At 42.5% G+C, this 123716-nt stretch overlaps 2 protein-coding genes and 1 long non-coding RNA gene across 6 annotated transcripts; 1 reads left to right on the forward strand and 2 right to left on the reverse strand.

Annotated features, from left to right (window-relative positions):
- Nucleotides 1-4819: 4819 nt before the first annotated feature.
- CCR8 (C-C motif chemokine receptor 8) lies at nt 4820-10557 on the reverse strand. Its single transcript, XM_072793668.1, has 2 exons — nt 10446-10557; nt 4820-6289 (listed from the first exon to the last, which is right to left on the reverse strand). Exon 2 carries the CDS (start codon nt 6257-6259, stop codon nt 5192-5194), a length of 1068 nt encoding a protein of 355 aa, XP_072649769.1. The 5' UTR covers nt 6260-6289; nt 10446-10557; the 3' UTR covers nt 4820-5191.
- A 25323-nt stretch (nt 10558-35880) lies between these two features.
- On the reverse strand, nt 35881-73963 carry LOC140614225 (uncharacterized). The gene is made up of 3 exons (XR_012015138.1): nt 73828-73963; nt 68460-68567; nt 35881-36179 (listed from the first exon to the last, which is right to left on the reverse strand). It is a non-coding gene; the product is annotated as an uncharacterized lncRNA (long non-coding RNA).
- On the forward strand, nt 69594-87233 carry CX3CR1 (C-X3-C motif chemokine receptor 1). Of its 4 annotated transcripts, none has more exons than XM_072793271.1 (2): nt 69594-69698; nt 84296-87233. In XM_072793271.1, exon 2 carries the CDS (start codon nt 84305-84307, stop codon nt 85373-85375), a length of 1071 nt encoding a protein of 356 aa, XP_072649372.1. In that variant the 5' UTR covers nt 69594-69698; nt 84296-84304; the 3' UTR covers nt 85376-87233. The 4 variants fall into 4 exon arrangements, with proteins under 4 accessions (XP_072649372.1, XP_072649374.1, XP_072649371.1 ...); XM_072793273.1 differs by lacking the exon at nt 69594-69698 and adding an exon at nt 70501-70659; XM_072793270.1 differs by lacking the exon at nt 69594-69698 and adding an exon at nt 71478-71553.
- The last annotated feature ends 36483 nt before the right edge of the window (nt 87234-123716 follow it).

A 123716-nucleotide genomic window follows, 5' to 3' on the forward strand; every position in this document is an offset into this window, starting at 1 on the left:
TGATCCTAGACTCACATGATGTTAGGCCAGAAAAGGAACTTCGTGACCACCTACTTCAACTTGCCCATTTTCGAAGTGAGAAAGCAGGCCTTGAGGGGAGACACAGTGAGGTTTGGGCAGAGCCCGCACTAGAATCAGAAATTCCTGTCTCTGGGTCCCATGCTGTCTCTACTCCGTGCACAATCACTCCTAGAATCTCCTTATTCCCACCCAGTGACTCCTGTAGACTAGACAGGTACAGTACAGGTGAGGAATTGGGAAGGACAGTGCCTTTACCTGGCACACCCAGCTGGGGTTACCAGGGTGATTAACAATGACCAGGAAGAGAGCAGATAACCTCAGTGTCTGGGAATGAGGACACATGGTCCTACCTACCTACCTCACCTAAGTTCTTAACCCTGTCTTGTTTCAGGGGCCCATTCCTTTATTCATTCAACAACAATTATATAAGCACATATCGCACTTACTGGCATCAATGTAAGAAATTACTCCAAGAAAAGAGGATCTACTAAGCACTGAGGTGACAGTATAATGAAAGTTCCACAAAAACACAGATTATCAGGAAATTGCTATAAGGTTATGTTTCAGAATTTCAGTGTCTGGACATTCAGAATGAGGAGTTTGTCTTTTGTCATTAGTGACCTGACCTAATAATGGAGCTGGGGGAATATTCAGAATAAAGTAAATTTGTGTCTGAAGCAGGGGTAAGAAGCAACCTTCTCATGTTTTTCAGAAGTTACATTTTTTGCAGGAGTAGTATGTGAATATCCTAAGCATATTTTGAACATTTCAAGGAAGCTGTTTGGATGCTATCCTAAAATGAGTAGGCTGCCCTCCAGGCATTTATTTACAATACGGTCAATATAATGTGTGTCACTTTTGGAGAATGTATCATCTATTATTGAAATTATGTTGTTAACTTGGAAAAGAAAAGAAATAATTGTTCTGGAATCAGAAATCAACCTTTTGTGTACTATGTAATGGGATCCAAGAGAATATTCCATCTAAAGGTGATTTTTAGATTTTATATGTATTATGTATCTTCGTAGTAATAAAACCTTGTCTGTGCAAAAAGAAAAAAAAAATCCCACCTAAATTTACAGGAGAGAAAGGAAGTATAAGAACATAGTTTGGCTTGAAGTAGAAGAGTATAGAGAAACACAACACACACTCTCTAATCAAAAGAAAACTGGTGTGGCTATATAAATGCTGAACATTGCAAACTTTCAGACAAGGAGTATTGTTGGAGGAAAAGAAATATTTAATAATGATAAAAGAAAAAAAATGATAAAAGAGTCGGGGTACCTGGCTGGCTCAATCAGAAAAATATGAGAATCTTGAGATCAGGAGTTTGAGCTCCATATTGGGTGTAGAGATTACAAACAAACAAATAAATAAACTTTAGTAATGATAAAAGAGTTCATTCTTTTTTTTTTCATTCTTTTTTTTTAAAAAAGATTTTATATATTTCATGTGAGAAATGTATGTATGTATTTTATATGTATGTTTTATATGTTTCATGTGAGAAACACAGAGAGAGGCAGAGACACAGATAGAGGGAGAAGCAGGCTCCCTGAGAGGAGCCTGATGTGGGACTTGATCTCAGGACACTGGGATCACGACCTGAGCCACAGGCTGATGCTCAACCACTGAGTCACACAGATGCCCCCAAAGAGTCAATTCAATAAAAAGGTATACAAATCTTATATTTGTATGCACCTAATAACAGAGTGTCAAGATATATACAGCAAAATTTAAAGAGATTAAAATGAAAATAGACAAACTCCCAATCACAGATTTTATTTTATTTTTAATTTTTTTATTTTTAAAAAGATTTTATTTATTTATTTGACAGAGAGAGTGCACAAGCAGGGGGCGCAGAGACAGAGGGAGAGAGAAGCAGACTCCCCACTGAGCAGAGAGCCCAATGTGGGACCTGATCCCAGGACCCAGGGATCATATCCAAGCCAAAGGCAGACACTTAATCCACTGAGCCACCGAGGCGCCTGAACACAGATTTTAATACACTTTTTGCAGTGATTCATAGAATAAGCAAACAGCAAAAATCAGCAAGAATAAAGACTTCAGCGGGGCACCTGAGTGGCTCAGTGATTGAGCATCTGCTTTCGGCTCAGGTTGTGATCCCAGGGTCCTGGAATCAAGTCCCACATTAGGATCCCAGTGGGGAGCCTGCTTCTCCCTCTGCCGGTGTCTCTGATTCTCTCTTTGTGGGTCTCCTGAATAAATGAATACATAAATTAAAAAAAAAAAAAAGAAGAAGAAGAAGGAAAGAATAGAGACTTGAGCAATCTGATTAACCAGCTCCAGCCAGCAACCACTCAATACACCCATTCTTTTCACATGTACGGGGAACATTTACCATAATAAACCCTGTTCTGGGTCATAAAACAATTCTCGATAGATTTCAAAAAGCCAAATGCACACATATATATTCTCTGAGGGCGGTGGAGTTGAACTAGAAACTAAGGCATAAAGAAATCCCCAAATATTTGGAAATTTTAAATTCATTTCTGAACAACTCATGATAAAAAGAAGACTTCACAATGAAAAACAGAAAATAATTTAAATTGCAAATCAATGAAAATCTATCACATGTAAATGTGTGGGATGCCATGTAAGCCTGGCTGAGAGGAAATTTTGTAGCTCTAAAGCACATCTTTCAAAAACAAATGTTGATAATCAGTGATTTAACATTCCTTCTTAAGAAGCTAGAATAAAATAGAAATTAAACCTAAGGAAAGCAGGTGAAATAAAAATAAGAGCAGAGACGCCTGGATGGCTCAGTCGGTTAAGCCTCCCACCCTTGGTTTCCGCTCAGGTCCTGATCTCAGGGTCAGAAGATGGACCCCCTCATGGAGCCCTGGGTAGAGCCCCATGTGGTGATGGGCTCCCACTTAGCTGGGAATCTGCTTGAGTTCTTTCTCTTCCTATCTCTGCACTCCCCCACTCACACTAACTCTTTCTCTCTTTGAAATAAATTTTTTAAAAAATTTAAGATTGTATTTATTTATTCATGAGAAACACACAGAGAAAGGCAGAGACACAGACAGAGGGAGAAGCAGGCTCCCTGAGAGGAGCCTGATGTGGGACTTGATCTCAGGACCCCAGGATCACGACCGGAGCCACAGGCTGATGCTCAACCACTGAGCCACACAGGTGCCCCCTAAGTTTAAAAATCTTAAACAAAAAGCTAAAGAGCAGAAATCAGTGTAAAGACAAAAACAGAAAATCAACAAAGCCAAAAGCTGGTTCTTTGAAAAGATTAATAAAATTGATAAACCTCCTAAGACTGATCAGGAACAAAAAAGAGACAAAATACAAATCACCAATTTTAGGAATGAAATAGGGCATCACTTCATAGTCTCATAAAAATACTATAAGAAGATATTAGGAACAACTTTATGCTAATTTGACATCTTAAACTGGGAAATTTCCTTAAAAATCACAGCGTTCCCAAACTGAGACAAGCAGTTGTCTGAATAATCTTTATGTGCCAAAGAAACTGAAAGCATAATTTTAAATCGTCCTGAAGAGAAATCCCAGATGGCTTCACTAATTGATTTCACCAAACCTTTAAGGGGAGACATAACACCCAATATTGTGCACAAACTATTTCAGAGACTAGCAGCAAAAGGAATACTTTGCAACACATTTTTGGAGGCCACATCCGACCAGGACTTTTTAAAAATAAAAATATATTAATTTATTATATTTATATATGGTATTTATATAATATATAACATTATATATTTTGTATATTTGTATACAATATAATATATAATAATATACATTGAGGCACCTGGGTGGCTCAGTGGTTGAGCGTCTGCCTGTGGTTCAGGTCATGATCCCCGGGTCCCTGAATCGAGTCTCTTATCAGGCTCCCTGCAGGGAGCCTGCTTCTGCCTCTGCCTATGTTTCTACCTGTCTCTCTGTGTCTGTCATGAATAAATAAAAAAAAACTTTAAATATATATATAATATTATGATATTTGTTAAAATTATTAATTTAATATACATTAACATATAGTGTTATGTTAGTTTCAGGTATACAATATTCAACAATTCTGTACATGTCTCAGTGCTCATATACAGTAAGTGTAGGCACCACCACCTGTCACCAAACAACGTTACTGACTGTATTTCCTATGCTGTACTTTTCATCTTGGGGACTGGTTTATCTTAACACTGGAGGTTTGTACCTCTTAATCCTCTTTATCTATTTCACCCATCCCAGCCCCTTCCACCTGCCCTCTGGGCAACCACCAGTTCAGTCTCTGTATTTAAGAATCTGTTTTTTTGTGTATCTCCTTTTTCTCTTTTCATTTGTTCTGTTTCTTAAATTTCACATATGAGTGGAATCGCATTGTGTTTGGTTTTCTATCTCTGACTCATTTCTTAGCATAATACATCTAGGTCCATTCATGCTGTTGCACATCTGACCAGGACATTTATTTTTTTTTTTAATATTTATTTATTTATTTATTTATTTATTTATTTATTTATTTATTTATGATAGTCACAGAGAGAGAAAGAGAGAGAGAGGCAGAGACACAGGCAGAGGGAGAAGCAGGCCCCATGCACCAGGAGCCTGATGTGGGATTTGATCCCGGGTCTCCAGGATCGCGCCCTGGGCCAAAGGCAGGCGCCAAACCGCTGCGCCACCCAGGGATCCCTGACCAGGACATTTAAAAAGGAAAATTATAGGGCAATGTTTCTCATGAACACAGACACGAAAACCCTGAGAATCCAATTATTTATTAAAATGATTGTGACCAAGAGGTCATCTTTTCCAGGGAAAATACAGGTTGACTTAAAATAAGAAAATCACACAATGTAGTTCACTGAATTAACAGAATAACAGAGAATAACTATATGATCACCTTAATATATATGAAAAAGCATTTGATAAATTTTAAGTTGATATATGATAAAGACACTACAAAAACTAAGAAAAAAATTACAAAGCTCCTATTATAATAGTGAGATATTCCAGAGAATGGTAACAAAATTTTCAAAACCTGAGAAAATTAATTTGCAATAGGAGTTCATTAACTATCATGAAATATGCCATCTGTCTGTAACCACATTTCTAAAAGTATCCCTTCACGTAGCCTCAGACTCCAATGTAAATCATTTGTCCCCTAAATGAAGAGCTGCTTCCAGGCACCCACTCACAAAATGTAGTCTGTGGTGGAGAAACGGGAGGGGTGTTGACAGGAGGAGTGGGACCTCTCCAAGCCTTCCTTTGGGATTTGTCCTCCTATGTAGAAGAGGATGTGATTGCAACTCTTCCGAAAAATTTCTGAGAGGTGTTTCTTGAACTTCTCACCCATGAAAGCATAGATCACAGGGTTCACACAGCAGTGAGTGAAGGAAATGGTTTCTGTGACATGGGTGGCATAAATCAGCCGCTGGCTCAGGACACATCCATCCAAGATGTTCATGTTGAACAGGGAAGTGAGGAAGAGGACTACATTGAATGGGACCCAGAAGAGTAAAGATGCAATCACCACAATGAGTACCAACTTGATGGCCTTGGTTTTGTTGTGGTTTTGGCAACTCTTCAGCTGGTGCAGGATGCTAATGTAGCAGAACATAAGGATGGTGAATGGGATCAACAGACCTAAGATATTCATTTCAAAGTGAATGAAGATCTTCCACTTCAGAGTTTGTTGATTGTAAGATGAATAGCACTGTAGAAAGCCATCTTCAGAGGCCACCTGGTACAATACTAGTAATGGGCTGGTAGCCATGATGGCAATCAGCCACACAGCCAGACTCAGGGCTGTCCCCATTCTGGCTGTCCTCACTTTCATGGCATAGACAGCATGGACGATTGCCAGGTACCTGTCCACACTCATGAGGGTGATAAAGAACATGCTGCTGAAGAAGCCAATGTAATAAAAACCAGAGACCACCTTGCACATTACAGTCCCAAACACCCACTGGTCTAGCTGATAGTGGGTCTGGAAGGGGAAGGAGAAGACAAAAAGCAGGTCAGACAAGGCCAGGTTCAAGAGGTATATGTCAGTGATGCTCTGCAGCTTCTTGCAGGCAACAAGGACCAGGATGACCAGGCTGTTTCCCAGAAGACCGAATACAAATAAGACACAGTAAAAGACGGCAAGAAGCAACTTGCTGTCTCTTTGGATAAGTTCCCCATCACAGGGGCTTGAGATGATATCAGGATAGTAGTAGTCTGTTATCTTTGTCACATTGGGCTCCAGTGTATAATCCATCAAGGAAGGAGAATGAGGTCAGAAAAGCACCTAAAAGAGATTCATTCCTTAAAAATATTTTTTATTTAAAAATATAGACTGAAGTTTAGCCATCCCACCCCATTCATGTTGAAGTCCTAAAGCCCTATTATGAACTGAAATTTGTGTTCTCCCAAAATTCATATGTTAAAGCCCTACCCTACTTTGTGATGGCATTAAGCAGTGGGTTCTTTGGGAAGTTATTTGGTTAAATGAGGTCATGAGGGGTGTACCCTGATAAAAATCACATTAGAGCTTGCTTCTTCTCTCCACTCTCAGCCACATGAGGATACAAGGAGAAGTTGGCTGTCAGTAACCTAGAAGAAGGTTCTCACCAGAGCCTGCCAGCACTCTGATTTTGGACTTCCCAGCCTCTAGAATGGTGAGAATTCTATTTCTGTTGTTTATAAACCATCCAGTCTGTACTATTCTGTTACAGCAGCCCAAACTGACCAAGACACCACGTATGTCACTGTATTTGGAGATGAGCCAGTAAGGAGGTAATTATAGTTAAATGATATCATAAGGATGGGGCCCTAATCCACAGTCCTGGTGTCCTTATAAGAAGAAGGGGAAACCGACCATGCAATCTCTCTCTCTCTCTCTCTCTCTCTGCATGCACAGGAAAGAGACCATGCAAGGACACAGCAAGAAGATGGATGGTTCCAAGCCAGAAAGAGAGGTCTCACCAGAAACCAGTCCTGTTGGCACACTGGTTTTGGACCTGTAGCCTCCAGGACCATGTTAAAATTAATTTCTGTTGTTTAAGCCGCACAGTCTGGGGCATTTCGTTATGGCAGCCTGAGCTGGTACAGATTATGACACTGAGAGGTGGGTGCCGCTATAACAAAATACCTAAGTGGCTTGGAAGTGGCTAGTGAGTGGAGTGGAAGCATCCTGAGGCGCATGCTAGAGAAAGCCAAGGTTGCCTCGAGGAGACTGTTGGCGGAAATATGGATGATAAAAGTGATTATGCTAAGGGTGCAAGAAGAAATGAGGAGGCTGGAGAGTTTCCATCACCTCAGAGAATACAGGTATCATTGTGAACAGAAAAGGGGTGGAAATATGAATGTTAAAGATGAGGTCTCAGACAGAAATGAGGAACACCTTATTGGAAGTGGAAGAATTGGATTCTGGCTGTACGTGGCTGAGAACTTGGCTGAGTTGCGTTCTAGGGTTTTGCGGAAGATTGGATATCTGGCTGGGGTATTTCTAAGCCAAATGTTAAGGGGCAGCCTGGCTTCTCTGTGCAGCTTATTGTCAAACGCAAGACAGAGGTAAGTTGAGGGAGTCGTCATACAAAGATGAATCAGAACTTGAAGACCTGGAAGCCTGTCCATACCACAAAAATTAGGCTATTTCTGGAAAGGACACCAAAGGTGTGGTGGAACAGCCACTCCACAAGGAGGCCACCCCTGGAGTTAATCAGCCATTTCAACAGCAGCTAGGGCCTCTAGGGAGCTTCCTACAGCCTTTGACACAGATCTTTGTTTATAGTGATTACCCAGTAACTGTTGGTCAAGTGGGTGAAAAAAATCCATTTGCTTATGTTAGTACGTTTTGTTTTAGTTCTGTTACCTTGCCTCAACAAGGTTGTAGATTTTAGAATAAGTACTTTGTTTCCCACAGCCCCAGACCTTTCCACTCCAGCAGAGACAGGACAAAATTTCCAAATTTCCTGGAAACCTAAAGTTTCTCTAGACAATAGTCTATTAACATGTTTTGAAAATTTACAATTGCCCCAGCTGACCAATACAGGGGGGACTGGGTGGCATAAGAAAAGCCAAAATTTATGAAGAAAATCTAAATACCCGTAGTTCCATCACCCAGAATTAGCAATTGCTAACATATTGTCAGATTTGCTTTTGTTTTTTTTTTTTTTTAGTTTCCTTCCCTCTCCTTCCTTCCTTCCTGCTTTCCTAATGCAATACAGATGAAGCTAAAGTTCTCTTTCACTACACAACTTCTCCCTATGCCCCAGGAGCAACTACTAAAACCAGTCTGGCATGATCCATTCCCTGTATTTTACATACATTTTTTTTTAAGGATTTTATTTATTTATTCATGAGAGACACAGAGACAGAGAGAGGCAGAAACACAGGCAGGGGGAGAAGCAGGCTCCATGCAGGGAGCCTGACGTGGGACTCGATCCTGGGCCTCCAGGATCACACCCTAGGCCGAAGGCGGCGCTAAACTGCTGAGCCACCCAGGCTGCCCTACATACATTTTTTTTTTTTTAAAGATTTTTTGTTGTTGTTGGTATGATTTGGATCATTTTATTTTATTTTATTTTATTTTTTTTGAGAGAGAGAGCAAGAGAGCATGAGCAGGGGGAAGGGGCAAAAGGAGAGGGAGAAGCAGGCTCCTCTTTGAGCAGGGAGCCTGATCCAGGGCTCGATCCCAGGACCCCGAGATCATGAGTCCAAGGCAGATGGTTAACTGACTGAGCCACCCAAGCAACCCTACTTTTATATACTTAAATGTATCCATCAATAGTATATAATATATAATATTGTTTTGTGCTCACTTTTGACTTACACAAATGGTGTCATGTCTCTGGTTTTGTATCTTACTTCTCCTTGCACTGTTGTTTTAGAAATATAGCCACACTATTCTAAAGAGTTCAGTCAATTTTTTTCACTGCTCTTCTAAGCACCATAAATAACTATTTTAAAAGTACAATAGAAAAAAATGATCCAAATCCAAATAACTATTTTAAAAGTACAATAGAAAAAAATGATCCAAATCAACAAAAATTACTAAGATTTCTAAGAATAAACATGATAAAAACTGCAGTTCAATCATAGAAAATATTATAAAACTTTGTTGAAGGCCATCAAAGAGGACATAATTAAAAAGGAAACATATGCTATATATGTGTGAGGGAAAATGCAACAATTATAACATGATAATTCTCAGATTGATATATACACTCAAGATGCCTTCAATTTGGACATTGTTTTTCCAAGGTGTTTGGCCGCCAAACATTCAGACATCTGTCCACCAGGCCACCTTTCTTTCTATAACTGGAAACGCCAAGCAAGTTAGCCATTTTTAAAGATACTAATTTCATTGAAGTATGTACCCAAAGTGAATTTAAAAACATAATTTCTGAAGTATGAAGGTAGGTCTTTTTTTTTTTTTTTTTGTGGCTAGTTATCTCTCAAACGAATAGTCTCTCCACCTACATCTTCCTTCCTACTAGTCTTACAGTTATTTAAAGAAAAATAATTTTTGCTTTGCCTTCCTTCTGTTCTGCTCTACTAATATCCTAGAATAAAGGGAGGTCCATAACTCATTCTTTCCTCAAATCCTTCCTGCTAACCCTCTAACCATACTTGCCCCTGTTTTCTCATCTGTAAAATCCACGTGAAGTGTTAAGAAGTCTATCATTTATTACAGTGGACCAAGCATTTTAAAGATTTTATTTATTTATTTGACAGAGAGAGAAAACACAAGCGGGGGGAGGTGCAGGCAGAGGCTGAGCAGGAAGCCCAATGCGGGGCTTGATACCAGAACCCTGGGATCATGACCTGTGCCAAAGGCAGATGCTTAACCAACTGAGCCACCCTGGTGCCTGGACCAAGCATTTTAGATGCATTCCTTCATTCATTTCTCTTGAATCCCTGGGAAGCAGGCACTCATATCTCTTTTCTGTTTCTGGAGTTAGAGCTGTATCTGAATCTCAGAGCCAGGACTCAAAACTCATGCATTCCGAACCCTTTTTCTCTTCTATATTTTGCTATTTTGTCGGTCGAGTGAAAACACTCCAACCCACCAGACTTCCAAGTTCTAGACTATTTTGTAGTTGAGTGGTTTGTCTGACAGAAGCCTTTGTAACTAACACAAGGACAGACTCTTCTCAGATGCCTGGTGATAAGAAGTATTTTCTTATCACCCTTCCCACTCTTGTGGGAGCTTTGACCCTTCCCAGCATCCTGCAGAGAAAATGGCATGGCTTGTTTCCCTCACACAGAGCCATGGGCAGCCACTAAGACATCTGCAGGTTTGTGGACTCAACACATGCAAAGATTAAAGAAAAATGTATACCTCTTCTGCCGGACTTCTGAAATATTTGCCTTCCCTTTGCTTTTTTTCCCCAAGGACATAAAAAACTGTCCCTGCCTACTTCTATCTTTCTCCCCCAAGGATGCTTATTAATACATACCTTAATCAGAGCCTTTGCTCTGGAGATTTCAGTGTTGCTGATTCCTTCTTTTCAGAACCTGCCCTCTGTGGGTGCAGCTCAGTGAGCAAGAGCTTGTCTCGAGGGAGGTGTCTTATCTACTTGTGGTGAGTGGTAGGATAGGGGTGGACCTGCTATCCTACAGTATTTAAAAAGTTAAAAACAATTGATCTCACCTAAGAACACATACAGATGACAAATGAGCATGTGAAAATATTCCCAACACATTATGTTTAGGGAATTGTAAATTAAAACAACACTACGTAATTATTTGAATGGCTAAAATCCAAAACACTGACAACCCCAAATGCTGGAGAGCATGTAGGGCAAGAGGAACTCTCATTTACTGATGGTGGGAATGCAAAATTATACCAGTACTTTTGGAGAGAGGTTGGAAAATTTTTTTGAAAGAAGATTGGCAATTTTTTATAAAGCTAGAATAGGCTTACCATATAATCCAGTAATCATGCTCCTGAGTATTTACCCAAATGAGTTGAAAACACATCCACACAAAAACCTGAGCATGAATATTTACAACAGCTTTATTCATAATTGGCCCAAATTGGAAGGAACTAGGATGTCCTTCAGTTGAGGAATGGATAATCAAGCTGTGGTAATGTACACAATGGAATATTATTCAGTGATTTAAAAAAAGAGCTATCGAGCTACACACGCGCGCGCGCACACACACACACACACACACACAAAGACACTTCATGCGCGTATTGTTATGTGAAAGAAGCCCATCTGAAGAGGCTACATTCCAACTATATGACGTTCTGAAAAAGGCAAAACTATAGAGACAGTTAAAAAGATGAGTGGTTTCTAGAGATTCAGGGGGAGGCGGTTGAAAAGGTGGAGCCCAGGACATTTTTACAGTGGTGAAACTATTTTGTCTGAAACTGTAGTGGTGGATACACATCATTATGCATTTGTCAAAAGCCAGAGAATGTATAATGCAGAATGAACCCTAATATAAACTATGAGCTTCAGTTAATAGTAATCTATTGATTTTGACTCCTCAGTTGTAACAAATGTACCACTCTAATACAAGATGTTAATAACAGGAGAAACTGCAGGAAGGGGAGGTGTGTTAATGGACTGAATTGTGTTCCCCACCCCAAATTCAGAGGCTGAAGCCCTAACCCCCAGTGTGATGGTATTTGCCTTTAGAGATGTAATTAAAGTCAAATCAGGTCAAGACCAAGTGAGGGCACAGCAAGAAGATGGTCATCTACAAGCTAGGAAAATGCTGTCACCAGGAACCCAATTTGTCAGCATCTTGATCTTCTATTTCTAGCTTCCAGAACTATGAGAAAATACATTTAAGCCACCCAACTTGTGGTATTTTGCTATGATGACCTAAACAGACTAATACAGAGCATATACAGAGACTTTCTGTATTTTCTACCTAAACTGTATGCATACCTAAAACCTCCCTAAGAAATAGTCTATTAAATTTTTCTAACTGAAAACCATATTTAAAATAAGATGATAATTTTATCATTATCTTGAAGTTGTATTATTTCTGCCTGTATAATTTCTTCATGACATGTAGCATGCCCAAGTGTGGTGACTATGTGTGTATATGCATATATATTTGAATTATAGGGGTAGCAGTGATCATTTCTGTGAGTCATTTCGTTACTTACATGCTGTACATTGAAAATATCATCATCATTAAATGTTCCCCTTTTTCATTCTATGCTAAGCAGAGTAATAAAGTAATGGCCATTTTGTTGCTTATGTCTATCAACATCCTTTCTTTTAAATGAATCTTTAGATAAAGGGAAATCCATCTAGCTCCCATTCCATTCATTACTGTGGGACTGCCAATCACATTGACACAGGCACACATACTATTAAAAGGAAGGAAGTTCCTTGATTCAGTTCTGGTCAAGGAGAATGTTTCATTTTCCCATCCACGGTCATAATTGATTTAAAGAATCTCACATCTTGAGCCCCCATGTAGCAGAAAATTATTTGAAGGATGAAACGAAGCAGGGAAAATTATAGCCAAGAAATGGAGAAAATATATAATTCTTTGTTTGTGTTCCTGGAATGACAGTTTTGTGATTCATTTGTGCCCACCCTCTACCCCCAGCACTACCCTTTTAGGCTTCAGCCAGTTTCAGTTGGGTTTCTGGCACAATTAAAGAGTAGAGCCTGATTTGATAGCTCCCAGTTATCAAGTGCCTTTTATGTACCAATTCGTTTGTATACGCCATCCTCATTTGGTCTCATGAAGATCATAAATGAGAGTTATTATCACTTTTGTTTGAGAAACTGAAGCTCAGAGAAGTGAAGTGATGTGGCAGTGGTTACCCAAATAGTTAACTGAAGACTCGACTTCAAATTCAGGTCCAAGCGATTACAAAGTTCAAACTTTTCATTTCATTATCTTAAAATTGGCAAATGTCAGAGCCCCTGGGTTCCAGTGTGTGTTGGGTCAAAACTGAATGCTAAGTTCCAAAGGTTAACTCTTTCAAAAAGAAGGTGTTTGGAGGCTCACCTTAAATGAATTTCCCCTAGCCCAAGGGAGTGAACAGGTCCCCAGATGTTGGGAGGGAGCTATAGAAGTTCCTGAAACTCCCCAACTCTAACTCAGTCATTTCTGGAAGGTTGCAATAGATTCCTTGCATTCATGGTCCCAGTGTTTCATGGAGCAAGTAGAGATCTGAGGCACATGCTCATTCTTGTAGCTCCCTAATACCATGAAACTATGCCCCAGCTAGCCAGCTGGAGGAGAGTCAAGTTACTTCACTCATCCTAACCAAGGCCAACCTAGACCTGCCAGCCAACTTCATGAGTTCAATGTAGAAGCGAGCCCATCCAAGATCAACAGGGCTGCCTAGCTGACCACCACAGATGTATGAGCAATAAATGCTTGTCATTAAATGCAACTGAGGGTTTTTTCATGGTTTGTTATGCAGCATTGTTGTGACAGAAACCAACTGATAGAAGCAGTCTTGCTAGATTATGGGGCAAGGAAGCCTGTTGTGAATGGACACATCCTTTGGGATATCAGAAGAGAGCTCCCTAGAAGTAGGGGAGTTTGGGGGAAGCCTGGATGGCTCAGCAGTTGAGTGTCTGCCTTCGGCTCAGGGCTTGATCCTGAGGTCCAGGGATCCAGTCCCACATTCGGCTCCCTGTGGGGAGACTGCTTCTCCCTCTGCCTGTGTTTCTGCCTCTCTCTCTGTGTCTCTCATGAATAAATAAATAAAGCCTTTTAAAAAAGAGAGAAGTAGGGGAATTTGGAAGAAATAAAGTAGGAGAGTGATGAAAATTGTCAGTATCACCACTGTTTAATTTTAATTCTAAAATGCAATCAGACTTACAGCCCATTGGTCTCCCACTCTTAGCTTCTTTGTATGTAGAATGAGGATTGTAGTTTCCTTCTGGAAGCTTCTGAGGAAGAAAGGAGGTATCAACATGAAAGTAGAGTACATCACAGGTGGTCCTCTAATCATCACTCTTGAGTTTACCCCTCTCCTCATGTTTTTTTTTTTAATACTTTATTTAAATTCAATTTGCCCACGTATATTATAACAACCAGTGCTCATCTCCTCCTTAATATCTGTCACCCAATTACTCCATCCCCCATCCACTTTTCCTTCTGCAACCCTTTGTTTCCTAGAATTGGAGTCTCTCATGGTTTGTTCTCCTCGTGTTTTCACCCCAAATCTGGAGTGGGGGCAAATAGGGCTGTACCACTATTCCGTGGGACATTGTAACTTGGGAGGAAATTTGCACAAGTATGTATTAAGAGAATATGCTGAGAACAGGAGGTAACAGGAAAACCACCAAGGCAACCAGGAAAGTCTTTGTTTGCTGCTCCCACTCTGCAACACAGTATCTGTGCAAAGGAGCACAAGAGCTCAGGTAAAAATAACTTGGGAGTGTCTGTATATAATATAAATATAAAGTGTCTGGGAGAGCCTTGGGGCCACCTTTTGTAAACCTGACTTAAAGTAATAATCCAAAATGCAGGAGGGAAAGAAAGCTACAATATGATGTAATTTATAGTAGAAACAACTTGGAAAGCACTTAAAAGCTTAAAAAGAAAGAAAGTAGACTGCTTAATTCTACTAAGGTAGCTGCACAAACATTTAGTCATTGGAAGAGTACAATGCTAGGTGAAAAAATATCCTCATTTTATCTGTATATTGTCTAGAATGGTTGCTCCACATCACTTGATCCTTTGTGCTTTCTTTCACACAGTGATGACAACAGACATTTCAAGGACAAAATTGTGAAGTGATGAAGATGGTTTATTTCTGCTGGCTGAGACCCAAGTAGGCCCACTTGCATGGAGGATCATATCTTGCCTCAATAGAAGAGGTAAAGATCTAAGTGGGTCTGACAAAAACAGACCCAGTTGGTCAAATTACTGCAGGGGTCCACAGCCCCAAGCACCTGTAGAGTGAAGACCATCCCAAGAAGATAGCAGGGAGGCAGGGCACGACTTCAAGGAGCCCCGTGGGCAAGTGGGCAGGAGTTATCCTGGCAGGGGCTGATAGGACTTTATTCTTTTAGGATTTAACCCCCCCCCCCCCAAATAAACACAAGTTTCAGTGCTGCTATGACCATGTTATCACCCCAACTGAATTCCTTTAAACAAACAAACAAACAAAAGCAAAAACACCAGAGCTGGTCTTCCCACTACTGTTCCTCCTCCTGGAGGTATGTGGAAGTTCCTCTCGGAAACCTGGGGGAAGAGAGTAGGAGTTCCCAGGACGGGTGATATCCATGTCCCTGTTACACTTCAGTTTAGATACAATATAAAGTGACTACGTAAAAAAATAAAAAAAAAAAATATGTAAAAAAATAAAAGTAAAGTGGCTACGTATTCCTCTACATTTTGCATCGTGACCCGCGAATCCAATCTTTTTGCCTCACAAATCTCATCTCTTAGAAATATCTGCCGGTGCCTGGGTTCATACCTGGGTAACTCCCCTTGCCAACATCATTCATGCTCTGACGCAGCTTGGGGAAAACCCTCGGATACTTTGTGCGGGTTTTGTACCTGATAAGCAAAGATCAATGGTTCACAGATGGTGAATCTCAGGACCCACAGGTACTGCTGACTCACATCACAATGGCAAAAACTACGATACCTGTTTCACCCGCAGTGTGGGGGAAAGAGCCATATGCACTTTTCCAGCCAGGCCAAGCAGTCCTGAGGAACTAAAGTGGAATTTCCCCAAACCCGGGCTCCAGGTTGGGCCAGAATGAGAGCACAGCACCTGGCACAGGAGTGCTTTGTGCAAGGTAACTGGGTGGAGGCCGAGGGGAGTCCAGGGGAGTGGTCTACTTTATGTTCACCCTCTATCCTGAACTCCACAAAGCTGGACCGCTTGGTAGAGGACGAGTTTTACCAAGCAACTTGACTTGGGCAGAGGCAAGCTCAGTCAGCAGAGGTGCTTCTGGGCTGCATTATACCCAAGGAGTCCTTATTGTGAGTTCCTTGAGATCCTTTTATCCACTGCTCCTCCATACTTAGCAAATTGCCTTGTCCATGGCAACTTCTCCGTAAATCATTGAATGGAGTGCAAAGCAAGATGAATATGTGGGTCAGCTGAAGAATTGGGGAAATTGTTGAAGGGTCCCTGTATGGCCAGACTCCTTGCTGTGGTCCCTAGGCATCTGTAGGACTGGGCACCTGTCTGCCCTCACCCCGTATAGCAGTTTTCTGAGGCTGCTGTAGAATAAATTACCACTAACATGGCAGAAATATATTCTCTCACAGTTGGGAGTCCAGACCACTGACATCCAGCAGAACCGAGCTCTCCAGGCTCTAAAGGAGAGGGTCCTTGCTTGCCCTTGTGCAGCTATTGGTTGGCCACGCAGCAATCCTAAATTTGTGGTTACATCACTCTAATCTCTACCTCTGCTTTCACATCACCTCCCCCGTGTGCTACCTGGATCTCCCTCTGCTTCTATGTTATACAGACTCTGGTGATTGCATTGTGGGTCACCTGGGTAATTTGCAATACTCTTCCTATCTCAAGATCCTTGACTTTTTTTTTTTTTTTTTTTAAGATCCTTGACTTAATCACATATGCAAAGTTCCTTTTTCCAAAGAAGGTTGCATTTGCAAATCCCAGGGATTAGGACTTGATATTTTTGGGTGGCCTTTATTCAAGCTCCTCTACCCTAGCTCTAAAGACAGGCGACTGTGATATGGCTAAAGAGAAGCCTTGGTTTCTCACCTTTGGCCATATGGGGGGCCCAGCATTCTAGAAAGCAACAGAAACCATACACAGCCAAAGTCACACACAGCCTTCAGAATCGATGGCCTCTTGGGTCCACTTCCTGCTGTTCAAACACATTCAATGATTTCTGGAAGGAAGACCCTCTGAGCAAACATATTTCAAAATGTATTTTTGATAGATTTTGCCACTTCTATCATTGGCACATGTCCCAAAGCTTTGAGGAGGATCTTAATTGAAATCCATTGCCTTCTTCTTCATCTAGGCTCCAAAACTTAGAAAACCCTATTAGCAGTTGAATAATCACCACATACAATAGTTCATTTTGTGTTAACTAAGCGAGGTGACAGCTCCTAGGTAGTTGGTCAAACATTTTAGATGCTTCTGTGAGGGTATTTTTTAGATGGAATTAACATTTAAATCAGTAGGTTTTTTAGTAGATTACTGTCCATAATGTGAGTGGGCCTCATCCAATCAGTTGAAGGTTTTTCACAGAAAAGGACTGACCTCCTCAGAAGGAGAGGGAATTCTGCCAGCAAACCCTCAAAGAACTTGAATTGCAGCTTCCCTAGGTCTCCAGCCTGATGGCTGAGCCTACATGTTCCGGAGTTGCCAAGCCTCCACAATCATGATAGCTGATTTCGTAATATAAATCTCTCTGTACACATACATCTAATTAGTTCGGTTTCTCTGGAACCTTAATATACGACACAAACCACAAAACAAACAACACCATAGTTAATGCTTAAACCAGCAAGATAAGGAAGGGATAGTGCTGAGTCTCCAAGTACCGGGTTACATATCTTAACAGAAACATGTAACTCCTGGGACGCCTGGGTGGCTCAGCAATTGAGCACCTGCCTTCAGCTCAGGGTGTGATCCCGGGGTCCTGGAATTGAGGCCCACCTCAGGCTCCCTGCAGACAGCCTGCTTCTCCCTCTGCCTATGTCTCTGCCTCTCTTTCTGTGTGTCTCATGAATAAATAAATAAAATATTTAAAACAACAACAACCATGTAACTCCTGAGATATACCATTATATCAAATAACCACCAATCCTTCCAAAGAAATCACTCCAGCTTAGTCCCATAACTATTTCAACACAACTTCTTTGACTACTAATGAACATCACAGAGTTCATAGAGTTCTCTTTTGGTAACATACCCATGTTTCTGGTTTGGGTGTATAGGCATTTCATAGTTTTAAGCTATAAGACTTTCCATTTCCACATGCCTCAATATTTTGTGGTTTGAGGTGGAGGTCGCACCAACAACGTCTATGATACGAGCATACATGGTTTATATAGTGAGTTTTTGGCTGACTTTTTACAACTTAGGGGGCCCAGATTATCTAACCACATCATATGGTTTAGTAGGATATGCTGTGATAGAGTATTGCTGGGACTTTGGAGGTGGGCTTTGTTGGGAATGAAAATTTTTTCTCTACCTTTCAAGATTCTTCTAGCTGGTCTAAAAATTAAATTGACACGAGAGAGATTAACAGGAGAAAAAAACTCAAGGTTTAATTATGTGCACACACAGGCCCAGTAATGAAATTGGGATCCCCCCGCCCCCACCAAATGACCATGTCATGCATGTTTTTCTACATTTAAGACAAAGACATAGGTCTGTGAGGAATTGACAAGACAAAGAAAATTTATGTTTGAGAGCTTCAATTAGCAAAGAACTCTAAACAGGATTTGGCCTGGGGTAGTAAATTATTAAAAGTAACAAGATTTGTTTATATAGCCTTCTTAGCTATGAATGCTCTATCTCTGGTGATAAGGATGTCTCTACCTCCTGGTACAGGGAAAGTATCTTTCATATGGGAGATTTATTTCTGCTTTCTGAAGACAAAGGGAGGTCACATTTTTCTTCTTGCACTTGCATATTTATAAGTAACATGCATTCAAAATAATCCGTATGCCTTTTGGAGTGGCCTGCCCTTTACCCCTACAGTAGGTATCCCCAAGCATTTCCCATTAATGAATGAATATGTTAAATATTTAAATTATACTGGCATAATGGGGTGCCCTAAGACTGTCTCCTTAGATTTTTGAAATGATGAGAAAAATTTAAAGAACTGGCATTTAAAAATTTCAAGCTGTTTTAGTTCAGAAGTACTGACTCCATTCATGCATTCATTTTTTTCTTTAATCCTATAAATATTTATCAAATGCTTACCATGTGAGAATCTCTGTGCCGGTCCTGAGGGAACACTGGGAGAGGACATAGGGCAGGGCTTCTGTCCTGTGATTAGATGTGGTGGGTGACAGGTAAAAAGCTAATTATGCGAATGTTTGATGCTAATTGTGATAATGTGAATGGGCACTACCCATCCTGAGGATGTTTAGAACAGGTGAGTCCAGTCTTCTGTGTTTCTGTGTCTGCAAGGAGTGACCAAGGACGGTGTCCTTGACAGTTTGTGTTGGAGCAAAGCCAACTGCTGAGCAGCTGTTTACAAGGTGAATGGTGGAAGACAAGAGTAGTATTTTTAAAGTCCCTAAAGCTAAAAGAAACATGAAAACTTCAGGTGAAAATGGCAGACAGAACATAAAGGCCTTGCTTTGCTTGCCCTGAAAACACTCAGAAACTTCAGCAGTTTTTTTTTTTTTAATTTCCATTAAGACATAACATCACAATAATGGAAAGAGTAAGAAGTCAACAACAAAGGTTTAGAGCCAGGAAAGTAGATGGATAAGTGATAACTGGCTGGCAGACCCCAGGACACAAATGCTAAACCAAGAATCAGCCCAGTTCACTCTGCAGACTTTTTCTATTTATTTATTTGAGATTGTATTTATTTATTTGAGAGAGAGAAGGATAGAGTACAAGCAGAAGTGGGAGGCAGAGGGAGAAGCAGACTCCCCACTGAGCAGAGAGCCTGACGTGGGGCTCGATCCCAGGACCCTGGTATCATGACCTGAGCCAAACCCAGATGCTTAACCAACTGAGCCACCTAGGTGCCCCTACTCTGTAAACTTTTCAAAAGGCTCTGGAATGTACTGGGCCAGGTGTCTCTAGAATGATGTCTTTAAATGGATGAGGGAATAGTTTAAATGATGGGGGGAATTGGTACAAAGTGATTTGATAAGCAGTCTCATCCCCCGCTCCTCTTCTCTATTCCATGAAGCAGGTGGGTGCCCTTCTTTCACCCCTGCAAAAGACTGGCATTCTCTGGAGAGATCAAGTGACCATATGCACACCTAGCTAACTAAGGCCCTCTGGCCTGCATCCCTTACAGGTGGAGGTGGAAAGAATCTCCTCTGTAGGCTCTGAAGCCTCAGTGAGGAAACACTCAAGACCATGGGCATTGTGGCTCCCCCACCCAACAGTCCAAACGGCAATACTTGGTGAAGTTCATAGCTGACAAAATGTTCTATGTACTCAAACCTACCGCAGACAGACTACTAAGAACCACTACACATGAGAGGCAAGGCTAGAGTATGAAAGCTAGAGACCAAACACACAGGAAACAAAGATTTTGAGGAAACAGAGGCTATGCAGAGATAAGACAACTTCAAAGATATAAATGCCTCAAAGAAAATAAGAAGACATGACATTCATGAAATAAGAATTGAATGCTTCCAAAGGGAATATTTATAGTACAAAAGAAAAAGTGGTTCTGGACATTTGGAGCATGCTATCATATTTTAAAGATCAACAGAAGGTTTAGAAAGTGAAGTTAAGGGGATCCCTGGATGCCTCAGGGGTTTAGCACCATGCCTTTGGCCCAGGGCATGATCCTGGAGTCCCGGGATCGAGTCCCATATCGGGCTCCCTGCATGGAGCCTGCTTCTCCCTCTGCCTGTGTCTCTGCCTCTCTTTCTCTCTCTGTGTTTCTCATGAATAAATAAATAAAATCTTTTAAAAAAATGTATCTCTTTAAAAAAGAAAAAAGAAAGAAAGAAGGTGAAGTTAAGGATGTGTCCTGTGAAGGACAGCAGAAAGACAACATATGGAAAAATGGAGAGAAAATAATTCGAGGACCACGGCTATTTCTATAATCCAAGTTATAGAAATCCCACAAACAGCACAGAGAAAACAAAGAAGGAATTAGCAAAGGCATAATTCAAGAAGGTCTCCCGGAAGTAAGTGTCACCAGCTTCGAGATGGAAAGGGACCATTATGTGCCCAGAGCAATGGGTGGAAATAGACTAAGGTGGTGGTGGATCTCACAGTTTCAGGCTAATACATTTAACTGGCTTCTGCTGAGTTTCTGTTTCTTATACCTGAAAGAATTGTGATCCATACTCTGACCTAGAGGTGCTCTGATCAAGATTGGCCAGCTGATAGTAACCATGATGGGCATCTGTTTTTGCTGACTTTGCCGTTTCTGTTCCCATCCACCCAGTGTCCATTTTCCTTCTTTTAGTATGAAAACCCTCCTTTTCCTTCAGGGAAGAGACTGTTAATTGTGGTGCCTTGGCTCTAATCTTCACCCAAGGCTGAGCCCAGGAAAAACAATCAGACTTTGTCACCCGAGATTTTGCATCTTGAGAATGACCATCGCTAGAAGGGGGGTTCTACAATTCTCATGGTGGTGTCCAAAATAGAGATTGCCTGTGGGTTTCTGAGAAATGCCCACTAGTGCCCTAATTCATCCCTGAGTCCTGATTTCACAGGATGTTTAACATATTGTGCCTTGGGGCACTAAATAGCAATTGCAACCTGTGGAGCCCACTTTAAGGCAAACAGGCTCAAGCAATGGGATGTAGAAAAGACCCATCAGGCAGCCCACCTCAAAATACCCATAGTCCCTAACTGATCAATGGGCAACTTACAGCTAGGCACAGTTACCAAAAAAGGGAAAACTTCATATGTTGCCATACCTTCTCATCTTTCCCCTTTCAAAAATAGCCCCCACCTTGTTGCAGATGGCCTCTCCTCTGCTGTCCTGTCCTCCACTCCCTTGCAGTATATTCAATAGACTTCTATCCCCTTTGTTCTGCCTCAGGGGAATTCTTTTACCACCCCTGCCACTGGGAGGGGAATTCTTTTACCACCCCACACCCAATTGGGAGGCCCCCATCCAATTGAGAGACACCCCAGTTAGGCACCACATAACCCTCAGCTATTCTGATAACAGGCCTGCCATCAGTATTTCCAAATGCTGAAACGAACAAGGGGTGGTAGAAAGGGAGGTGGGCGGGGGGTGGGGGTGACTGGGTGACGGGCACTGATGGGGGGCACTTTATGGGATGAGCACTGGGTGTTATTCTATATGTTGGCAAATTGAACACCAAAAAAAATAATAAATAAATTAAAAAAAAAAAACATTTCCAAATGCCCCTTCAAGGAGTAACACCATCTGGTTGCAAACCATGGTAAAGGTAATAGAGAACTTCACTCAAAAACAAGTTCTGTGGGTTTCTGAATAATAATAATTGCACCTGTCATTTCTCTGAGTCTCTTTGTGAGGTATAGAGCACTGTGTTTTTTATTTTTATTTTTTCCTACCAAATTTTTATTTTTTTAAAATTTAAATAAAATATATAATGTATTATTGGCTTCAGGGATAGAATTTAGTGATTCATTACTTACATATAACACCCAGTGCTCATCAAAAGTGCCCTCCTTAATGCCCATCACCCACTTAGCCCATCCTCCACCCACCTCCCTATAACAACCCTCAGTTTGTTCTCTATTGTCTCTTATGGTTTGCCTCCCCCTCTCTTCTTCTCTTTTTACCCCCCTTCCCATATGCTGATCTGTTTTGTTTCCTAAACCCCATAGATGCGTGAAATCATATGGTATTTCTTTCTCTGGCTGACTTATTTCACTTAGCGTGGTACACTCTAGCTCCATTCACATTGTTATAAAAGACAAGATTTCATTTTTTTGATGGCTGAATAATATTCCAGTGTGTGTGTGTGTGTGTGTGTGTGTGTGTGTGTACATCATATCTTTTTTATCCATTCATCAATTAATGGACATTTGGGCTCTCATCATAGTTTGGCTGTTGTTGATAATACTGCTATAAACATCGGGATGCATGTACCCTTTGGAGTCTGTATTTTTGTATCCTTTGGGTAAATACTAGTATCACTGTGCTTTTTACTTTTTATTTTTCAAAAGACTTTATTTATTTATTGAGAGACAGAAAGAATGAGCAGAGGGAGAGAGAGAGAAAAGCAGACTCCCCACTGAGTAGAGAGCCCAACATGGGGCCTGATCCCAGGACCCTGGGATCATGACCTAAGCCAAAGGCAGATGCTCAACCAACTAAGCACCCAGGCACCCCATGTACTGTGCTTTTTAAAAAGCAGGGTCCTGACAACAGAAATGATGATACCTGTAGATTCTGGGGACTTGAAGGACCTCAATGGATGCCCACACTCCGTGCATCTTAGTGAAAACCTCCCCTCAGGCCCCACTTCTCCAGAGTCTGAATTCATCCTAACCATGGGGGTAAAATAAGAACTCAGAATATAGAAAATATTGTGGCATCCTGAAGGACATACAGGAATTTGTTTTTAATTGTAAAAAGTCTGGGGAATGTGTGAGGATGGCTGCTAACTCAAGGAGGGTGGAATGAAATGGGATTTCGATGGATTCACTGATATATCTACTTTTATCAGAGATCAGCTTTGTGGCCAAACAAATCCTTACACTTTGCTGATTTGCCTAATCCAAAGCTGGACTCATTGGAGCCTCCTAAATGAAATGCTGGATTAGATCTATCAGGGATATCCCATATAAATCCGACTCCATGTGTCCCTCCAAGGGTCCAGAAGGTCTTCCTTCACTTCAGAATGAAAAATAAATTGATGAAGGAAGCTCCAAAATCTTTAAAAAGTGCTGTGTGAGGGGTCGTCTGTAGTTGAAATGGGCTTAGTGCACTGTGCTCAGTGGGGACAGAAAGAGAGGCTGGGGTGTCTGACAGGGCAGCTCATGACCATAATCCTTATGACAGACTGTGGAGCAGGCATGTCAATTAGAAATGGGGAGATAACACCTTGGGCCAATATCTCTGGCCCAGTGATTTTTTCATAGATTCATAAGAACAAGCTGATAGGCAGCCACATCACAGACACCTGACTTGAGCCACTGTACAGAGAGGCTGCATGAACATGCAGTTCCTGGATATACACCAGTGTAGAGTCAGAGTTCCTTTAAAAACAGGACATGGGGTCTGGGTGGCTCAGTCAGTTAAGTGGCTACCTTCGGGTAAGGTCATGATCCCAAGGGATTGAGTCCTGCATGGGGCTCCTGCCCTGCAGAAATCCGCTTCTTCCTCTGCCCCTCCCCCTCCTTATTCTCTTTCTCACGTTCTCTCTCAAATAAAAATAAATAAATAAAATCTTAACACAAAACAAAACAAAACAAACAAACAAACAAAAAAACCAAGACAGATGGGAGGAAAGTCCCTATGAGAATACCACAGTGTGAGTTATCTTCCCAAACTTCTGAGAAACTTGGGTGGCTAGTTGTCTTTGCACCTTCTTTGCTGTCAGAAGTAGCTGCACCTGGTCTGTCTGAGTAGCCCTCTATTGCTTAAGATCTGATAAGTACCTCTGAGGCAGCTATGTTGCAACAGGAAGTCAATTCTCCACCTGGCAAGCAATAAACAACACACTCTACTTTTCTCCCAAAATAATGAGAAAGAAAAGACTATGTTTAAATCAACTCTAAGTATAAATGTATAAATTATTGCTATCACGGATCCTTGTTATAGAGCATTAGGCAGAAAATGACCTCAGGCCATCTAAGTAAACTCTATCTTTATAAATGGAAATATTTAAGCCCAGAGAGGTGAAGTACTCATGTGAAAACACACAGTGGGTCAATAGTAAAGCCAGAGCCCGTACTCAGGTCTTCTGAAGCATAGTCTAAGGTTCTTTTTGCATTGTACTGTATTTTTTAAATTCTCATATGATAACATTATAAAGAGTTGTGGATAAAACTAGATAAAATCTTTTAGGGTTTTCTGTATTTTTTAACTGTAAGCCCACCAATATTTTTCAGGGTACAAAACATTTGCTTAACAAAAAAGTGGTAGACAGAAGTATGAGTTTAATAAAAGCATGTGTTATTAATAATAAAGCCAGTTTATCAGAAAAAATGTTGCCCATCTATATAATTAAATCATATGTAGTTTAATCATATACAATTTAGTATATATTTATGGTTTATATATAATTTAACATATATTTATAGTTTATATATAATTATATATCAATTATAGTAGTTATGTTTACATATGCATATACTGTATGTTTTTATATACATATAATTTAATTCTTCACATAGGTTACAAAAATAAGCTGCAAATAAAATATATTTTTCTTACTATAAATATTTATTTCCTGTATAAGAGTAGTCAGGAACACTGCCCACATATGATCAAAGGTAAAACCACAATATTGCTTTGAAGAGTTGAACATGGAGAAATGTGCAGTTTAATAGTACAACATTTGTATTTTTAGTTGCATGCTCAGGAAATGTGTGCTATATTGCATGCAAGAAGAACTGATTAAATCTCTCAGCCTTTTAATGGTCCTTTATTCATAGAATTTATCTTTTACCAACATTCTTTTTTTTTCTCTCAGATCTACACTTACTGAGGACCTAGCATATGCCCAGCATTGCTCTGGTCATTCGATTAGTAAAACGGTGAAATTATAGGAGTTTCCCTTTAAAGAGGTTAGCAATAACTCTCTGATGAGTGATGAATAATGAAAGGGGAAAATCATTATGAAAACTATGTGGAAACCCAGAAAAGTCTTTATTTTATACCACTTGATCATAAGGATCATTTTGAAGTAAAGGCAATTGAGAATCAGCCCATACAGGAAGAATTCTCTGCCTTTCCCCTTCTGCCTAAAAGCAGGAAGATAAAGTTCCCCTTGATGAAAGGTGCCCACCCTGTCCTAGAGAGTGACTTTTATCAAAGATGGAGAGCTGAACACCAAGATGAGTTGGCATAAACAGATCTTACTAAAATAGTCCTTGTCTTCCATTAGTCCTCTCATACTTTCTTTGTCACTTCCCTACGATTTATCATCCCTTCAGGTCTTTCTCACCTGGGCCACCAGAATCAATGTTATCACTATGGATCTTATTTATGTTCACCTGCATGTTCTTTGGGCTGTCTTTCCCACCAGACTCTACTTACATCTTGCTCTTTTCGAGTCTCCACCCAGTACATGCAAGGCAGTGCCTGGCATGAGGTAGGTCTCAGAAAGCACAGGATGAATTAAGATCCAACAGTTAACAATAAAGAAGACAGAAATACCAAATTCTCTTCTGGCCAGTCTTTATCAGGGTGAAGCCCCAGGGAATTTGTGGTGCCTGGAAGCTTTGGAGTCACCCAGACCTGGGTGAAGTCTCAGCCCAGCTGTTTACTTTCTGAGTGACCCTGGGTGTTTTATTTCACCTCCACACCTCATCATTCTCATCTGTACAAGAGGAGTGGTGATCCTTGCCTCAAGAGGCTGTTAAAAAGAGAAGCACTTTCTTCTCTAGAGATCTAGTGCTAAATGTGTCTTCATAACTACATGTTCTGTTGCTAACCATCAAGGCAGCCCTTATCATTTTACCTTTGTGGTTTCCTCTTTGCTAGACATGGAAGTCTTTTTTTTTTTTTTTTTTTAAGTTGTTACTTTGAGATCAGAAAAGAAAAATTGTGAGAAGTTACAAAGAACTCTGGTATATTTTTCTCCCAGATTCACCAAGTGTTAACATTTTCACACACCCGCTTTAGCATTTTCTCTCTATATACGTGATAATACATATTTTTTTCTGAATCATTGGAGAAAAGTTATAGGTATCATGTTCTTTCATCCCTAAACCCTTCAGTGTGAATTACCTAAAAAGAAGGACATTCTCTTAAATCACCATGTTACCATTATCAAGATAAAAAAAATTAGCATTTCATGGTAATGCTCTCTAAGAAGTCTATTTTATGATTTCACCAATTGTCTCAGTAATGTCCTTTATAGTATCTTTTTCCTGGTTCAGGATTTAATCCAGGACCATGGCTTGCATTTAACTGTCTAGTCTTTCAACTTGCATTTGACTTGAAACTATGCCTCTGCTTCTCTTTGTTTTTCAAGACACTGCCTTTTTTTTTTTTTTTTTAAGATTTTATTTATTTATTCATGAGAGATGCAGAGAGAGGCAGAGTCGAGAAGCAGGCTCCCTGCAGGGAGCCAGATACAGAATTCGATCCCGGGACTCCAAGATCACACCCTGAGCCAAAGACAGATGCCTAACCTCTGAGCCACCCAGGTGTCTCTAAGACACTGACATTTTTAGAAGAACACAGGCGAGTTATTTTTCAGAAGGTCCTTCAATTTGGATTTGTCTAAAGTTTCCTTATGATTAGGTCCAGGTTAAACATTTTTGGCAGAAACACCACAGAAGTAATGTCAGGTAGTCCCAATGTTAGTGATATTAACCTTGTTCACTTGACCAAGATGTCTGCTAGTAGTAAAGCTGTTCTTTTTTTCTCTTCATTATTAATAGTCATTTGTGAGGAGATTCTTCGAGACCTTGAAAATATCCAATTTCCTGTCAAACTCTCAGGGGTGCTGTTCTGAAAGCTTCTGCAGAAGAAATTCTCTGAAAGACGAAACATTGAAAAATACCTGTACTGCCTTGGTTTAGGAGGCATAAATTCTTGTTTTCACTAATTTCCTGTGTGGGAACACTGTGGTTAGTAATTAGGAAGGGTGGGGAAGCTTGGGCCTTGTGGTCCAGGACCTCTCCATCATGCACCAGCCCCAGAGAGGACAGGGGCAAGACAAGAGGAGAGAAGCTCCTCACACCAAACGAGGCATTTGTTGGTTTGTGCCAGCACAGTAGGGTGGGCCTCAAGATCATAAATGCAGAGGCTTTCTTCCTCTTCCGTTACAATCTTGCTTTCCACTCATTCTTTGTGATTGTGTGGGATCTCAATGAATTTGGGATGTTAGCAAACAAGCATACATCACCAAGGATTCCTGGAAGAATTAATGGTGGAGCAGAACTTCATTCTTCTGGCTGGGGAATGCATGGGTTAAGCACCTGCCATGTTAACAGGCGGGAAGTTGATTCTGCAGTTTTCTGAACAATATGGAAGAATCTGGGAATCAAAGATTGTTAGTGATGGAGGCTTCCAAGGATTTATTTTAGCATTAGCAACCCTTTGGGAGGCTAGGATTATTCCCAAAAGAAAATAGAACCCAACCCCCACCAGTGAAGACACAGATAAAAACTAAATAAATAGCAGCACACTCAGTCAAGCAATGTACAAAGCAATTTGTACATCTTGACCGAGCTGGATTTATCCCAGGGAAGAAAGATTGCTTTTTTATTGGAAAAAAAAATCTATGAGTGTAATTCACCGTATTAACAGATTAATGGGAAAAAATCAGACAATCACATAATAATCTCAAAGATGCAGGCAAACAGATAAAATTTTTATGTGAGACTCTCCACTCTGCTGGTGAGAGTGTAAACTATTGCAAACTCTTTGGAAATAGTTTGGCATCTTCTGCTGGAATGGAACATGTACATATTCTATGGTTTACCAACTCTACTCTGAGATATGTACCCAACACAAATGTATACTTCACAAAAAACATGTATTGGAATATTCATAGCGCTATTCATAGAATACTACTGGAAACCACCCAAGTACCAATCGATAGTAGAATAGATACATTCTGGTATATCCACACAATGAAATACACTGCAGCAGGGTGTTTGGGTGGCTCAGTGGTTGAGCATCTGCCTTCGACTCCGGTCATGATCCAGGGGTCCTGGGATCGAGTTCCACATCAAGCTCCTTGCAAGGAACCTACCTCTCTCTCTGCCTATGTTTCTGTCTCTCTCTCTCTCTTTATCTCTCATGAATAAATAAATAAATAAAATCTTCTTTTAAAAAAGGGAATACACGGAAGCAATGAGAATGAATGAGCTATGATTATACAAAATAGTGTGAATAAATTCCACAGTGTTGCACAAAAGAAGCCAGAAACAAAGAGCACATACTACATGATTTCACTTAAATAGGAACCAAAAACCAGGTAAAACCAGTCTATCTCATCAGGTGTCAGAAGACTGGTTACCTCTGTGGGGTGACTTAATAAGATGGAAAGGGGCCTCTCAGGGACTAGTCATATTCTGTCTCTTTATCTGGCTGCTGGTCATAAAGAGGGATTCAATGTAAAGAAATTCCTGCATTTATGATATAGGCCTGTCCCACATGTGTATTGCACTGCATTAAAATATTTTGAGACAAAAATTTATTAAAAAGGTTATTAAATCACTCATACATGAAATATAAGAAACAGGGAAAGGATTATAAGGGGAAGGAGGGGAACCGAGTGGGAAAAATTAGAGAGGGAGACAAAAATTAGAGAGGGAGACAAAATTAGAGAGGGTTAATTTTTTAACCAAAATTAGAGGAGAGACTCCTAACTCTGGGAAACAAACAAAGGTTGCAGAAGGGGAGGTGGATGGGGGGATAGGTTGACTACATGACGGGCACTGAGGAAGGCACTTGATGGGATGAACACTGGGTGTTGTACTATATGTTGGCACATTGAATTCCAATAAAAAATACACAAAAATTTTTTAAAAATTGGGAATAAGAAAAATATGCTTACTCTATCACTACTTCTACCTAGTATGAGAGACACTAATCTGCATAATAAGAACAAGAAATAAATGGTGTAGGGACTAAAAAGAAGAAATAAAGATATCATTGTTTACAGAGGATGTAAGGAAAAAACACAAATGAATCTACAAATGTAGGAAACCCAAGACAGTCCATAGATGGAATATTAAAGTTAGCAAGATGATTTTGTAAGATTGCTGAATGAAAAGTTGGTAATACCCAATTCCATTGCATTGCTGTATCTCAGCAACAGACATAAAATATAACTTAAAAAGAATTCCATAGGCAGCCTGGGTGGCTCAGTGGTTTAGCGCTGCCTTCAGCCCGGGGCCTTAGCCTGGAGACCCGGGATCGAGTCCTGCGTCAGGCTCCCTGCATGGAGCCTGCTTCTCCCTCTGCCTGTGTCTCTGCCTCTCTCTGTGTGTGACTATCATAAATAAAAAAATTTTTAAAAAAGGACAGGAACTTTTATAGAAAAAACTGTAAAACTTTATTAAAAGGCATTTAAGAACTCCTAAATAGGTATAGAAATATGTTGTGTTCACGTTTTAAAAGACTAATAGCAAAAGATGTCAGTTCTCCCCAAACTGATTTAAGGATTTAATATAATTATTAAAAACCCTCACAATATTTTTCTGTGATTGAAAAACTAGCCTTATATTTATTTAGAAATATGAATGCCTATAAAGAGCCAAGATATTGCTAAAGAATGATGTGGGGTCTCACCATACCAGATTATCAGTAATTATTTTACAACTTTGGTTGATTAAGACCAAATAATTGAACAGGGAGGATCATAGATCAAAGGACCAAAGATAGAGCCCGGAAACAAACACACTTGTGGTTGGAATTTGTTTTATGACACAGTTGGCATTATAGCTCAGCGAGAAAAGAAAAAAATTTTCAACAAATGCTAAATCTCTTGATTAGCCATATGAAAAATCTTTAACCGCATACTCCACACATCTTTCAAAAACATTATTTCCAGGTGGGTTAAAGAAGTAACCATGAAAAGAAAAGCTATAAAACCTTAAAAAGTTAATATAGGAAAATGTTTTTGTAACCTTCTGGTAAGGAAGGATATTGTATTATTCTGCTTGGGCCACCAGAACGAAGTACCACATACTGGGTAGCTTAAACAACGGAAATCAATTTCCCACAATTCTGGAGGTTGCAAGTCCAAGATCAAGGTGCCAGCTGATTCCTTTTCTGGTGAGAGGTCTCTTTCTGCCTTTTTACTATGTCTTCACAGAGCCTTCCATGGAGATGAGAGAGAGAGCTCTCTGGTGTCTCTTCTTATAAGGACTCTAATCCTATTGGATAAGCCCCATCCTCATTTCCTCACTTAGCCTTTGTTACCTCCTTATAGTCTCTATCTCCAAATGCAATCATATTGGGATTTAGAGCTTTAACATGAATTTGGTGGAGGGGGGACACAATCAGTCCATAGTTGATGTCTTTGTTTTCAAATTTTTACTTAAAGTCGAGGTAGTTGGGCAGCCCGGGCGGCTCAACGGTTAAGCGCCGCCTTGGGCCCAGGATCTGATCTTGGAGACCCGGGATCGAGTCCCATGTCGGGCTCCCTGCATGGAGCCTGCTTCTCCCTCTGCCTATGTCTCTGCCTCTCTCTCTCTCTCTTCATGAATAAATGGATAAAATCTTTAAAAATAAAAACATAAAATCTAGGTCCTTAACACACAGTGCAATATGGGTTTCTCGGGTAAAATTTAGTGATTCATCACTTGTATACAACACCAGTGCTTATCATAACAAGTATCCTCCTTAATACCCATGACCCATCTAGCCTATCCCCCATCCACCTTCCTCCATCAACACTCAGTTTGTTCTCTATCATTAAGTCTCATGTGGTTTCTCTCTCTCTCTCTCTCTCTCTCTCTCTCTCAATATACTTTATTTTTTGAGAGAGAGACAGAAAGAGAGAGCACAAGCAGAGGGAGAGGCAGGGGGAGAAGGAAAAACAGGCTACCCACTGAGCAGGAGCCTAGGACCATCCAAGGACCCCAAGATCACAACCTGTGCCAAAGGCAGACATTTAACCAACTGAGCCACCTAGGCGTCTCCCCTCTCTTTTTTATTTCCCTTCCCATATGTTCATCTGTTTTGTTTCTTAAATTCCACATATAAGTGAAATCATATGGTATTTGTCTTTCTTTGACTGACTTATTTCACTCAGCATAATATACTCTAGCTCCATCCATATCATTGTAAATGGCAAGATTTTATTCTTTCTGATGGTTGAGTAATACTCCATTATATAATATGCCACATCTTCTTTATCCATTCATCAGTTGATGGACATATGGGCTCTTTCCATAGTTTGGCTATTGTTGATAATGCACAGCTGATGTCTTAAATAAGACACAAAGTTAAAAAAAAAAAGACACAAAGATCATTAATCTTTTAGGAAAATCATTAGTAAAGCCGAATACATTAAAATGAAAAACTTATCACTGAAAGACACATAAAAAGAAAAAGAAAAAAATCCAAAAATCGAGAGAAGACATTTTCAACACACATAACTTTAGACTTTTATCCAAAATTATATATAAAGACATTCTAAAATCTATAAGAAATAGATAACATTATCTAAAAACAAGTGAAAAACTTGAATAGTCTCTTCACAAAACAGAAAACCCAAACGACCAATAAACATAAGAAAAGATGTTTGATTTCATTTGTAGTCAGGGAAATTAAAATAAAAAATGTAATGAAGTGCTATTTTATACTCACCAGATGATCAGAAATTTAGGTCTGACAATGCCAAGTGTTGGCAAGGATTTTGTAGCTCTGAGAACTCTTCTATAGGGCTGGTGGGAGTCTAAGGTAACTTAATCCATCGGGAAAAGAGTTCAGCTTATCTAGTAAAGTTGAGTGTGGGCATCCTTTGTGGCTGAGCAATTCAACGGATGGAAAGTAGCCTAGTACATCAGGATACGGGCAGGATTGGTCACTGCAGCATTGAACATATTAGTACTAAATTCTCAGAGCAACCCAAATATCCAGTGACAGTGTTCCCCAAATGCTTCTTGCATGAATAAATAAGAGCTGAAGAAATCTATCAATATTATCTAGTCCAACTCCCTTTCTTGATGTCTGCAACATCAGCATAAAATCTCCATGAGGATGTTGTGACTTAACAAGATAGAAACATTTGTGCTCCTTAAAAATGTGATGGATTATAGAAATGGGATGTTCCAGTTGTTGATAGGCAATGTTCCAAGGTTTGTCCAGTAAACTGGGAGTGGGACCCCCCATCTCCATGGCTTGACACCTGGATAGCCACACCTAGCAGATTTGGCAGCTCTGCCCATCAGAAGTGTCCACTGTGTCAGGAGGACACACCAGCAACTCAATGAAGATGTCTCTAGAGAAGAAAGAGAAGAGAACAAAGCAAGAATGTGATGCAGTAGCTGACAGATTTGCATGGATGCCTAGTGACTTCTAGAGCTAAATGGGGTAGGGGAAGAATTTCTGCAGAAATAGGAAGTCCTGCAAGAAAGCAAGAAAATACACACACACATCCCATCCCAGAGAGGGGATTTTCTGCTGGTTTCACATTTTCTTTAAACATTAGAAGCCAGTTACCTGGAGGCTCCATAAGGTGTTTTGAACACAACTCAGTGTAGGTAACGGGCAGACTCACGTAGGGGCAGATGGTGAGGTGGAGCAGGTGAGCTCAGGGCCACTTTGATGTTGAACTCAGGACAGGGACACCCCACAGCATCTGAGAGCCTTGTACCTCCCAGGCCCTGGAAGTCCACTTTCCACACTGGCATGTTGTATAAGATATTGCTCATTCTTGAGAAGGCAGCAAGGTAGAGCCAGATGAAAAGACAATGAGTTACTGGCAGAGCTGATCCCCAAGTCTTCTGTTCCATGCTGCCCATGAAAAACAGGGGTGCCTGGCTGGCTCAGTCAGTAGAGCATGTGACTCTTGACCTCAGGGTTGTGAGTTTGAGCCGTATGTTGGGGGTAAAGGTTACTTAAAAAACAAATTAATTAAATTACGCTAATTAATTTTTAAAAAGATTTTATTTGAGAGAGACAGAGAGTGAGTGAGAGAGAGAGCACGAGGAATGGGAGGAGCAGGGGGAGAGAAGCAGACTCTCCACTGAGTAAGAGCCTGATGCAGAGCTCTATCCCAGGACCCTGGGATCATGACCTGAGCTGAAGGCAGACGTTTAACTGACTGAGCCACCCAGGTGCCCCTAATTTAATTTATTTTTTTTAAGATTTTATTTATTTATTTACCTATGAGACACACACACACAGAGAGAGAAAGAGAGAGAGAGAGAGAGAGAGAGAGAGAGGCAGAGACACAGGCAGAGGGAGAAGCAGGCTCCATCCAGGGAGCCCGATGTGGGACTCGATCCCAGGACTCCAAGATTGCACCCTGGGCCAAAAGCAGGCGCTAAACCACGAAGCCACCCAGGGATCCCCTAATTTAATTTTTAAAAAGGAAATGCACAGGCAGATAATCCAGGTAGCTGTGCTTAAAGAGTAGGCAGGAGTATCAAATTGCCAGCACTTTGGGTGAGGAGTGAAGTAAAAAGAACTAATATTTGTTCCTCACCAACATGGTATTAGGCTATAAGTTAACTAACTTATCCTCACATGAGAATGATATTTTACTAATCAAATAATGACTCTGAAGGTTCTTTGATGGTGTATCACACAAAAGAAAGTGTCCAAGAGATGTTTGGTTATCCCCTCTATTGACCCATTTTATAGATCATGAGAGTAGAAGCAACTTAAGGAAAGTCACACAGCTAAGTGGAGATTCAACCTCAGGTCCACCAGGCTCCATGTTCTGCATTCTTTCCAATGCATTCAGCAGCTTGCGAAGTTGCTGGAAAGGGAAAGGGCTGGGCTCAAGTGTTAGACAGAGGACTCCTATTTATGGGTCATTTTGGAAGGCATTTGGGCAAAGTATTTCTAATATGTACCTCTGATGTCCTTAGGAATCTTTATAAGTAAGAAAAGTGTACTGGATTAGATCATATCCCCCCAACCCCCGCAAATTCATGTTCTTCCTCAAACATGACCTTATTTAGATTTAGGACCATTGTGGATGTTAGTAGTTAAGATGAATACTTGAGTAGGGTGGGCCTTTAATCTGATATGATTGCCTTGGCTCTCTCAGCATCCTGATTTTGGACTTTGGCTTCCAGTTGATGATAGACTTGTCACTGCAGCCCTAGGAAATGGATACAAAAAGCACTTGAGAACTTCACAGAGTGGTCTCAAAGCATTGCTGGCATTGCCTTGCATCAAATAAAGAAACTACTTTCCAGCTGTGAGACTCAGAGAGGAAGGCTCCATTGGCGCCAGGGGCACTCCGGCTGATGTAGTCATGCAGAATTTCCATTACAGCTGTATAGATGTCTCCTACACACATACTTGCACACACCCTGCCTCCCCTCCTTCTGCACAGACAGCTCAGAGCAACCACAATCCATTCAGTAGGGGCTGTCCCCAAGTCTGGTGCAGCACTGTCTGCCCCTGGATGGCAGTGAGAGCCGGAGGGTACTTCGGTTAGTGGCCATCTCAAGCAATAGTGTAAGATAACAGCTGCAGATAGGATGGCACTTCCTGGGCGTTTTCAATCATATCTGGAGAGAATTAGATTGATTTCATCCTTTGGCCATGCAGGCATTAACTCTTCAACCATGTTTATCTTCATAAGTAAAGAGCAGCTATGAAATAAATAACAGTCAAACTTCTTACATGTTCAAAATCAGCATTTCTCAGTCTTAGCAGTTTATAAAATTATGGGGGAGTTTAAAAAATATCAGTGTCAGGGCCTCACACCAGACTGATGAAATCTGAATCTCAGTTTTTTTGCAGATTCCTTCATGTGATTATAATGTGGGGCTTAGACTGAACTTAGACTGGCTCTTTGCTACTGAAATTTAGTAATCCATACACTGAAGCATTGACATCACTAGGAACAAGTTAGAAATGCATAATCCTGGCCCCACTCTGGATCTGGTGAAGCTAACTCTGCATCTTAACAGAAGCCCACATGATCTGTGTACACATTGAATTTGCAAACTCTAAGCTAGACTGTCCCTTCCATTGTCTCAGGGTGGAAGGAGAATCCTTGTGCCACGCATCACTGAGCTATCAACAAGCATGCAGGGTGTAGCTTTTCCCAGGAATGATGTTCAAGCTATTTAATAACTATGCTGATTATAGACATCTGGGACCACAGTACCACCAGGTCCTGGCTGAATGCCAATTCAGAACTTACTGTAAATATTCTAGTTCTTAGATATTCCTGTCTTGACTGCTTGATTATATCTCACTGTCTGGGGCCCTTCTGATGGGGAGTGGCTGCAGCAGGCACAATTGAGGTAGCTGCTTAGCAACCAACAATTCCCTTTGCTTAAGAAATGGTGCAGGGACAGCCCTCACTGGCTGATGAGGATCTGAGGGTGCCAGTTCACCACACTTCTCCTCTCTTCCAGGTTCTGAGCAGATTTTAGACATATATATAGAATTTTAAATGAGTGCCATATTGGCAAGTTTGGGCAAAGCTAGATGAATGAACCCATGAGGGCTGTAGCAGAAAATGACATTTTCTTTCTCCTCACTGCCCGTGCAGACCTGTTGACTCATTCTTCCCCATGGGTATGAGTGCTCAGCAGACCCCTTACCTTCCTGTGTCATACTTGTTGTTAAAACTCTGTTTCTTTTAGGTATTAAAAATAGTTCAATCACTTACCACAGTGTTGACCTTTGCCCACTCAGCATGGCCCCTCCTCCAGCCTGGGCCTTGCTTGGGCTGAGAGAGCGGTGCTGGGAGGGGGAGGGGAGAACTTGTCTTCCTCCTGCTTCTCCTCCCCACCCTCTCTGCTGCCTCTCCGTCCTCCAGGGCTGCATTGGGAGAGGGAGGAAAAGAGGGGGCAGAGAAAGTCTATTGGAATTGCTCTGGTGATAGCCTGGCACCAATGCCCTGTGGCATGCATGCCCAAGGATACCTCTTTGCCATAGAGAACTTTTGTGAGGTTTTCAGGAGCTCCCATCATGGATGGGTGAGACCTTCTATGTATGGCTGCCTACCACTCCCCCAGGCCTAGGCTTCTGACAGGGTATCTCCCAGAGTCCTATGCAATGGTCTTCTTGAGGGGGATGCTTTCAGGAGGAGTGAACTCCAGATCTTTGTCAGGATTCACCTGGAGGGTTTCCCAGGTCAGGACTGGCCACTTATCCCGGCATCTCTCAGATGCCAGGAGGCCCAGCCACATACTCCAAGTTTTCCACGATGCTTAAAATGTCAAAGAAGCGGAAGGGACTGGAAGGTGGGGGGAGGAAGGAAATGCTAAAGCCCTCCCTAAATACCATTTCTCAATAAATGCTGTCTACTGATACCCAGGCCCATATGCCCTCATAGTTTACCTCATCTGTAGTGGGTGCTTCGTGGAAGGCCAGCAGCTTCCTCTTCAATTCCCAGACTGATGGCCGGAAGTGACAAGATTTAGTGACACTCAATCTGTGTGTGGGGGGGCTGTGGGGACATGGTCGGTGACAAGATACCCCAGCTTCCTGTTGCGGGAGTTCTGGTGGGCAATTGTTCAGTGAGTCCTACTTAGTCTTTCAAAGCAAGGCAAGGACTAGGATAACGCAACATTTAAGGCAGCCCTTACAGTCAGGTTGTGTGAAAGAAGGACCAGCCCCTGAGAACAAGTTCTCCCTTGAGCACTTGCATCCTGAGTGCCTCTGCCAAGTCCTGGCTCAGAGGGTCCCCATCAGGATTTGGCCCAGGTGCTCACAGCAGAAGCTACTCAGTATCATCCTAGGCTGGCTTCTGCCTTTCCCTGTATCACCTCCTCACTTCCTCATTCCTGATGCCTAGGACCACCTCCTAAATGAACTACCTGCACCCACATCCTGTCTTGGGCTCTGCTTCTTGGAGCCCAAACTAAGACCCTTATCAGTCTTTCCTTATCATCTGTCAGCCTCATCTTATCTACCATCAAGGTAGGTAGGGAGAAAATTCATAGGACTGGGAGTTTCACTAAGTCCTGCATTTAAGGACCACTCAGATCATAAACTGGCTATTCCCTGGTGGTAGTGCTAGCTGCTGGGGCCCCCGACTCTGCCATCCTGCAGCAGCAAGAGCAAACTCAACAGATGGAAGAGTCCTGGCAACATCAGAGCCCCTGCTTCCAGATGCCCCTAGTTTCATCTCCATTCTTCCTCCAGTTACTTTAAACTGCTTTATCAAAATAAAATCCATGTATAACTCACCTGTTTAAAGTGTACAATCTAATGTCTGTTTCACATATTCACAGATATGCACAACTATCACTATCATAAGCTTCAGAACATTTTATCACCTCAGAAGTTAACCCTCTTTTACCTGTAACCTCTATCTCCCTCCCATCTCCACACCCCCATCCCAACACTAAGCACCCATTCATATACTGGGCACTCTATAAATTTCCCTATTCTGGACTCTCATATGAATATAATCACTTAATCTATGGTGTTCCTTCAGTTCTCAGAGATAACCCCGCAGCTGAGGGTAGTTTTTGCAATGAATTCTAGTGCCTTTTTGCCGAATTATGCCCCACAATTCCCAGTTGTTCTGGCAGCCCCGAATTCTGATCACTGTCTTTCAGCCCAGACTATGAGATCCCAGCGTGACAGAAGTAAGCACAATCCCAAGTGTCCTCATACACAATCAAGAAACAGTATGTTGGTCTGGAGATTGGGGCAGTAGGGGAGAAAGTGTGGGCACAACTTACATTTGAGGAAGGGTCTGGGCTTGAGACCCACAAGATGGCACACAATTATGATTTAGCCGAAAATGAGGCCACAGTAAAGGTATTATTTCAGAGTACTGGTGTGGTTTTAGTTAATGTCAAAAAAGCATATTTCTAAAAATGGTTAATATCCCTTCTTAACATCTGCTTTCTTGAATCACCCCTGTAACCTACTATTGTAAACTGAGTTCCTAGGAAGCTGACTCTGAGATGGAGATTAGAGTGCAGGGAGTTTATTAAGGGATATTCTTGGGGCCAACATCTGTGGAAGAGAGGGAAAGAGGCAAGCACTGAGGAGGAGGAGAAGCTGAGCCATGATGGAATCTCAGTGAAAGCCTCAGCTCACCCCTTGGGAATTCTGAAGCTGGGATGACCCTTCTACGATGTCTCAATTTGGGTTGAGGAAGCTGGGCCTTTATAACCTGGCACTGACCAGCTTGACCTTTGGCTAGGTGGCTATCTTCAGCCAAAACGGTTCCCAAGAGGGCTGATGGTGGGGGCATCTGCCAGCAGCACTCCCAGAAGCTGTGGGGTGGGGGGCACGGGATAATTCCTTCAGTCTGAAGGGAGACTACACGCCACTGCCCACTACATTCTTTTCACTTGAATCAGCCTCTTCTGCCAGACAACAAGCTCCTTATGGCAGAAGACAGTGGAAGGCCACTTCACATTTCACAAGGGATCTAACAAATAGTAGGGCTTTGTGGATGGGTGGACCAATTGCTGAACAGAACTCTGTCTGATTTCAATGAGGCTACATTCTAAGAAAATCAGCTTGGGCACTGGCATGCAGGTGGAAGTCTTTGTTGAATAGAGAAAGTCACTATTACTATACCTTTTGAAGTCTGGTTCCAGTTTTTCTGGGTGAGCTGGCTTGTGGGCAGGATGAGAAATGAAACCAGGAAGCAGGAGGGAAAGAGGAGGAGGGAGGCCGAGGCCCAGAGAGGTGAATGTGGTGAGCTGGGCAGGGAGATTAACAAGGAGCACAGAGACAGAAGGCAGGCACCAGTGAGAACTCAACCAGCCTTGAGAACAGGACCAAGGTCTGGGGCAGCAGAAAGGAGACTCTGACTCAGGGGAGCCTCAAAGTTCTTGCCATCGTTCTCTCTTACACTTACCCAAACAAACCTCAACTCCCTTAAACCCATCTCTGCCTGCTCTATGTCTGCACCCACAAAGCTGCTCCTGCCTGAGATTCCATAACCCCTCCCCAAGTTGCATGTAGTTCCTGACATCAAACCTCAAGCAGGCTTTCCATGTTGCCTGGCAATTCTATTCAACATCCCTATTCAACTCAGCCTCCCAACCTCTAGGGCAACCTTTCACCCCTGATCCTCTGTCCTCATTCTCTACCTTGTTTCTGATTTCACTCAGAGAATAGAATCAATTAAAGCAGCTCTTTCACACACTGTTATCCCTTACTTAATTTTAATCTGTATCAGAAGACCCCAGGCTCAGCTCTTAGATCTCTTCTTCACTCTCTTGACGCAACTAAGTTCAGTCATCCATTCTCATGTTTTAATACCATCAACAGGCTGATGGATTGATTGATTGATGGATGGATTTCCTTAGACTAACCTGTACTTCTTCCTTAAACTTGATTCATGTATACAGTGACAATTTCATTTGAGGTATATAACTATAATTGATTCCAAATAAGACTTGATTCATGTTCCACAAATCTGGTCTTCCCCATTTCACCTCTTAACAAATCACATCCATATCCTCAGTTGCTCAGGCCAAAAACATAATTCAATATTAACTCTTTGCCTTACACCACACATCCAAACCAATGGCACATCTTGTTCTACCTTCAAAATATATCTGAATCCACCAGCATCTCTCACTTGAAATATTGGGATAGCTTCCTTATTCTTCCCAGTCACTCATAGCTTGACAATCCCCACCTGGGTGACACTGTCTACTTTTAGATCTGCCCTATATAGGCCATTTCACAGGGAGGCAGTGTAAGGCAGTGCACATACACTAGAGCAAGATTTAAAAACCTACCTATAATTAGCCTGTGCCTTTAGGCAAGTTAATCAACCTTTTTCTCTCTCACATTCCTAACTTATAAAATAAGAATAACAAATATAGATTGGGAATTAAAGGAAGTCTTTTTCCCTAATAGAGCAAAATCGCAATCTTTTACTAAGCACCTGTGAGATTCCAGGCTTCCTGCTCAGCACACTACACATTCTTATTTCCCAAATTGGATATTCATATTCCTGGTGACAAGTGGCAGTGGGCAAGGGCACTCTAAGCCACAAGATAAATGTAAAGCAATATTTTGAATTGGGTTGGCAATGGGGAAAAATATTTCCAGAAGAGGGACCATTTGTGTAACAGTGTATAAAGAATAATAACAAGGACTAAATTAATACCTTTGTGTCAGGCATTATTCAAAGCAGTTTACAAATATTAATTTATTTAATTCTTATAACAGCTCTATGAGGCAGGTCCACTATTATTCCCATATTACAAGTGAGGAATATGTGATGGAGGAGGTTGAGTAACTTGCTTAAGGGCATTTGGCTAATTATTAGTATGGTTTTGAATTGGGCAGTGTGACTCCAGTGTGTATTCCTCTCACTCTTACTTTAGGGGACTTCTCTATGAAATGGCTGCCATCGGACAGCCCCCAAAAGGCACAAGTTTAACCAGAAATGAGCAACTGGAAAGAGATGAGTAAATAAGAAAAAAGAGGAGAATTAAGAATCATGGCTTTGGGTGCTATCAACCTGGGCTTGATTTCCAGCTCTGCCACTTGTATAAACTTGAGACCTGCACATGTGCTCCTCACCTGTAAAATGAGTTCAAAACTATATCTTAGGCTGTCTGGTACAGAAAAAGCAGTCACCGCTTATTAATCATTTTCCCCTTCTTTAGAGTCTTCTTCCTATTATTATAAAGGAGGTAAACAAAGTGGCCTACATGAAAATAAATACACCTAGACTTCTGCTTCAGGGAAGATGGATTAAATGTATTTTTCCTTATTCCTCCCATTAAACACAACAAAACTCCTTGGGCACTACTATATTTATAATATCTAAAAGGTGGAGTTAGGCACTTGAGACCCAGGGCATAATAAAGCAGTAAGAGAAGAAGCCAACTATCTGGAAACACCAAGAGAAACAGATCCTTTCAAAAGCTCCCTAAAATATCTATTCTTTCTAGCCAGAGGACCAGGAAAAATGCAGCATGCATAGCAAGACAGAAAACGTTCCAATAATAATCTTCCTCTTCTGGCCAATAACTGCAGAAAAAAATTGTGGCCCAATCTCTACCCATTCCAACTAGGGCCTTATGGGAAGCCTAACTGTCTGCACATTGAAGGCTGTTATGAGGCCCTTCAACCTCCTTCTGATTCATTTCACCCAGGATGATGTCAGAGAAGACCTAGAGAAGACTTAGTGGAGTGGATTTTCATTACTGCCTAGCAGAAATGAGGCCAATACCTATAACATCAGTGGAAGCCATATGGGCAGCAGTTTCTTGGCATTCCTGACCCTTCCAGGAGGGTCTCAGTGGAGGCCTCAAGGAAAGCCAGAACTCCCACTTCACCCAGAACTAATGAGGAGCTTCTTCCCTTTTCAATGTCAAAAGAGGCCAAGTAGGAAACCTGGACTTCTACCCACATTGGGCAGTAATGAGGCAGCATCCTCCTTCCCCCTGACAGAGCAGTTTCAGAAGAAATCTGCTGAAACAGAAGGTTTATTTATTTATTTAAATCTGTTTTTTTTTATATATAAAGATTTTATTTATTCATTCATGAAAGACATCGAAAGAGAGGCAGAGACACAGGTAGAGGGAGAAGCAGGCTCCATGCAGAGAGCCAGACGTGGGACTCGATCCCAGGTCTCCAGGATCACGCCCTGGGCCGAAGGCAGTGCTAAACCACTGAGCCACCCAGGGATTCCCGAAACAGAAGGTTTAAATAAGATCTAGATTTTCATAATATGAGATCCAAAATGTCCACGTTTCAATGGAAAATCACTCACCATAACAAAAAGCAGGAACGTTTCAACTTAAATTAAGAAAACAACAATGAATAAAACACCAACACCAAGATTACAGAGGTATTAGAATTATCTGACTAAAATTTTAAAGCACCTACCATAAAATCTTTAATGAACAATCACTTGAAACAAATGAAAAAATAGAAAGTCTCCTCAAAGAAGTACAGGATATAAAGAAGAACCAACTGGAAAACTTAGAACCAAAAATTCCAATAACAAAATAAAAAGCTCAATGGACAAGTTCATCAGAAGTATTGAGGAGACTCAGAAAAGAATGAATGAACTTGAAGATAGAACAAAAGAAATTGCCCCATCTGCAATCAGAGGGAAAATAGAAGTGATAAAAGAAATGAATAAGAACCTCAGGCACTTGCAGGATGATAACAAAATATTGAACATTGGTACCATCAGAGCCTCGCAAAGACAGGAAAAATCTGGGTGAGAGGAAAACTGAAAAAATATTTGAAGTAATAATGTCTAAGGACTCCCTAGATTGGTAAAAAAAAAAAAAAAAAAAGCCTACAAATTCAAGAAGCTGAGTGAATCCTGAGCAGGGTGAAATCAAAGAGCCCAAACCAAGATGACACATCATAGTCATACTTCTAAAAACTAAATACAAAGAAAAAAAATTCTAAACACAAAAAGAGACAAACAACACCTTCTCTACAGTGAAAAAGTAATTCAAAAGACAATGAATTTCTCATCAGAAACCAGGAAGGCCAGAAAGAAGTGGTACAACATTTTTCAAGTGCTAAATTAAAACATTTTTAGAAGAAGAAAAACTAAGGAAATTTGTTATCAGCAGAACTACCCTAAAGAGAATAATTACAGGAAGGTCTCTGAAAGGAGAAACCTTGAGACATCAAGAAGGAAGAATAAAACAAAGAGAGTAAAAATATGAAAAAATACATTTTCCTTTTCTTCTTGAGTTTCCTAAGTTGTTTGATGATTGAACCAAAATTATAATGCTGTCCAACATGGTTATACATGTATATAGAGGACTATTTAAGGCAATTATAAACAGAAATAGTCAAAAAAAAGGTAAGATGCCTACACTTCACTTGAACCAGCAAAATGTTGATTGATACCTGTCAACTATGATGTTAGAGATATGTAATGTAACACATACAGCAAAAATTAAATAAGCTATACATAGAGATATATTTAAAAAGTCTATGGATAAGTCAAAATAGAGTTGTAAAAATGTTCAGTTAGTCCACAAGAAGATAGGAAAAACGGAGAAACAAACAAAAAAAAAAAACAGACAAAACAAATAGAAAACAAAGTGTTTAATAAAAATAACAATGTAACCCTTAAAATATTAATAATTATATTAGGTGTAAATGGGTTCAATATACCAGTTAAAGGGTGCCTGGCTGGGTCAGTCAGTAGAGCATGAAACTCTTGATTTCAGGGTTGTGAGTTCAAGCCCCACTTTGGGCATAGAGCTTACCTAAAAAAAAAAATACACCAGCTAAAAGACAAACTAGAAAATGTGACCCAACTATATGCTGTCTGTAAGAAACTTACTTCAAATATAATGATACAATCAGGTAGAAAATAAAAAGATGAATACATTAATGCAAACATTCATTTGAAAAAAAAAAGCAGAGAAAGAGACATCTGGGTAGCTCAGTTACTTGAGCCTCTGACTCTTGGTTTCTGCTCAGGTCATGATCTTGGGGTTGTGGGATGGAGCTATGAGTCAGAGTCCATTCTCAGCATGGAGTCTGCTTCTCCCTCTCCATCCCCCTCTGCCCTGCCCCCTGCTCACTCATTCTCTCTCTCTCTCTCAAATCAATAAAATCTTCAAAAAAATAAAGGAGAGAGACTATAAATATCAGATAAAGTATATTTCTGAGCAAATAAAATTACTAGAGACAGAGAGGGATTTTATATAATAAAAGCGTCAATCTGCCAAAAACACATAGCATTGGTAAATGTGTACACTCCAGTCAACACAGCTGCAAAATATGTAAAGCAAAACCTCACAGAAGTAAAGGAGAAAAAGACACATCACAAGTATAATGATAATAAAATTCTTATACCCCTGTCTTAACAATAGATAAAACAACTAGGCAGAAAAATCAGGATATAGAAGACCTTGGATATAAATGACTATAGAATACCCAACAACAGCAGAATACCCATTCTTTTTAAATGTGCAAAGATCAAATACTAATAGAGGCCATGTCTTGTGTCAGAAATAAGCCTCAACAAATTTAAAAGAATTTAAATCAAACAGAGAATATTCTCTGACCACAATGGAATCTAACTAGAAATCAGTAACAGAAAAAAATGGAAACATCTCCAAACACTTGGAAACTAAACAACACACTTCTAAATAACTCATGGGTCAAAGAGGAAGTCTTAAGGGAAATTTTTTTAGCAACACACTGAATTGAGTGAAAATGGAAGTACAATCATCAAAATTTGTGGGACACATTAAAGCAGTGCTGAAAGGAAAATTTAAAGTACTAAATGTTTACATTAGAAAAGAGGAAAAATTTCACATCAGTAATCTAAGGTCCCATCTCAAGAACCTAGAGGACAAAGAGTAAAATAAACCTAAAGCAACCAGAAGGAAGGAAACAATAAAGACAAGTTATCAAATAAACTGAAAACAAAAACAATAGAGAAAATCAAGAAGAAAACCTGGTTCTTTGAAAAGATGAATGAAATAGACAATCCTCTACCCAGGCTATCTGGTGGAAAAAAAGAGAAAACACAAATCCCCAACATCAGGAATGGAACAGAGGATATCACTACAGATCTTGAAGATTAATAAAAGGTTAATAAAGCAATACTACAAACAATACTAGACACATAAATTTGACAACTTAGATGAAATGGACTAATTACTCAAAAAGCACAAATTGCAGTTCACTTAATATGAAATAGCCCTATACCTATTTAGCAAATTGAATTCATAATTTTAAAACTCTCAAATAAGAAATTAGAACTATGATTACTTTCATTGACTTTCACATCAGACTATGATGGTTTCACTGGAGAATTCTCCCACATGAATAATTAACAGCAATTCTTTTCTTTAATTTTTTTATTAACAGCAATTCTAAACAATCTCTCCCAGAATACAGGAGGGAACACTTCCTAATTCATTTAATAAAGCTTATATAACTCTGATATTCTAAACTTAGAGAGAGAGGCAAAGGAACTAGAATAGCTTAAATAATTTGAAGAGCAAATGGGAAAAAGAATAATAAATGGATTTCAAGACTTATAAGAGAGCCACAATAATAAAAACTGTGTAGTATTGGTGGAGAAATAGACACCTAGGTTAATGGAACAGATTAGAGAACCAAGAAATAGATCCACACAAACAGGCCTGACTGTTGACAAAGGTGCACAAGCAATTTGATGAAGAAAGGATAACCTTTTCAACAAACGGTGCTAGAGCAATTAAATATTCAGAAGCAAAACAGTGAACCCCAACCTATATCTCACACTTAATGCAAGATTAATTCAAAATATATCACATACTTATATGTAAAACTCAACATTAAAAAAACTTTGAGAAAAATAAGAGAAAAACTTCAGGATACAGGGCTAGACAAGGAGTTCTTAAGACTTGACACCAAAAGCACAATTCAAAAAAGGGAAAATGGAAAAATTGGACTTGATCAAAATAAAAAACTTTTGCTCTGTGAAGGACTGTTAGGAGGGAAAAACAAGCTACAGAAGGTTAGAAGATATTTGCAAACCATGCATCCAACAAAGGACTAGTGTTTAGAAAATATAGAGAACTCTCAAGACAATCCAATTAGAAATTGGGTAAGAGATATGAAGAGACATTTCACCAAAGAGAATACACGGATGGCAAACAAGCACATGAAAAGATGGTCAACATGACTAGTCGACAGGGAAATGCTAATTAAAACTTAAATGTGATACCACTACATGCCCATCAGAATAGGTCTAATAAAAATATGCCAGTAAGGATGTGGAGAAACTGGAATTTTTTATACATTGCTGGTGGGAATGTAAAATGGTACAGCCACGCTGAAAAGTGGCTTGGCAGTTTCTTATAAAACTTAAGCATGAATTTTCCATACAACCTATCAATTATTCTTCTGGGCATTTATTCCAGAGAAATAAAAACTTAAATTCCCACAAAATACTGAACATGAATGTTCATAGCAGCTTACTTTGTAGTAACTCCAGACTGTAAACAACCCAATTGTCTTCAGAGGGAGAATGGCTAACCTGTAGTACATCTATCCCACAATACTCAGCAAAAAAGAAGAAAAAACTATTAATAACATCATGACTGGGGTGAAATTTTAGAGAATTTGACTGAGTGATAAAAAAATGCCAATCCCAAAATTTACATACCATATGGTTCCATATACATAACATTCTTGGCTGTTGCTATAAAAAGGCAACATGAGGGATCCTTACAGTGATAGAATTGTTCTGTGTCTTGACTGTATCAAGCCAATATCCTGAGTGTGGTATTGTACTATAATTTTTCAAGAGGTTACTATTGGGGAAAACTAGTTAAGGGGTACATGGGATCTCTTTATTATTACTTATAACTGCATATGTATCTATGATTATCTCAAAATAAAAAGGTTAATTAAAAAAACAAACACTGACATCGAGGCACCTGGGTGGATCAGTGGTTGAGCCTTTGGCTCATGATCCCGGGATCGAGTCCCACATCAGGCTCCCCATGGGGAGCCTGCTTTTCCCTCTGCCTATGTCTCTGCCTCTCTCTCTCTCTCTGTGTCTCTCATGAGTAAATAAAATCTTTAAAAATAAAATAAGATAAAAAAACAAACACTGATATCAATTTGTTTCCTGTATATCAGAATCAACTAGCTATATTATTGTATTATTTTGGATTTATTTGAATGTTGCAGGTTGGAAATCTTTTCACATAGGTATCATTGTGTTCTATTTTTTCTGACATATCCTTTGCATGTTTTTCTATTTAGTTACCTTTTTTATTGATATGTAAGAACTTTTTATATATTATAGGTATATAATATATCTACTACATTGTACATGTCATCTATAACATAATATATTTACCACATTGTATACATTACTTGTATGGCTCTCTAGGATGAGAGCTGATTTCTGTTCATTCAATTTCAAAAATCTTACCAAGTGAGTTTTGGTCTGGTCATCCTAGACACAACTGTCTGAGGCCCTCACTGACATGAGCCCCAGTGGGAAGCCCTGAGCACCTCACTTTTGTTTGATCACTCCATTCAAGTCATAAGAAGGCAAGTAACTGGGCCCATATCTGAACTCCAGTCTATCTGATAGCAACTCCATGAATTTTTTTTTACTATGTTATATTATTCTCAGTACCCTTATTAAGTGCATAAGGGGTCAACGTTGTTTTTAAAAATAATACTGATCATAGCTAATTTATTGACCATGCCAAATAAATAAATTGCATAAATTATCCTGTTAAATCCTCACCAAAATTCTAATTATTTTTTTATCTCCACTTAGTTAATTGAGGAATTAGAATTTTAAGTCAGTTAAATAACTTGTCCAAGCCCACAGAGCTAATAAATAGCAAGATCAACTCAAATTCAGCTGCTCAGGCAACAAAGCTCTATGAAAGTTTTGGGTTTCAGGCGCCATCAGGATACCTGTTATAGATTAGATCCCTCACTCTAACCAATCCTTTTATATCCAAGTCATGTCCCAACACTTGCCAAAACACTATGCCCCCTTGTGTAGAATAGGCATTCTCTCTGGCCCCTGATAACCGCCAAGAGGTGGGAAATTCAAAGAAGAGACAGAAGAATCACAAATTCCCTCACATGAGCAGAGAGATCTAAAAATCTCTGAGGTCATAAATGCAAATATTTCTCCAGGTATGAGTCAGAGGGTTCACTTAGAACATCAGAATAGATTTATTTCTAGATAAACATCAGAACAGAAAAAAAAAAAGCTATCTGATCTTTGAAACATGTAAAAGTGAGTTCATATGCTTTTTCTGTGTGGGGGAGAAAAGTATGCAGGGGTTTTAAAATTGTAATTAATTTTTATTTTTATACCAATAATACATGCACAAAATTAAACAGCGCCAAAAGTTCATAAGAAAATATAGCTGTTCCTTATCCCCAACCCTCACATCAGTCCCACATTCCAGAAAAGATCGCCAAAAATACTTTTAACTGCTTTCCCTCTCTGGTATTTACCATTAAAATTTCTAAATAAGTATGCTATTCTGATATTTATCAAGTCATAAATTTTATTTCTGATTGATTTCCTGTTGAGATGGTTGGGGATTTCATTTTCTTATCCTCTCCCATTCCTCTCAAAATAATTATAACATAAAAAGTATTACTATGTTTCTTTTCTTAAACTGTTTTTTCCTTTATTGGGTATATTCCTTTTATACATTTGCTCAGTCATTTATGTGGCTATAATTATTTTTTCCAAATGTTCCTATGAATCTTTCAGTAATTTTTCCAAATGTCCACTGTACTATTAGTCCCCTCTCACATTTTATCTTACCCTAGACCAGCCCTGCTCCACCTTCATTCCTCCTGCCCCAACCTGCTCTTTTTAAAAAAGATTTTATTTATTTATTCATGAGAGAGAGGCAGAGACATAGGCAGAGAGAGAAGCAAGTTCCCTATGGGAAGCCTGATGTGGAAATCAATCCCAGAACCCCAGGATCATGACCTGAGCCAAAGGCAGATGCTCAACCACTGAGCCACCCAAGCGCTGCCCAATCTGCTCCTTAGGCAATAGTAATTATCTTTGGATTTCCCTTTTCCGCCCTCCAGAATGGAACTCCAGTTTCTTGGACCCCATGTCATAGTTCTTAGTTTCCTTTGCTTTGCTGAAGCACACCCTGCAGTAACTTTCTATGAAAAATCACTTAGAAGGTAATTTCATTTGGTTCTTGCATGTCTGAAGAATCTTTATTCTACTCTTATACTTGCTTGGTCATTTGCTGGGTAAAGAATTCTGGGTTGAATATAATTTTCTCTTAGCATTTTAAAGACATTGCTCTACAGCCTTTGAGCAGTTACTGCTGTTGAGAAGTCTGAAGGCATTAGGATGCTTCACCCTTTTGTAAATGATCTCTCCCTCCCTTGCTACCTTTTTCCCTCTCTCTGTCCACCACTCTGTCCCTCTCCTCCAAAATCTTCCCTTTATCTTTGAAGTTTTGAAATTTCATGATGTGTGATTCTTTTTTTATTCATACTCTTTTGTTCATTTGGCATTTTCAACCTGGAGACTCGTGTCTTTCCATTCTGAGAAAGATTTTCTGTAACATTGGGTTGAATCATATGAAATTGCTTATATATAATGTCTTTTGGGAATTTCATATTTTTCAAGCTAGTATCTTTGATAATTTTCTTCCCTCTGTTTTTTTCTTTTTTATTTCTGAAACTCCTACAAGTTAGATGTTGAACCCCCTGGGTTGAAGGTGCTCAGGTGCTATGTCAATGCTCTAGACCTCCCAGTGGGAACAAATCTGCTGCAACCTTTCTGAAAGGTTATCACGGTCTTTGCAATCTCTTAAATGGATTGTCTGTGATGTGCATCACATTCTGGTTTTATGCTTATTCAACAATAAAACTGTTTCCAAACTTCACTACCTTTACAGAGAGCTTTTCTGGGTCAGGAGAAGAGTTTGCTTTTTGAAAACACCCTTCCATAACAGTGGCACTCTGCCAAAAGTTATTAGCGGTTGCCTCTGGGTAGAAGTGGAGTCCCACCTATTAGGATGCCCAGATCTACAAAGAGTTTTTCATATCAGAGAGCACAAGTCTGTGTGTACACCTGGCCTTGGAAATCTCATAGGCTTAGCATCCCATCCTGCTGCTCTTCAGACCATCATTAAAGTAGAGCAGTTTTATCCTTTTCAGTCTTGAGTGTGTTTCATGGCACCCAAACATAAGAGATGCCACAAGATGTCTTGCCTATTTCTTGCCTTGTCTTCTCCCCTCCTGGGAAGCAGCTGCTCCTCACAACTTGAAACTGGGCAGTTTTCACCTTCTTCTGTCCAAGGACACTTCTCTCAAGCATAGAATATGATGAGTTTCCAAGGGGCCCCAGCTGCCATCCCTGATTAGACCCTGTGGGAAAAAAGTCTATCCAGAATCTGTTGGCAAGACAAATGTGACAATGTAATGTAACAGTATTCATAGAATCAACATTTCATCACCTTTGCTGTGTCCACATGCCATTGGCTAGAAGTAACTCACAGGTCCTGCTCACACTCAAGAGGGGAGGATCATACAAGGGTGTGAATAATATGGCATGGGGACTGTCTTCAGAGTGTGTCTGCCAAGGTTTCCTCTGAGACCTTGATTACACATATGCTTGCACCTTCTCACTCCATGCCCCATGTTTCTTTCATATTTTCTATACTTTTGTCTTTCTGCTCTGCATTCTGGTAATATCTTCAGATCTTTCTTCAAGTTCATCAATTCTTTTTCTCCTGTATTGAATTTTGGCTCATCTGTTGCATTTTATATTTTCAGTTATTCTGTATTTGTTTATTTCCAGAATATCTGTTGTTTTTCATTTTACCCAAACTATTTCTGATGGCCCTTCATTTCTTCATCACATTCTAGTATCTTCTTTTACTTCTTTAAATGTATTAATATACCCTTTTTATTTTATTTTATTTCCTCTCAGTAGAGTGAAAATGTCCCTTTTTTTCCCATGGTGATAAGAGTATTCCTTAATCCTCGTCCCCTATTTCCCCCATCCCCCACCCACCTCCCCTCTGATAACTATCAGTTTGTTCTCTATAGTTAAGTCTGTTTCTTGATTTATCTCTCTTTCTCCTTTTTCCTGTGCTTGTTTTGTATCTAAAATTCCACACATGAGTGAGATCATGTGGTATTTGTCTTTCTCTGACTGACTTATTTTGCTTAGCATTATACTTTCCAGCTCCATCTGTGTTGTTACAAATGGCAAAGATTCATTCTTTTTTATGGCTAAACAGTATTTCATTATATATCTATATCTATCTCACATCTTTTTTATCCATTCATTTACCAATGGGCTCTTGGACTGTTTTCATAGTTTAGCTATTATAAATAATACTACAATAAACATATGGGTGCATATATCCTTCTGAATTTGTGTCTTTGTATTTAGGGGGTGAATATCCAGTACAGCAATTCCTGGATCATAGGGTAGCCCTATTTTTAATTTTTTGAAGAACTTCCATACTGTTTTCCACAGTGGCTGCACCAGTTTGCATTCCCACCAATGGTGCATGAGGGTTCCTTTTTCTCCACAACTTCACTAACACTTGTTGTTTCTTGTGTTTTTTTTTTTTTTATTTTAGCCATTCTGACAGGTGTGAGGTAATATTTCATTGTAGTCTTGATTTCCATTTCCCTAATGATGAGTGATGTTGAACATCTTTTCATGTGTCTGTTGGCCATCTGTTCATCTTTGGAGAAATGTCTGTTCATGTCTTCTGCTCATCCTTTTATTGGATTATTTATTTTGTTGAGTATTGAGTTGTATATTTGTATATATATGTATATATATATGTATAGTTCCTTATATATTTTGGATACTAACCTTTATCAGATAGGTCATTTGCAAATATCTTCTCCCATTCAGTAGGTTGTCTTTTAGTTTTTTTTTTATTATTTTCTTTACTGTGCAGAAATTTTTTATTTTGAGATCATCCAGGTAGTTCATTTTTTAAAAAAAAAACTATTATTTTTTTTATTTATTTGAGACAGAGTGCGAGCATGAGTGTGGGAGGGGCGGGGGAGAAGCAGACTTCCTGCTGAGCAGGAAGCCAGACATGGGGCTCCATCCTAGGACCCTGAGATCATGATCTGAGCTGAAGGCAGACGCTTAATTGAGCCACTCAGGTGCCCCTCAATAGTTCATTTTTAAATATACTCATTCTATATTCTTTATTTATAATTTCTTTATTCAAAGTCTGCATTAATCTGGTCTTGAGGTTTGTTGCTTTTCCTAATTCTGATTCGCTGACTCAGTTCCTTGCATGTATTTGATTTTTGAATATGAACTCCTATTACTTGGAATTTTACCTATCGATATGGCAGGCAGCTTCAGTTTACTTCTCCAGATCCAGTTTCAGCACACACTTTTCCACTCTACTCTGCCTATTTGGGTCTATTTGGACCACCTCAGGTATTTAATTCTCTGGATCCCTTCCTGTACAGTTGCCTCATCTTCACTGGGTTCCTTCCCTAGAGATTCCTGCTCCTCTCAAGGTAATCTGCTGTACATGACCCTCTCCTTCCAGTTCTAGAAATCTCTTCTTCCCTTTGTCCTTTTAAGCCTAAAGGTGGCAGCAGTTCTTGTTGGCATTGTACTATAAGGACCAGACATTTGGAAGTAGCCCTTTATAAATAAACCATCTATTTCTTGTTGAGATCCCACACTGGACCCAGCTTACGTGCCTCCCAAGACTTAGCACTGCTGGCCTTCTGAATACTGACGCTTCTCAGCCAGAGCACCCCAGTGGTGGCTCATGCACTCACCACCATTGTGAAGTGTAGGCCTCCACCTCCCTAACCTCCGTTCTTAATACTGCCTGTTTCAGCCTCCTCAGAGATGAGAGCAAGGCTTTTGGGCAGCCCGCATCATGCCCACAGCACCAGGAGACACGGCAGCTCTGGTTCTAGGTCTGTTCTTCCTGTACCCATGAACCCTCTTGGCTTTCTCAGCAGCTCTCCAGAAAGCCCCGTTTATATAAGCCAGAAGTACAAGGGAGTGAATGTCTCACAGAGGACATGCAGACCAAAGAAACAAAGGAAAAGAGAAAAAGCAAAGGATAAAATTGTTTGTCCTTTTTCCCTGCAGCCGACTATTCTAAGAAATGGTAGTTCTGTGGGTCTTTAGCAGAGGAGCAGGTGACCAGCTCTACTTATTCATGAAACTGTGGCAGCTCAATCATTGCACTGCTTTGTATTTGTTTTTGTTGTTGTTGTTGTTTTTAATCTCCCAGTGCACTTCCCTTTTCCTTCACTCTGTTCTCTTGAATCTTGTACTCCAATGTGGCGTTACCATATAGGCTCTGCCTCAGTCTCTGCCTTCTAGGGAAGAGGCTAAGACAAATTGAGGGGGCTGCCCCGTGGGGATACCAGCTTTATATGGGCCTCAAACAAAAGTCCCAGCCTTCCCAGCCCAGACTTTGTCTCTATCCTCCTCGTTGCAGAGGTATGATCCTCCAAGACCAGGCTCCTGGCCCTGAGGGACCGCAGGGGCCCAGGGCTGTGTAGGTTACAGCTGCCCTTATCTCTCCTGATTTACATTCTGGGCTCAGAGGATTTCCCTTATCTTTCTGTTATCTCACTCATTTATTTTAAAATATGTTTTCAAATAATTATCTAGTGTCTTAGGTATTCTGTACCAAAAGCATGACTCTAGACATTCTTGCTGCCTATATCTGGAAATTGCTTCTTTTCTCTTTTAATTTTTCTCTCTCAATTTTTGTTTTTTCTTTGGCCCCCAATATTCCATCCCTTCTAGAGTATGACATAGCTGTGTCTCTGGGAAGCTGCAAACTAAAGCTCCGGGATTCAAATTTCTGCAACCCTCACCCCAGCTCCAGCTTAGGGTTCCATGTAGTGTATCTACAAGAGAACTTAATAAATTTATTAGAAGTGGCAAAGAGGGGCACCTGGGTGGCTCAGTGTTTAAGCGTCTGCCTTCACTTCAGGTTGTGATCCCAGGATCCTCAGATCAAGTCCTGCATCGGGCTCCCCACAGGGAGTCTGCTTCTGCCTCAGCCTATGTCTCTGTCTCTCTGTGTGTGTGTCTCTCATGAATAAATAAATAAAATCTGAAAAAAAAAAAGAACTGGCAAAGAATGGCAAGGACATTATATAGAGCTGGAGAGGTCCAATAGGAGGACATGGTCACTGCTCATTGTGAAGAATGGGAAACAGAGGCACAGCATGTGGGCTCAGCATCCAGCCAGCCAGCACCTGCTTCTCATACACAATTGTAGGGAGGGTGGAAAGAATGACTGAAAAGCACTTTTTAAACAGCTGTCAGCAACCACTGCCAGTCAAACCATGTATGGTCTCATTTACTGTGAAGAGAAATACACTGAGCCATTTGCTCATAGTGACACTCCACGTGAAGCTATCCACTGAGATCCAGTGTCAGCCTGTGTGTCCTGAATACCTGTAATTCAGAAAAAATTACCCTGAGCAAGTAAAGGATAAGGAAAATAGCAGGTACTAATAATGACAGGAGTGGAATGAGCAATTACATGTGTGTCTGCTGTCTGCTGGGGAGGGGAATTTCTGAAGCTCTTCCTGACTGTACTTCCAGCTCAGATGTCACCTGAGTGGGAATTCCTTTGTGGCCTCGCCACCCACAGTGTAGCACCTCTGAAGCCTACTTTGGAATGGGAGTCCTACATGCAAAGCCGAATTAAAGGAACTTCCAAGATAGTTCAAGCAGTTTCTCTACCTGGGCCTCCAGCAAAAAATCCATACAGTACAGGCTCAATTTTTGGCCCTCTTGTCTGGCTGCCTTGCCCTGCTCAGAACACACAGGCCCTGTGAATATTCCCTGAGACACTGGACAACCTGCATGTGGACCTCATGGCCTCTTGCTCCTCTTCCCCACCGGACCCCTCTGAGCGTTTAGCTTCCATATCTCCCCTCCTCTAAACTCTGCCTCCCTCAGTCTTCAACAGATCCTTTGTCTGCTCTTGCGATTTACCATTTTCACTGTCTTTGGCAAACTTGATGGTCAATGTCAGTATCATCTCTGTGTGTTTCTGTTTCAGGCAGAAGCATAGCAAAGCAGGTCTAGTGGTGTGTGCCCTCCAGGTCACAAGAGATGCACACATTCACATCTGCCTGTGTAGGGCTTTCTGGTGTGAGGAGAGTGGTGAGGGGGTCACTTAGTTGTTCTCACCAACCTCCTCAGAGTGCCTCCTCAGCCCTTTCTCACAGAAGTGCTTCCAACTCAGGCTACTCCCTTCTGAGGCTAGGATTGCTCTGCTCTTATTCACACTCCTGCTTGTCAGACTTCTCTGCCAGCCCGGTCAGTCTATGCACCTGAAAACTCTCCTTGCCAGTTCAATCCACCTGGGAGAGAGAAAAGTGAGGGTGGGTGCCTCAGAATACGTTGTGCCTCCCCCCCCCACCCCCAATTTCCTCAGCCTGGACAGGAGAGGTGACATCTCCTGGGCTACTGATTTATAGTTTGTCTGACCTTGCTAAGCCTGCCTTCTGAGCACAACTGCTGCCCGCTCCACTCTTCCATCTGGTTGGAACCGCCCCATGCTTGAGGTTCAGTGCCACGTGCCCCTGTGCTCTGTTGGGGAGAAAATTTTCCTCTACTTCCCTTAGTTCTTTGGCTGGTCTAATAATTAAATTAACGCAGATTGACAAGAGAAAAAATATTTCATTAAGTCTATACGAGGGCCCCAAAGAATATGAGACTCAAAGGAGGGACCAAAGCAGGCAGGTTTTAGACAAAGAAACAAAAAATTTATGAAGAACAGACAAGATGAAGAAACTTAGTTTTGGGTATTAACTAGTGAAAAGACAAAGCAGAGTATTTACATAGCCTTCTTGGCCCTGAATTCCCTGACTCTGGTGATAAGAGTGTTTTTCTACTTCCTGGTGCAGGGAGGGTGACTTTCACATAGAAAACGTATTTCCTGCTTACAGGGGGACAAAGTATGTCCTTCCTGTACCAGCTATTTCTCAAGTAACTTTAATTCAAGATAATCAATACACCAAAATGGCTTATTCTGGTGGCCTGCCCTGAACCCCATTAATGAGAATGAAGGCAAGAAAAATGTAGCTTAAATTAAAACTCCTTACAAACTGCAACCCACTGATAAATACTTGAGACATGCAGAGTGTGACATTCCTCAAGAAACCCATGGCTGCCTTAATGTTGATGTTTTGCTACAGACTATGTAACCTTATCTTGACAATAACCAGACCCCCAAGGTCCTGTAGACTCTGCTTTCAGCATACAGAATTTCCTTAGAAACTTATGTTATCTCTTCCTCTCCTGCTCTACAAACTTAACAGTATATGATCAGTCACTCCTCACACTCACAGATGCAGCTCTTTCTGCCCACGGGTCCTGTCCCTGTGCTATGATAAAAACACCTTTTTGCACCAAAAATGTCTCAAAAATTCTTTCATGACTATTTGCTGCTCTCTGACCCACTCTTTAAATCACATCATTTTGGTGTTCAGCATGGGGTCTGAGGCATCTCATTTGGATTCCAAGCCATGGTGCAAACTTGGTGATTACTTTCTCTTGCTCCACATTTACTTTCATTTCAGGGGCAACTCAAGGAGTGTGATCATACCAGAAGACTTTCATGTCAGTTGTTCAAGCTGCAATTCTCTATCCTGTGGTTATTCTATACGGAGGAGAAAGATTGCCTTTTGGTTAGAAGCTAGTACTCTGGCCAGAATGGTAATAAGACCCAGAAACTTGATGCTCTCTTTTTGTTCTTATTCTCATACAAAGTTATCTTTCTTAGGTACAGGACAGTCACCTAAGTCACTAGGATGGCTGCCAGTCTTAAGACTCCTATGTGAGATTTCCTCTTCATTGGTTTAATGTGATTCCCTTCACATCTCTGGTCTAGCCATATCTGGCCTCGGGATATCCACACAGAGCCAGCCAAAACCAGCACCCAACTGAATTAAAGCCCCACCAGGGACCATTTTCTAGGGGAGTTGGTTAAAAAGACTAAATGTAAAAAAAAAAAAAAAAAAAAAAAAAGACTAAATGTGTGAGAATGTGGCTTAGATCATGGTGGATTTCTGTCTTTACTATTTTCCATCAATGTCCCCTACTAACTACTTAAATTACAAAATTGGATAATTCCCCCTTGTAAAACTTTTTTAGTGTTTTGCATGGCTTAAAAATAGTGGGTTCTTCATGGCATGACACAGCATTTCAACCCATTCACCAGCACCCATTTGTAGCCTAGGATGAAATGAGAAAGTAGGGAAATGCCAGCAATCCTCCTACCAGGCAAAATGGTGTTCATGATCATAGCAGCTCCTTAGAGGTATGCTGCTGGTTACTTTGGCACTAGGAACCTCTGACATAGCCTGTGTGGGATGCCACCTGGGAGATGGTGGGGTGCGGGGGCAGATTTTCTTGGTAATGGATCTTCTATGTTTCTTTTTCAGTTCCCACGGACTTTTAACCAACTGGAAACAATTCAGCTTGCAGAAAAGATTTAAGAAAGGACTAGTCTTCTGTAACACTGCATGTGTTCAATAGTACTTAGGAAATGAGAAAAAATAGCCCATTAATGGGACATTAAGCTTCAGTATCATCTTCAGTATCATTAGATCTCTTCTACAGGAACAGTTCAAATGTACTGAGGTGCCCTATGTTCAAGTCTTTATAGCCCTAAATCAGGGCCCTGACCTAAGGGCCTTATGCAGAATGTGTTTGGCCACTAACCAGGCTAGAAAACTCCATCCTAATATACCAGATGGTGATTGTGTAAATAGGCTTCTTGGAAGTAAATCCATGTGGCTGGAGGAAATACAGGCCATCCCTGTCAAAGGGGACACTGACTGTCTCTCTCTCAGTTCCTCCTAATAGACCCAGATTACTCTAACTATACCTGTGGTCTTCCCCCTCATTCACTTCCCAGGTTAATGGCTATGATAACTGGAACCAAGTGTCTCCGGTTGGTCTATCTTGGGACAGAGACTTTAAGAAAGATTCCCAAGCAGCTGCTGAAACTCCTTTTGTTTCAAGGAAGTTTCCTATCTTCTCTAGTCTGATATAGACAACCTATCTCCACTTGTTGATAGAAAGAAAACCTGTCTTTTCATCTGTTCAAGCTGATGAGCTTTAGGATCAAGAATCCTCTTTCTCTGCCCTCTGGGCTTTTATCCACCTCCAGCCTTGCTGGCAATGCCTCACCTCTTCTGCCCTCCACACTCCCCCCACCTCCTCCTGTTTCTGTACCACTTTGGGTGCAGCTGCATAACTGGCTCCTATACCATCCTGAGTGCCTCCAGCAGCATTGGCTCCTGCTCCTCCTACCCTCGCTATCAAGCAAGCAAAGAAAGCCCCTCTGGACCGCCCACTTCAGACTTCCCCACCAGTACCCCAGGTAAAAATTGGTAATGGGGAACAAATTGATTGACATTTAAATAGACCCAGGTGGACCATATTTGGTCTTTAAACTAATTGAATTTGTTGGTTTAATTAAGATAGACATGTCTTTAGAGTTGTCAGCATGAAATATAAAACTTTTATTTTACTAAAGTTTGTTGGAGGTCAAATAAGCTCATGATCTCTATTGCAATTTGTTAGCAAAAAGATGGCTTAAAATGATGTTAATTTTGTCTGTCTCAAAGTTTTCATGGGGCTTGTTAAGATAGCTTTCAAAGTCTTTGGTAACTTAAAACTTTAAAGTTTTGTTTGGATGATAAATTAGTTTGAAGTCATTGGACACGTAGGTCTTTTCCAAATGAGACAAAATACTAAAGCATTGATTACTGAATATAGGTTTGTGCTTTTGGCTTCTTATTGCAGAGAAGCTGAGGATACTAGGGTCTATTGATAAACATGCTTTGTGCTTTATTAAAAGGTTGTTCTATGGAGAAACGTGTCTTTAAAGTATGAAATGTATTCATAAATTTGCCATCTCAAAAAAGAATTCTGGTGTAATAGTTCAAAATCAGTTACTACTTAGTTTCCACTGGAGATTAAATCTTCTAAGGGTTAAAGTTCTACTTAATGTAATTAAGACTGATGAAAATAAGGCAAGCATCTCTGAATAAAAAAGGTTATAGAAGGTCTATGAAGGAAAATCTTTGGAAAGGAATTCTATATGTGGTCAGGACAGACTAAGATAGAAATGAATGGATTTTAAAAACACACTGGTATAAGATTGAAATTCTGCTTTTCTCTCAAAAAATAAAAGACAAAGTTTTCTTAGATTGTTGGTCTGTTCTTGATAAGAAAATGTAAACAAAAAGGTTTTTTCTCTTTTGGCTGCCTGAAAAACCAAAATTTTTGTTTTGTCTTTATCCAGTCTTTGATTACTTAAAGCTAAAACTTCTCAATATTAAAGGAGCTAAGTTTTGCTAACAACTGTATAACTCTACACATATGCCTTTGGAATCATTTATTGCCACTTTGGTTAAATAAACAATTAAGTTTTAAGTTTTGTCGTGATCTGTAATACTATTTAGGCATGTGCTTTATAACTCGAGGAGGTTTTTTTAACAAACTGTCCCAAGATTTAAATTGTAAATGAAGTCTCTGACTAATTAAGCTTGTTTATTTGGTATGTTATATTCTGATACGAGGCCATCACTCCATATTCCGATTATTGAAGTGTTAGGTGTCACAGAAATAACCAGATTTTCTTGTCAGCTATATTATAATAAAGTCTCATCAGATCTTTAACCATGTCCATTTTTGAGTCTTTTGTCATTTATAGTTATTGTTCTTATTTTCCTATGAAACATGTTGCATCTTCAAGGAGATTCATAAAAAGGGTTTTTGATAAATACAGGTATTTGATATCTCTAATATCATAAAACTAAAACAGGTAAGAATTCCCAGAACTAACTAAAAAGCTTCATTCAAATTGAACAAGAATTAGTAACATGGAACTAAATGAACTGAAGAGGTTGTAATTTGTGTGATTCTTGTTTGAAATATTGCTGGTTCTCTAATGTTTGCTCTTCCAGATTAAGGAAGCTTTTTCTTAAGATATCCATGATTTACATAAATGCGATAAAATATTTCTTTGTGAAAAAATTTGAATTTAACTTTTCTCTCTACCTGAACCCTCCGAGACTTAGAAACTCTCAGAGAATATTCTTTCTTCCGTGGCAATTATAATCATTTGCATAAGTTCAATAAGAATCTGTTTTCCCTGTAACAGGATACCATTGGAAACATTGGTTATTTGCCAAGGCTTTTGACTAGGATGTCATATTTGAGAGATATGCATGTATAGGACTATATAGGTTTAAGGAACTAAGGCTGACTTGATGAATCATGAAGCCAATAGAGCCCCTTGGAAATGTTGGCCTGATACCTTGTTTACAGAATTCCCAGCAGCCTTACCTGGTGAGTAAAGAATCTCACTTCCTGGCAGGTACAGGAACCTCAGGATATTTTGGGGACCTCAAGAAGAGGGATTTACCCAAATCTACAGATATTGCAGGCATGTCTGATGGCACTTGGCTTGGCTTCTGGCCTAGAGAGGCTACTAAAAGCTCTTTTGAGATTTGTCATAAATGTTCCAACAAAGCAGATTTTAAAAGTCTATGTGATCAACTACTATTCTTGTTGAGCTTATGTAAATCCTTAGGCCAAGTTTGTTAAAATTGGGCTTTTTTTTCTTTTCCAAATGAATTAGTCTTGATTTGGCTATCTTCGATAAAAATGAGGGTGATTATAGAGAGAAAATGTTTCAATAACACATATTTATAGACAGTAGATTTTATTTTAAAAAATATTTTTAAAATTTATTTATTTATGAGAAACACAGAGAGGCAGAGACATAGGCAGAGGAAGAAGCAGGTTCCTCGTGGAGAGCCTGACTCAGGACTCAATACCAGGACCCCAGGATCAACACCTGAGCCAAAGTCAGACGCTCAACCACTGAGCCACCCAAGTGCCAGATAGTAGATTGTAATACTATTTTTCATAAACTAGACTACATTCTGAGTTCTTCTGGTTTCTTCAAATATCTAGCTAATGAATACTCAGACCACATCCTCCCTAAACCTGATCTGACAGTTACTAGCAACCCACCCCATATAAGCCCAGGAGATATAGTTTATTTAAAGGATTAAGTCTAATACAACAGGGGATTTAACTCCAAAAGGCAAGGGCCTCTATTGGGTCATATGTTGTACTCCCAGGGTCATAAAACTAGAAGGACATTCCTCATGGACTCATATATCAACAATTAAACCTGTATCTTCCTCACAGAAATCCAGTGTGCCAACTAATGCACCTTATTCCTGTGAACCTGTGGAGGACCTCAAATTTCTCTTCAAATGACAGTGAAGGACTAGAGGAGAATTTTGGTCAACTATCAAAAGTATTTTTTTATTGGGCTTCTTTTTCTTATAATAATATTAACCTTATTTTGTTGTCTTTTCTGGTGTCTCCCTGCCAGGTGCCAAGATGCCTTCACTGCCATAACTTCAAGCCAACAGATGGTCCTTTCTACTCAAGGAGGTTCATAGATATTATCTACCTTGGATTCAGCTGCCTCTGTCTTTGGTAACATCTATATGTAAGTTTCCCAACTGACCAACATTGACCTACAGGTAGGGACATCGCAATACCCCTATTCAGGCAGGAAGAAATTACAGAAAAGAAGACCTTCCATCGTCAGCAACCTTAAAGATTTAAGGGTCAAAATTATTCAGGGGGGAAAATGATAAGGAGAACAAAGGCGAGAAAAATGTAGCTTAGATTAAATCATCTCACAAACTACAGCCCACTGATAAATACTTGAGACATTCCTCAAGGAACCCATGGCTGCCTTAATGTTGATGTTTTGCCACAGGCTAAGTAACCTTATCTTGACAATAGCCAGACCTCCAAGGTCCTGTAAGACCTGCTTTCAACATACAGAAATTCCTTAGAAACTTACATTATCTCTCTTTCTCTACCCTCCACAACCTTAAAAGTATATAATCAGTCACTCCTCACAATCACAAGGGCAGCTTTTTCTGCCCCCGGGTCCTGTACCTGTGCTATAATAAAAACACCTTTTGGCAACAAAAACATCTCAGGAATTCTTTCTTGACCGTTCACTCTCAGACCCAAACTTCAAATTACATCACCAACAACTCATTGCCTATGTAGGGGAGAAAATTTCATCCCTCTTCCCTTCTAGGTTCTTTGGCTGGTCTAAAAATTAAATTGATATGAGATAGATTAACAAGAGAGAAACAAACAAAAGTTTAATAACACGTATACCTCTTGTATACATGGGAGAGACCCAGGACAGCTGAGTAACTCCCTGAAATGGCAGAAACCAGCAACTTAAATACCATCTTCAGCTAAGGACAAAAGACGATGTTGAGGGTGGGAGATGAGTTTGGGAAACTTACCAGAAAAAGCACAGTAGACAAGGGTAAGGTTGTTATGCAGATTTAAGTCCTTACTTCTCCACTGAGAAGAGTTCTAGAGATTTAGAGTCATCCCCCTCTTCGTGGTACAGTGAGGGAGATGCACTTATAAGTCAAAATTTCCCTTAGAAATGTCAATGTCTCTCACAAAGGAGTAACTTCTATCTGGTTTTTAGAGGTTCTCCGGTGTTTGCAGTTTCTTAAAACTAATCAGCCTAAAATAATCCTTCTGCCAAAGAGACAGGGTTGGCAAATTCTGCTCCCCTTTGCCTGCACCCACCAGCCATCTGGACTTTGTGGTCTTCTCCCTTTGGCTCTGCTGTGGGGTCACCAAGATAAGCACAAATCCTCTGAAATTTCAGGGCTTGGATACTGCCTACCTTGGCAACCATGGGATCTTCCAAAGAAAAGAGTAGAGCTGAGCTTGATGGGATGACCACAGACCCTTGATGAGGTGGAAAGCACAGGTATAGGAACCTGCCAGGCCTGGCTTCTAGTCCTGCTCATGCCCTCACCCCACTGTGATCTTGGGCAGGTGACTTTCTCTCCCAAGCTGGTGTTCCATGCCATAACTTAATTGTGACAGAGCTCCTTCCAGGGGCTGCCATGGGAATTCACGACAAGGTAGCACAGTGCCTACCACAGTGTGGATGCCTGGCAAAGAACCACTTGTCCCTTAAGTGTGCCAGGAGTCAATGACAAATCCCTGCCAAGAGTTGACCATGTTGGTACTGCTTACAGCAGTGGACACAGTCCCTGCCCCCATGACACTCCTTGCTGCCCCCAGCGGTCTCCGACCCGCAGTTCACGTGAGAACCACTAGAGGGAGCGCCAAGACTTCCATTTAGAACACGCTTCCACCCACCGCAACCGCAGCCACTCCCGGGTTCTGCCAGGCCTGGCTGCTCTCCCAGAGCCAGAAGGGAAGGCCTTTAGGAACTGTGGTTGCCCACCCTGAGCATGCCTGGAAGGCATCTGTCTGCTCTCTGTCAGCTCAGGAGAAACAGCCAAACACTGTAGGTAGGGAAATTTCTGACCTGGGTGGACTCCTGGCCCACCCACCAACCTACCCAAGTAGCCCCAAGTTACTCCTCTAACCTCACTTGGAAGGGAGCGGGTGCCTATGGGCATCTTTGCAAACCTGGTCTGAGCTGCACGTGCAAGTTGTGGCTGGCCTGTGCACTGTTCCCATTCCCTGGGCTGTACCGGGTGGGATTCCCTCATATAAGAGAGGGAGGGGCTCCTGGGTGGCTCAGCGGTTGAGCATGCATCCACCGAGACCTATTAGGAAGAGTTTCTCCCTTTCTCCATGTGTCCCAAGTGTGCAGATTTCTAGTACTCATTACCTCCTTTGGGACCTTCTTGCTTTGAATGATCATTGATCATTTCCTGAAGGCCCACCACGTTCTGGGCACCATGTGAAGTACTTGACATGTGTTGTTGCTAATGATATTATCATCTTGATTTTCACAGTAGGGCAAGTTAGACTCAGAAATAACTCAACCACACAGCTTGAGAGTGGCAGGGTCAGCCTTGGAACCTGCACACCATGACTCCAAATGGCGGTAGGTCTGCAGGTTCTCTATAAAATAGTAATCCAGTAATCCTGGGTGGCTCAGTGGTTTGGCACCTGCCTTTGGCCCAGGGCGCGATCCTGGAGTCCCGGGATCGAGTCCCACGTCGGGCTCCCGGTGCATGGAGCCTGCTTCTCCCTCTGCCTGTGTCTCTGCCTCTCTCTCTCTCTCTCTCTCTCTCTCTCTCTGTGTCTATCATAAATAAATAAATAAATCTTTAAAAAAAAAAGGTAATCCAAAGTCACCTGTTCAGTGTCACCTGCAGTGTCACCTGCCAATGTCACCTGCACAGACCATCCCTTCCTGGGACATGCACCTGCTGTAGATGCTTTGGTGCACAAAACCATGAGCTTTGAATGAAACCAGTGAACTGGGAAGGGTCCTGCAGATAGAAGTTGTCCACGAGGCTGAGCTGAATCTGCTGATCAGCAGATATTTTGTTATTTTTAGATTCCACACATAAGTGAGATCATACAAGGATTTCTCTTTCTTGGACAGACACATTTTCACATATGAATCACAGATGGATTTCATTTATTTAAAAAAGCACACTAATCATCACACACGCACACACACGAGTTTTACAATATGACAAAATGTTACCCAATCTGTGTTTTAAATGCCCCATATGGAGAAATGTCATAACCTAGGAATTATAGTTTTGTGGCTTGGATATATTATTTCAAGCCAATGTTGGCTTCTTTATCCAACCAGACGTACACTTAAGCCGCAGAACATGTACTGGCTTCAGGGAAATATACCTCTTCAGCCTCTTTTGCAAGCAGGTTAAATTGACTTGACATTGTCAGTTTACAAAATCTTGATCATTGATCCAAAACGTTTTTGCAAAAGGGGTTCTAAGTAAATTATCCATTAAAGCCACTCAAGATATTGAAAGATACACCTCCTTGTGGCCAATTCGGATTTGAGACTATTTCAAATTTGTTGGAAGTGAAAGTACTCACGGTACTGAAACAGCCTGAGGTCTAGTCACCAAATAGGATGTTGAAGACTTTGAAGTAAGCCTGGCATCAGCTTGTGGCTCTTGCTCTCTCTCTCTCTCTCTCTCTCCCTTTTTATTTTTTTTTCTTTTTATTTTTTTTTTATTTTTTAATTCTTATTTATTTATGATAGTCACAGAGAGAGAGAGAGAGAGGCAGAGACATAGGCAGAGGGAGAAGCAGGCTCCATGCACCGGGAGCCCGACGTGGGATTCGATCCCGGGTCTCCAGGATCGCGCCCTGGGCCAAAGGCAGGCGCCAAACCGCTGCGCCACCCAGGGATCCCTCTCTCTCCCTTTTTAAAGATTTTATTTATTTGAGAGAGAGATAGCACATGCAAGGGGAGTGGGAGAGGGAGAAGCAGGCCACCTGCTGAGCAGGGACCCTAACCAGGGGCTTGATTCCAGGACCCAGGGATCATGACCTGAGCTGAAGGCAGATGCTCAATGGACTGAGCCACTCAGGTGTCCCCAGCATGTGGCTCGCTTTGTGCTGTAGTGTTACTGTAGGTTTCAGCACCAAGAAGTGTACCAACTGAGTAAAATGATTCAGCATGGTTCCCTGGCCACCTTCTTGCCAACTGTCACTCAAGGACCTATCAACATGTCTACATGAAAGCAAACAGTCAGATAAATGTTCTCTACAGCCACATGGGAGCCCAACCTTTCATTACCTTCAAACGGTGGATTGTGGATCGAAATGTAACTGGGATTTACTCAGAACTGATTCTTTGGGCAGCTGGTTCAAACAGAAATAAATATTGATACTCTGTTTCAGAACTGAAATCAGAAGCTGGCTCTGAATAAAATACAAGTTGATCTATTATAAGAAAAACAATTTTTTTTTGCTATAAAAGAAAAGTCTATAAAAGTACCGAAGAAGAAAGCATGGCACTGTAACAACAAGATGATTGCAGAAACTCTGTAATCTGATTTGCCCGTATTTACCTGTGGTCACAGCTACAACTTCATACTCTCCAAGTTTGCAATGACAAATGCTGCCAAATGACTGCTAATTTCAGATTCTCTGCATGCTGAGAAAGTAGATGGTCAAATATTTCTTTCACAGCCTTTGCTATCTTTGTATCTTATAATGTACTTTTAAAACAAGTGTCAGGTCACTTTAAGTGACATTATTGGTCCTGAAGGATTAAAAAGTGCACCCGAGGTGCCTTAAATCGTGGTTCAGGTCTATCCAACTGAGGAAGTTCATCAGGAGCTAATTTGGCTGCACTGCATGCCAAATCTCACCTTCTGTTTTGTTGTCCAATTACAGTCTTGTATTAAATAGTATCCACTCCAGTCCCCAAAGCACAATATGATCCCATAACAACCTGGCATTAGCTTCTTCAGGTCAAGGGGAACTGATGCAGTTGTGCAAACTAGTGCAAGGCTACCAGTGGATTTGCTCCCCGATATTTGTACTTCACTATGAAGTTTTTGTTATGTTGTGAATGATAGTGTTTGAAATAAAGAGGATTCTCCTGGATTAGGAGTTTGTCTGCCACGACTAGAGTCACTGATGCCACATATAAGTTTACCCTATAGGTGAGCATATACATGGACTGGCTGACCTAATAAATTCTTTTTTTTAATAGTTTATTTATTTATGTGTGAGAGAGAGAGCATGAGCAGGAGCAGGGTGCAGAGGGACAGGGAGAAGCAGGCTCTCTGCTGAACAGGGATCCCCATGTGAGGCTTGATCCCAGGACCCCAAGATCATGACTTGAGCCAAAGGCAGACGCTTAACCGACTGAGCCACCCAAGTGCCCCAACAGCTTATTTTCAATAGCTGGTCAGTGATAGGAACCCAGGGGCTCTGCTTTATTGCCCCCTGGTATTGAGCACTACATCATCTCTATAGCAGCAATAAAGAAAACTGCTTTAAGGGCATTGCTTGTGAAAGACAGCTATTGTATTTTCTTTTTTTTTCCTAAAGCAGACCCTCCAGAACATCGGAAAGCAATATAAAGACATTCTAGGAATTAATTTGAATTCCTCATGTACTTTAAAGAGCTAAAATGGAAATATTGTTATAACTCAAGTTGGCATTCATTTGTTCATTTTCCATTATTCTCCATTAGTAGGTTCTACATGATTGGGAACACGCACCATGTTTGGAGGGAGAAGAGTGGAACTTTTTAAATGTTTCCAAGAAAATAGTTTAATGATGCCTAAAAATATTTCATCCAAAATGCTCCTGGAGCTCTTTGCCAGGTCCTGTTACCTTTGTACCAAAGAGGAGTGCTTTTAGTCCCCGAGCAGGAGACTATGAAAACAGAGCAGAAATTATGAAAACAAGCCTAAGAAATTGGTGGCAATTAACCAGTGGTGTTAAAATGTAAACATTAAGAAGAGGGAACAAGTAAATAGAATTTATTTTGTCTACTCTTACTCCTTTCTAACTTCCCAATTTTCTACATCTGGTCTTTGCGGGAGAAGAGGAACGAAGTACCTCCTTCCGCTTCTGAAAACTTCTGGTATAAAGGTACTGACTTGATGGCAGCAAAACAATCCCTGGCCCAATCTAAATAGGCCCAATCCTAAATAGAGTCAATCCTTCACCAATGCTCTGCATTCTCCATTAGCCAAATCACCGTCTCTCTCCTGCTATCTACTCCGTCCACGGCCTTCTGCCTGCCTGCGTTCAGAATCAGGAAGTTCGAGTCCTGCCCTGGCTCTTTTCCAGCTAGTGCCCGAGGACCTGTTCCTCCTGTCTCCATCTCACCATCTGAAAATGTGAAGGTGAAGATCAAAAGGAGACCTTATAGGTAATATACCTAGCCCAGTGCCTGGCGTGGAGAAGCACCGGACATGCATCTGTTCCTTCCCATCTGCTCCGCCAGCTTTCCCTCACGTCCACTCAACCATTGGTTTATTTTTCTGAGGATATCACTTTCGTCCTGTTACTCCCTAACCCCAGGCTTGAAGCACAAGATACAGCTCCATGGTCTGATTAAGAGCAGAGACAACTGCTCTTAACTTTTTTCCATTATCATCCCCCACATAGGTCTTTTTAGACATCCTATTTTTAATCACCTCTCATGATATTTTTGCAACATAGATACACTATCTGTTTATGTACCTTGTGTATATCTGCACAGTAGACACAAAGCATAAGAATCCATCGTTACCCCCCACCCTACCCCAGAGAATGCGGGGCATAGACCAGGAAACCTAAAAGCTAAATTCAAATCCTGGCTCTGCCACATATGAGCTGTGTGGCCTTGAACAAGTCACATAACCTCTCCTCCCCTCTGTGTCCTCCTGTGAGTGTTACAGGTGCTTCTGGGGTCACTGGTTACATGAGTTCACCTGCACAGAGGACTTAGCACGCTGACTGGCACATCTGCCATGCTATGTAAAGGTTTGCTGTGGTTATCCCGAAAGCACTCCCCCAGCCTGTAGCATAAAGTGGGAATACCGTGGACTGGCATGCAAGGCATAATCAATCATATCCTCATTTCCCTTTGCTGTGTCTCTCCCACAAAGCTTTATTTGAACCAAGTCTCCAGTCCTCGCCTGCTTGTGCGTCTGTGCCCATCACTGCCAGGCTGTTCCCGCCCCCCATCCTCACTGTCTCTCCACCATGGCTCTTGCCTTCAAGACTGCCCAGCACCACTTATCCCTCCACCCGACAGAAACTAGGCTACTAGGCAGTTACTGTCTCAACTGCAAGAGAAAACGAGGCTGATAAGGACTTACAAGCAAGTGTGGGAGGACAAATAATTCTTATCCTTCACTGGCTTTTGTTCGTTTTCCCAGAATCCCATCTGTAAGGCATCTCAGAGGTCCCATCTGGGTCACCAGAAACTGTTGGGGAGGAAAAATAATTATCCTTCTGAGTTCTGGGTTGAAGCTCCTGAGATAAGAGACAGGTCACCAAAAGAAACACAAAAAAGGTTATTAACATGTATGTGTCATATATACATGGGAGATACGCAGGGAAAAATGAGTGCCTCCTCCTCACAGTGGCCTACAATTCAGGCTTAAGGGGCACCTGGGTGGCTCCGTGGTTCAGCATCTGCCTTTGGCTCAGGCCGTAATCCCAGGGCCCTGGAATTGAGTCCCGCATCAGCAGGGAGCCTACTTCTTCTGCCTGTGTCTCTGCCTCTCTCTCTGTGTCTCTCATGAATAAGTAAATAAAATCTTAAAAAAAAAAAAAAAAAAAGAGAATTCAGACATAAATACCAGTTTAGTAGGGAAAGGGCAGGGGTGTGTGTTCTTCTCAGAAGAGAGTAAATGAACAGGCCCTTGGAAGAACAGATGGGAGGTATGTTGGTTTGTGGCCAAGTGTGTTCGGGTGTGGTGAGGACTTCTAGTTTCTTTCCTTTTGACAAGCCTCAATGCTCCCTGCTTGTTGAAACTCCCAGGTGGGGGGGGGGGGGCTCTATGACACCTGAACTCCTTTGGGAGACTGTCTTTAGATAGAGAGGAAGAGTTCCGAAATACTTGCTATTTCTTGAGGGCTTATAACGCAAAATAATGGGTACACCCAAGTGGCAACATAAGGAACAGCTCAGACAAAGGGTCAAAACCAAAGAGGCTGTGAAAGTGAGGGATGAAGACTGGCCCCAGGCAGCAGAGAATGGGAGCCCTGGGGAGGGATGAACAGGGGTCCAGAGAGGAGAAAGTCCCCAGGGCAGAACCTGAGGTGCCTTTTCCAAGTCCATGGAAGTGTGGCCCAAGGGGGAAGGCTGCTGGGCTCTACCATCTATCAGAGGGCGCTGAGAATGCAAAGCCTCAGCTGCACTTCCCTTGGCCTGTTTCTCAGGGTGATGTTTGCAGCCCGAGGGATGAGGTAATGTCTCCCTTGGGCCGTTGAGCAGGCTTGCTCACAGCTTACTATAAAATAGCCTGTTCCTCAAGCTCGGGGTTCTTCTCTCATCACACAACCTCCTTCGTGTGCAAGCATCGATCTGGGCCAACCATGCACATCATTCTGTAAGACTTGGGAGGCCAGGGAACTGGCACAAACATGTCCCATTTGCTGGGGGGTGGGGCGGGTGGTGACAGCAGGATGGGAGTCCGAAGGGGTGGGATCATGCCAACGCCATGCTTTCCAGCTTGGAACTGAAACTCCCAGCTAGGAGAACCCCTGGAGGGTTCAGGCTGGCAGTTTGCATTTTGGAAAGAGCTCTCTGGCTTCTGGATGGAGAATGGTCAATGGGGTAAATGGCAAGAGGTGTGAAGGACACAGATGGGCATTGGAGACTCTTTGGGCCCTGGCTGGAGACAAGGCTGTGGAATCAGATCATAGAGGTGGTCACTGACATGAAGGGGGTGAGGTTGTCCAGGAAGACAGGACAGCTGATGAGTGTAACAGGGCAGTGAGCAAGGTTCCCTAGGAAGACAATGACATGGATGAGGTTGCCCAAGAAGATTGTGTAACTGGAAGAGAGAGAGTCTTGGCAGGATCCCAGAGAGGAGCACTCAGAGAAGCAGGAGGGGAGTCCTAGGCAGGCAAAGGGAGGCTGAAGCAGCTGTCCTGCTGGGTGGGCTCTGCGACAGGTGGCTGTGGGTGACGATGAGGAAGGGCAGGCATGGGGGTTGAGGTGCTGCAGTCTCCTGGCCAGAGGGAAACGAGGAAGGGAAACTGGCCGCAGACTTCCTCAAACGCCAGCAGGTCACCCAGCCTGGGGCACTGCAGTCCCACCCACAGCCCTGTCCTGGCCTCCAGGACTGAGAAAGCCAGGTGGGGATCACGCAGTCCAGCCCTGCCCGCAGGAAGATGCAGCTGTGAGAACCACAGGGGTGCTGGGCGCAGGCTGCAGGGCAGGCATTGAGGAGCCAGGAAGGCCTCGGAGGAGCCACTGACCCTTTAATAAATGTGTGCCGGGGGTACTCGATCCTGGTTAGGCCCCAGAAGAGGGAGCGTATTTTGCCCTGTAGGTGGGCCAGGCAGGTAAGGAAGTGGTGGGAAGGCAGTGAGGCCATGGTGGTTGAGGTTGGAGCTGCAGAGGGGGATGGGGCTGGCCAGGGTAGGGAGCAGGAACATGGCCAGGAAGAGTAGGACCCAGCTGCTCCCCATCCAGCTGGAGCAGCAAGGGCTGTGGGAGACATTGGGGAACGAGCCTGCGCCAGTTTGTGGGTGCCCGGCAGAAATGTACCTTAGGCTTGACCGGAGTGTAATAGGGAGCCACTAAAAGCCTTGGAGGAGGGAGGTGAAGGGCAAATAATTCAGAAGCACCTACCAGGTGCCAGGTACTCACTAGGTGCTCTCTGCCGATGGATCTTAAAATCCATGCACATAGCAACCTCCTAAGAGTTTCATCAAAATGCAGAGACTCATTCAGTGGTGGGCCCGAGGTGTGCATTACTAGTAGGCTCCCAGTGCCCGGGACCACACTGAGAAGGGAGAAGCTGTAGTTCATTTAATTTGTGCCCCAATGCAGCCCTGGGGAGTGTCGTGGGCTCCCCTTTTACAGGCAGGAAAATTGAGGTTCAGTGAGTGTTAGTGGCTCCTGAGACCTGTACTGTTCCCTGCCCTTCCTGCAAGGGTATTTGCCCCCGAGTCCTCACGTCTTTCACACCCCGCTGGGTCTGCTCCCAGGCTCCTGTCTTCCAGGTTTGTGAATTCAGACCCTCCTGCCACCAACTGGCTACTAGCCTGAGCTTCTGGGCTTGCCTGTGGCAACATCTAAACATAGTCTACCTCACAGGAAACCCAATACTATTGGCTAACTTCGCAAATAAAGATGCCCTCAGAGGGAAGGAAAGGGAAATGGTCTGTGACAGAGACAGTGGGACAGGGTGGCCGATTGACACATCAGAGGTTCCCTTCCCAGGCCCGGCCCAGGTAGGAGCAGAGAACTTGCCAGCACCTGTGGGCTCTTCGGGGCGGGGCACAATGGTCAGAGGTCACAGTGGGCACCAACGCTGGTTCGATTTACACGCTAACAAGAGGGACTGTTTTCCCAAAGCTGTTGCAGCCTAATGTCCAAGGGGCTTGAGGGATGGTGGTCAGACCATCCACGATGCACTTGACGCGGAATGTGATGAGAAGTGTTGGTAATTACATGTTAGGGGCACGGAGAAATGCTCGTGGGTAGGTAATTACCTGAAAGAAGCATCGTCTAAAATTGCATCTGGATGATAGGGAAGAATTATTAACTTTTTAAAGTGAGAAATAGTATTGAAGTCATTATTTTGTTTACAAAAATTTCTTATTCTTTTAGAGACTCACACTTACTTGTTTATGGGTGAAATGCTCGGACACCTGGATTTATTTTGAAGTAATCTGTTAGGCTTCAAGTGGGGAATAGATGAAATTATGACCATGAGTTGCCAATTGAAGCTGTGTGGTATGCGCCAGTTCTCTCTGCTTTTACGTATGTTTGAAAACTTTATAATAAAAAATGTCTAGTATAGCACCTGCATCTTAGATATAAAATAACTATACTTAATACCAAAATAAAACATGCATAGCAATTGGATGGGGAAAGGTGGAAAGCTAGCCATCTATGGTCGATTCTGGGAAGTTGTGTGGTAAATAGTTTGCTTCTATGTTGTTTTTTTCGTTTTCTTTCCGTGCTTTTTCGGTGCCATCTACATTTTTTATAAAGAGCACTTATTGCGTTTACAATGACAACTATTTTAACGAACAAATCCCTGACACAAGTTCAATGTTGGATGTTAATATATGATGTTACAACCCTTGTGAGGATACAGGCTCAGAAGGTTTGTGTTGTGGGAAACAGTCTCAGGTATTCTGAGCAGACGCACACATGGTGCAAGAGAAGAGGAACTACATAGAGGCCTCAAGCGAGGACTGACTGGGCCTGTCATTTCTCCTTGCTTGACCTTTATCTGGCCATCTTGGCCTCACAGATTCTGCAGTCTCTGTTCTGCAGGTTCTCAGTTGAGCTCAGAGAAAGACCAGGGAGTTTTAGCATTTTCCCTCTCCCAAAAATGTTCATTTTCCTTTTCAAATACTTCAGATAGAAAACTTGAGGTAGACAAAAGTTGAACTTAAAGGAGACAAGAAGACAGGATTGTGTGAGAAACAGACAAGAAAGCTTTCTGCTGGAGCCCCTGGGTGGCTCGTCAGTTGGCTCTCAGACTCTTGATTTCAGCTCAGGTCATGATCTTAGGATTGTGAGACAGAGCCCCACGTCACCTCCGAGCTCAGCACAGTCTGCTTGTCTCTCCCCCTCCCCATTGAGCAAACCCTCTCTTTCCCTTTTCTCAAAGGGAGGGGAAAAAAGAGAGAAGAAAGCAAGCAGGAAAGCAAGCAAGTTAGCTAGCTTCCTGGCGAAGCTTCTGTGGGCCTTCCAGGTCTGCTCTGGGAGGGGACTGGGCTCTCTAAGAGGAGGCAGGTGGCAACCGGGCTGTTGAGCCTTGGGCACCACTGTGTGTGTGTGTGTGTGTGTGTGTGTGTGTGTGTGTGTGTCCCCGTGTGTACGTGCGCAGATACAGATTTACAGCCTTTGCCTGCCTCTTGGCTTGGCTTCATTTTCACACAGGGTGCAGGACAGGATGTGGCTCTTGCCCACACCCCCCAGAAGGAAGCCCCGCTGTGTCAGCCACAGGCCAGCCATACCTTAGCCAAGCTCTACAACTGTTACTCTCTCTGCTTCACAGTGGGTGGGAGAGGCAGCTTGGCTTTGGAATGAAGCCCTGGCTCTGCACTTGACCTTGCTAAGCCTCATTCAAGTCCTGCTTTAAAATGAATACCAGCCATGAATTGATAATCTCTCAAGCCCAGTGATGGGTATCGGTTGAAAATCTGTATTAAGGGCAAGGTATATAAAGTTCTGACCCCATCGTCTGGCCCATATTTGGTGCTCAATAAATAATATGTGTTGTCATCGTGGGAACCTGAAGATCAGAAGGTTTGTGTACCTTAAGACCCCTAAACACATTCAAATGAGGTTATGAGAAGGGGTATGCGAGAGTCCACCCAGATCAGAAACAGCTTCCATTCCCCAAACCACCCTCTTCCAGGAGACACCTCATTCCCACCCTGACCAGGCTGTGGAAGGTCTCAGCACTGCAGAAACTCTGGTCTCAAAGACCTTCCTTCTCAGGGTCTGGGACATTCAGCTACCCCCTCCCCAGCCCAGCCTCTCACCTGGAACAGGGTCCTCGGCTGCCCTCTGTTTTACTCAGGGTCAAATATTTCCCTCTTGAAGATGTCCAGAGTCAGCACCCGCCGCAGATGAGCTAGCCAGGGAAGGGAACTCCACTGTCCCACAATGGATCACAGTTGCCAGGAGGTGGAGCCATGGCAGCAAAGGCCAGGACTCCGCTGACATTTCAGGGAACCTGCTCTGATTCCCCGCAGCACAGTCTAGGGATTCCAAGGGCTTGCATCACCAACTCTGCCCAGGAGTGCCAAAATTGAGGCTTCCAGGTGAGTCCTGATCTTGCTCGCCCTCCATGGGGCTCAGAATGCACTGGCTGCATTTGGGGCAGTGCATTCGGGGGCTGCAATTCTCATGGTTCTGCAGCCACAGACGGGCTTCAACTACCTCCTCTTCTGATTTGGCCAAAGAACAACTATTTTGAGTTATGCATCTTTGTAGGGAAGAAAATCTATATCACATCTCTATAAATATATTTTTTAAAATATCTTATTTATTTATTTATTTATTTATTTATTTATTTATTTATTTGAGAGAGAGAAAGAGAGAGAATCTTAAGCAGACTCCATACCAAGTGCAGAGCCTCAGGATTTCACGACTTTGAGATCATGACAAGAGCCAAAATCAAGTCAGGCACTCAACCCACTGAGCCACCCAGGCACCTCTCTTTAAATAAAAAAAAAAAAAAAAATTTGCAGGCCCTCTTTGTCCTTTTCCTTAAACCTATGCTCATTGTGAAAGACAGCACACTCAAAGAGCACTGTGCAGGTTAACAGCTTATAAATCAACCTCCCACCCAACCACCAGCCAGGCAGCAGGAGAGACCCAGGCTGGCCCCCAGCAGTCTCCCTTATATCCCTTCCTGACTGCCACCCCTCCCTCCAGAAGTCACCGCTTCCTTGCTCATCCTTAGAGTTTTACCACCTAGATGTGCATCCCTAACTACATACATTATCATTGCCTGTTTTTGACCTTCATATGCATGGATTCACACGGTAGGTCTGCTTTTGGGTCTGCATTTTTAATGTGCGTCCGTGCTGTGGGAGATATAGATGCACACACACAAATGCTCATGGCAGTGTTGTCCATAGAGGCCCCACGCTGAAAGCCACCCAGGTGTGAATCAATAGTGGGATAGATTACCACGGAACGCTCATACAGTGCCTGCCTATTCAGCTATGCAATGAGCAGACACCAGCCACAGCAATAGCATGAATGAGATACTTCCAGAAACTCTGGGAGGAATGTATAGATAAATGCAAAATTAGTCCCTAACCACCGGACAGTTATCAAGCACATCTCCACTAGCTACAGTTTCTATTTCTGCAAGCACGATTATTGCATTGCTATCAGTCTCCCAAACTTATAGAGCTGTATATTGGCCAGGCAATGAATGGGAGAGGTAGCCCTGAAGGGTGTGTAAGATAGGGCATCCAGTAACTTCCCCCCTCTTACAAAGTCTTATAATTCTCCTACAGTTCCTTAGTGTGGAACTTGAGGACTCTGTTCACCCTTCTTCTGCCTTCTCGGCCTTTGCTTTCTCTGGATCTTTTCCTGAACCCTCCACTCAATCTAAACTCGACTCCCATGAAGGCTCCAGGAGCATACTGGCCCCTTCTAACCACACTGCAACATCCTCACTTCCATCTGTTTCTGGTATATTCCCTCATACTCTCCGTGCTGAGACTTGACTCCGGGAAACATCCCTGGGTTCAGACCCTTAGTGTCTTGGGCTTCAGTGCCCCCATCCCCACTTCCCATCTCCATCTCTGACTACCTGGAAGATCCCCCAAGTTTAAGACTCAGCGTAAGTAATCCAACCCTTGGGTTTTCCCTAACTTTTCATGTATTCTGTTACTAAACGTTAACAGCAATTTTGAGATGGTATCTTAGCCATTTTTACCTCCATCAAATTGAACACAGTGCCTTGTGTTGGGGAAATAAAATTAAAAATAAGATCTCTAACCCAGAAAAACCTCTCACAGAGATAATAGAAAAGGGAAACATTTTTATTATTAACTAGGCATGAAACAAGAATGCGATACACATCTTGGGCAATCTGCTAAGAGATTGCAAAGATGGAGTAAAAAAACTCTTACCCTTTTATAGAGCCAAGCTGATACAATCTGTAATGTGAGAGACACATACCTAGTTCTCAAGCAAGAGAACTCGACAGTCATACATAGTCATCCTAACTTTACCATGGTAACTGGGGTGACCATCTGTGTTAGCTGACTGGCTTCATCCAGAGAAGAAATAAACTCATATCTCTATGATGGGAGGTATTTTTGCAACTTGGAGCAAGGCACCCACCCAAGTTAGGCTCCCACAGTTCCAAAGAAACTGGGTGACAAGGGCGCTAATTCTTTTTTCTTTTTTTTAAGATTTTATTTATTTGAGAGAGAGAACACAAGCAGGAGGAGGGGAGAGGGAGATGCAGACTCTCCCCTGAGCAGAAAGCCCTATTTGGGGCTCGACCCCAGAACCCTGAGATCAGGACCTGAACCCAAGGCAGACTTCTAACCAATAGAGCCACCCAGGTGCTCCAGGAGCCCTAATTCTTTATGTTTGCTTTTCAAAGAGAGGGCCCCCAGGTCCTTGAGAAAGATTCCTGGGTCATAAAGCTGACAAAAGGGGTGATCACATTTTCGAAAAGACACATACCCATAGTTGAGAGAGGAGAAAGTTCTTCCAGTGACAAGTTTTCTAAAGCAAGTGCCCCAGGAAGGAGGGAGGGAGGAGGCAAAGTAGAGTCTCTTCCCTTATTTTCAACCAGAGAAGTAACCCTCTTATTTACTATTTGTATTCATCCTTGCAGAAGCATATGGTTAAGACACATAACAGATACCAGCTTAATTAATAATTAATTTAAAACCCATCTCTCCCAATTACTGGAGAAAAGTCCTAAAGCATTTCCTTCCAGAACTTCACAGTTTGGCAGAGATAACCAAATAGCATAGTGTAACTTGGAAGAGGAAACGAGAGGGAAGCGCGTCAAACCTAGAACAGCAGGCGGCTCTATGAAGGACCAGCTCATTGAGCAGCGTCGGGACTGTTGGGCTGCTGGTTTGGCCGGTCCAAACGCTGGTGGGTGGGAGAAGCCGTGCTGTGTCAGGTAGGCTGCTCGCTGATGTAAAGAGAACCGTTCAGTTTACTTGCACAGGGTTGGGGGGCTGCAAGATGCAAAATGTGCCATTACAGCTCTTTAGCGTGCAATGTGAGACCCCTCCATCTGCTCCTCTTTTGCCTTCTCATCCTTACCTCTCCCTGCATCCCACAGGGTGTCTCTTAGAAAATTAGCTGTCCTTGCAAATGGGAAAAACATCAGAACCTGGTAAAACTCGGGTATCCAAACAACCAGGGGTGTGGGCTTGGGACCAGACCCAAAAGCTTCCTATCTAGGACAAGGTGAGGCTCAAGACTTGTCAGGACCAAAATCAAGTGATCCAGCTCCCTGTCTCCAAACAGAACCCCACCCAAATGCTGGCAGGCTTTGAGCCTAGAAGCTCTATGTTTGCTGGGTGGGCTGCTGAGCTGACACCAGGCCGTGCATTCACTGATGCAGGACTCATGGTGTGCCTGAAGACTATTTCCTTCTGTTTGGTTCTTTAAAAAAAAAAAAAAAAAAGATTTTATTTATTTATTCATGAGACACACAGAGAGAGACAGAGACACAGGCAGAGAGAGAAGCAGGCTCCTCGTGGTGAGGTCGATGCAGGACTTGATCTCAGGACCCAGGGATCACACCCTGAGCCAAAGACAGATGTTCAACTACTGAGCCACCCAGGTGTCCTTCCTTCTGTCTGGTTATCGTTGAAAAATTAAGTTTGCCAGAGCTAGCTGGGCCCTTAGGGATGGTCTGGTCGATGCTTTCATTTCACATATGATGAAATTGAGGCAGAGCCAGAATGAGCTCTCCGGTCATCCATGGGCTGTGTGGGCCCCTGTGAAGCACAGGCTCAGGAAAGCATCACCATATTTTTTTATTAACTTTTAATTTTAATTCCAGTATTGTTAACATACAGTGTTATATGAGTTTCAGGTGTACCATATAGTGATTCAATAATTCCATACATTACTCAGTGCTCAGCATAAGTACCATGGTCACCGTATATTTGAAGGCAGGAAATCAGAGACCTTACAGCCTTCAGCCTCTTCTTCTCCAGAAGAAAGGATTCCAGATTTCTTCGCCAGCAATTGATGAGAGCTAGATTGTGGGGGTCTGGCAGTGAGGACCCCCTAGTCATGGCTGGAGAGGTGAATATCCCCACCCTCTTCATCTCCTGACTGCCTGCCTTTCCCCTCAGAGTCAGCCTGGCAGATTCTGAGTCCAGAGGAGAGAAACCCCAGAAAAGTGTGCAGGTTTGCATCACGGATCACCTTCTTTCCAGGGGGGCGTTGTGTCTACTATTTCTCAGTTCTAGATCTAGAGAAGTGATGTGCGATAAGCTGCAGAGTTGCCCTCCAAGAGGGAAAGTCTGGTGGCTCTGTAGAGAGGCACATGTGGGCTGAAATCCTGGCTCTATTGCTCCTTGGATGAGTTTCCAGATCTCTCAGAGCTGCCATTGGTTCATTTGCACAGAAAGGGCAACCATTCTCATGTGAGGCTGTTCAGAGAATTAAGTAGGATCTTGTGTACAGAGCGTGGCACTCAGGAGACCTCCTCTCCTTCCACGCTGGGCTTTCTGAGGGTAGCTCCAGACTCTGGAATGGTCTCGGCCCGGTGGCATCCCCACGGAGAACACTGGGGTCAGGGCTCGAGCAATCTTTACTAGCCTCTAATTTCCTTCAGTTCAAAGGAAAAACATCAAACCACAATTTTCTTGACATCAGAAACCAACAGAACCTCCAACCCGCTCGCTCTTCACTCAGAGGTCTAAAAAGCTATAAGCCGAGAGCAAGGAGGGAAAACAAACAAACATCAAACAAAAGGAAGACACCCGGGTCTAGCAGACAGTAAGCAGGATGTGAAGCCAAAAGACGGGGAAGCAACCCGAAGGGGATGTGAGACAGAAGAGGAAAGTGGACTTGGGCCACTTAAATGAAAAGGGAAGTGGAGAACAGGGAAGCTGATTGGAAACAATGGGTAAATGATGACCAAAAAAAAGTTGAAAAATAAATGAGCAGGCTTGAGAAAAGGAAATGGGCCAGAGGAAGCAGTGCCGGATCGGAGATGGAGGCGAGCAAGCGAGTTGATAAGGGAGGGTTCATTTCTACTTGAGTATGAAACACATGTGCATTCAAAGCTCTGCTTCTGGGTTCAGCTCAAAGTCTTGCAGTTCACCGTTATTTAGTAAACCTTGATTAATGGGAAGAGAGGTTGAGGAGACCTGGGAACAGCCTGGAGGGATTTGTGCTATTGCTGGCCACAGCCCTCAGCGAGTCGGGCACTCGCATCTTTCCTCCCGCACCCCCAGCTGTAGGAGACTTGGCTGAGTAGGCCCTCCAAAGAAGGTGTATCTCCTTGGATTCCTCAGAGGCCCAGAAAGCCAGTGTCTAGCCAATAAGATCCCTGGTGGCCCTTCAACCTGCCCTGAAGGCCACCCTTGAGGACAGGCCCTACTCCCATCTGCTGCCAAGAGGCCTCATCTTTGGCTGTCAATCGTGGGACATCTCAGAGGATCTGGAAATAATAAGAAGACCACTGAGCTCAGGCCCACCCTTCCTAAAAAGGTCCCTCCCCTGATACGGCTGTGAAGTTCAACGGGGATAATACAGTGACGTTCTTCCTTGATGTCAGGTTTCTGATGTAAATGGCACCCTCGCATGCTCTGGGCTCCTCAACCAGCAAAGCTGGGTTCAAACTGGCCCAAGGGCTCAGACTGCAGCTGCCTTTCCCAACTGCATAGAACCCTGGGCCACCCCCGAGCCATGAGGTGAGGCAGAGCCAGGTCCTGACCCTGGCACGGAAGAGTGTGCTGACATGGGCAGCTGTGAATTCTTAGCCTGGAGAGCTGGTGGGTCTGGACTTATCTCCAGGAGCTCTGCAATGTGACAAAAGTGGCACTTCCCTCGCTTCTCTATGCCTTTCATTCATTCATTCACTCACACACTCATTCCTTCATTCAACACACTAGGCATTCACAAATAACCCAGGGTTCAAGCAAAGGCCCCTGGCCTGGGATCAGAAAGGACATTGGTGTGCCCTGTAGGCAGCTCTAGGAACTGGACAATTGAAAGGCCATTGTCACTACTACTCTCACAGAGCAATTTGGAATGAAAGTCTAGGAGACAGTGTTTATCCTTCTACAAATATTACTGTGGCATTTGCTTGGTGCCAGGTTCCTCCCTCTGCTGAACACTGGTCTACAGAGCTGAAGTGGACCCTGCTCCTCTCTCAGGAACTCCCAGTCTTGGGCAGGGCAGACAGGCTGGCCACAAATGGGCTTAAACAGCAGCCCTGTCACACACCAGCTGTGTGGCCTGGAGCAAGTGACTCATCCTCTCTCAGTGCATCTACTTGCCCTTAAAGTAGAGATAAGTATCCTGTTATGTGTTAACTACCATGCATTGAGCATGTACTATGTGCTGGTTATCATATTAGACTGTCTGCTTACTTATTTAATTTCTCATATAACTCGTGTTATTTTTATTTTTAAAATTTCAAGTCAATTAATGAATTTTTTTCCCAAAATAGGTAATATGTGTTTAACAATGAGCCTGACACTTGAGTAAAAACTCAGTAAAGATTTGCTTTACTCCCTACTTCTCCCTCCCCCAACAAAAATCTGAAAGAAAAATATTTTTTATTTCAGGGAAAAAAATGAAACAGACTTTACAGACCAAATTTCCACAATGCCTAGGGTGGAAGTAAACAGCACAAGAGTTTGCAGGCAACCTGGATGATTGCAAAGTTCCAAAGTGCTTCTGCTTCCTCACCACATGCATTTATTAAGTGCCTGCTGTATGAAACACACCTTGCCAGGTCCTCTCCTCAGAACAGCACTGTGGGCAGACTTGAAAATGAGTCGCACGCAGTCTTGTAGATGAGGAATGTCAGAGCCAGAGGTTCCAAGTTCACCCGAGGTCACTTGGCCAGAGAAACAGACATGAGATTCAGCCACAGGAGAGCCTGAGTCTGCCCACTACCTGTTCTCCCTCCGCTATGACCCAGAGACACCTGCTGGAAGATTTAGAGGTGGTCCCTGTGTAAAGGCGCAGTGCCAAGAGCAGAAATTAAATCTACTTCATGCAGATTTGGCAAAATCAAGCCAATCCATCAGTATAAAGTTCCTAGGCTGCAGGCCTAGTGCACACAGGCACTAAGAAATACCACACAACTAGGGGTGGTGGAAGGGGAGGTGGGCGGGGGATGGGGTTGATTGGGTGACGGGCACTGAGGTGGGCACTTGATGGGATGAGCACTGGGTGTTATTCTATATGTTGGCAAATTGAACACCAATAAAAAATAAATGTATATATAAAAAAAAGAAAAAAAAAGAAATACCACATAATCTTTCTCTTCCTTGGCCTTCTCTCAAGGCCAACTGTACCAGCTCCTTTCACTAGGAGGAAAGGGAGAAGGTGGTAGCTCTAGCCTTCCTAACTTATGACTGACCACCTTGGGCTTGACTATTTCCACTGTCACACAGCTGTGCTTCTGGGAAAATGTGCTGCTGCCAAAAGCTACCTGCACTGAGTAGGAATTTCCCTGTCTCCCCCTCTCTCAGCTTGAGCCATTTGAAATGGACATTGGTATAGCTCAAAAAGTGTAGCTCATCAGCCATTTTATGTAGTTAAACTTAAATATTGTTGATTAAGATCGCAGCCAGAGGTCTATCTCTGAGAAAAGGGCATTGTGGCTTAAAGCCAAGAAAGCGTACTATTTCCCTGGGGGTTGAGAACTCCATCCCAGCCTGAGATGGCCCAGGTTGGAAAGGCTTAACCCACCTCTTCCTGGAAGAATCTGAGATGCAGAGGAAGATGCAGAGATGGACCAGAACACAAAGCCGAGACTGGGAAGAGAGAAGCAAAGCCTTGGCTGGGAGGGTGGGCCCTCATTTGGTAAAACCAGCATGAAAAGGATGCAGTGGGGTGTGGAAACTCCCTTGGTTAAAAAGGTGTGAACTTTGTTTTCAGTTGTGGTAGGGAGGGAGACAATGACAACCAGGAGGTTTGCTCTGAATATGCTTGGGGGGTTCTCAGTGGCCAGAGTGAAAGGGTCGCCCCTACAGTTCCTGGAGTGAATGACAAGCGAGTCCTGGCTGGGAAGGTCAGGGGAGAAGGGGACAAATGTTGCTTCTCAGCCTGTGCAGTAATGTCTTCCCCTTTGGTTTTTGTTCTAAAGGAACAAAACTCTTATGAATCGTGGGGAAGGACAAGCCACAGTGAATGCATGGCTGATAAGTATGGGGTGAATTAGCTACCTGGGCCCAGCACAGCAGTCTAACTGAGCACGATCCCCCATACAGGATTGATCAGTCCTTTCATGAAAGCAGAGGCCCTCTGATGGCAATGGCAACACTCTTTTTCACTTGGACCTGTGGAATGACTGTCTGCTTAGAACTGAGGTGTTTCCAACTTTGGCACTAAACCCAGAAAAGTCCTGGGCAAACTGAGACAAGGTGGTCACTCTAAAGTGTTTGACTCTGTATCTTACCCCTTAAGGGTGAGAAGGACCTGTTGGTTCCAAGAGGAAGAGAAAGGGCTCTCAAAAACAAAGATGAGGGGCTTCTGGGTACAGGTCTGCTCAGGGCTCTGTGTCTGAAGAGTGTGTAAGACCTCTCTCTTCAGTCTCAAAGGGTAGAGGAGGTGGGAATAAGGAAGGAGATAGAGAATTGCTTCAGGAAGTTTGGACTAGACATGTGAATTATGGTTGCACCCCTACCATCCTACTCCCTCTTCTCTACGCCCACAGTCTTATCAGCCGCTACCCACACACTAGTCAATCTTTTGGATAGATATTTGAAAATCAAAGAAGAAATGATCTGTCCCAAGTTTCAAAAGCTTTAGATTCAAATGCTAGTTGAGGCATTCACTGCATAGCCCTGGGCAAATCCTTGAACCTCTCAGAGACCTGATTTCCTCTTCTGTCAGAGGAATCTGTTACAGACTCCATCAAGAGTCTGGTGTGGGCCATACACAAAGATAAACTCAAAATGGATGAAAGATCTAAATGTGATACAAGATTCCGTCAAAATTCTACCCTTTTTGAACTTGGCCACAGCAGCTTCTTGCAAGATACATCCATAAAGGCAAGAGAAACAAAAACAAAAATGAACTATTGGGACTTCATCAAGATGAGAAGCTTTTGCACAGCAAAAGAAACAGTCAACAAAACTAAAAGACAACCTACAGAATGGGAGAAGATATTTGCAAATGACACATCAGATAAAGGCCTAGTATCCAAGATCTATAAAGAACTTCTTAAACTCAACAGCAAAGAAACAAACAATCCAATCATGAAATGGGCAAAAGACATGAACAGAAATCTCACAGAGGAAGACATAGACATGGCCAACACGCACATGAGAAAATGCTCCGCATCACTTGCCATCAGGGAAATACAAATCAAAACCACAATGAGATACCACCTCACACCAGTGAGAATGGGGAAAATTAACCAGGCAAGAAACAACAAATGTTGGAGAGGATGTGGAGAAAAGGGAACCCTCTTGCACGGCTGGTGGGAATGTGAACTGGTGCAGCCACTCTGGAAAACTGTGTGGAGGTTCCTCAAAGAGTTAAAAATAGACCTGCCCTACGACCCAGCCATTGCACTGTTGGGGATTTACCCCAAAGATATAGATGCAGTGAAATGCCGGGACACCTGCACCCCGATGTTTCTAGCAGCAATGTCCACAAGAGCCAAACTGTGGAGGGAGCCTCGGTGTCCATCGAAAGATGAATGGATAAAGAAGATGTGGTCTATGTATACAATGGAATATTCCTCAGCCATTAGAAACGACAAATACCCAACATTTGCTTCGACGTGGATGGAACTGGAGGGTATTATGCTGAGCGAAATAAGTCAATCGGAGAAGGACAAACATTATATGGTCTCATTCATTGAGGAATATAAATAATAGTGAAAGGGAATAAAGGGGAAAGGAGAAAAAATGAGTGGGAAATATCAGAAAGGGAGACAGAACATGAGAGACTCCTCACTCTGAGAAATGAACTAGGGGTGGTGGAAGGGGAGGTGGGCGAGGGGTGGAGGTGACTGGGTAATGGGCACTGAGGGGGGCACTTGATGGGATGAGCACTGAGTGTTATGCTATATGTTGGCAAATTGAACTCCAATAAAAAAATTAATTTAATTTAATTTAAAAAATTAAAAAAAATAGTCTGGTGTGGAGATTAAGCAAGATGACATGCGTGACATTGGGACATATATTGGTCAGACATGCAATCAATATTTGTTTCTTCCAGCCTGCATATGTGTGGGACCAAATAGAATCCCAACTTTGTTTCTCTGAGAACTAATGTTGCTATTTGTTTTCCTTTCTGATCCAGGCTTTCACCATGCCCACCTACTCCCCTGAATCGATTTTAGAATACTTTGAGTACGATGAGTCTGCTGAAGCCTGTGATTTGGGGGACATCGTGGCCATTGGGACTGTCTTCCTGTCCATACTCTACTCCCTTGTCTTTGCCTTTGGGCTGCTGGGAAATTTGCTGGTGGTGTTTGCCCTCACCAACAGCCAGAAGCCCAAGAGTATCACCGACATTTACCTCCTGAACCTGGCTTTATCTGATCTGCTCTTTGTGGCCACCTTACCCTTCTGGACTCACTACCTGATGAGTGAACAAGGCTTTCACAATGCTGTGTGCAAACTCACCACAGCATTCTTCTTCATTGGCTTTTTTGGAGGTATATTCTTCATCACTGTGATCAGCATTGATAGGTACCTGGCCATTGTCCTGGCAGCCAACTCTATGAACAACCGGACTGTGCAGCATGGTGTCACCATCAGCCTCGGTGTCTGGGCAGCAGCAATCTTGGTGGCAACGCCTCAGTTCATGTTCACGAAACAAAAAGCAAATGAATGCCTTGGTGACTACCCTGAGGTCCTGCAGGAACTCTGGCCTGTGCTCCGCAATGTGGAAGCAAATTTGCTTGGCTTCCTGCTCCCCCTGCTCATTATGAGTTACTGTTACTTCAGAATCATGCGGACACTGTTTTCCTGTAAGAACCACAAGAAAGCCAAAGCCATCAAACTGATATTTCTGGTGGTCATCGTGTTTTTCCTCTTCTGGACACCCTACAACATCATGATTTTCTTAGAGACACTTAATCTCTATGACTTCTTTCCCAATTGTGACATGAAGAGGGATCTAAGGTTGGCCCTCAGTGTGACTGAGACAATTGCATTTACCCACTGTTGCCTCAATCCCTTTATCTATGCATTTGCTGGAGAGAAGTTCAGGAGATATCTTTACCACTTGTATAGGAAATGTCTGGCTGTCCTGTGTGGGCATCCTGTCCATGTCAGTTTCTCCCGGACTGAATCACAAACAAGCAGGCGGGAAAGCATACTAAGCAGCAATTTTACTCACCACACCAGTGATGGAGATGGGTCCATCCTTCTCTGAAGAGATACCAAAGCCTTGTCCCCACAGAGAGCCCAGAGTTCCTGAGCCTGACACTGAATAGTGAGGACAGACCTTTTTTGTTTCTTATATATAAGAGATGATGAACCGAATGCCCAAAAACAACCCTAAAGCATTTTTTAGAATTCTGCCCAAAATTTGACTGATAAAGAGTAGGCATGTCCCTAACAGCAAATATTAGAGCTTTTTGTTTGCAAACGACAAAGATTAAACTCAGACCAGCTTAGCTAAAGAGGAGGTGGGGAATATTATTCACATGGTGGTATGAGCAAGAGAGTGGCTAAGCCCTCAAAGTAGAAACTAGAACTTGCGTTCAGCTAGAATTTCCTCTCTCTGAGGCTCTCAAATCTCTGAGTAGTGACAGAGCTCCCAGACTCAGCTTAGCTAATAGTGAGAGACTGGTCCCAAGGTTAAAATTCCCAGGGAAGGGCTCTCATTGGCCAGATTTGAATCAGATGTCCATCCCTGGACCAGGCTGTATCCACAGAGAGACAGTAGATAAGATGGCAACTTCCATTCCAATCTCATGGTTAGAGATGCAGGAAGACATATCTCTAAGAAACTCAAGGGGCAGGTATTGTTTTGACCTGCCAGAACAAGAGATGCCCACCAACCTTACCATGTGTCTGGCCCAGTCTCCTCACTGATCACACCAGCCAGCACATGCTACCAGCCTCCTCTTCCTTAAACTCTTTTCTATCATACCCCAAACCTACAATGGTCACCCAGTGCCTACTGCTTCAAATCTGAGACCCTCCATCATACCACCCTCCTGTTGGTGAGTCACACCAACAGGTTCCCCATTTCTTTCCATTCCCCAAATATCCAGCCTCTCAGCCATCCAGGTCTCTTCCATCCAGACTTATGCATCATCAGGCCCAGGGAGACATATAGAAAGAACCCTGGCCCAGACTGAGCCAGGATGGTTTCCAATTCCAGCTCATCACTTGCCTGCTGGGTAGCTTGGGTCCAGCCCAGCTTCAGCTTCCTTATCTGTAGGATGGACACAATGGTACTTTTCATATAGGGAATATCCTTTCCAGCATGAGGAACCAACTACCAACTCTTGCAGGTCTCAACTCTCTTATCTGGTTCCCAGACTTTGGCTTTCCACCACCTGGCACAGTGCTAAAGGAGCAGTGTTGACAGAGCCTTGACTCTGCTCTTTGATGTAGCTCAAATACAGAGAAGGCTGGTTCCTACAGTGGCACTCAATGGACACTCCTACAAATATAGATTGATAGTCTTCCCTGACCAAGCCCTCCAGTTGCTTTGAATATGCCTTTCCAATTGCTTCATGGCAGGCCCTGCCCATCTGGAGAGCCCCTGCCCCATCATTTATGGGCCCTGCCCAACCTGGAGAGCCAGGGTCCCAGGAGCAGCTTTCCCCCACCACCTTTTCAGTAAACATTTGGGTTGGTCTAATACTTTAGAGCTTGAAAAAAACAATTGTAATAACGCTAAAGAGAATGTCACCTATAACCTAACCATGCAATACCTTCATTTGCCCACCCAGAACATGTTCACACTTTCACACTGTTTAGATTTGAAAGCATCATGTACAGATTGTTTTGTAATCTGCTATTTTTCTCTTAATGTTAGGCCACAAATGGTTCTCTGTTTCTGTATAGTTTTGTAATGATCCCTCTAGAAGGATGTGCCAGGTTGTGTACTTGTTGAAGGCATCTGACTCATTGCTGTATTTCTGACATCTCCTTGGCAGTCAATATGTTGGTTTAATCAATGAGAATGAATCATGTTCCATTAAGATCGTGTACTATAATTTACTCACCATTATGCTTGTTCCACTATTTAGCAAATACATATTTTATGGCACTTCTATCTGTGTAATTCTCTTTCTCCTCTTCAATGATATCCTCTGGATAAATTCCTCATCATAGGAGTAACTGGGTCAAAGGGCATGGAAATGTTTGGCTATGGATGCATACACACAAAATATTGCAAAATCATTATTGAGCATATATTATATGCATTATGTGGGCTCAGATCCAGAGTGGTTCCAAAGATGAGCGAGACCAGGCCTCTACCCTCATTGATTTAACATTCACCTGCAGAACAGAGAAGTAAACAAATAAATATACTTTATATTAATTGGTCACACAAGTAGTCAGATCGGACTCTTTAAGGATAAGGAGCTCTCCAGGCAGAGAAAGGGATGTCACTCTGGCTTCAGTGAATGGCATAAGTAAAGGAGGTATGTGAGAGCATAGGGATCTTAAGATGTGAGAAATGCATATGAATATTGAAAGGCTTTAGGAGTAGAGTGGGTGGGGAGAATCTTCTGGAAAGTTGGCTCAAACAACTAACAGAGGTGGGGCATTCTCCTCAGGCTATCCACAAGTTTGCTCCATTATCACTTGAACCTCTTGGCAACTGTTGAATTATAAAACATTCAATTAAATTTTAACTTATTTGTGGACTCCCAAAAAAAGACAGAAAAATTCTTTTGGCTTGGGAAATTAAAGTAGAGAGGCAAATACTTTCATTTCTAAATGGAAATTAAATTTGTATCATAAAAAACATCCATGCATTCATTTTGCTGAGTAAGACAGAATAGGAAGAAAACAGGGAAGTTCATTGAAAAGCCCTAAATAGCAATGATGTCTGCATCTTAACAAAGGAAGGCACATTTGAAAAAGACAGTTGGCCCTGAGAGCACAGCTGGATCAGACCCGCTACTGCTTCTGAGTTCTGGGCTTTTCAAAAGCAGAAGGACTCCGATGGCAGACTGAGATCTGTGATGAAGTCTCAACATATTAACTCTGTGACCTTAGGCAAGTTACTTGACATCTCTGAGGCTCACTTTCCTCATTTGAAAAATCCTCAACCTCTCAGGATTATTGTGAGGATTTAGTAAGATTGCCCTCCCAGTGCTCACAGTACCTGGCAAAGTAAGCGCGAATAAATGGTGGTGACTATTTTTGTTTTTTTCCTCCTCCTTCTTCTTAGATTGAACCTTTTGCAGTGAAGAAACTCATACTATGTTGTCCTTGCCTTCTTACTCTTCTTAGTTCCAGAATCACAGAATTGTAGGTGCCGGTGAGGGACAGGAAACCCAGAGAGGGCCAGAGGCTGCTCCATGATCACACAGAGAATTAATGAAAGAGGTCGATTCCTTGACTCTCAGTCTACTGATATTTTCCTCATCTTGATAAAAATAGAGACCAAGCCTGTGATAACTGTAGTTAACACTACTGTATTGCATATTCAAAAGTTGCTAAGAGAGGAGATTTTAAAAATTCTGATCACACACACAAAAGTTTATGTGAGGTGATAAATGTCTAAGCTAACCTTATTGTGTTAATCATTTTGTAACATACACATACATCAAATCACCACACTGTACACTTTTAACTTACACGATGCTGAATATCAATTATATCTCAATAAAGCTGGAAATAAATGCAGACCACCCTGCCTCTAAGAGCAGAGAACACAGGTGAACATGGAAAAAACCCAGAAGGAAGATCTGCAGGTGGATGACTTAGGCAGGGAGGAGAGGTTGGCCCTCTACAATGTTGAGTCAATCCACTCACAATGATAGATGCAGCCTGAATGGGGCAGCTTTTGGTGACGGCTATTCTGTGACATCAATATCTCTAATGAAGATGGTGAACAGACACTCATCAGCAAAGGATACCAGGATTCCCAAAGGCAAATCTATCAACAGGATTTCGGGTGGTAGGAAGAGCGTTAGCCAAGAAGGGCCACTATCCAGAGATGGCCACACCCTGGGAGGAGTGTCCAGCCTCTTCCAAATAACCCTACCCACTTTAGGCTTATTCTGTGCCCATCAAATGACCATCTGAGGGAGAAGTCATCTTCCCAAGGATGCTGCCACCAAGAAAGCTGGAGAATACACTCTTTGGATTGGTAGAAAGAACTACTGACCTTATAACCCACTGCATCTGCAATGTATATAAGGTCTAGTGGGCTTTCCCTTATCTCTCTTTGCCAGTCTGTCCCTGAGCACCCAGGGAATTTACCTCTGGCCCCACAGGGCCGACAACTACACATGGGAACATGACAACTTGACTGAGAGGTCCATCTTGGGTATCACCTGGCCCCAAATTGATGTCTCATTACTGCCCTCAAAATTAGGGTAGTCTGCCCCAATTCAGAAGTTAATTTGCTTCTCCACTCCCCTGGCCCACAGGCACCACTCGGTTTCAACATGACTTAATAGTAATACTGTCTGCTTAACTAAGTGGCAACCCCATGGTGGGCTACCCCAAAGTGGTATCATCTGAGAGCAACTGACAAAAGTGGTTCTTAGCAAATTTAGAAATACCAGTTTCTCTTCAAGACACCCTCCACCCATAGAAAGGCCAACTCGTTTTCTCAAGGATATGGGCGCCATGTTTCCCTTTCTGATGAATAGACATGTCATTAGGCAACAGCCACAGTTCCTCCACAGGCACACCCTACACAGCACTAGAAACCACAAAACATGCTCAGTTGGAAAATTACTCTTTTACTCCATATTTCCTCATTGATTTAAGTGGAAACCAAAAATAAATTTTAAATACATAAAAAGTTAAAATTGCACAGTATTCCATCTCCTTGAGAATTGTTTAACACTGAGGTGGTTCTCTACAGTTATTCTTTGCAGATACAAATTTAAGAAAAGATTTGAGATCATAACATACATATAGTTTATCTTGTATTTTTCATTTAACATTATAGCATAAACATTTTCCCATGTATTAAACTCAAACATGATTTTTAATGATTACATATAGACTTTAGCCAAGTCCCTACCAGTGGACATAGAGGCAATACCTGGTTTTCACTATTATGTAGAATATTGTGCTGAACATAAATATTTGTGTATATCTTTGATTGTCTAAGAGGAATTACTGGGTCAAAGAATTGAAGCATCTGTGTGTCTTTTGCTAGCTACTACAAAATTGCTTTTCAGAGTGATGATGCCATACAGTTAACACTCTAAAAACCCCACTCCCTGACACCACCTCTACCTCCCAAGCTTTGGGATCTGGACATTATAGGCTTTTGTTATTTTATAAAATACTTGCTGCTGATTTAAGAGCCAGAGAGAGAGAGAAAAGACTTCTGTTCCTCAGAGGAGGTAGTAAGGCTGCTATCTAGGAGAGAGAAAAGATTTTTTAAAGTGAACACTAACGTCACAAAAGAAGTTATTTTAAGTTGTTTTAAGAGACTGCTTAGTGCTTGGGTTTAGGGGATGCAGGAGAGGCCATCTGAGTCATTTGATCTGGGGGAAGAGGGAATAAGGAGTTATTATATCACAGGATTAAAATTTCAGTTTTATAGGATGAAAGAGTTCTGGAAATGGATGGTGGTAACGGCTGCACAACACTGAATGTACTTAATACCACTGAACTGTGTGCTTAAAAATGGCTAAGATAGGGCACCTGGGTGGCTCAGCAGTTGAGTGTCTGCCTTTGGCTCAGGGCGTGATCCCCGTGTCCTGGGTCCCAGGATCAAGTCCTGCATCAGGCTCCCCGTGGGGAGCCTGCTTCTCCCTCTGCCTATGTCTCTGCCTCTCTCTCTCTCTCTCTCTCTCTCTCTGTCTCTCATGAATAAATAAAATATTTTTTAAAAAATTTTAAATGGCTAAAATAGTAAATTTAATGTATATTTTACCACAATAAAAATTTAGGAAAAAGGGGACCCCTGGGTGGCGCAGCGGTTTGGCGCCTGCCTTTGGCCCAGGGCGCGATCCTGGAGACCCGGGATCAAATCCCAAGTCGGGCTCCCGGTGCATGGAGCCTGCTTCTCCCTCTGCCTGTGTCTCTGCCTCTCTCTCTCTCTCTCTCTCTCTCTCTCTCTCTCTGTGACTATCATAAGTGAATAAAAATTTTAAAAAATTGTTTTAAAAAAAATTTAGGGAAAAAAGAAACTCCAACAAAATCAAGGAACAGAAGGTGGTAGCAACATTTTCTCTGGGGTTGAAGGTGGGAAGTATCTTAGAGGAGAAGTAGGGATGAACAGGGCATCCAGGGAGTCCTTGTACAATTTGAGTGTATAAAAAATTCACTTCTGTACAAAATAGAGACAATCTGCTAAAGGCAACAGAAGAGAAAATCTAATCAGTATTTAGCACAATTGGTTGCAGGGAAGTCTACTTTTAATGCACCCACCATCGTTTTGGATACACTTGGCTATAGCCGTCTCAGTGTAATGAGGAGCTTGTTACCTGCAAAATGAAAGAAAGGAAAAAACGAGGCACATGCAACTTTATTTAAATCTCTAGCAAATTCTCTCCTAGATGCATTTCACAAATTGTTTATACCTTATATGGAAGTGAATTTATTAGATAACCAAACCACAATGGATTATGGACACCCTGTATCTTGGGCTCCTGCTAGCAGATCTAGGAGCCCTGCATGATCCAGCTCTAACCTCCTTTCCAGTCTGATATCCCAAGACTTTCCTCCCACACTTTGTTTAGGTACACAGGCTCCTGAGCTCTTCCTGAAACAGGCTGAGCTCTTCTCTATCAAGGCCATTTGTATTTGCCCCTTTCTCTGCTGGGAATCTCTTTTTGGGGGGGCTGGGTGGTCTCTTTTTACCAGATCTATGCATGGCTTACCACCTAGTTTCACTCAGCCTCTGCTTCAGTGTCACCTCCAGTGCCACAGATAGGCCTTCACAAATCTCCCCATCTAAAACATAGACCCCACCACCACCCTCATTCCTAGCTTTATTGGTTTTCTTACTTTTATCTCTACCTGACATTATATTAGATATTTGCCTACTTCTGATTTATCTTGCACATCAGCATTGAAGGACCAGATACACAGTGCCTCAAATGGTGCCTAACATGTAGTAGGAACTCAGCAAACATTTACTGAGAGAATTAATGTATATTTTTGTATGAATTGCTTCTTGGTGGCTTTTGCACATTTTTTGGTATGTTTGACGTTTTAAAATTGATTTTTTAAATTTTTAAAAATTTAAATAAAATTTAGTTAACATACATAATGTATTATTAGTCTCAGGGGTAGAAATTAGTGACTCATCCATTGCATACAAAACTCAGTGCTCATTACTTCAAGTGTCCTCCCTAATGCCCATCACCCAGTTACCCCATCCCCTCCCCACCTCCTCTCTAGTAATCTTCAGTTTGTTTCCTAGGGTTAAGGATCTCTTATGTCTTATCTCCCTCTCTGTTTTTATCTTATTTTATTTTTCCTTCCCTTCCCCTATTTTCATCTGTTTTGTTTCTTAAATTGCTCATATGAGTGAAATCATACGGTATTTGTCTTTCTCTGACTTACTTCACTTAGCATAATAACCTCTAGTTTCATCCTTGTCATTGTAAATGGCAAGATTTCATTCTTTTCAATGGCTGAGTAATATTCCATTGTATATACACCACATCTTCTTTATCCATTCATCTGTTGATGGACATCTGGGCTCTTTCCATAGTTGGCTACTGTGGGTATTGCTGCTAGAAACACTGGGGTGAATGTGCCCCTTCGGATCACTACATTTGTATCCTTTGGATAAATACCTAGTAGTGAAATTGCTGGGTTGTAGGGTACCTCTATTTTTAGCTTTTTGAGGAAACTTCATACAGTTTTCCAGAGTGGCTGCATCAGTTTGCATTCCCACCAACAGTGTAAGAGGGTTCCCCTTTCTTTACAGCCTTGCCAACATCTGGTGTTTCCTGTTTGTTAATTTTAGTCATTCTGACCAGTATGAGGTGGTATCTCATTGTGGTTTTGATTTGTATGCCAAGTAATATTGACCATTTTTTCATGTGTCTGTTGGCCATTTGTATGTCTTCTTTGGAGAAATATCTATTCATGTCTTCTGCCCATTTCTTGACTGAATTTTTTGTTTTTTGGGTGTTGAGTTTAGGAAGTTCTTCATAGATTCTAGATACTAGCCCTTTATCTAATATGTCATTTGTGAATATCTCCTCCCATTTCATAGGTTGCCTTGTAATTTTGTTGATTGTTTCCTTTGCTGTGCAAAAGCATTTTATCCTGATGGAGTCTCAATAATTCACTTTTGCTTTTGTTTCCCTTGCCTTTGGAGATGTCTAGCAAGAAGTTGCTGTGGCTGAGGTCAAAGAGGTTACTGCCTGTGTTCTCTTCTAGGATTTTGATGGATTTTCCTGTCTCACCTTTAGGTCTTTCATCCATTTTGAGTTTATTTGTATGGTGTAAGAAAGTGGTCCAGTTTCATTCTTCTATATGCAGTTGTCCATAAAATTGATTTTTAAGAGCTTGTTATAGAAGAAATAGAATCATCTTTAGTCTGTCATATATGTTGCAAATATTGTTTCCTGATGTCATTTACTATTTTTCTGTTTCATAAGGCAAAAGTCATAGTGGTTTCTCTTTGCAAATTATCCTGCTTTACAAAGCAGATAATGCAGATTCTTCCCCTATTCTGTTAAGGTTGTGTTTAGTCTTAGTCTTTGGTGTTACCTGGCATTTTCAGCTTGTCCTATGCATTCATTAGCATTTTAATGAAATATTACAAGGGGCTGTCCCAAAGGCTGCTAGCCAGATGCTATTCAAATCTGAAAGTAAAGAAAATGACTCTTAGCTACAACATGGTTATTGTATTTATTGACATAAGTTAATCAGAGGTAGCAGAAATGACTGCACTAATTCATCATTACTCAAAACATGGGCGGATACACACAGGCTGGGGAATAATGGGCACGGGATGCTAATGCCAGTTCTTTGGAGTATTTATCACACTTGATTTGTCACGCCTAAAGGCATCCAGGTATTTTACTTGAAGAGGCATGAACCAATAAGATGGCAGCAGAACCTTACAGAAGGAAGGAAATTTTTGAAAATTCACGGCCTAGGGATAGTGCAATTGCAACAGTGAAGAATTAAGACTATGTCTGAAATCTTCTGTACCTTTACTGGCCAAAGAGGACAATGAAAGCATTGTGTACAGATCCTAAATATAATGCCAGAGCAACCCTAGGAGATATAAGGAGCCCAGGTAATCAACTTTAGTCTTTCAGGAATTTCTCTTCCACTCACACTGACAAACTTTGGCCACTCCCAGGGGAAAGGAATATCTGCCCCCACAGATTCCCTCCTCTTTCCAAATACTACAGATGTGCTAGCTCTCTCCTGGGTCTAGCATCTCTCCTCCACAGAGCCTTTAGTGAGACCAGAAGGAGCCCTGGGCCATCTTGCTACTGTCATGTCCATTAAGATCTATCCTTACCCCTCCCCATCAGCCTTGACTTGAAGGTTAAGCATCCTTGCCCTGACAGTGTTGATCTTTGAAGTTTAGTTAATTGCCTTGGGCTTTAGTTTAGCCATCAGAACAATGGGATGTTGATGCCTGTATTCAGAGGAGAAAATGAGAGATTACAGTGCAAGCACCTGGCACAGGGTCTAGGAGGGGCTAACACAGGCTCACATCTCTTTTCCTCTGTCTGCTGCCCTGGAGGGCACAGTCTAGCTGCCCTTATCTCAAACCCACTGGCCTTAATTCCAGTGTTTAGGAACCTTCCCATGGGCCTGTAAGTTCTCTTCCCTCTTCAAGAGCAGAGTGGAGGGATCCCTGGGTGGAGCAGCGGTTTGGCGCCTGCCTTTGGCCCAGGGCGCGATCCTGGAGACCCGGGATCGAATCCCACATCAGGCTCCCGGTGCATGGGGCCTGCTTCTCCCTCTGCCGGTTGTGTCTCTGCCTCTCTCTCTCTCTCTCTGTATGACTATCATAAATAAATAAAAAAATGTTAAAAAAAAAAAAAAGAGCAGAGTGGAGGCAAGGATATGTAGGCTTGACATCTATGTACACAGGTATCCCGAGTAACCTATGTGATATCTTGAAGTGCTTGAGATGCATATTCAGATTGGGACCCACCATGGATTTTACATTCATTTTCATGAACACGGTTTTGCTTACCAGAATATGAAGGGTGAAATGCAAAAGATATTATTCTGCTCTGTAGTTAGCGTGAGTGGGCCTTGGAAATATATGACTTCTGTGCTTACCAACATATGCTGGGTACATTCAGCAGCTGCTATTTAGAATGTGCAAGAAAGATGCCTGGGTGCCTCAGTGGTTGAGCGTCTGCCTTCGGCTCAGGGCATGATCCCAGGGCCCACAATCAAGTCCCATGTCGGGCTCCTTGCAGAGATCCTGCTTCTTCCTCTGCCTATGTCTCTACCTCTCTCTCTGCGTCTTTCGGAATTTTTTTTTTTTTTTTTGTCTTTCGGAATTAAATAAATAAATAAACATTTAAAAAAATAGAATGTGCAAGATGTTGATAAAGTAGTAAAGATTTACTGGGGTAAAATTAATGGAGCCAAAAAAAATACTGATTATCCAGTCAGAAAATGGACAAAGAACCTGAATAGGCTTTTTTCCAAAGAAGATATATGGATGACCAACAGATAACATGAAAGGATGCTCGACATCACTCATCATTGGGGAAATGCAAATCAAAACCACGAAGAGTTACCATACCTGTTTGAACAGCTAGTATCAAAAGATAAGAGACTGATGCAGCCACTGTGGAAAACAGTATGGAGATTCAACAAAAAAAATTTTTTAAAGAACTACGATATGACCCAGAAATCCCACTTCTGGGTATTTACCAGAAGGAAATAAAAAAGGAAATAAAATCACTATCTTAAACAGATATCTGCACTCCATGTTCACTGCAGCATTACTCAAGATATGGAAACAACCTAAGTGATACATAGATGGAAGGATGGATAAAAAAAAGATGTGAGATATATATATATATATATATATATATATTAAATGGAATATTATTCAATCATAAAAAAGAAGGAATTCCTAACATTTGGGATGATACAAATAAAACTTATGGTCATTAGGTTTAATGAAACAAATCAAGGGTGCCTGGGTGGCTCAGTCGATTGGGCATCTGCCGTCAGCTCAGGTCATGATCCCAGGGTCCTGGGATCGAGCCCTGCATTAGACTCCCTGCTCAGCTGAGAGTCTGCTTCTTCCTCTCCCTCTGACCCTCCTCCATTCTCTCTCTATCTCAAATAAATAAATAAAATCTTTAAAAAAAAAAAAAAAGAAACAAATCAGACACACACACAGACCAGTATTGTGTGACCTCACTTATTCGAGAAGTTTAAAAAAGCCAAACTCAAAAAAAAAATAAAAAAAAAATAAAATAAAATAAAAAAAAAGCCAAACTCATATAAACAGTGTAGAATGGGGGTTGCTAGGAGCTGGAGGGGGTGCAGGGAATGGCGAGATGTTGGTGAAAGAGTACAAACTTCTAGCTATATGACTAGTAAGTCCTGAGGCTCTAATTGCACTACGGTTGACCATAGTTAACAATACCTGGACTTTGCCAAGACAGGAGATTTTAAATGTTTCTCACCAAACACAAAGAAAGATAATTATGTGCGGTGATGGATGTATTAACCAAACTTATTGTGGTAATCATTTTGCAATATATATGTGTGTCAAATCATAAGGCTGTACATTCCTTTTTTTTTCAATATAAAGATTTTATCTATTTATTTGAGAAAGAGAGAGGGAGAGAACAAAGAGGGGAGCATGGCAGAGGGAGAGGGAGTAGCAGACTCCTCACTGAGCAAGGACCCCAATGACCAGGACCCTGGGATCATGACCTAAGGCAGATGTTTAACCCCCTGAGCCACCAAGGCACCCCCAGGCTGTATACCCTAAATGTATGTAAATTATATCTCAATAAAGCTAGGTTGGTGGGGGGAATAGTGACTAAGTTTCCACTGATAAAATCTTGCCATTTGGCTGAGTAGGAGGCAACTTCAAGTTTCAGAAGTAGCTATAGTTAGCACACTGATATTTGTGAGCTATATTTAAATATAACTAAAGAAGAATGCACTTCTATAATTATGATTCATTTTCTAAGGATGGATCATTTGCATGAACTAAATTTATTTCCTAAATCAAAAACACAACTGGATCCTTCTTTTTTCCTAGTAAAAGGATGATAAAGAAGGAAGGGGTAAGGTGCTGGTGGCCTGAGTGGCGTTACTGCAGCACTGTATCCACTTGGGCTGCGCAAATGCACAAGTCACAGAACCTCCCACTGTTCACACCGCCATGCATTGGATTTTCTGCTGCTTACAGCTCCATGCAATCCTCTCTGGTAGCTACCCTTCCCGTCATCCCCTCTCTCTCTATGCATGTGCCCACCAGACTGCCACCTTCCCCTATATGCCAGTCACTGAGCCATGCAAGTGGCCTGGCTCCCCTTCTGGTTTGCCTTGGCCTCCTGGACCGCTTCTGTCCTCACTTGTCTGTGCCACACCAGAATTCACACCACAATCCAGCATGGCTTCTGCTGGTTATGGCCCTGTCTGCCTAGATCCATTCCCTGTCTGGGAGCCTGTTCCTATTGAGGACTCTGCCCGGGAAGCAAGGCACAGATCCCCTTCGCCCCTGGGGTCTCATGGATGATTGAGAGCCCTGCAGCCTGTCCAGGGCTCTGCAGGAGGCAGGGGCAGGGCCTTGCTCTCTGGGACCAACATCTATGGGTTCCCAGCCCCCTCCCTGCCCAAGAGATCTTCTTAGTGTCTAGAAGGAGAGAACAGTGGGAACTTCCCTCTTTACCACTGCCTAAGGAATTTAGGTGTCGGAAAAGTCACCAGAAAAATATTAGGTGAAAATCCCCTGACTTTTCCTGCTCTATAGGGCCTGGCACACATTCCAAATGGGGTAGATATGAATGGATCTGAAAAGAAGGAATGAGAAAAAGGGAGGGTAGTGTGTGCCCCCACCCCCCTGGCGTGGCAGGGCCTCAGGCCGCCCAAGATCAGAGGAGAAAGGCTGTAGGCAGATGGGTTAGGTAATGTGGGTGCTGTGGTGGCAGACTTAGAAACCAACGAGGTGGGAAAATGTTCAGCCTGGTGAGGAAGAGGCTGGTATGCTAAGTGTGGTCACAGCACAGGAGGAGCAACCACATTGGCGCAGGACACAGGGGACTGAAGGGACCCCTCCCTTCCGGTCCTGCCCTTTTTCACCTCCCCAGCCAGGCCTCAGAGCGGCCTGCTCACTGCAATCACACACCCCAGAACCCTCTGACACACAGCACCTCTCTGCTGTCCCTCACGGCATCCTCATCTACCTGCCAGGCAACTGCGTCAGAGGCCACCGTCTGAGAGAGGTCATGGGGCTTGCCTTGTTGGGCACCCTTTTTCTGTCATCTCTGCAAAAAGCCCACCAGCACTGACTTGTGGTCTTCATCCTGCTGTCACCATTCTGATGCTGGCACTCTTCCTTTCTGGGGGTGGGGGGGTTGTGCAGCCAGGAGTGAATGGGGAAGAGACAGAGCCCTGGGTACCACACACAGGTGTGCACACGCATACACACATATGTGCACATGCACACACATGTGCATGCACACACACACTCCTTCCTTGGGCCAAAAAGAGGGACAAGTTGGTACAAGGCAGTAGCAGTGGCTTTATAACCTGGAAGTGTGGATTTTCTGTCTGCCGAAGAGGAAGAAGCAGCCCCAGGAAACCCAGAGGACCACTGAGAGGAGCCCTGAGCCAGCTGAGAAGGTCAGGGATGTTTGAAAGAGCAGTGATCCTGGGAGCTCAGAGGGTCGTGTTGATGTGGGCAAACCCACCCAGCAGCCCTCATAGTCCAGACAAGCCAAATGAACATCACCCTGGCCTGCTGCCAGCCAAAGGACCTGCTCCTGATGGGGACCTGACATCTTTGGAGATGCACCTTCTCTCCTCCCCATATCCACTCATCATTTTATATCCTGGCTTCTGTTACTTCCTTGTCTTCCAGGTCCTTCCACCACCGATTCAAGGAAGAACAGGGCTTTCATACACCAAGGCAGATGAAGGTTGAATCTCAGTTGAGGCAGGATGTGCTATCTGAGTCCCTCTCAGAAGCCAGACATGAGCTGTTCCCTAGTCAGCAGGATGCTGTCTTTTTGGGGTGACTGGCGTGTAGCTCAGGGAGCTGCTTCTGTGTTGAGGTACTTGGGCCTGGCAATGCTAAGAGAGAAGGAGGAGCAGGAGGCATGTGGCCCCAGACCTTCATGGGACCTTGCCAGATCCTTCCAGATCCATGTGGAAACCAGCAAGCCTGAAGCTGCTTGGAGCCTCTAAGGTGTACACACAGCTCCCCAGGAGACATGGATGCCAGGTGGGGGAAAGCTGATGTCTGGGAAAACATGAGTGATGCCATCAAAGAGCATAGACTTGTCCCTGACACCTGTGAGCTACCCCCTGTGACTCCTGAAAGGCATAGGGAGATGTCATCCCCACGCAGCGGAGCTCAAGGCCCCAGTCCACCGACGGTTGCCTCCTATGTACCCTGGGGCATCTGAGCCACAATAGCCATGTGGCAGTGGGTTCACCTCTGAACTTGTCTCAGACTGTCGCCCCATGTCTGAAAGGGTATGGAGAGTGGATGGCAGGTAAGCAGGTGGGTTCAGGTCTCAGTGTGGCCACATACTGGCTGCAAAACTTGAAGCAATTCACTGTATCTCTCCGTGCCCTGGTTTTCCCAGATGTCAAATAAACATAACACTAGTACCTAGTGTTAGGGTTTCTGCTACTTCGGGTCATTGGAGAGGCAGAGCCGGGCTGGGAAAAGATGAGACACACAGGGACATGAGGGGAAGTGGAGAGGCCTGGGGAATTAAGACGGCCTTCAGACCATCATGTAGATGGGTCCCGGGCTGGACAGAGGGAAGACAGTTTGGGCAAGGCCACTGGGGGGTCATGGAGCCAAAGTCACTGCCAGAGGAGTGGGGATGGACCCATCCTGATGTTCCCACCACACTCATCACTGGATAGGGAGCCACCTCGGGCACAGCAGTCCATTACACCCCCATAGTTGGAGGCCTAAGGCAAATCTGGGGGTGCCTTCTCACATCCCTCTGTCAGGAGAATTTAAGGATTTGCTTAGTTGTGGTAGGAGTGCTTAGTGTGGAGCTTAGTGTCTCAACAGATGTCCCCATCTTCCATCCCTCTGAGCCCACTTTCCCTCTGGCCGCTCTCCCTGCTCCTCTGACTTCAATGGCTCTCAGTTTCTATTCTTTTTCCCCTCTCTTCTTCCTTCCCTTTCTCTCTTTAAAGTCCCTTCCCACATCTGCCCTCCAGCCACAATCCCCAGTCAGAAAAGCAGGCCACAGAGGGACACTGGGTGAGGAATGATGGGAAGCGTTTGGAAGCGCCTAGTGTGAGGAGGGAAGGCTCTCACAGTCTGCCCCCACGTGCCTCCTCCTTCCTGTGTAGGACATTTAGCGAGGTGTGGCCCAAGCCGAAGGCTGCCTCCAGAGCTGTGGCCACACTTGCTGCTTGCACGATGTGCTCCCGGGTCTCTCAGCTGGCTGATTTCCCTCAAGGAAGCCTGGCCCACCAGCCCCTCAGCTGAGGGGGGAGGGAAGCTGGAAGCCTTTGGCGTCCTCATGCTCCTCCTGGCATGATGCATATCTATTTTACTGCCCCACTGCCTGTTGGTCACCAGTGTAATGACATTAATCTCCATAGTGGGAGGAAGCTGAGGAAACCCACACTTCTCCTTTGGATTGTGAGTTGCGAAATTCCTCTCCAATCCTCAGCATTAGAAACCCTGTTTTTGCCTGCGCAGCTATGTGCAAAATCTGAATAGTGTCTTTCTAACTATGGACAGAAGAAGTCTCGACTTATCTAGAAATGAACCCAAGGCTCTAGGAAGAGAGGACTAAAAGAGGCTATTCCAGCAGGGCCACCTCTGTGCTTGATGGGACAGGAGGGGTGTAGGATGAGCTGATCTCCTCCCTTCAAGGAACCTCGCCAGGGTAGGGTAGTCTGGAGATTACACACACCCAAAAGGGTGGCATGATGCCATCCAGGGAAATACCAGCATCCCAGGATAAACTGACCCACATTAAGGAACTATCGTGTGTGTGTGTGTGTGTGTGTGTGCCACACAGAGGCACCAAGCTAGGTAACCATGCCAAGGCTATCTGCAGCCCCCTGGTCTGATCATTATCTAACCATAGGGCAGGCCCCAAAGTCTGAGAGCTCAGTCCCTCCAACTCGGGCACACTATCATGTACCTACAAGAGGCTAATAAGGAAGTTTGGGGTAAAGCTTCAAGTTGATGAGGTCAAGTGCATGATCTTTCCCTGAGCTCACTCTCATTCCCTGGGAGTATCTGTGACTGGTTCCTGCCCCAACCCGCAGGAGGGAGCCTCTCTGGCTAAGCTGACAGGAAATCCACCCTGGGTGCTCTCTTCTTTAAGATTTTATTTATTTATTCATAGAGACACACACACACACAGAGGCAGAGACACAGGCAGAGGGAGAAGCGGACTCCATGCAGGGAGCCTGACATGGGACTCGATCCCAGGTCTCCAGGATCATGCCCCGAGCTGCGGGCGGCGCTAAACCGCTGCACCACTGGGGCTGCCCTGGGTGCTCTCTTCTGCTACCAGTGAAGAGGAGGGAGCGTGCAGCAAAGAAGAGCAAGTGTCTAGAGTTCCATGAGGAGGATGTTCAGGCACACATCCCCAGTGGAAAGCCTGGCTTTCTAGAATTTGATAGCTGACCCACCTGCCACCCAGAACTGAATTTGGTAAATTTTAACATCATTCCATAGAAAGGATCTCCCATTTTGTGGATTGGGGTTGGTTCCCTTAAAAATCGTCCTTGCAGAGACCTCATCTGGAATGGCCCGATCACAAAGATGAGCTCTATGGTCACTCTAGTGCACGCTTTACCTGAGAGTGTTAAAGGTTATGCACATAGACTGGCCCCTCGTCAAAGCCAAACCATCAGCTGGTTGATGTTTACCGTGATTCTTCTCCCTAACAGCCGTATCTGAAAGGCTGTATGGTGTCATGGTGACAAGTGGGAGCTCCAGAGGGACATGGCTTGATGCCAACCCCAGCTCTTTCATCCACTACGCAGGAGACGTTGGGCCAGTTTTTAACAATTTTGGATTCAGTTTCTTCCTCTGTAAAGTGAGAATGACAACAACAGCTCACCTCCTAGTGCTGTAAGAATTAAATGAATATTTGTGAAGTTTTAACATACCCTGGCACACAGCAAATATCCCCTGAATATTAGCTCGGGCACCGATGGTTGTCTTTATTCGACACACCCTACTAGCAGAAAGTGGCCAAGCTGGGATTTGAACCCAGGACCATGTTACCACTCAACCACATTTTTTCCATGGAGCTGTTGTTAATTCGGAAATTTCCCATTCTTTAAAGTTCAAAACTGGGATCCCTGGGTGGCGCAGTGGTTTAGCGCCTGTCTTTGGCCCAGGGCACAATCCTGGAGACCCAGACCCAGGATCGAATCCCACATCGGGCTCCCGTTGCATGGAGCCTGCTTCTCCTTCTGCCTGTGTCTCTGCCTCTCTCTCTCTCTCTCTCTCTCTCTCTGTGACTATCATAAATAAATAAATAAAATTTTAAAAAATTATTTAAAAAAAAGTTCAAAACTAACCACTAGGAACTGAAAGGAGAGGCCACCTGCTCTCTCTAGTTACTGCCCTGTAGCCAGATATTCTTACATTATGGTGGCCTTCCCTTTCAGCCCACTGATTCACAGTGTCTCGGCCTCCCCCAGGCTGAAAGCACCCAGCTCCCCTCCTCTCAAACAGCTATCATCATTCTATCTATGAGAATAGGAAGAGAATGTCAGGACTCTGGAGAAATTTGCTTCAAATTTTTTCATGTTTAGATTTTGAAAAAATTAAATGAATCATTTTAAACAGCCTGAAAACTGACTTCTGGAATATTTATCCAGATTGAGAATTAAGATTAAGAAAGTTTTTGTTTTTTTTTTTTAAGATTTCTTTCACTACACTCCCACACGCACACACACACGAACTTTTTGGGAAAAGTTCAAAGCTAAAAAGTCAAACAAAATTTTAACAAACATCATATAACCTTTATCTGGATTCACCAATCTACTACATTTGTTTGATCTTTCTTTATAGACACACACACACACACACACAGATTCTTCTTTGGCTGAAAAGTAACTTACAGGCATCCTGATATTGAACTCCTAACTATGTCAGCATATATCTTCAAAGAGGAAGGACTCCTCCCACATAACCACAAAACCATTATCACACCCAAGAAATCTAACATTGATTCAATAATACAATTTAACATATAATATAATAATATAGTTCATACTCAAATTTTCTCCAATTTTCTTTTACAGCTTTTTAAAAAGTCCAGAGTCCAATCGAGGCCTTATACTTGTGATTGACTGTCATGTTTCTAGTCATTGTTAGTCTAAGGCAAGAGTTGGCAACCTTTTTTTTTAATAATAAATTTATTTTTTATTGGTGTTCAATTTGCCAACATACAGAATAACACCCAGTGCTCATCGCCTCCAATGCCCCCCCTCAGTGCCCGCCACCCAGTCACTCCCACCCCCCGCCCACTTTCCCTTCCACCACCCCTAGTTCGTTTCCCAGAGTTAGGAGTCTTCCATGTTCTGTCTCCTTTTCTGATATTTCCCACTTATTTATTCTCCTTTCCCCTTTATTCCCTTTCACTATTTTTTATATTCCCCAAATGAATGAGAACATACACTGTCCTTCTCCGATTGACTTACTTCACTCAGCATCATACCCTCCAGTTCCATCCACGTTGAAGCAAATGGTGGGTATTTGTCGTTTCTAATGGCTGAGGAATATTCCATTGTATACATAGACCACATCTTCTTTATCCATTCATCTTTTGATGGACACCGAGGCTCCTTCCACAGTTTGGCTATTGTAGACATTGCTGCTAGAAACATCGCGTGAGGAGGGGCAGGATGGCGGAAGAGTAGGGTCCCCAAGTCACCTGTCTCCACCAAATTACCTAGATAACCTTCAAATCATCCTGAAAATCTACGAATTCGGCCTGAGATTTAAAGAGAGACCAGCTGGAATGCTACAGTGAGAAGAGTTCGCGCTTCTATCGAGGTAGGAAGACGGGGAAAAAGAAATAAAGAAACAAAAGGCCTCCAAGGGGGAGGGGCCCCGCGAGGAGCCGGGCTGAGGCCGGGGCGAGTGTCCCCAGGACAGGAGAGCCCCGTCCCGGAGGAGCAGGAGCTGCACCGACCTTCCCAGGCGGAAAGGGGCTCGCAGGGAGGTGGAGCAGGACCCGGGAGGGCGGGGATGCCCTCGGGCTCCCGGGGACAGTAACAGACACCTGCGCCCCGGGAGAGTGCGACGAGCTCCCTAAGGGCTGCAGCGCGCACGGCGGGACCCGGAGCAGCTGGGGGGGCTCGGGGGCGGCTCGCGGAGGGGGCTGCGGGGCGGGAGCAGCTCGGGGGGCTCGGGAGCGGCTCCACGGAGGGGGCTGCGGGGGGGAGCAGCTCGGGGGGCTCGGGGGCGGCTCCACGGAGGGGGCTGCGGGGCGGGAGCAGCGCGGGGGGGGCTCGGGGGTGGCTCCGCGGAGGGGGCTGCGGGGCGGGAGCGAATCCAACAGCGCAGGTCCCGGAGCACAGGGCGCCAGGACACAGCCCAGGATCCGGCCTCCCCCTGGGACAGGCAGAGGCCGGGAGGGCCCAGGACAGCGAGGACGCTCCTGCCCCAGCTGAGCAGATCAGCGGCCCCGCCCGGAGCCTCCAGGCCTTGCAGACGGAGAGCTCCGTGATTACTGCGGGAGCTGACTCCAGGGCCCCAGAGCTGGCCCCGCCACTGCGGTTGTTCCTCCTGCGGCCTCACGGGGTAAACAGCCCCCACTGAGCCCTGCACCAGGCAGGGGGCAGAGCAGCTCCCCCAAGTGCTAACACCTGAAAATCAGCACAACAGGCCCCTCCCCCAGAAGACCAGCTAGACGGACCAGTTCCAGGGAAGTCAAGGGACTTAACGTATACAGAATCAGAAGATACTCCCCCGTGGTTTTGTTTTTTTCTTTTTGATTTCTGATTGCTTCCCCCACCCTTTTTTTTTCACCTTTCTTTCTTTTTCTTTCTTTTTCTTCTCTTTTTTCTTTTTTTCTTTTTTTTTTCTTTTTCTCTTTTCTTTCCTTCTCTCTCTCTTTCAACTTTTCCCAATACAACTTGTTTTTGGCCACTCTGCACTGAGCAAAATGACTAGAAGGAAAACCTCACCTCAAAAGAAAGAATCAGAAACAGTCCTCTCTCCCACAGACTTACAAAATCTGGATTACAATTCAATGTCAGAAAGCCAATTCAGAAGCACTATTATACAGCTACTGGTGGCTCTAGAAAAAAGCATAAAGGACTCAAGAGACTTCATGACTGCAGAATTTAGATCCAATCAGGCAGAAATTAAAAATCAATTGAATGAGATGCAATCCAAACTAGAAGTCCTAACGACAAGGGTTAACAAGGTGGAAGAACGAGTGAGTGACATAGAAGACAAGTTGATGGCAAAGAGGGAAACTGAGGGAAAAAAGAGAGACAATTAAAAGACCATGAAGACAGATTAAGGGAAAAAACGACAGCCTGAGGAAGAAAAACCTACGTTTAATTGGGGTTCCCAAGGGTGCCAAAAGGGACAGAGGGCCAGAATATGTATTTGAACAAATCCTAGCTGAAAACTTTCCTAATCTGGGAAGGGAAACAGGCATTCAGATCCAGGAAATAGAGAGATTCCCCCCTAAAATCAATAAAAACCGTTCAACACCTCGACATTTAATAGTTAAGCTTGCAAATTCCAAAGATAAAGAGAAGATCCTTAAAGCAGCAAGAGACAAGAAATCCCTGACTTTTATGGGGAGGAGTATTAGGGTAACAGCAGACCTCTCCACAGAGACCTGGCAGGCCAGAAAGGGCTGGCAGGATATATTCAGGGTCCTAAATGAGAAAAACATGCAGTTAATAATACTTTATCCAGCAAGGCTCTCATTCAGAAGAAAAGGGAGAGATAAAGAGCTTCCAAGACAGGCAAGAACTGAAAGAAGATGTGACCTCCAAACCAGCTCTGCAAGAAATTTTAAGGGGGACTCTTAAAATCCCCCTTTAAGAAGAAGTTCAGTGGAACAATCCACAAAAACAAGGACTGAATAGATATCATGGTGACACTAAACTCATATCTCTCAATAGTAACTCTGAACGTGAACGGGCTTAATGACCCCATCAAAAGGCGCAGGGTTTCAGACTGGATAAAAAAGCAGGACCCATCTATTTGCTGTCTACAAGAGACTCATTTTAGACAGAAGGACACCTACAACCTGAAAATAAAAGGTTGGAGAACCATTTACCATTCGAATGGTCCTCAAAAGAAAGCAGGGGTAGCCATCCTTCTATCAGATAAACTAAAATTTACCCCGAAGACTGTAGTGAGAGATGAAGAGGGACACTATCTCATACTTAAAGGATCTATCCAACAAGAGGACTTAATCCTCAATATATATGCCCCGAATGTGGGAGCTGCCAAATATTTAAACCAATTAATAACCAAAGTGAAGAAATACTTAGATAATAATACACTTAGGGATCCCTGGTGGCGCAGCGGTTTAGCGCCTGCCTTTGGCCCAGGGCGCGATCCTGGAGACCCGAGATCGAATCCCATGTCAGGCTCCCGGTGCATGGAGCCTGCTTCTCCCTCTGCCTATGTCTCTGCCTCTCTCTCTCTCTGTGTGTGACTATCATAAACAACAACAACAAAAAAAATACACTTATACTTGGTGACTTCAATCTAGCTCTTTCTACCCTCGATAGGTCTTCTAAGCACAACATCTCCAAAGAAACGAGAGCTTTAAATGATACCCTGGACCAGATGGATTTCACAGATATCTACAGAACTTTACATCCAAACTCAATACACATTCTTCTCAAGTGCACATGGAACTTTCTCCAGAATAGACCACATACTGGGTCACAAATCGGGTCTGACCTGATACCAAAAGATTGGGATTGTCCCCTGCATATTCTCAGACCATAATGCCTTGAAATTAGAACTAAATCACAACAAGAAGTTTGGAAGGACCTCAAACACGTGGAGGTTAAGGACCATCCTGCTAAAAAATGAAAGGGTTAACCAGGAAATTAAGGAAGAATTAAAAAGATTCATGGAAACTAATGAGAATGAAGATACAACCGTTCAAAACCTTTGGGATGCAGCAAAAGCAGTCCTGAGGGGGAAATATATCGGATTACAAGCATCCATTCAAAAACTGGAAAGAACTCAAATACAAGGCTAACCTTACACATAAAGGAGCTAGAGAAAAAACAGCAGATGGACCCTACGCCCAGCAGAAGAAGAGAGTTAATAAAGATTCAAGCAGAACTCAACGAAATCGAGACCAGAAGAACTGTGGAACAGATCAACAGAACGAGGAGTTGGTTTTTTGAAAAAATTAATAAGATAGATAAACCATTAGTCAGCCTTATTAAAGAGAGAGAAGACTCAAATTAATAAAATCATGAATGAGAAAGGAGAGATCACTACCAACACCAAGGAAATACAAACGATTTTAAAAACATATTATGAACAGCTATACGCCAATAAATTAGGCAATCTAGAAGAAATAGACGCATTCCTGGAAAGCCACAAACTACCAAAACTGGAACAGGAAGAAATAGAAAACCTGAACAGGCCAATAACCAGGGAGGAAATTGAAGCAGTCATCAAAAATCTCCCAAGACACAAGAGTCCAGGGCCAGATGGCTTCCCAGGGGAATTCTATCAAACGTTTAAAGAAGAAATCATACCTATTCTACTAAAGCTGTTTGGAAAGATAGAAAGAGATGGAGTACTTCCAAATTCGTTCTAGGAGGCCAGCATCACCTTAATTCCAAAACCAGACAAAGACCCCACCAAAAAGGAGAATTACAGACCAATATCCCTGATGAACATGGATGCAAATTTATCAACAAGATATGAGCCAATAGGATCCAAAAGCACATTAAGAAAATTATTCACCATGACCAAGTAGGATTTATCCCCGGGACACAAGGCTGGTTCAACACTCGTAAAACAATCAATGTGATTCATCATATCAGCAAGAGAAAAACCAAGAACCATATGATCCTCTCATTAGATGCAGAGAAAGCATTTGACAAAATACAGCATCCATTTCTGATCAAAACTCTTCAGAGTGTAGGGATAGAGGGAACATTCCTCAACATCTTAAAAGCCATCTACGAAAAGCCCACAGCAAATATCATTCTCAATGGGGAAGCACTGGGAGCCTTTCCCCTAAGATCAGGAACAAGACAGGGATGTCCACTCTCACCACTGCTATTCAACATAATACTGGAAGTCCTAGCCTCAGCAATCAGACAACAAAAAGACATTAAAGGCATTCAAATTGGCAAAGAAGTCAAACTCTCCCTCTTCGCAGATGACATGATACTCTACATAGAAAACCCAAAAGCCTCCACCCCAAGATTGCTAGAACTCATACAGCAATTTGGCAGCGTGGCAGGATACAAAATCAATGCCCAGAAATCAGTGGCATTTCTATACACTAACAATGAGACTAAAGAAAGAGAAATTAAGGAGTCAATCCCATTTACAATTGCACTCAAAAGCACAAGATACCTAGGAATAAACTTAACCAAAGAGGTAAAGGATCTATACCCTAAAAACTATAGAACACTTCTGAAAGAAATTGAGGAAGACACAAAGAGATGGAAAAATATTCCATGCTCATGGATTGGAAGAATTAATATTGTGAAAATGTCAATGTTACCCAGGGCAATGTACACGTTTAATGCAATCCCTATCAAAATACCATGGACTTTCTTCAGAGAGTTAGAACAAATTATTTTAAGATTTGTGTGGAATCAGAAAAGACCCCGAATAGCCAGGGGAATTTTAAAAAAGAAAACCATATCTGGGGGCATCACAATGCCAGATTTCAGGTTGTACTACAAAGCTGTGGTCATCAAGACAGTGTGGTACTGGCACAAAAACAGACACATAGATTAATGGAGCAGAATAGAGAACCGGAAGTGGACCCTGAACTTTATGGTCAACTAATATTCGATAAAGGAGGAAAGACTATCCATTGGAAGAAAGACAGTCTCTTCAATAAATGGTGCTGGGAAAATTGGACATCCACATGCAGAAGAATGAAACTAGACCACTCTCTTTCACCATACACAAAGATAAACTCAAAATGGATGAAAGATCTCAATGTGAGACAAGACTCCATCAAAATCCTAGAGGAGAACACAGGCAACACCCTTTTTGAACTTGGCCACAGTAACTTCTTGCAAGAGACATCCACGAAGGCAAAAGAAACAAAAGCAAAAATGAATTATTGGGACTTCATCAAGATAAGAAGCTTTTGCACAGCAAAGGATACAGTCAACAAAACTAAAAGACAACCTACAGAATGGGAGAAGATATTTGCAAATGACGTATCAGATAAAGGGCTAGTTTCCAAGATCTGTAAAGAACTTATTAAACTCAACAGCAAAGAAACAAACAATCCAATTATGAAATGGGCAAAAGACATGAAGAGAAATCTCACAGAGGAAGACATAGACATGGCCAACACACACATGAGAAAATGCTCCACATCACTGGCCATCAGGGAAATACAAATCAAAACCACAATGAGATCCCACCTCACACCAGTGAGAATGGGGAAAATTAACAAGGCAGGAAACAACAAATGTTGGAGAGGATGCAGAGAAAAGGGAACCCTCTTACACTGTTGGTGGGAATGTGAACTGGCGCAGCCACTCTGGAAAACTGTGTGGAGGTTCCTCAAAGAGTTAAAAATAGACCTGCCCTACAACCCAGCAATTGCACTGCTGGGGATTTACCCCAAAGATTCAGATGCAATGAAACACCGGGACACCTGCACCCCGATGTTTCTAGCAGCAATGTCCACAAGAGCCAAACTCGGTGTCCATCGAAAGATGAATGGATAAAGAAGATGTGGTCTATGTATACAATGGAATATTCCTCAGCCATTAGAAACGACAAATACCCACCATTTGCTTCAACGTGGATGGAACTGGAGGGTATTATGCTGAGTGAAATAAGTCAATCAGAGAAGGACAGTGTATGTTCTCATTCATTTGGGGAATATAAATAATAGTGAAAGGGAATATAAGGGAAGGGAGAAGAAATGTGTGGGAAATATCAGAAAGGGAGACAGAACATAAAGACTCCTAACTCTGGGAAACGAACTAGGGGTGGTGGAAGGGGAGGAGGGTGGGGGTGGGGGTGAGTGGGTGACGGGCACTGAGGGGAACACTTGACGGGATGAGCACTGCGTGTTATTCTGTATGTTGGTAAATTGAACACCAATAAAAAATTAATTTATTAAAAGAAAATAGAAACATCGGGGTGCAGGTGTCCTGGTGTTTCATTGCATCTGTATCTTTGGGGTATATCCCCAACAGTGCAATTGCTGGGTCATAGGGCAGGTCTATTTTTAACTCTTTGAGGAACCTCCATACAGTTTTCCAGAGTGGCTGCATCAGTTTACATTCCCACCAACAGTGCAAGAGGGTTCCCTTTTCTCCTCTTCAACATTTGTTGTTTCCTATCTTGTTAATTTTCCCCATTCTCACTGGTGTGAGGTGGTATCTCATTGTGGTTTTGATTTTTATTTCCCTGATGGCCAGTGATGCAGAGCATTTTCTCATGTGCATGTTGGCCATGTCTATGTCTTCTTCTGTGAGATTACTGTTCAACTTTTTGGTGAAGGGCCAGATAGGTGGCTGTTTCAACCGTTCAACTCTGCTTGTACAGCACAAAGCAACCATGGATCATATGTAAGCAAATGGGTGTGGATATATCTCAAGATGTGACCTATGAATTATAGTTCGTCAAATCCTCATCTACGGCATTCCTCCCATCTTTTTTGTACATAAAGACATTGACATTTTTGATGTCAATGAATGTCCCACGTACTAGGTTTGTCTGATTGTCTCTTTATCGTTAGATATGGTTAGAATGGGGGCACCTGGATGGCTCAGTCAATTAAGCATCTGCCTTTGGCTCAGATCCTGGGCAGGCTTGCTGCTCAGCAGAGTCTGCTTCTCCCTCTCCCTTGGCTCCTCCTCGCATTCATGCTCTCTCTCTCTCTCTCCCAAATAAATAAATAACAATAAAAAAAAGATAAGGTTAGAATGGTAGGCAAAATTTCAAGACACATGAAGCTGTGGGCTTTTCTTTACATCACACCAAGAAGCACCTAAGGTCAGTTTGCCCCCTTATTTGTGAGATTAAGTTTAATCTCTGAGTTCAAGTGGTATCTGTCAGATATCTCCATTGTAAAGGTACGTTTTCCTTCTTTACAATTAAAAATTAATTAAAAAGTGAGAAATTTCAGAGCCACATGAACATTTTGTTCCCCCAAAACTTTTCACCAAATCCGTTTAGTATTGATGGTCCAGACATTGATAATCTTGGTATAGATCAGTGAATGCATTAAAATTTGCAAAATTGTAATTTTCGAATTCTATCATTTCTTCATATTTATTATCTGGCTTTGCAGTGGATGTGGTAGTGTGCTTTCCCGGCTCCCCCTTCAGGACGGATGCTCACTCCTCCAGCTGCCCAGTATTGTTTGCTGAGGGCTCTCAGCTGAGACCTTCCCCAAGAATCACCCTCTGTGGAATGAAACTGCCTTCCCCAAGGTTATTGCTGCTCCTTGAGGATGATCCTCATCTCTAAGAATGTAGTGGGAGGGAATACAGTTGCAGGGCCCCTTGTCCCAACTTAGGACAACTCTGATGAGTCATCCCAACTTCAGAACTCCCTATTGAAAATAGCTATTTCTCAGCTATGGTGACATCACAGTTTACCTCCACGATCTGCCCAGTCTTGTTTTCTGAAGTATCCCAGAGTATTGATCATAGAAACCTTCCCCAGTGAACTTTCTGTATACAAGTCTCCATTCACCAGTCTTGGGAACTTAATCTGTGACATGTATTCTTCTATGAAAGGTGCCTTTCTCCCAAACTTTCATTCCTCCATCTCCCCATCCAGAGCATTACTATGGACTCATGGGAGGTTTTATTCAGTGTATTATGATACATTCTCATTGTTATTCTTTTCTGAGGCTCAAATTGTCCCAGATTTGACCAGTGGGAGCCCCAGCAGCCTGGGTCCTATGTCATTTCCACACGTCTCCATCAGTATTTGAGTAACTGCTTTCTGGCACAAATAGTCCTCCAAATGTCCTTTCACTTCCTCAGACATGAAATTAGTCACTTTTTTCAAGTACTCTTAGTTATTTTAGTGAGGAATGGCACTTAGAAACCAAAATCTGGGGGCTAGGCATCCTATGTGTTACTGGATATTATTATTTCTAGGCTCTTTCAATGGACAGAGCTAGGATAGACATACACACACACACACACACACAAATGTACATACATACATATCTTCTTGTAAAATCAAGAGTCCATATTGATACTGATTTCAAGTCAACATTATGGGTCCCCCATTCCATATTTGTATTTCCTTTCTCTCATAGCCAAAAAAAAAAATGTTGAATAAAATAGAAAACACACCTTCCTGAAGGCATACATGATCTGGAAAAAGAAATATTCATACAGGGACTAATTTAGTATATGTGAATAGAGCCCTGATCCCAGCTTTAGTCTTACAGCATTTATCAAACTTTGTGAAATTGAGTATGACTTTTTGAGTATGACTTGACTCTCTAGCCAAGGAGTAGAGACAGGAGAGAAACTCATGACTTGCCCTAGAGTGTCTAACAGGACAATGGCCCTAAAACTAGATCCCCAAAGGACAGCATCCATTGTAAAACAGTGACCTAATACAGACCCGCCTACATTCCTAACCCAGGAAAGTGAAAGTCTTGAACCTTGGCATGGAACAGAGAGAAGAACTATCTCCCTGATAATTTTTTAACCACATACCATTATTTCACATGAATTTAAAGCCCAAATTTACTCTTTCCCACTGGCCAGCAAAACCTCAGATAACAACCTGATGCAAAGTGATTTTGGAAGGTCAAAGCAAACTCAAATCTCTGGAGGAAAATCTCCTATCCTCACTCTGAAAGAATGTCCACAGATTTCCAAGAAAAGTAAAAACAAATAAACAAATGAAACACACAAGGAAAAAAAAGTCACCATGAATAATGGCTAGCAGAAAAAAAAACTTGACAGAAGAATCAGTTCCAAACAAATTCAGATATTGAAGCTATCAAAATGAGAAAATAATATATATTTAATGTTTCAAACCTGAAAATCTGAGTTAAAGTAGTTTTGGAGTAAAACCAAATAGATCTCCTAGAAATAAAAATTATAATAATTAAAACTAAAAATTCAAAGGACAGGGTTAGCAGTAGAATAAATACAGCTCAAGAGAGAATTAGAAAACTAGAGGATAGAGCTTAAGAACTTAACCAAAACGCATGTTACAAAGACAGACACTGAAAATATGAAAGAGAGATTTAATAAAACAAGGAAACTAGGATCATCTTGAAACACTGGTTGGTAAATGAGACTCAGTTCTATGGAGCAGCTTAAAGAAGGGGAGTGCAAGAGAGATGAAACCTACTCTTCCGCCTCATCTGAAAGACTAATATGTTGTACAGTTTGAAGCTGTGTAGCACGCTGCTTCATGCTTTTGCACCTTTTCACATGCCATTCTGTATGCTCAAAATTGTCCCCAATTCTTATCTACCTAGTAAACTCATATTTATATTAAAAGATTCAACTCAGTATTACCCCGTCCATGAAGTCTTCCTTGATGGACAGTCAGATTAATCATCTGTGCCATTAATACACCTTTTCATGACTCCATTTTTGTACTTATTATGCTACTTTTCAATAATTTTCTTACACAGCCCAGACTATGACCACCTGAAGGGAGAAGCCGTATTTTATTTATCCCAGTATTGAACAAACACAACAAATCTTTGTTAAAAGAATAAATGCATGAATAGAGCTTTAATGTTCTAAGGGAAAATAACCATCAACTAATATTTCTAAGCCTAGAAAAAACATATTTCAAGATTTGGATAGAAAAATTATGTTCAAAGTATTAAAGGAAAATTTGGTTTTAATGACTGAACAGATAAAGAATATTAACAGAGAAATAGAAACTATAAAAACAGGGATCCCTGGGTGGCGCAGCGGTTTGGCGCCTGCCTTTGGCCCAGGGCGCGATCCTGGAGACCCGGGATCGAATCCCACGTCGGGCTCCCGGTGCATGGAGCCTGCTTCTCCCTCTGCCTGTGTCTCTGCCTCTCTCTCTCTCACTGTGTGCCTATCATAAATAAATAAAATAAAAAAAAAACTATAAAAACAGAGATAAGGATATTCTAAAAGTGAAAATTATAATACCTAAATTCAAAAAATGTATTTGATAAAATTAGCAGCAGAATGGAGGCCATCAGAAGAAAAAGCCAGTGACTTTGAAGGCAAATCAATAGAAATTATCCAATTTGAGAAAGGAGGGGGAAATAATGAGGAGAAATGAGAGAGCTTCAGCAACCTATATAATCTTATCAAATTGTCTACCATATATGTAATTGGGCTCCAAATTAGTAAAGAGGGGAAAATTGAGTAATTAAAACACTCAATCCGGAAAAAGCCAAAGAAAAGAGAACAAGAAACATAACAGGTATAAAAAATATAGTAGTTTAAAATATGATAATAAACATTAGTCAAAATGCCAATATTTACAATAAACCTTGTTTGAAGACACATACCTAAGTGGTAAATAAATAAATAAATAAATAAATAAATAAATAAATAAAACAGTAAAGTCAAGGCAAGGAACAATTGGTATAAAGTACAGGATGTCATTACCTCTGGGACCAGAGGAGGAAAGAACACAATTGGGGAGCATATAAAGGAGATTCCAACATAAGCTAATGTTTCATCTCTTAGCCTGGGTAATGACTATATGGGCACTCCTTTTATTGTCTTTCTATAAACTCAACTCTGTCTTCATAAACTGTTCTCCCTATAGGGTATGTTTCACAATTTTAAAAAGATTTTTTTTTAAATGTGTTTGTTCTCCTTTCCAATCAGCCCAGGGATGTCTGAGTGAGAAAAAAAAAAAAAAAAGGAGGAGAACCACTCTTGTTCCTTTTTGTGTGTTTTTCTCCTCAAGACCTACAACTGACAACATGGATGTCTCCGTGACAAAAGGCACAGATATACCCTGTGGGGTTCCCAAGGTCAGGGCCAGGAACAATGGGAGAGGTTACTTGAAATCAATTCTCCAATCAATGTTTGGAAGAACTTACCTTTTTCTGCACTGTTTATAATATAGGTACTAAAGGCTTATGGAAGAAGATTTGGAAAATTATAGAAAGCTATAAAAAATTGTCCTTAAGGCTACTGTCCAAAGGTAAATATTTTACATAGGTTTATTAACGATTATGTTTTCTTTTTTTTTTTTTTTCCTTGGGTTTTGTTTTGCTTTGTTTTGGAGACAGATTGGGGGGAAGGGCAGAGGGAGAGAGAAAGAATCTTAAGCAGGCTCCATGCCCAGCACGGACCCCAACACCAGACTCGACCTCACCACCCTGAGATCATGACCTGAGCCAAAATCAAGAGTTGGATACTTAACCAACTGAACCACTCATCACCCCAACTATTACATTTTCTTCTGTTATTTCATTTATTTATTCAACAAATATTTATTGTACATGCTCTATGTGTCAAAGAACAGTGGAAGAAACTGGGGGTAGTAGCGAACAAGACAAACTTGTCATCACAGAACTGACAAGCTAGAGGAGGGCAGATAGATGACATAGGTGAGCAGAGACATCTAACCTAGCCTTGGAGTAGAAAAGATCAGTATAGTCTGCCCAGGGGAAGAGGACACCTAACCTGAGAATTAAGAGGTAAAAATAAATTTTTTTAAGTGAAGACATGAAGGAAGAATCCTCCAGGTAAAAGAAACAGTATGCATAAATTTCTGGAGGAAAGAAAAGAGAAAGAAGGATAAAAGAAAGAAAAAAGATCAGTGTGCCTAGAAAGTAGATGGGAAGGATGAGAAAGGGGGGAAATTGAGGCAAGGGAGAAGCCTAAACAGACTTAGAAGGCAAGCCTTGAGGCCGAACAAGTAATTCTTGGAGGATTTTGTAAGTCATAGGAAAGGAATAGGACTGTGTATCATAAAAGTGGCGTGAGACAATTAAGTTTTAAGCAAGATGATTATGCAAGATTTACTAAGATAACTCTGGCTGCAATGCAGAGAGATAGGCAACATAAAAGAAGAGTCATTTGGAGACAATGATGATATTGCGGACTTTATAGCTATCTCCCAGCAATTATCCCTCCCTTGCCTCATTTTTATAACAACCATGAAGTTTGGTGGGTTTGACTTCACCCAGCTTCTGGAGTGGTCTCTGATGGACTTACATGAAACAGGATAATCTCATCTTTTTCCAATGAAATGGGCTTGTGGCATTGCCTTGTCCCAGGATAGGTTTAAGGACGATCCAATCAATGTGAACATCAAGTGTTTTGTTTGGAATTCTCTCTCTCTCAGTCCAGAGAGTGTGATGTGACTCTATGAAACTTGAAGCTGCTGCAGCCTTTTTGTCACCATGAGGGCAGCCAGCCTGAGGAAGAAGTTGGACATGCAAAAAAAAGAAGACAGAGGAAATCCCAGTGAAATAAAACTAGAGCTCTGATCAAACAATATCTGAAACCATGTATCTCTGGTCTTTACAATTATAGTTTAACATAGCATGAGTAACATTTTTTGTTACTTGCTTGTTTTTGTTTCATTGTAACTGATATGAATGAGGAGGGTCCATTTTGCAATCTGATTTGGGGGTATTTGTGGGATGTCTTAGTGGTGCTACCAATTGCCCATTTTTTCTAAGTCACAGAGGCAGTGTTTTTTTTTTTTATCAGTGTGTGTACTCTGTACTTTCAGACCTTAATGAGACTATTAACTGTGAATTTAGCAAATACTTTTGTTTAATTTTCTGTTTATCATGGATGTTGACATCCAAATACTTTTAATTTTCAGTAGATAAATCTACTAATTAATTCCTTTGTAAATTATTTTATGTCAGAAAATCAGGAAGGATTTTGATATACTCTAGGCTGTCCAGAGCTTGGATGGAACCCAATGAGAAACCCATCATATTCCACCCCTCTGACCACAGAGATTGGTCATGGGTAAGCACCTGTTACAAGACGGGCCAATGAGAGTCCATTTCAGAACATTTGTGGGAACCACTGGGAAGCAGTTGTTCTCTCTCTCTGCTGTGAATCCTCAGCTGGTGGGATGGAAAAAAAACATGTTCATCAGTGTCTTGTTACCATTTCAGAAAAATCTGCTAAATAATGAGGCCCACACAAAGAAAAGCAGAACTAAAACATGGTGAAAGAGAGATCAAGTCCTGATGACATAGCTTAAGAACCTGTATCCCATCACACCCAAATTTTTGGTCTTTTAATTACATAAACAAGTAAATTCCCTTTTTTATGTACTTCAATATGATTGGGGTTTTCATTGCTTGCAACCTAAAGAGTTAGGCAATGAAGAACGTGGAACAGAATCTCACCCTGAGATAGCTGTTTCAAAGACTCGGACTTTCCCAACCACCTCTGCCTCAAAGCACCTCTGTCCAAGCTGCCATCATGCCCCACCTAGAGGAGCTCTGCCTGCTTAGGACACTGCCATTGTCCAGTTCAGCTGTCTCCCTGCTGGTCTCAGGATGACTGTTACTTGGAGGAAGATAAACAGCAACAGCCCAGGGACACCTGGATGGCTCAGTGGTTGAGCATCTGCCTTTGGCTCAGGTAGTGATCCTGGGGTCCTGGGATCGACTCCCGCATCAGGTTCCCTGCAGGGATGTTGGGAGCCCGCTTCTCCCTCTGCCTATGTCTCTACCTCTCTGTGTGTGTCTCTCATGAATAAATAAAATCTAAAAAACAAAAAAACAAAAAAAAAAACAAAAAAACAAGGACAGGGATCCCTGGTGGCGCAGCGGTTTAGCGCCTGCCTTTGGCCCAGGGCGCGATCCTGGAGACCCGGGATCGAATCCCATGTCGGGCTCCCGGTGCATGGAGCCTGCTTCTCCCTCTGCCTGTGTCTCTGCCTCTCTCTCTCTCTCTCTCTCTGTGTGTGTGTGACTATTATAAATAAATAAAAATTAAAAAAAAAAAAAAACAAGGACAGCCTGACAGAGAAGGATGGGATGGAAGAATGAGAGATGTAGATACCCACTTCTACTCACACCTTGGTCTTGTCTCAACAATACTTAACTTGTGATAGAATGTTTTGAACATCAAATGAGATAAATTATGTTATGTGAAAACATTCTTTAGCTTGAGACTTGTAGTAGAGTTCTCCAGAGAAACAGGATCGATAGAATATATGTATTATACATAATTATACATAATACGTATATCCTATTGGTTTATATGAGAGAGACATTTATTTTCATGTGATTGTAGCAACTGGCCTGTCTGAAATCTGCAGGACAGTCTGAAGACAAAATTCTTTTTTCCTCAGAGAATCTTAGTATTCTCTCTTAAGGCCTTAGACTGATTGAATGTGGGTGGACCTGATTCAGCTCGAGGATGAGGTCCACCCACATTCAGAGGGTAATCTGCTATATTCAAAGTCTACTGGTTTAAATATTAAGAACATGTAAAAAAAAAAATACCTCATAGCAGCATTCAGCCCACCTCCTCAAAATGATTTCTAATGATCTGTCACATGTTAACTCCATTATCTTCTTCCTCAATTTTGCTGAAAGCACGAAAAGGCACCTCGTGTTATCTGGTTCCCGTTTCAAGACAGGAAACAATTACAAAAGATCTCATACTCTTCCTTAACCCCTGAAAATGGTTATGGAATTTTATAAGCAAATCCTTACTTTCCACTCTCCTCCCAGGATCTGTGAATGTTTCAGCTACTTCCTCACTCTTCTCAAGGGCCGACTCTACTTTCTCCTCCACTTGCCAACATTCCTAATCACAGGTCTTTAATTCCATCACCATTTGATGTCCACTAGCCCTACTTCTTAACCAATTCTTGCTTTCCTCTTGGGGATGAGCAGTGTTTTTAATGCCCCAAGTCTACAGGGTACCTGAGTGTCTCAATTGGTTAGGCATCTGCTTTGACTCAGGTCCTGATCCCCAGGTCCTGGGATGGAACCCCGAATTTAGCCCCACTTTGAGCCCCCACGTCAGGCTCCCTATTCAGCAGGGAGTCTGCTTCTCACTCTCTACTCCTCTCCACCACTCCCACCCCGCTTGAGCTCTTGCACACTCTCTCTCTCTCAAATAAGCAAATAAAATCTTTTTTAAAGATATTTTTCCTTTTTTAAAAAAAAGGTTTTATTTATTTATTCATGAGAGATGCAGAGAAAGAGGCAGAGACACAGTCAGAGGGAGAAGCAGGTTCCTCACAGGGAGCCCAGCGTGGGACTCGATCCCAGCTCCCAGGATCGGGCCCTGAGCCGAAGGCAGACACTCAACCACTGAGCCACCCAGGTGTCCCAATAAAATATTTTTTTTAAAAATCCCTTAAGTGGGGATCCCTGGGTGGCGCAGCGGTTTGGCGCCTGCCTTTGGCCCAGGGCGCGATCCTGGAGACCCGGGATCGAGTCCCACATCGGGCTCCCGGTGCATGGAGCCTGCTTCTCCCTCTGCCTGTGTCTCTGCCTCTCTCTCTCTCTGTAACTGTCATAAATAAATAAAAATTAAAAAAAAAATCCCTTAAGTGAGACCCCTGGGTGGCTCAGCGGTTTGGCGCCTGCCTTTGGCCCAGGGCGCGGTCCTGGAGTCCCGGGATCGGGTGCCACCTCGGGCTCTCGGCCTGGAGCCTGCTTCTCCCTCTGCCTGTGTCTCTGCCCCTCTCTCTCTCTCTCTCTCTCTCTCTATTTATCATGAGTAAATAAATAAAATCTTTAAAAAAAATCCCTCAAGTCTGTTCCCCTGTAGTTGCCTATTGAGAACATCTTGAAATGTCCAGTTTCTCTAATTTATTGACCACAATTGATGCCTTTTTCCCTAAGTTGTGGAACCTTGTCCAAATGGCACATCTGAGGGATGCCTGAGTGGCTCAGTCATTTAAGCATCTGCCTTCTGCTCAGGTTCCAGAGTCCTGGGATCAAGCTCCGAATTGGGGTCCCTGCCAATTCACCCTTGTTCTCTCTCTCTCTCTCTCTCTCTCTCTCTCTGTCTAATTAATTAACTAATTAATTAATTAAAATATTGAAGATAAAACCCTGAAGGGAGCATCTGTAACGGTCAGTTAGGCAGCAGCTCAAGTCCTCCCAGCCTAGGAGTCTTTACATCTAGATGCAGGGATGCCTCACCCAGCCAGCCACACCCAGAAGCAGAAGGGCACACAGCAACCCTGGAGTGCCCCCCACCATGGGGTGTGTTCTTCTCACTTCTCAGCTGAAGAAGACACCCACTTGTTGCTATGATCTCAGGAGGCACACAGCTTTTGGCAGGAAATAGAACTACTCCCTCCTTCAGCCTCTCCCCCTCCTTTTTTTTTTTTTTAAGATTTATTTATTTATTTGAGAGAGAGAGAGAGTGCACACCAGCATGAGGTGGGGGAGAGGGTTAGAGGGAGAGGGGAAAGGGGATCTTTTTTTTTTAAGGATTTTATTTATTTATTCATGAGAGACACGGAGAGAGGCAGAGACACAGGCAGAAGGAGAAGCAGGCTCCCTGCGGGGATCCTGATGTGGGACTCGATCTAGGACCCCGGGATTAAGACCTGAGCCAAAGGCAGACACTCAGCGACGGAGCCACCCAGGTGCCCCAGAGAGGGGATCTTAAGCAAACTCCCCACTGAGTGAGGAGTCTGATCCAGGGCATCCCATGACCCTGAGATCATGACCCGAGCCAAAATCAAGAGTTGGCCTCTCAACTGAGCCACCCTGGCACGCCCCTCAAAGAAATGTTAACTCAGACTGTTCAAGGCAGAGAGCAGTGTCCTGAATTATCACTGAGTCAGCTCTCAGTACCTTCTAAAGTCAGCAGTTTTCCCACTTACTTTTGCTCATTTCTCTTCAGCACACATTCTGTGGTCTGCATATGCCCATCACTTGTCTACATGGGTTACCTTCTTGCATAGAGAGACAGAAAAAAAACTCTGATTACACAGATATCCCCTCCAACCCCTGAATCCACCCCCCCACACACACACCTCCTTTGCAGACAGTGCTCTGCCCATTCTCCAAATACTACATCAGAGGTCTCGGCTCAACCTGTGAACCTCCCTGGATGGGGTGGAAAAAGCCCTTATTTTATGTAATCATTCATTTATCTCCCACACAGTTTGAAGCCTGGAGGCAGGGCCAGTGAAAGACTCTGCCTTCAGTGAGTTCACCATCTACGGGGGAAAACCAGCATGATAAACAACCTTATGTCTGGTGTGGTGTCGGTTACACCAGAGTCAGCACAGCGCAGGAGAGCCTCCAGCCTCTCTGGGAAGAAGGCTATAGAGCAGGAGGGTAAGAGATGCTGGCCTTTAGGAGCTGAACCTAGAGCTAAATCAAAGGCCAACTGGAAGTTGGGAAGGGAAAGTAACAGGAAGCTCTGAATCCAAGGGAATAGCCTGTGCACAATGGACAGTGCTTAATCTCTCCTATGGGCAGGGATGGGGAAAACAGAGTTGGGGGAAACGGTCCTCCATGGGGCAACATCAAAAAAAATGAACAGAGGGAAGAAGATGAAAGTGGCCACAGGAGACAGAGTTTAAAATTAAGCTAGCCTTAGTGCATTATCCACCATATATGAATTTTTCCACCTGATTTTTTTTTAAAAGTAGGCATCATACCCAACTCGGGGCTCAAATGCACAACGCTGACATCAAGAGTCACATGCTCTACTGACTGAGTCAGCCAGGCACTCCACATATGAATCTTTTTGAGGAGTTGTGACAGATCAATCCAAGTAGTAACGGATGTCCAAAGTTTAAAGATAAAAAGATAAAATGCAGAAAATCTTCCCTTCTCCTTGCTTCTCCCTACCCCCACCCTACCTCCCAAAGGTCTAGGGAGAGAGGGGAGAAGCTATGATGAGTCCTGTCAAAGGCTGTGTCAATTTCCAAAAAAGGAAAAAGAGTCTGAAGGCTTGTGATTTTTAGGAAGCATCATGACTCAAGATAAGAAGAAGCATCATGATTCAAGAGAAGAAGGTACTTTGGGGAGAGGATTGAAAGGACATTGGAAGGTAGGGAGAAGGTGGGAGAGTGAAAAAAAGGCGAGGTGATCTGTGCAGGACCATCTGCACCAGTCAAGAGACCATCCGCAGATAATCATGAAGATTAAAGCAGGAAGATGAGGATACATTAGACCAAGAGACAATTACCACTCTATATGGTTTCCATTCTATTGCTGGGGATCTGGAATAACAATGAATAAAAACCCATGGTCCTTGCACGTGCATGTGTTCTCTGGGCGGAGATGGAAAAGCAGCTCATCCACACACACCTCGCTATTTCCTGGCTCAAGCCAGCACTCCAACACAAATCTGTGTGCTACAAATCCATGATCTCTCCATTGTCCCTGCCTAGTCACCTTCTAGAGCAACTTTTTCAGTGGTTGTTCACTGAAAGAATATTTCGAAGTGCCTCCTCTGTTTCAAGTGTGGCAGCAAGTGCTGAGGTTACAAAGACAAAACAGATGCAGTCCACATCCTGGTGGGGAGGACTTTAGAGAGCTGAAAGAAAAGCATGGCAACAGAGAATCACCCATGTAAATAACACAGATGAGCCAAGTGGTCCACAAGGAAGGTAGATTAGGTCTGGGAATGCTGTAGGAGGTTTTCTTACTGTTTCTGGAACATGACAAACACACTTCTGACTGGTGGTGCCTCTGCCTGGACCACTCGTCTTCCAGATTTTACCTGAACCATTCCCTGGCTTCATGCATGTGATCAGTAGTTATCCGCTCAGAGAAATGGTCCACCTAAGGCAGCATTCTTCACCACCACACTTCTCCTTTCACCTTCTTTTATCATTCTTCAGCACACTTATTTAACTGCATTTGTGCCCATGTTCTCCGCCTTCACATCCATTACTAGATGAACTGTCCATTCTCCTATTTAAGGCCAAATCTTGTGTATTAAGGCCAAATCATGCTTCTCTCTTCCTCCAAGATATCTTATCAGCAACTCTCTCTTCATCCCGTGTCATTCATGTTTTCCCTATCATTCCCATCGCATGCAGATGTGCTTGCATTATTTCACATCTCAAAAAGATTTTTAAAAGCTTCTCCTAAAACTCTTCCATTTCTGGGAAGCTGGAATAGATACACACTCATCTATTCTTTATGCTAGGTACAATAAAAAAAAACCTGGACATTGCATATAAGACAAATACAAGAAACTCTGAATAATGAAGGAATAGAGCAGACTGTCTAGAACCCTAAGGACCCAAGGGAGGACATGGTTGTTCCCTAGCTTTGTTTTTGCCTCATATATCCTCACCAAGAGCTGAAAACTCAAACTAATGGACACAGGCG

Source organism: Canis lupus, chromosome 22 (genome assembly GCF_048164855.1).
Source record: "Canis lupus baileyi chromosome 22, mCanLup2.hap1, whole genome shotgun sequence".
In the NCBI taxonomy this organism is placed as follows: Eukaryota; Metazoa; Chordata; class Mammalia; order Carnivora; family Canidae; genus Canis; species Canis lupus.

Bases quoted from the DNA above. Each gene is read 5' to 3' on its own strand.
- CX3CR1 (XM_072793270.1), top strand. From the start codon at position 71,479: ATGGTCTGTGACAGAGACAGTGGGACAGGGTGGCCGATTGACACATCA. The intron at 71,554-84,295 runs GTAGGAGCAGAG...TTTCTGATCCAG, and splicing joins CCTTCCCAGGCCCGGCCCAG to GCTTTCACCATGCCCACCTA.
- CCR8 (XM_072793668.1), bottom strand. From the start codon at position 6,259: ATGGATTATACACTGGAGCCCAATGTGACAAAGATAACAGACTACTAC.